The sequence below is a fragment of the Piliocolobus tephrosceles genome, chromosome 9 (assembly GCF_002776525.5).
Source record: "Piliocolobus tephrosceles isolate RC106 chromosome 9, ASM277652v3, whole genome shotgun sequence".
Taxonomy (NCBI): domain Eukaryota; kingdom Metazoa; phylum Chordata; class Mammalia; order Primates; family Cercopithecidae; genus Piliocolobus; species Piliocolobus tephrosceles.
The window spans coordinates 67419106-67552423 of record NC_045442.1 but is presented as its reverse complement, the minus strand read 5'-3'; the positions used below and the strand labels follow the sequence as shown (position 1 = coordinate 67552423).

Genomic DNA, 133318 nt, shown 5'->3' with positions numbered 1-133318 from the left:
GAAGAAGAGGAGGAGGAGGAGGAGGAGGAAGAAGAAGAAGAAGAAGAAGAAGAAGAAGAAGAAGAAGAAGAAGAAGAAGAAGAAGAAGAAGAAGAAGAAGAAGAAGAAGGAGAAGGAGAAGAAGAAGGGAAGAGAAAAGAAGAAAAGAAAAGAAAGGAAAAGAAAAAAGCACCCTGTTTCTCGTTGGTTTGGAAATGCCCTGAAAGGTACTGAGTGCTGGCAGAAGCCATCCCACTATCACAAGAGGACCAGCTCCAGGTCCAGGGAACTGCAAGATGAGATGCCAAGGCTGGCCAGAGCAGCCGATAGGGTGGCCTCTTGGCTTGGTGGTTAGAACTGGGCCCTGGAGCCAGACAGACCTGGGCTAGGATGCTTTTTATGTGGCCCTAGGAAGTCAAGCCTCAGTTTTCTCATCTGTAAAGGGGGTGATAATAACAACCTAACAGCCTTCTAGGAGGCACAGAGTAGGTATACAGATTGCTATTAAAGACGGTGAGCCAGAGGACACAGCTCCCGCTCTGGCTCCAACCCCAACCCCCCCACCGCAGCCCCCTATCCCGTAGAATCCACCACACACCGTGAGGTCGGTTTATCTTATGCGGAAAGTGGGGCACAGAGAGGTTAGTACCTCATTCAGAGTGACACAGCTGGTCAACTGCAGAGCCAAAATTCACATGGATGCCTTTCTGCTTCCAGAACCCACCCAGGAGACTCCATGAAAAGTGGTTGGGAGTGGGGGGTCACACAAGCCCTCATCCTCTAAGACTGGAGTCCTACAAGCTCTCGTCTTCTCTTTCCCAGGGTCTGTTGACCTACAGGCAATACAACAATCAGGAAGAGTCAGAATCTTTTTCACAGGCTCCTTTTGGGGGAGGAGGCGGGGCCGGGGGCAGCGGGGCTGGGGGCGCGGAGAGCGCCAGGCATAAGGCTCATGGGCAGATGCTGCCATCTCGTGGAACTTCTCTATCACTGCAATGCTCACAGATTGGGGTCACTCACTCACTAGGGTCTTTCTTTCCAGGGTTACTGGATTCCCTTGTGAGGCACAAGGATTCTGAGAGGTAAGGTTAGTAGTTATGGTGATAAAGCCATAACTATGGACTCATAAATTCTCTGCTTCCACATCACTAGTTTATTTTTTAAGAGACAGGGTATTGCTCTGTCACCCAGGCTGGAGTGCAGTGGCATGATCATAGCCTACAGCAGCCTCCAACTCCCGGGCTCAAGTGATCCTCCCTCCTCAGCCTCCCTGAGTAGCTGGAGCTACGGGTGCAGGCCACCACTCCTGGCTAATTAAAAATTTTTTTTTTTTTTTTTTTAGAAATAGGGGTCTCACTATGTTGCCCAGCCTGGTCTCAAACTCTTGGCTTCAAGTGATCTTCCGGCTTCAGCCTCCCAAGATGCTGGGATTACAGGTGTGAGCCACCATGGATGGCCCACATCACTGATTTGAATTCCAGTCCCCATTCTGACTCTAGCCACCTCTCCTTACTGTGTGTTGGTCAGTGGCTCCCTCTGGAAATGTTCTGGAGTTCCGGGAGATGCCAGCACTGACTCCTGTCTCCCCCGCATCCATCAAGCATGTCCTTCCTTCCATCCTCAGGCAGCTTAGATCCCAAGGTCCACCATGTCAGTAACATCTTCGCAGTACCCTAAACTCCCATGTCCCTCATCTTGTGGCAGCGTGGGCCCACCCTGGGGGAGCCCAGCTACAGCTGACAAATCATCCTCACTGGAGAGTCCCCAGCAGACCAGCGCATCCACTTGGAAGTCACAGTTATCAACGCCAGATGGGCCTGAGGATTGCCTGCAGGCCTACCACGTGTCTTGGCTCCTGCTTGCTGCAAGAACCGTTGCCATCTTCCTCCTCCACGTGGCCCAGGCCCCTGAACACACCCCTCCCGGAGATGGTCTTTACGGAGAAAACAGAGGCCACCAGTTAGGGATGCTTTCATTTCTCAGCGCCAATCTATCTCCTGCTGCACGGTTACAGCAGGGAAATTGCTCTGCGTCCCCTCCCTGCTTTTCTTTGGTACTCTTGTTTGAGTTCTTTTTATAGAAGTACCACCTCCGTAGAGATTAGTGTGCAGATTATAAGTGTAGAGTTCATGAATGATCACAGAATGGTGACATCTGTTTCACCAGCACCCAGAACGAGAAAGAGAACACTCTTAAAGCCCTGGAAACCCCTCTCCTCTGGTCACTATGTCTACAAAACAAATGACCCCCAAATGTAGTGGTGCCAAAATAACTTTGTTATGACCCAGATTCTGTGGGTTGGGAAATGGACAGGGCGGGATGAGGATGCCTTGTCTCTGCGCTGCATCCTCACTCGACCACCATGGCTGTGGCCTCGGCTGGAAGACCCAAAGGCTGGGAACTGGAATCATCTGAAAGTGTCCTCCCTCTCTTGTGTCTGGCAATTGATGCTGGCTGTGGGCTAGACTTCTGCTGGGATTACTGTCTACAACTCCTTCAAGTGACCTCTTTCTGTGGCTTCTTAGGCTTAAGGAAATACAGGGTGTTTTTAGGATCCAACCTTGAGAGTTAGGCACGGCTACTTCTGCTGTACTGTGTTGGTCAAGGAGTCACTGATGTCCACCCAGGATCCAGAGGGAGGGGACATATACTTTACCTCTTGATGGAAGAGTGCCAAGGTCAAGTTGGAAGAAGAGCATGTCAAGTGGTACATATTATTGCAGTGATAATTGGAAAATATAATCTGCTATGATGGTCATATGATATTTGTCTTTATTCTATTAATGTGGTAAATTTACATTAATTGATTTTCAAATGGTAAATCAGCCTTGCATTTCTGGAATAAACCCAACTTGATTATGATGTATCACTTTTTAAAAATATTACTCTGGCCAGGTGCAGTGACTTATGCCTATAATCCCAGTGCTTTGGGAGGCTGAAGAAAGAGGATTGCTTGAGGCCAGGAGTTGAAGACCAGCCTGGCAGCATTGTAAGATTTTGTTTCTACAAAATGAATAGATAAATAAATAAAACAATGTGTTGCTTAATTTTTTTTGTTAGTATTTTGCTTGGGATTTTTGCATCTTTGTTCATGAGAGATTTTGGTCTATGGCTTTCTTTTCTTGTAGTGTGTGTTTTGTTTTGGTTTTTGCCTTAATGTGTATTTTCTAATTTTAGTGGAATTACACTAGCTTCATTTTGAATAGTGTTTCTATGGTATATCTTTCTTCATTCTTATAATTTTATCAGATATCCTTATATGTAAGACGTGTTTCCGGTAAATGGGGCATATACTTAAAAAAAATCCACTCTAACTATCTTTACCTTTAAGTTGAAGTCTTTTGTCCATTTGTATTTAATGTAATTACTGATAGACAGATATATTTGAGTTAATGCTACTACTTTTTTCCCAATAGCACACCTTGTCTACATTCCTTTTTTCCCCTCCTTTCTTGTCTCTTTTTGGATTGATCAATTTTAAAAATTATTTCTTTCTCACTTCTATAAGTTAAATATTCTCTAGAGCTTATATTTATCCATACATGATTTACGAGGCTCTAATATCAATTAGTAGTACGTTTCCCACTTTCCTAGTGTTGCAGGTACCTTAGAATACCTTAATTACACTCACCCTGACCCAACTTTTGTGTTACCATTTTAACATACTTTACATTATTTTAAAACTCACAAGATGCTTTTTTTTCTTTTTTACAGTTCATATTAATTTCTGTTTACTCACATATTTACCCATTCTCATTGTTCCTCATACCTTCCTACATTTGCTTCTTCCTGGAGTCATTCCTGTGAACCCAAAGGCTTACATTTCTGGAGCCCAAAGACTCCATTTCTTTTTAATGTCAGTCTTTTAGCAATGAAGTTTCTCAATTTTTGTTGGCCTGGAAATGCCCTTTGCCCTATTTTCACCAGGTCTAGAATTCTAGATTGGTGCTTATTTTCTTTTGGCACTTTAAAGATCATTTCACTGCCTTTTGTATTCCATGGCTTCTGTTAAGAAGCTAGCTATGAATCTTACTGTTCCTTTGAAGGTACAGTCGGACCAGAAGAGGATGCCCCAGTGCTGGCCCCGCCACCCTCCCACCTCTTTGGAAAGAGAAACACAGTTTGAGGGGCACTGGGAAGGAGGTCAGCATCTGGGGCTCTCACCAGCCTGGGGAATCCAGATCCTTCCTGGTCCCAGTCACATCAATGTGAAAGCGGTGGTGGCTGCTTTCATATTGTCCCACTGGACCTGTGGCCACACATGGGATCCGATCCTGCCACAGTGCCCAAAGGGCAAGACTTCCAGGGGGCTGGTGGGTGACCTCTCTTTCACCCAAAGGTTGACCAGCTATCTGGACCCTAGACTCTTTCGCCATCCTGTCCCCAGCCCCATATACATATGTATATATATGCAGTCTCAGGTCAGCCAGATTTTGGGTGGAGGTAACGCTCTTGTCTGTTGCTCTGGACTCTGTGTGTCTAGGACTTGGTTCAGGTATGTGTGAGGATTTCATGTCTCAAGTGAGGTGGGTAGGAGGACTCGTTCTCTGTCCTCATGGGGGTCTGGACCTGCCAGTTCTCAGAGTCAATCAGGGGTCTAGGCTTCCAGGGTCAACCAGATGTCCGGTGAGGGTGAGATTCAAGTCTAGGGCTCTAGTCTCTGTGTGGTAAGGATTTATTCTTCATGCGAAAGTGGACTTAGCGTCTGTGAGAACAAGGATCTTCTGTCCAGTGTCAGGCTTGGGATATAGTCCCTGGTGTCAAAGATCTGGAATCTCTCTCTCTCTCTCTCTCTCTCTCTGGGCAGTTGGGCAGAACTGGGTCCTGAGTACACTAGATGTCTGGACTCAGGGGATACAAATATGACCAGAATCAGGGCTCACTCAGATGTATGTATGTGTAGTTTCTATTATCTGTGATTTTTCTTGGTCCTGTCTATTGGGATGTCCAGTAATTTTTTACTGAATGTTAGACATTGTAAATGAAAACTTAGAGGCATACTGATCTTCCCACAATGAGGATTACTTTTAGCTTCTGGTAGGTGATTGGAGTAGGGATTAAGAATGGCTGGGTTTCAGTCTTTTTAAGGCCTGATCTACTTCCTGTTTGCTCTTATCCTGGGCTGTGGCCCTTCAGAGACCCCAGGTCAAGGGCTGGGTTGTTGACCAGGGCTCCCCCTTCACTCCCAGTGTTGTCCCCTGTAGCGGTGGGTCTGTCAAAAGCTCTGCTTGGTTTCTCAGCCTCTTAGCTGCTGCTTTCAGTTTGGCACTCACTGATTAGAAATCAGTAAGTGACTTGGGCAGAGGGGCTGGGGTGAGGGGAGAAGGACAGAATATCAAATTTCCTTGAGCTTCCCTTCTCTCTAAGATACTGGTTTCTCAGATCCCCATATCTGTTTTGGTAGTGCTGAAGTGGTCTTGCCCTGACTTCCCCAGTTATCCTCACTCGTAACCTGGCTTTATTTTCTGTGTATCTTTACATATCACATTTTTAAATTGTCTGTCTTCCTTCCACCAACATGAGAACTGTAAATGTTTGTTTAGTGGAAGCAGGATTGTGTTGAGCTGAGATTGAACCTGGCTAATCATCTATGCTAGCTCAGATGCTCTGGAGTTCTGGTTCCAACCCAGGTGGGCAAGGTACTAATTGTCCTGTGTTTTTCCATCTATGAGGCCAAGAGTAGGGTCCCTGTCCTGACTGTCTCCAGTGGCGTGGCAGTGGGATTAGTCCTGGTAATCAAGGAGAGCATTGGTATGAAGGTGTTTGGGGAATGCCACAAAGGTACATCAATGTCAGGGGCAGTACAGACTGGGGAGGAAGGGCTACAGCTGGCTTGTGTTTCCCACTGTGTGGGGCTGTAGTGGGAGCACTGGACTGGCAGTCAGTGCTCTAGCCATGTGGCTCGCTGGGCTTCTCCTAGCTACATGAAAAGAGAAAATGTAGGGCACATGGTGCTTTGTAATCTCAGGTGTCTGCAAATGCAAGGAGCATATTCTTCCTTCTTATCTTCATCTAATGGGCGAGAGGTCATAGTGATCATCCAGAGAAACACCTGCAACTGCTATTGATCCCGATGATGGCAAAATGGAAAGAGATTCATACTGATTACTCTCTTAATATTTATACATATTACCTCATTTAGTCCTTACAGGAAGCCTATAAGGAAAGGCTTGTCATCCTTATTGCTGGAAAATCTGAGGTTCCAGGAGTTTAGGCAATTGGCTCAAGGTCACATGGAGAGCAGATGGTAGAGTGTGGCCATAAACCAAGGTCAGGCTGACCCCAAAGCTTGTTCCCTTAAACCTGCAGCCGAGCTGGAACTATGGATAATGTGAGCTTCATAATTATCCTGTGGGAATTGAGGAAATGGAAGCAAGCCACCAGAACCCCCAGGGAGCACCAGTGGGCACATGGACGCTGAGCCCAGCCATGCGAGAGACTGGGAGCACTTCAGAGGAGGAGAAGAGGCAGGGTGGGCCAAGAAAGCTGTTTTCAAATATTTGCAAAGGTGGTATGGAGTGGAAAGCTTAGACTTACTCCCATTGATTCCTATGGGTAAAATCAGCCCCTACAGTGAAAATGCCAGCTATTATTACAATTAAGAAGTAGAGAGTTCCTCATCTCTGGAAGTATTCAAGGAGAAACTGGGGAAGCCCTTGTCTGAGCCACCGTGGAGGGAATTCTGGAATCAGATGAGGATGGATTAGATAGCAGCCAAGAACCCCCATCTCTGCCATCCTAGAAGCCTGTGAAATAGATCCCAATGAACCCCTGAAGTCCTTGGCCATAGCCTCTGCCCGGTGCACCCCCTTTGGGTAATTGCAGTATTTACTGAGGTGGGTGCTGGGCCTCTGTCCCTGGGAACCTGGTAGCAGGGGAATCGTTGCAACCTGAGGGCCTGGTAGCCAAGCCCTGCCCTGAGTTTCATCAGGCATAGAAGAGGCTCATGGGGAGAGGACCAGCCTCACCCACCATCCCACAGAGAAATGCAGGAGGGAGGTAGCTGGTGTGGGCATCATGGTCCCCTGATGCAACCCCGAGAAAGCAACACCTGGGCAGGGGCCCCGGCAGTCTCTAGAGAGGGCCAGGGATTCAGGACTGTGTCCCCGCCAGCAAATCCCTGAACCTAAGCCTGACCCTCCCCAGCTTCAAAACCTTCCCATAGCTTCCCGTTGCCCAGCAGATCACAAACTGGATGGATCTTGTTTGGCCTGCAGTTTACAAATAATTTGAGCCAACAGTTACAAATAGAATGATTTCACATATGTTTCCGAATCCTGGTTTCTGGTTTCTAAAAGCAGGAGGATGGAGCAGTCCTGGGCACTCACAGATATGGGTAGTGAGAGCCTACCCCTTCCAGTGGGCTCTGTGATCACCAGTTGGCCGTAGTCCCCACTTCTCCCTATTGCTTCCCTATAGCACTGCAGCCAAATGTGAGAGGCCACTGAATAGGTTATCTGTCCTCTATTTCACTCAAGTAGAGACCCGTGCTGCTAAGAAAAGTGAGAAATGAATGATGTGCTGAGATAGCCTGATGTTTCAAGAAATAGCTGAGCAGGCACATTTCTTTGTGAAGTGAATTGCTGGTTTGGCGGCTTCCCTCATTCACATGACTGAGCAGCCTGGACACATTCATGTTTTTGACCCTTGGTCTGTGGACAAACTCCTGAGGCCCAGCTTCTGTGAGTTGACTCCAGCACCCAGAAGCACATCTATGTGAACCTAGAGCAGGTGACAAATAGGGAGCCACACCCTTCTGTCCTTCCCAGACCCAGGCTGCTCCTGTCCTCTCTCGGATTCCCCCAGCCACTCTCCCCATGCCGGACTTTTCCATGCTGCACCCAGGATACTGCTGTTCCCTGCATCCCAGCCCTGATCTCCACCTGCATACACATCACCATCTCTCGAGGCGGGGCAGCTAGAGGGACCCTTCCCATCTTCCTGCCCCCACACACTCTATTGGTACCATCTCAGGGTGTGTGGTACCAGCTATGTGAATTCACTTTGTATACTGTGAGCTGCCTGGGGGCTGAGTCCAGGCCTGATGTATCCCCTTCCCCCAGTGCTGGGCCCATCTGGGGATTACAGCAGTATTTATTGAATTTCTAGGTATTGAGGACCCTCGTGTTAAGGAAGCCTTTTAAGTTGAGGAACTAGGCTGTGCAGATTCGAGCCATCCCCAGTGGGCCTGGATGCCCAGCCCCTCCTGATTGCAGGAAAGCAGGAACTCACTGGTGCCCCTCCCCAGATTCCCCAGCTCCTGGGTTGGGGTCACTGACAGGACATCAACTAACATTCATATAAACAGGCGCAAGTAGGGCCTGTGACTATCTGAGCACCTCTGGCAGACAGCAGCCTTCACATCTAGCCTGCTAAAGGGACATCAGCATCTTTTCTTAGTAAGAAGGGTTTTTTGTTGCTTTTTTAAGAGAGAGGGTCTCACTCTGTCACCTAGGCTAGAATGCAGTGACCCCATTCAGGAGTCACTGCATGTTGAAGTTGCAGCCTGCAACTCCTGGACTCAAGGGATCTTGTTGCCTCAGCCTCCCAAGTAGCTGGGATTACAGGTGTATGACACCTGGCAATTTTTTTAAACTTTTTGTGTAGAGATGGAGTCTCACTGTGTTGTCCAGGCTGGTTTCCAACTACTGGCCTCAAGCAATCCTCCTGCCTCGCCTTCTCAAAGTGCTGGGATTACAGGTGTAAGCCACCACACCCAGCCAAGAAGTCTCATGAAAGAAAGCTATTGTAAACTTTTGCCTCCAAGTGTCTCCCACAAAATGCATACCTGAGAAGCTGTGTCTCAGGAAAACCAGCCCCAGTGTTGAAAAATATCATCTCTTCCAGAAAGCCTTTCTGGACCCCCAGGCTTGGTCAGGAGTCCCTCTGAGCTTCCAAAGCCCCTCACCCTGTTGACATGTCTCCTCTTTTGATTGTAGGCTCCCAAGGGCATTTTGTGCAACTTGTGTCCTTTACCCTGGAGGTGACCAATGCAATTGGCTGAATGGGTTGTTGAACCAGAGCATGGTTGTCCCCGAGCATGGTTGTCCCCTACACTATTTGTGTTTTGAAAAATCAGGACTTGGGCTGGGCGCAGCAGCTCACACCTGTAATCCCAGCACTTTGAGAGGCCAAGGCAGGTGGATCACGAGGTCAGGAGTTCGAGACCAGCCTGGCCAACATGGTGAAATGCTGTCTCTACTAAAAATACAAAAATCAGCTGGGCAGGCACCTGTAATCCCAGCTACTCAGGAGGCTGAGGCAGGAGAATTGTTTGAATCTGGGAGGTGGAGGTTGCAGTGAGCCAAGATCGCACCATTGCACTCCAGCCTGGATGACAGGGCAAGACTCCATCTCAGGAAAAGAAAAAAAAAAAGAAAGAAAGAGAAAAGAAAAATCAGGACTTGGGAACTCCTCATCTCCAGGTCCGTCTGTCCCTGGAATGTTCTACGCAGGGCAGGTGTTACGGTAGAAATAGTGTCTTGTTGGCCGGGCATGGTGGCTCACACCTGTAATCCCAGCACTTTGGGAAGCCAAGGCTGGTGGATCATCTGAGGTCAGGAGTTCAAGACCAGCCTGACCAACATGGTGAAACCCTGTTTCTACTAAAAATACAAAAATTAGCTGAGTGTGGTGGCGGGGACCTGTAATCCCAGCTACTCAGGAGGCTGAGGCTGGAGAATCACTTGAACCCTTAGAGGCAGAGGTTGCAGTGAGCTGAGATCATGGCACTGTACTCCAGCCTGGGCAACAGAGCAAGACTCCGTATCAACAAAAAAAAAAAAAAAAAAAAAAAAAGAAAAAGAAAAAGAAAAGAGACAGTGTCTTGTTGATAATAAACAGTCACTGGATTCTCTAGGCCCAGTTCTAGGGAGGCTGGGGTCTTGGTGTGAGATGCCCGTGCTGGTGCAGAAGACAGAAGCGTTTTGATGGCAGCTTTTCCTATCAAATGATGAAGGAGGGAGACATCGCTGTTGAGAGAGGGGGAGGCAGGCAGCCCCAGCCTTCAGTGGCCTGCACTGGGGCTCTCGGAGAGCTTTAGTTAAAGGTGATGATGGAGTTCCAGGATAGTCTGGTTGAGCCTTAGCAACAAAATGAGACTGTCTTAGTAACAGCAAGCAAGGGAAAAGCCAGGGACCTCCACGTGCCGTTAAGGGAGGCTTCTAGCTAGTGGGATGGATGGCGTTGACAAAATGAATTTCCGAGCAGTTACTGGAAAAATAAAACTATTTCATGTTTATACCTCAAGGGTTTGAGGCTCCTGGATCAAACCCATTATATTTAAATATTTACACCTACAAATATGTGTTTGTATGTGCACAGATCTTCCTAGGAGGCTACAGAAGAAATGTAGCAATTGCCTCTATGGGAGTGGGGTGGGGACTAGGGACGGGGCGGAGAGGGAAACAAAGTGGAGACAGAGGAAGGAGGGAAATCTAATTTTCACCGATTCTGTTGTACCTCTTGATTTCTTTTTTTAAAACGGTAGGCTGTATCATTTTCAATTAAAATGGACAAAGATTTTGAAACTTTGCTGGGCAGTACTAGATGAGGTTTTCTTGTGTCTGACCTCAAGCTGTCAGCTGGAGTTGGAGTGGATTTCCTCTTCTTAGGGTCCCTAGTGGAGAAGGGGGCACACCTTCACGAGTGACAAGCTTGCAATGTGCTGGCTGTGACAAGCTGGCCGGTTGGGAGGGTTCTTGTGCCACTGGGTCTGGCCCCTCACTGGGCACCCACAAAGCCCCAGGCTGCAACCAGCCCCTTTGCTGCCTTCTCCTGGTTGTCCCTCAACCATCCCCTGGGCTTGGCACAGAAAGGAGGTTTCAAGGGGTTCGGCTGTCACACTCCTGCCTAGAGCCAGGACCGTGACCCCTGCCCCGCCAATTACAGAATTACACCAGCCAGAGAGCTCTCACAGGGTAGCAGGTCTATACCCCACACTTCACGGATGCGGAAACTGAGGCTCAGGGAAGGTCAGTGACTCCACAGCATCAGGGCTGGGACCCAGGTCCCCAACCTTCAGGACCAGAACTCTTTGCACCCCACCTGCTGCCCAACCTGATTTTAGGTCAGCTTCCAAGGGACAGTGGCAGGTAGAGAATGAAGGAATTTAAATGGGTCCCCTTGACTCCTGGGGGACCCGACTGTCTGCCTGCTTGTGGGGGCTACTTGCATGAAATAGCTGCCCCACGCCTGGCTCTGCCCACTCCTTGGCTGGGCTGCTGCCTGCCCCCTGTATCCCTCCCTTCACCCCCCATCCTCATGAAGCTGTCCCTTTCCTCTTCTTCTCCCTTATAAATCCTTACCCCCAAATCATCTCTGCTAGGAAGGTCATGCTGAATGTGACCGTTCCAGGTCCTCTGGGTCCCCAGGGAAAGATGATGATCTGAGCCTGGGGGTCTGCATGCAGGTGGGTGCCACTGTGCCCTGCCTGCCCCACCTCCTCTGCCAGAGGACAGACGTGGGTTTTCTCGTCTTGGTAACTTTCAGTCCCAGACCGAGCCCACGGGTGTTCCCCATTCCCAGGGGGACAGCTAGGTGGTACAGCCACATAGAACCCAGAGCCACAGGTCCCAGAAAGTCAGGGCTGGCAGGGCCTATAGGCACCACATACTCAGGTTATGAAAACAAGTTCCAAGGTCAAATATATCTGGGATCTGCATTAATACGAGGAGACCAGCTTCTTCTTACAGGGCTTTTCAGAGCCTTTAACATGCTGATGGGCAACATGACTGTCCAAGATGGGGCCAGAGGGTGCTCTCACCCCATATTTAAAGAACCTACTCATGGAGCAGGCAATCCATGCTGGAAATGCTCAGGCCAGACTCAACTCACAAAGGGAAAGACTTGAGGTTCACAGGGCGCAGGGGACCAGCTTGAAATGGGGCCGCTGCTAGTCTTCTTACAACACCTCTGTGCACATTAGAACAACCTCTCCTCGATAGCAAGGTACTGCTTGTATTAGCACAAGACCCCTTTACTGCCATCTGCTGGAAACATCTCAGCAAATACACAAATCTACAACATACATGGGGATGGAGCCACCCTCCCCTTTACATATGGTACTCTTGCCCAGTGCGTTACCTGCCCAACCATGCCTGGCAGCCTGGGGTGGAGTCACATGACTCCAACCTGCCCATCACTCCCTTTCAGCCTGCACAATAGTCATATATCCTAGGTGAGGTTTCTGAGCTGACCCCGCAGCCTCAGCACCAGAAGGGGATACTCCCTTCTGAACTCCTCAGAGACGGTCAGGGATGCTGGGGCTTCATCTCTGTGTCATCCCTCTCACCCATTACCTAGCCCCTGGCAGACTCACACGACGAACTCCTGAACAGATCCGGATGCACAGGGACCGGGATGCACCACGGGCTCCTCCTTGCTGTGTGACTCTAGGGAAGTTCTCACCCCTCTCTGAGTCAGTTTTCCCTTCTATAAACTGAAGGGGGTCCGACAGCTCTGAACTGACAATGACACCTCCACCTTCCATGGAATTTTGAGAAGAGCAACACAGTCATTCCCAGTTACCAACAGGAAGACAGCCAAATGCAACCCAGATTTTATTAGACTAGGAAATATAATTTATTTCATAAAAATTAATTTTGTTACAATAGGAATGCTAAAGGTTATTTATAGGTTGTAGTTGACAGAATAAACAGAGGTGGGGTTGGGGGCCATCCCTGGGGCCCTGCACCCGCCCCTCCCGGGCATATAACCATGTCCACGGACCTGGCAGGGGTCCAGCCCTTTGCCCCACCAAGAGCTCCCTGCACCAAAGCTGCTGGTCACCCCCCCTAAGAGACCCGGCTCAGCTGCCTGGGAGCTGGGGAATAGGGACCAGAGTGCCCTGGAGGGTCCAGGAGATGAGGAGGGTCCCCTGCACCTTCAGGAGAACCCCTACCCCTGAGCTCTGGAGCCGGGGGCACTGTGAGAGAAGGCAGAGGGAGAGGCACGTAGAAGATACACTGACTGACCCTGTGGGCTCAGGGTGGGCAGAAGACAGGCACACCAACCTCCAGACGTCCAAACCTGGGACGCAGAGAAGCACACACACACGCTTGCTCAGGTGGGGACACGTGCACGTGTTCTCGGAAGGGCACCCTGATGTGCTCACAGAGAACAGCACAGGCACACACACGCGCATGCACACGCGCACCCCAGAGAGGAGAGAGAGAGAAACACCTGTGTAAGGGCCCTGCAACCCCCAACGGTACCTGAGCTGCTGCCCACCAGGTACATGCCCTCGGGCTACCTCTCAGGTCTGAATTGGAGGAGAAACCACCGATCCCACCCTGGAGGCAGACAGCCTCCACAGACGGATGGAGTCGGCACATTCTTTCTGGGCATTTCTCGTAGAGCTGGACAGTTTGAACCCTCCCAGGAGGCTCCAGTCAATGGGTCTGTGCTCTAGGACATGGTGCACATTTCCAGAAGTCAGACTGGAAATGGCACCTGGGTGGCTGGCTGCACCTCATCCGTCAAGCTCCTGTCCTGGGGGCAGAGCAAGCAGCTTCTGAGGGTGGGGCGGGGAGGACAGAAAAGAACAGGGAGGAGGGGCACGGCAGATCACGGGGTCCCCTACAGAAGCCTAGAACGGTGTGTCTGAACCCAAAGAGCCTCAGACTGCAGCCTTCTAGGTATGAAAAGGACACTGAAGCCCAGAGAAGGCAGTGATATGCCTGAAGTCACACAGCAGTTTAATGGCAGATTTGCAACTCGATTCCTGGTCTTTGGACTGCCAGGCTGCGTGTGGACATGTCAGAGCCTGCAAGGGGAATGGCACCCCCTCTCACGGCACATGTGGTCTAGCCTGGTCAGACTGCCCTCAAAGCCACGTGACCGAGGCCCACACGTGTGCATGGGCTAACAGTAACCAGTGAGGCTGAGCCCATGGGACGGGCACTTTGGCAGGGAAAATGCCCATCATCCGGCACTTTCCTTCATCCGAGGCAGCATCCTGGTGCCTGGAGGCACCAGGGTTGAGAGCCTTAGTCTCAGCCTCTGGACCCGGTCAGGGTCCAGCCCCTGATGCAGACCTGGCCCTCAGCAGCCCTGGTAGAAGGAATCCTCTCTCAAATCTCCAGGCAAGTCCTCCTCTGCCCACAGCCAGGCCACACCCCAGGGGGCTGGTGGGTGGTAAGAAGCCCTGCGAGCTGCCGAGTCCATGGCAGGGAAGCCAAGCTGGGGACGCTGGCTGGAACTGCGGCCCTAAAACCTGCCCTCCTCTCAGGATATCAGACTTTCAAAGGCCAGGATGTGCTGAGACGGGTCCCAGTGGCTGCTCAGAGGCCTGCTGGGGCACGCCCCAGGGTCACTGCCTGGAAGTGTTGGGGAAGCTGGCACTTGCCTTGCCTGGAGTGCCAAGAGGGAGAGGCCTTTGATGAGGCCTCTGTGCTGGCTGCAAGATCCTTGTCCCAGCCACTGCCAGGCAGTTGCACAGGGCAGAGACTCATCCTGCACCATGCAGGGCCCCTGGAACAGGTTGGGTAGGGGTGGTGTGTGCCGTCTCCTCTACCCTGGCAACCCCACCCACCGGGAAAGGTTATTTCAGATCTCCCAGACCGTGGCGGGGTGGGTAAGAGGAGGGTTATAGGAGGTGCCTGTGGAGATCAGAGCTGGGAAACCAGCTTCTCAGCCTCCTCCTCTACTCCTGGGCATGCAAAGCACAGCCACGCCACCCGTCTCCCAGCCTCCCACACTGCAGGGCTGACTGACACTGGGAAGCTCCAGCTTCTGGAGCTAGAAAGGACCTCTCAGCCACCACTCTGCTTTACAGAAGGAGAAACCAAGGCTGGTTTCTGCTGCAGAGCTTCCCAGAGGTCCAGGATCACACCGGTGGGGCTCGCTTTGGTGGCAAAGTAATTCAGGTACCTGGCAGAGAGAAGGGAAGGGCAGATTCTGGATTCCTGGCCATCAAGAGAGCGTCACCCTGCTCTAGAGCCTGCTGGGCTGAGGATGGGATGAGGGTGTCAGGGCTGGCCCTACCTTAGGGTAAAGCTATCCAGCCCCCAGGAGAGAGATATCTGTAGAGGACTCTCCTCCCCCACTTCATCTCTCTGTTTGAGTCCCACTTCTGAGCCACATCCCTTTCTAGGAGCCACCAGACCAAAACCAGACTGGAACATTCTCCCTGGCTCACAGCTGGCCTCCTCTTTCATCCCAACTTTCTTAATCTAGATTCCCAGGAGCCCAGAGGTATCTCCCTGGGGCTGTGGGAGGGAGGGCCCACCCACTCCAGCCCTTAGCACTCCTTGGCTTTATGGATTCAGCATCTGCTTAAGATTTTAGAGGAAAATCTAGCCAGCTAACTCTAGACAGTGAAAACCCTGTCTGATCTACTCCCTGCACAACTGGGGAAACTGAGGGCTTGTCAGAATTTAGTCCAAGATGGATTTGTTAGCAGCAAAGTATTCTCTGTTCAGTCTCTCTCTCCCCAATGTACACATGTACATGTACACACACACACACACACACACACACACACACACACAGGCACATTCACTCCTGGCCAGAAGTGTGAGTGTGCCCATTCTCATCCACACTCAAGAAAAGAGTTTTCTATTTTTTTGTGTTGTTTTTCATTTTCTTTTTTTTTTTTTTCTTAAAAAGGACTTATCCAAATAATCTGGATAATAAATCATTAGCGTTTCCTAAGAAACTGGGGTTTTCTTTTCCCTTGTGGTTTTGGTGTTTTTGTTCTTCTTTAAGCCTTACTAGCAGTCTGAAGCTTTCTTTCTTTCCTTTACCTGTTTGCTTTTGGACAGGAGAAAGCAGTTTGTCTGAATTGTACTTGACTCTTCAAAGAGGAAAAGGGCGTGGAAGCAGAAGGGGGCTTAGGGAGAAAGGATAAATCAATAATGGAGGAAGAAAATGAAGAACGGAATTAAAACCCATGGAACTCAGAAGTTGCCAGGCTGAGGGTAAGAGGGTGGAGGGAGGGCCTCCTGCCTGCCCCAACTGACTCCAGAGGCTTCAGCCCCATCTTGGTTCCCGCACAGAGATCTCAGGCCAAGAGACAGAGAGTGGGGATGGAGAAGGAACTCTGGGCCCCCTAACAACAGAGTACATGGATTTTCTAAGGCTGGTTGTGGTCTGGGGGTTGGGGAAGAGGAGGAGGAGAGGCAACTCTGGCTGTGAACTGGGAGGAAGCAGAGGCCAAACATCCTCATCAGGAGGCTCCCCCAGGCCTCCCTGCACCTGCCTCCTGTCAGTCCCTGCCAGCCCGCCGTCCCAGGAGGCTCAGCAGTCCCCATCAGTGGCCACAGCCACCAGCATCTCACTCTTGCCCATCTCCTCCAAGGCACTGGCCAGGCTGTTGAGGTCCCCATCGTCCTGCTGCAGAGCTTCCCAGAGGTCCAGGATCACACCCGTGGGGCTCGCTTTGGTGGCAAAGTAATTCAGGTACCTGGCAGAGAGAAGGAGGGCACTGAGGTCCCCAAGCACTTAGCTCCTTCCTGGAGCCTGGGGGTGAAGGGGCACAAGGGGAAGTGGGAAGGCTGTGAGCTTTGGTGTCCTACTGTCCTGGGTCTGAATTCCAGCTACTGTGTTGTGGTCTGTGTGGCTCTGGGCAAGTCAGAACCTAGGGCTCAGAATCTTAGTCTACTTGTCTCTAAAATTGGAACAATGCCAGTTACCTCTCAACAAGATCCAAGATCATATAAAGTAAGGATCTAGCGTTGTCTCTAGCATGTAACCATCTTGTTCATCATCATCGTTATTATGATTGAAAGACACTGGCCCCAAGAGAGAATGACCACGTGTAGCATGTGCTCATTCCTCCTACCTGTGTTCCCTCCTGCTCCCATGAACTCCCCTGATAGGAGGAACAGAGCCTTAGCCATCTTTGTAAGTCCTACTCATTTCTAGTAAAATGTCTTATCTAAAGCATCTGCTCAATGCAGTTTTATTACACATCTTTCAATACATATAATACTTATTATCATTGGCTTTATATTAATTTATCCAGCATTTGAAGTTCTCCAAAGGAGTTTTGACACCAAAGTGTATCTCAGCTAGTCAGCAAGCATCTCCGGAGCACCTTCTCTGTCCTAGACACCAGGTGCTGACAATGATGGCACCGAGCTGATGCTCTGGCTTTGAGTCTCCTGCTGTTCTGTGAGATGGGCAGGTGGAGCGTTATCCCCGCACAATGGGAAAAGAGCGGGGCCTGAGAGTCTGCCTGGCTCGAGGACCAGTGCTCTGAGCATGATGCTCCTCAAGGGAGCAGGACCCTTGAACTTTGCATATCCAATCCTGAGTTCCTGATTTGCCACAAATGGTGGCAAAAGGGCGGCTGGTCTGGGAGCTGGTCTTGGCTGTCAGGCTGCCTGCCCTGCCTGCCCTGTGACACCTTGAGGACAAAGGCAGATGGGGGTGGGCTGTGGTTTGGGATACTCACCGGTCCATAGAAAGCTTCTGCGCCAACATTCGCCAGTCATTGCCCCGTGAGTTGGGAGCATCTAGGCTGTTGCATATCTTCTGGCGGATGGACAGCGGGATCTTGAAGGCATAAGGTCCCAGCTGGGTGGTGATGGCGCTGCCAGGGGCAGAGCAGAGAGTGTCCAGGGAGCCAGCAGGTGTCTGCAAGGGTGGGCACCAAGAGTGAGAGGGGCACAGTGCTGGGCACTGCTCTCCAGCCTCCCTCCCCTTGGACTGTGAGCTCACTGAGCCTTGAGTCACTCCCACCTCCTCTGGACAGGCTCCCACTGTTCAGGCAGGGGCTTCTCCCTTGAAGGGTCGGTTCCCAAGGGCAAGGCCTGCATGGACATCCTCCAGGCCTCAGGGGGTGCACCATGCTTATCTAACGCCCCAGGCAAATGCAGATGCAGCCTCATAGTTAGGAAGCCCCAAGGAGCCCCAGCCACAGTCTAATCTACATGCACCCATTTGTACAGGTGGAAAGTGAAGTCTAGAAAAGGGGAGTGGCCTGCTCATGGCCACATACCAAGTCAGTGGCAGACCTGGGTCCAGACCTGTATCCAGTGCTCTTTACGATGCCCCATGAGGAGGATCTAGTGCTGTCACCCGGGGTGGCCTGAGTTTTAATCTCAATCCAGGTTTATAACGGTTGAGAACCATAGACCTGGTCCTTGCATCAACCTGGGTTCAAATCCAGTCTTGCCATTGGTGCATAGTGTGCAAATCCTTGCCCTTCCTAAAACCTACTTTCTCACCTCCCAAGTGGGGATCATATCTGTCATGCATCTCCCGGTACTTGTGAAGATTTAGAGAGATCATGTAAGTTTTCTGGTATATGCCAAGCATGTGAATGGCACTCAATCAATACATGATGCTTGTTAGCAAAACATGACCAAATGTCTGCTTAGACTTGGGAGGTGAGAGGGAACTACAGGGGTCTGCGTGCTGCAGCCCAGCCCCAAACCCTAGAGGTGTCCTCTGGCCCTCACTTCCATCAGCATGGTGTGCAGCTGGAATATCTGGCCCCCCTTCCCTCACCTCCGCCAGTGTGGTGTGCAGCTGGAATATCTGGCCCTCCCCTTCCACTTGCCGAACGCAGATCTTGCAGGTGAGCTCTGTGGAGGCCAAGCTGTGCCTCTCCAGGGTGAAAGTGCAGTGAAGGGCCTTCTGGCTGCCGCTCCAGATGTGATAGAAGGGGATCTCCTGCAGGAGGAGGGGGTCAGGACCAGGCAGGCAAGGCCAGCCTGCCCTGTCCTCATGGAAATGGAGGCCCAGGGAGAGCTCAGGGAGCTTCGGTGGGCACTTCGGTTCTCTCCACCCAGATGGGGGGCGGTCAAGTGCCCTAAGCTAGTCAGCTGAGTTGGTGTCAGACCCTCAGTTCCAGAAGGGAGCTGAGGCAGGGTACGTGAGGGAAGGAAAGGCACAGGTGTGTGTGTGTTGGGGGCTGGGGGGCCTCATGGTCTCAGGTGCTGCTGGGTGGGCAGCAGCAGGCTGTGGCTGTCAGAGATGAGAGGGACGGTCTGCCAGGAGGGCATGCCCTGGAGGGTGGGGAGCCTCTGTGAGGATGAAGGGCACAGGTGTCTGTGCATGTAGGGATGTGACAGGGCAGAAGTGTACCTGTGGCTGCCCACTGCCCTGAATTTGGGGATGTGCTTGGGGATGGCTGGGAGCCTGGAGACTGGGCTGGGAGAAGACAGAGACAGTGAGAGACCCAGGGAGGGGTAAGGCCACAGGGCAGAGCTGGGAGGCAGAGCCCGGGAGGGAGCTGGTCTTCCCGGGCAGCCCTTAAGTGTTGCCCCTCCCCACCCATCAGCCCAGCCCTCACCTGGTATTTGGCCAGCAGCTTGCTCCTCCAATGGGCGTGGGGGAGGTCATGGAGGGAGAGGCGCAGGTTGTGGTAACTGTCTTTGAACATCAGGGGTTTTGGCTCCTCCACCAAGTAGCCACCCAGAGTCCGCTCCAGCTCCAGCACCTCCTGTGGGCCAGGGGCATGGGGAAGGGGAACCCATCACACTTGGCCAATGGGCCTCTTCTGCTGCACTCTGCAGGGCAGGAGTCAGGGGCCCATCTGAGTGCGTGGCTGGGCATTTGCAAGAGCTCACAGAGGGCTTATGGTGTGAGAAGATGAATGGATGACGGATGGATGGACAGACAGTGGGAAAGATGACTAGATGAATGAATCTATAGATGACCGTATGGCTAGAGGGACTAATAAATGGACAGATGGATGGATAAACAGATTGATGGCTGGAAAGATAGACAGATGAATATACAGATGGATATACAAGGATGGGTGTATGAATAGAAAGATGGAAGAAAAGATAAATGAATGGATAGACGAGTAATGAATAGGTAAACAGATGGGCTGCTGACTGAATGGGTATATGGTCAGATGAACAGAAAGACAGATGGATGGATGAACAGATGGACAGATGGATGGATAATGGATGGAGGTTGAATAAACAAAGAATGCCATCAGGCCAAAACCTGGTAACTTCCCTCTTGATTTCTATAGCACTCTGGCCAAAGCTGGCCATTAGCCAATGCCCCAGGACCAAGAGGTCCAGCCGCAGGAGCACTTTCCAGGCACCTCCCACCCATCACAGGACCACTGGCATCTCAAGCCAGTGTCCTCCCAGCAAGGGACACTCCTTCTCCCGTGGGCCTCTTTCACCTATGCTGTCTGCAGTGTGGGGTTTGGGACAAGTCCCATGAGCCTGGGAGATGAAGGAGCTGGATGGGGCCAGGGAGCAGAAATGGGAGGTACATGGAGCCATGGGAAAGGACCACGAGGCGCTGAGGAGAGCAGATGGGAGGAGGGAGGGGAACGGGTTCACACACGGCCAAGTATCTGTACACTTCCAGGGTTACATCAGGATGAGCCTGAGCTCCTGAGAATGGGGGAATGCACAAGGGCTCTGAGGCTGGCAGGGAATAGTGGTGCTAACACAGGGCTCCATACCTGCGATCATCAGGCTCTAGGTGCTAAAAGACCCTCCCCTCCACTTCCCTCCCTCCTGTCTCGACCACCCCTCATCTGCACGACCCTTCCTTCACTTGGGGCATGGCTCTCCATCCTTCTACACATGCTAGGAGCCTGGCTGTCAGCCTTAACTTCCCCTCCCACTGCCCATCCCATCAGTTACTGGGTCTGTCCATTCCACTGAGCACACATAGCATCCAGCCCCGCCTCTCCTGGCTGCTGTCACTCCCTGTGGCCCAGGGTCCAGCCCCTCTCATCTACCCACCCCAAGTATAGCCACAGGGGCTTTCTAAAGAGCACCTGTGAACAGGTGTCTACCAGGTCCATTCCCCTTCGTGCCGGGTGGATTCCAAATTCCTTGGCACAGGCTCCTGGGAGGCTGAGCCCTGCCCATCGCTCCTGCCCTTACATTCACACATTCCCTATGCCTTTCAGCTGAAACGCATACGAAACACAATCATTTCCGTCAGTCTGGAATGCCCTTCACTCCTCTCTGCTGAAACTCCTACATGTCAGCCTTCCTAGAGACCCTCCCCACCAGCCCAAGCCCCTCCTGGTCTGATGCCCCCTGGGGTCTGATGACCCCATCAGAGCCTTCAGGGATCCCTGGTCTGCCTCCCACCTCTAACCTGGATCTTGGTGAGGCAGGCCCTGTGCCCAAGGCTGTTTCAGCGTGTGAGGGCCGCATGCGTAACCTAGTAAGGCTGGTGGTGGGGAAGGGTTCCTGGGAGGGCCCATGAGCCTGGGGAGGGGGATGCTGGCAGGGATCATGCAGCTGGCCGGCCAGGGCTGTGTGGGCACCTGCGGCTGGCCCTACCTTCAGTGCTACAGGCGTGTCCTCCAGGCAGTAGACCCGGAGGCTGTACTCCAGGGAGGTGCAGAGGGCGGGGGCGAAGACGGCCAGCTGGAGCCGCTTGACTGCTGAGCGGGAATAGGACTCGCCCGTGAACACATAGGTGCCCAGCTGGTCCAGCAGGATATGGCAGGCCCTGGGCTCCAGCTGGCAGTAGCAGGGTGTGTTCAGGGTCTCCTCATCCAGGGTCACCACCTCCTGGAGGGGACAGCAAGGGTGGGGTAGTGGTCACAGTTATTGAGGCTGGGCCAGAGGAAAAGGGCTTTCTTTTGCCTCCCTGGGCAGGTTGGGAGAGCTGGGCCAACCTTCACCCTGGCTCCTCACCTCCCAGTGGCCCTGGTGGGCCTGGGTCTTGAGCTGAAAGATCCAGTCACCGGCACTGACTTCGGCACAGTGGGGCATGGTGAGGATGACGGGGCGGCACAGCAGGAGGCCTGTGGGTCCGCAGGTCACAGAGGGGCTCAATACTGTCTGGGTCCCTTCTGAAAGCGGGCTGGGGGAGGACACAGGGCAGGAGGGAGGCAGTGAAGAGCTCGGCAAAGGTGCAGGCTCCTGCTGGGCTCCCAAGTCTGCCCAGGGCCCGGGAGGTGGAGGGCAGCTCTTTGCCACTTAGGACTCTGCATTCCCAGAGGTCATGGGGGCAAAGGAGGCAAAGAAAATGGCACGAACCTTGAGGTTGTTTCCAGATTTTTGCTGTTTCACTGCAACATTATCATAGCTCAAAATTCCTTGCTTACATTTTCCAAGGTTGTGTAATCTTGGAAGGTTTTCAATAGATCATGCTAAAGTGCCCTCCAGAGAGCTGGTTCCAATCTCTACTCCCGCCCACGTGCCACAGAAGGCCATGTCCCCACCCTCTTGCCAGTAAGAGGGTGTTATCATTTGGAAACAGGTCCTTGCAAATTCCTTAATAATAATAATAATAATAATAATAATAAAATCCCAATATACCTCGTGTTTTTTTTTCATTAGTTTTATCTGACCGCAAATTAGACTGAACATTTTCTCATAACCTACTGGCCAGTGTGTTTGTGTGAGAGTGTGTGTGTGAATCACTTGTTCACATCCTTTGCCCATTTTCACAGTGAGATGTTTACATTTTCTTATTGATCTACAAACTCTCTTTACATGGTAAGGATATTCAGCCCTTTGTCATACTTGTAGCCAGCTTGTCAATTGCCTTTGAGTTTTACGATTTATGGTATTGGTTCTGCAAGTTTTAAATATGGACCCAGTAAGATTAATGCTTTCCTTGGAGGACTGTTTGGTCTTAGCATCAGGCTTAGAAGGGGCGCCAAGTGTGGGCACGCAGCAAGGGACGGGAGGAAGAAAAAGGAGCAGCGGCTGGGGCTCTACTCACAGGGTGCTTTCTGCCTTGTTGATGAGTAGATACATCTCGTAGAACTTGCCCTGGGGAATGGCTCCATTGGGCACCAGTAGGCTGACCCCTAGTGGGAGAGGGAGGTCAGCAGGGAGTCCAGGAGCTCAGGAGAACAAGGGTTTGGGAAATTGGCCCCAGCTTGGGGCTGGGAGAGAAAGATATCTCCTGAGCTCCAGGTGGTCACCAGCCAAGGGTGGGAGGGGGTCTGGGAACTGGATGCAAGCAGAGGCCAGGCCACTGATCAGTGCTGGCTTGTCTAGGAAGACAGGGGTCTCTGACATTGCTATGGGGTCTGGAGGTCCAAGTGCCAGCTCTACTCCTAGCTTAGTGTATGATGCTGGGAAGCTGTTAATTGCTGGCTTTGCAAACTAAGATGGGCGCCCCTGCCCCTCTGCTGCTAGTTCTAGGACAGTGCTTTGTAGGTCTGCTGAACTACATAGTACTATTCTCTCTCACACAACAGAGACACTGAAGCTTAGAAGGTGGCTGGCCCAAGGTTCCTCTGCCCTAGTGAGGGCACAGGCAGGCCTGAAGCCTAGCTTTTCTAGTCAGACCTCTCTATTTTATACTCACTTCCTGCCACCAGGCCTCCCTTTCCCTATCTGTGAGATAGGATTAGGGCAGCCCTATCTTCTGCTGGATGGGTGTGGGGGCAGTGCGCAGAGGAGGTGCTGAGGCCAGGCTGACACACAAGCAGAGCAGGGGCTCACCTGTGCCAGGGATGCTGAGCCTCCCACCCAGGCAGCCAAAGGTACCGCTGACACTGCTCCCTGGGTCTCGGGGCAGGCCCAAGAGCTGCTGGGAACCAAGGCTGGCGCTGCGCAGGTGCAGGAGGTGGGTGTCCCGGGCGAAATCACTAGGGTATGTGCCCGGCGGCAGGACCCCCAGCAGGTCAGCCCCGTCTGCCAGGCCTGGCCCAGAGCCCGTGGTGCTGGAGCTGTAGACCTTGACCTTAAGGCTGGGTAAGGGGTCCAGCAGAGGAGAGTTGGTCATGGGGATCTTGTCGGTGGAGTCCTGCAGGGCATACACGGGTCCGCGGTAGATGCCGGCACTGGCTGTCAGGTCAGGAGGCACAGAGGGGTGTAGGAGCTGCGGGTTGTCTGCAGGAGTAGGGGCTATAGTCAGACCCAGCTGTGCCTCATCTCACTGGCCCAGCTCCCACTGCAAAATCCCACCCAAATGTCCAGCTGTGAAAGGCTCAATTGCTGCCAGCTGTGGGAAGCTTTGGGAATCCCGCAGCCTGGGTCACTCCCTTCCTTCTCTGTAGCTCTCTAATCCATACCCATCCACACAGTTATCTCTATGGAAAAACCCCGGGAGGGAGTCAGGAGTCTGGCTCTGGTCTGGGTACCACCAGAGCCCTCTGGGTATCCTGCCTCTGCCAACCACCCCAGACATCCTCAGGTTCTTACTGGGCCTGGCCGTCTTGAAGTTGACAGGGTGGAAACCCCCAGTCAGGGCGGCAGATGAGTCAGTGATGTCTGTGTCGAAGTCACGGCAGTTGCGGCGGTACACCACCACCCCCACCGCCATGAGGATTGCCACGACCACGAAGACAGCCACCACGAGCCCCGCGTACAGCGCCGCATCCCCTGAGGCCTCCAGCACTGCGGGGACAGGAGGACCACATAAGGGGCAGTACAGACACCAGGCCCTGGGGGAGTCAGGGAGGCCCTGGGTCCCTGGAAAGGGCAGGGCCCAGGGCCAACCAGCACGGTGCTGAGTTCCAGTCTGAGCCCCGCCTACACAGGCTGGCAACCTCAGGCTAGCCTTGAACCTCTCTATCAGTAAAACGGGCTCGAAGTCCCTGCCTTACTGCCCTTCTAGTTGTGGCATGAGAAGAAAAGAACAAACATGTTCACGCCATGTGTTAACTCGTTGCTCGCTGCTGAGGAGACAGGGTCTGTGGCTCAGGGCCACGGGGCTACATAATTTGCCCTGTGAGCACTGGGGTTGAAACCTCTGAGTCTGTAGCAATTTCCATAGGACCAAAGGCCCTGGCTCTGTTAGCTTGGTACGTGGATAAGCTCTTCTGGCTCTGTTATCTTTGCAAGTAGCTGTTCTGAACTGTTCTTCCATTCCATGCTCTGAGGGTGGGAGGTGGAGGGACGGGGAGCTGAAGGAGTGAAATGAGATGCACAGCGATGCGTTGGAGAAGAGGTGGGCATGTGGGGAGAAGGATGGGCCCAGGGAGGCAACCCATGGCTACACTTTCCTTCCCCAGGCAAACACGGCCAGGCAGGAAGCCTCAAGGTCAAAGTGGCAGGGTCTGAAGTAGGGCTCTCTGGTGGAGCTTTCTACAGCGGTGGAATATCCTATTGTCTGCAGTGTCCGGTATGCAGCCACTAGCCACGTATGGCTCCTGAACAACTCAAATGTGGCCAGTACCACTGAGGAACTGAATTTCTAAAAATTATTTAATTTTAGTTAAGCTAAATAAAAGTTTAAACGGCCAAACGTGGCTGGTGGCTTCCACACTGGACAGTTCAGGGAGAGCAAAATTGGCGGCCAAGATGGCTGCTCTTCCCCTTGCTTCCTTTGGGAGCTCCAGGAAGCACCTGTCCAGGCGCTCCCTCCCTGGGGGGCCCTCAGAGAAGTAGGCCTGCTTCCTCTGCCTGGAGTCCTCCACACCCTGCACTTGGGGTCAGCCTGAGGCTTTCAGCAAGGCAGGGCATGGCTCCCAGCCCTGGATGTCTGCCCACTTCCAACTTCTGTCCCCCAGTATCTCTCCTCAGCAGCCCTCACTCTTGGGCTCCCCAGAGGATCCCTCAGGGCTGGGCTCCTGGCTCAGCAAAGAAATGGCTCCCCCAGCTTGGCTCTGCCTCCTGTTGCCCTCACTAACACTGGGGCCACTTACCTGGTGATTTACACTCGAATCATCCCCAGCCTGAGCCCCAGTGAGCTCGGCCAAGGGCCTCACTGATTTTATGATTCCAGAACTATCTGGAAATTGTGGTTTAATTACCATGGGCCAATCTGCTCAAGTGACTTTGCTGCTCTGGTATGACTGCAGTGGCGGTGCAGCCTCTGGGGCTGGAGGGCACGCCCCCCGGAGCTGACGCAGGGCAGCGGGCATCACAGACCATTTGGGAGGCTTGGCCCAGCTGCTGGGGTGGAGGTACAGCAAGGGGCATGAGGGGAAACTGCAGTAGTGATGCCCCGGCCCTGGTCCAGAGAGGAGGGCCAAGGGCATATGGTTAAGAACACCAGCTTTGGCTATAAAAATATTTGGGTTCAAATCTTTACTCTGCTACTTCTTGCCTGTGTCTCTGGCCAAGTCCCTTCTTCTTTCTGAGACTCAGTTTCCCCTCCTATGAGAGGAAGCTCAGTAGGGTGTCCTAGGGCCTTTCTTTTCTGTCAGCCAAGGGTTTGCCGGTCTGCCGGTGATGGAGATGCAGACACATGCAGTGTCAGCTGTAGATGATCCCATGGCGGGTGGGTAGGGCGGCACCTTCAGCTCTCTCTGCCCTGCACCCTGATCCCGGGAAAAGCCAGCCAAAGAGAACCAGGGATCCCCCAGAGGAAAGAAGACAGCCATGAAAGGGGACTTACGGTGGCTGTTGGGGTCGCTTAGAGTTTTCTTATCTGTCAAGGGAAATAAAGGGAAAGACAATGACATAGGTGACAGGGAAACAGTGGCAGAGAAGGCAATGGGAAGGATGAGATGAGATGATGGATGCGGTGGGGGGACAGAGGCCCTGAGGACTGCCACGCTGCAGGCTGGGCACTGAGGCATGGGGCTGGGTTTGGGGGACCCTTACATGGCACCAGAGTCCCCACCCCCAGGGCCCCGCCTTCCCTGTGACTCACTTTGCATACACAGCCCATCTGTGCAGTTCTTAGAGTCGAGCAGCGTCCCGCTGCAGTCACGGCCTCCGTTCTGGGGTGGGGGCGCCATGCACTCGCGGCTCCGCCAGTGGGCACACTCAGTGCTGCAGGCTGACCACTTGCTCCACTCCGTCCACGCCCCATCGACTGTAAGAGCACGGCATACAGGACTGTGTGCACGCACAGACATGTGCACGCAGAGACATGTGCACACACAATTACGTGTGCAGAACACAGCAACGTGCCAACACACATGCATGCATACACACTGTGGAAGGAAATGAGGAACCCAGGACACATGTGTGCCACACAGAGAAATCCACATGATATCCACAGAGCCCCATGCGAATGAACAGCCAGATGCACCTGGCAGGTGGACAAAGAGGGTACAGATAGATTGCATAAGGTCGTCAACACGATACAGCCCAGTGCACAGTTTACACACACAGACACAAACCCAGGGTAAAGAAAAACAGTGTAGGCACAAACATACAACCCAAGGGAGAGAACACAGCACGTGTGTGGGGGTAGGGGAGCAGAGGGACTGCACAGACAGAGGAATAGGAGGATGGCTGTCAGTGTGAATAGGGTCTGTGGCCACGGTGTGTCTTAACAGTTAGGGGCAAGAGGCTGTCCCTGAGGCTGTCCCTCTGAACCCTTGGCCTGGGGCTGACACACTGACACTGAGAACCCTCAGCTTGGAGGACAGAAGAGCCCAGGCTAGAGGGTCAGGGAGAAGGGGCCACCACTCAGACCCTCTGCCTCCATCTCACCAGCAGCCCAGGGCAGAACAAGTCAGAGATCAGAGCATCTCGTCAGCCTGGGCAGCCAGCTGTGGGCTTGGGACAAGCACCTTCTGCTCTCCATGCTAGGGAGAGGATGGCTGTCCTGGCTCTGGCACACAATACAGAAGGTGGGGCAGGGTTCAGGGTGGGGCTGGGCATGGACGAGGCACCTTACCTGGGCAGATGGTGGTGCAGGCGGTCTTCTGGAAGGCCTGGCCCTCGCAGAAGGCCCCTCCGTTGAGTGGGGCGGGGTTGGTGCAGGTCCGGGTGCGCTTCTGCCAGCCTCGGCCACAGCGGTTGGAGCAGGGCGACCACTCTGCCCAGCTGGACCAGCCACCATTCACTGCAAGGCGGCAGCGGTCACCTGGTTGGCCTGGCTCTGGAACCCTCTGCCCTCCCCCGAACCCATCCCTCACCCTGACGAGGCCCCTCTGCTGAAGCCTGGCCTCTCTGGTGAGACCCCATCTGCCTGCAGTGTGAGGGACTTCGAAGTGGCAGCAGAGCTGGGCTGCCACCATCAGCACCAGAGGGGACCCGGGAAGTCACTGTCTACGCCCCAGCTTGTTGTAAGATGGCAAGGAAGGTCCAGAAAGGGCTGCCAGTTGCCTAGGCTCATCCCGGGAGTAATGGGGGCCTGGGACTGTGCCTGGAGCTGGAACCTAGTACAGGGCTCTTTCTAGAACTCTGTGAAGTCGCCTCAGCTGTGGCTCCACTCCTACCACCCACAGGGCCCAAGGGGGAAGCAGAGAACAGCTCACGAGCCTGGGCATTGGTCCCTAACTCTACAAGGACAACAGGCCTCTGGGCATGCTGACTGGGCCCTGCCTCAGCCCCCAGACTTGGAGAGAGCTGGTTCTTCTCCTTCAGAGTTAGGCAAGGCATCCTGAGAACTGGGGAGTGCTCCTGGCTGGGAACCCACGAATGCCCAACTTGGCCATGAATTTTGCTGTGCTGTGACCTTGGTCAATTCGCTTCCCCTCTCTGGGCTGCATCCTCCCCACCAAGCCAGGGGTCCCACCTAGCCCCAGGCTCTCTCCTCCCTCCCCTGGCCGTGTCTGCCCCTCCCACTCTGAGAGGCCCGCACCGTAGACGATGACGGTGGCAGTGGTGCTCCGGCGTTTGGCCACGATGTTCTTGGCCACGCAGGTATAGTTGGCAGTGTCTGACAACCGGGCCTGGCGGATGATGAGGTTGTGGTCGATGGTGAGCAGGAAGTTGGTGTCCTGGGTAGGGTCGATGACATCCTCATTCTTGAGCCATTCCACCTGCAAGAGTGGGAGTGAGGGGGCAGTGAGGGCCCAGGGCAGGTCTGACCATAAACAGAAGAAGGGCAGTTCTACCTGGGTCCACACCACGGTCATGGCAGTGAGGCAGGGCCTCAGTGGGACTGGACACTGTACAGCTCCAGGGTTAAGAGCGCCATTTGCCAGCTGGGTGGTCTTGGGAGGGGACTTACCACTCAGGGCCTCAATTTCATCGACTGCAAGATGGAACTGAATAGCACCTACCCCATAGGGATCCATTGTGAGGATTACACGAGTTAGAATGTGTAAGGTGCCGAGAACAGTACTCAGAGTAAGTTGAGTTAAGCTAACTAAATAAGCGCTAGCCAGGAGTATCTGTCTTTATCATTAACTCCTCCCGGCTCTACTAGCCAGGATGAAAAGCCTGGAAGGTGATAGGAAGAAGGTCCCCGGGTCTGGCAGACCTGGGTACAAACCCCAGCTCTGCCACTCACCAGCTACCTCACCCTAGGTGGCCACTGGGCCCCTTCCAGCCCTGCTTCCCTGCTGTAGGATGGAATGGTAACATCCACTTTGCAGGGCTGTTGCAGAGACCAGCATGCCAAGTGTCTAGCACATATGGGCCAGGGGTGTTTGTCAGAGCCTACTGTGCAGAGGAGGGTTTGGGCTGGGAGAGGCTGAGCAATGAGTGCACGGTTTTGGGATCAGACAGGGCTGATCCCAGGTTGGAAGTCAGGGTCCTGACTACCCCAACCGTCCACTCCACTGGGCAAAGCTGAGATGCAGCTCTACTCCCTGGACCACCGGTGCAGGGAGTATGTCTGGAACAGAGGTAAGGATGGCGAGAGAGGACAGGCAATCCAAAGACTGTGTGGTTTCAGGAAGGGGTGACCAGCTCGTGGGGGAGAACACACTCATACACATGCAGGATAGGACCCTTTGGCATCCAGAAAGCTGGGGCCTTGAGTTCCGGGTGGGGCAGGAGATTGAGACTGAGCTGGGGGTCCACCTAAGGAGCTCCTGAGTTCTGGGGATTTCTGCCCTAGCCACCCCATCCTGTGGGGTTATGCCTGTGGCAGACCCAGCTGGGATCTGGCATTGCTGTGTTCCGCAGAGGTAGCAGTTCTCTTCTCTTTCCCAAGCCTCGATCTCATCTGTGAAAGGGGTAGGGCTCTGGGAGACTAGCACCATGGCTGATGGTAAATACCGTGCCTGCCTGGCCTCCGCAGGCATGGCCACAGGGCTGTGCTCAGTGGTCTCTACATCCCAGCTCACCTCGGCCACGGGCACTCCCTCCGGTGGGCGGCACTGCAGGAGAACCTCATGGTCCAGGGGCACCTCCTTGCCCAGAGGCTCCTGATCGAAGTTCTTGCGCAGGTCTGGGAGAAGGGAGAGGGTCCCAAGGCAGTCAGGTGCGGGAACTGGAACCTGATGTGCTACACTGTGGCCACTGGGTGGCAGTGCAGACCCAGGGAACTGTTCATGGGCCCACCTGTCCTTTGCCTGGGAAATTTCCTCTTCTCCAAAGGAGGGGCCTCACTAGGCAGACTTAGGGGAACAGGGTTCCCTCCCTGACTCTGGGATCCTAAGCACATAGTGGCTCAGGATGGGGGAGGAAGCTGCCAGCTTCTTTTATACAGAAGTAGATGAAAAGAGGCCCAGGTTCTGGGTCTGGGAGCCGTCTCTGAGCTGGCATCCATGTGCTGGGATGTCTCTGCCGCAGGCATCCTCAGCCAGGGATGCTGGAGGAGGCCCCACAGATGTGAAGTTCCCTCTCCAGCATCCTCGGGGATGGGGAAGGGTCCTGCAGGGACGGGGCGGGGGTCAGGGTGGCGTACAGGCGATGCGGACATAGGCTCGGCGACTCTTGGTGGTGCCCGCAGAGCTCCAGGCCACACACTGGCACCAGTAATCCTCCAGCCCAAAGAGCTCCTCCACCTGCTGCCTCGACACCTCGATCTGCACCTCGCGCACCCGCAGGCCTGGGAGGAGAAGAGAGTCCCGTCAGAGGGCAGGGGCAAAGCAAGGATGTGAGGCACAGGACACCCCAGGCCTTCCACCTCGGGTCCTGCTGGCTCTCTCACCAAGTGCCCCTTTCCATCCATTCCTCCTGTCTCCTGTCTCCACCCTGGCCCAAGCTTCATGGCCACTCACCTGCACATTGCAGTGGCTAACACAAGCCCTCTGCCCTTCCAATGCATCTCCCACCTGGCAGCTAGTGTCATCTCCAAAACGCACAAGCGGTGTGTCATTCCTCCCTGATAGGAGACCCTTCATGCGGGCTCTCAGTGGCCTGCAGGCCTGTAGGGTCATCCCCAGGAGCGGCTCTGAGCTGCACTGTGCATCCACCGTCCCCACCCCACTGCAGCCTCAGCCGGTGTCTTCCAGGCTCTCATGTTCCCTGGCTCTGTGGCTACAGAGCCACGGGGCTCTTGCACATCAGTCCCCTGCCTGGAACTCTTCTGTCTCCTCTGGGCCCAGTGGCCTTCTCAGTCCCTGCCAGATTTCAGATCAGCCTCATTTCCCAAGGAAAGCCCCCTCCACCCTGCGCCTCCCCCACAGCTCTCCCAGCACTGCTCAGCACTCCCACCACTGCACCCGAAGTTTGTCTGTGCAGCAATCACTCTCCTACCCAGCCTCGTCTCCTCCCAGCACCCACCATTAGCTGGACTCAGATTATTTATGGACGCATTCATGTGTTAAATGTCTGTCTCCTGCAGGAGAACAAGATGGGGCTTTGTCCTGCTCACTGCTGTGGACCAGGGCTTGGCACAGAAAGGGGGCTCAGCACGTGCAGAGGTGGGACACCTGCTCTCCCTGATCACTGCTCAGGCCATGTGGGCCTGGAGCTGAGGAGGTCCCTCTTCCAGGGAGCCCCTGATCTCTCAATGGCTCCCTGGTCAGGGCCTGGGAAACTTCCTGCATAACGGGACCTACCAGCCTACACAAGGGGGTCACTAGGATTTCAGTCAACCATCCCTCAATGAAGCCCTCCATGCTCAAGAAAGGGGGGAACCTGCCAGGAATGGGGACATTCATCTGAAGTTCCTCCCCAAAGGTTATAGAGAGAGGCCTCTTCCTCCTCCAGGAAGCCTCCCTGACTGCCTTGTGTCTCAGAAGTGCTAAAGCTGCTCCTCCCTGCCACAATGTGTCCTATCTCATCCTCTCATTGCACCATGGATTGTTAAGGTACGCACAGCCAGTGGCATGGTGGGTAAGGACAGGGTTGGATGGCTGGACAGGTTTGCGTCCTGGCCCCACCCTTAAACCCCAGCTGGGTGACCTTTGCGAAGTTACTCAGTCTCTCTGGGCCTCAGATCCCTCATCATAGTAAAGTCTCAAGGTAACTCTAAACAAGTTATGGTGACTACTCCACCACAACGCCCAGCCCGGGCCAGACACAAATATACTCTGGCAAGTCATCTGAATCTCAACCAGCTTCTTCTGTTACCTTTGAAGAAACTGAGGCCCAGAGAGGGTCAGTGGCAGGCACCAAGTCCCCCAGCAAGCTGCTGCACAGCGGTCAGCTCCCTGGCGTCTTTCCCAGGTTAGAGCTTGGTCCCCTCACCCACAACTCCTCTCTGGACCTCTCCTGGTAAAGTCACTGCTGTAACTCTCCTATTGTTGAGGAGGGTGGGGTCCTTGTGCAGGGAGTCCAGACAGGGGGGACAGCCCCGTCCTGATGGCCAAGGATCTAAATGGGAGGCGGCTAGGGGGTTGCCATCCAGGGAAGAGGCTGCTTCAGGGGTGGGTGGCAGTGCCTGCCTGCCATGGCTGCCCGGGGGCTGGCTCCACAGTCAATGCTGCATGGCCCAGGGAGCAGAGCCCTGCCCCTTGCTTACCAGACTGTGAACCTGGAAGAGTGGGCCCTTTTAAGGGGGTCATCCATGCAAGAAGGTTTCAGCAGCACCAACAGCTGGACAGAAGGAAACCACCACCAGGGAGGAGGCGCGACACCTCGTCCATGATCACCAGCAAGCAGAGATACAGGGAGCATAGGACGGGGACCTCCGGTGTCCCAGGCTTGAGGCCCAGCACCAGACTGCCCTCCCAAGCATAGCAATGTCTGGACCAGGACACCCAGGGTTGGGCTGCCTGCCCCGATCTGGCACAAGTTGGTGGGGGGCTGTTCTGCCTCTCCTGGCCTCCAGTCATCCTCTTCTGTTTTCAGGCTTCAGAGAGTGCTAGGGAAAGCCAGGGCTAGAGAGTGGGAGGCTGAAGTGGAATCAGGCCCCACCACTGCCAAGGAAGCTCTGCCCATTATTTGCAGCTAATGGGGACAACAGTGCCCCAATTTCTAGGGCTGGCAGGGCCTGTGTGCCTGGTGGCAGGGAAGTAAGAGCCATGCTGTTATTATTAGTAATAATCACAGGGTTATTATTACTATACTAATGGCCTGTGAGGGGCCCCAGCAGGCATGCTGTTCCCTCGCCTTGTCCAGACCCCGATGGCTGACCTCTGATACAGGCCAGAGGAGCTCAGTGGGCAGAGAGGTAAGGACCACTTGAGAGAAAGAGGCCAAGGAAAGCCCAGAAAGGGGACAGAGGAAGCAGGTGTTTATTGACTGCCTGCTGGGCCCTGGCATGCTGCTCTGTGCTATGTGTGCCACCTGGCTCTACCCTCACCAGGACCTTCAGTCAACTTCCCAGTTTACAAAGAGAAGAACTGGGGCTCAGAGAGGTCGAGTGACTTCCCCAGGGTCACTCAGTCAAAGAGTGGGGGCAGCTGGCAAATATGTGTTGTTTAGTTTCCCCTTAAAAATTCCTTTTTCCGGCTGCGTGCAGTGGCTCACACCTGTAATCCCAGCACTTTGGGAGGCCGAGGCAGGAGGATCATGAGGTCAGGAGATCGAGACCATCCTGGCTAACGTGGTGAAATTCCGTGTCTACTAAAAATACAAAAAATTAACCAGGTGTGGTGGTGGGCGCCTGTAGTCCCAGTTACTCGGGAGGCTGAGGCAGGAGAATTGCTTGAACCCAGGAGGCGGAGGTTGCAGTGAGCCAAGATCGTGCCACTGTACTCTAGCCTGGGTGACAGAGCGAGACTCTGTCTCAAAAAAAAAAAAAAAATTTCCTTTTCCATTTTTATATTTTGGGTGAGCATGGGACTCCAAATCTATTGTTTAAAATTATGTTTAAATTGTGGTAAAATACACATTCTATAAAACTTAGCATTTTAACCATTGGTAAAATACGGTTCAGTGACCTTGAGTACATTCTGGAGTATGGTTTTAAGCCTGACTGGTTCTTCTGAAATCTGTGAGCTTTATATGACAAAACAGAAACTAAAGAAGGGGGAAAGAAGGACAGTGACACAGCACATCAGGGAGACAGAGAGTGAGACAGAGAGAGGGGAAGGGAGAGAAAAAGAAAGAAGGAAAGCAGGCACATAGGGAAAAGAGAGGGAGAAATGAGCAGGGAGAGGCAGGGAAATCAAGAGAGCCGAAGAAAGAGAAAGCAAAGGATCCAGAAAGAGACGGGAAAAACAAAAAGCCACGAAGGCTACCCGGGAGCCCCCTGAGGCTGCGGTGGGCCGGCTCTGTCAGGTGACTGAAGCGGGGGTCCCACCTGCCTGTCTTACGCCCCAGGAAGGGCTTTTCGCCCTGAGGGCTCTGCACTATCAACAGGGACCTGGTGGCAAGTGAGCAAGAGCCCCTCACTTAGACTCGAGGGCACCCTGGGGGCAGGCTCAGTTCTGGGAGATATGGGGAACCCCAGGGCTCTGCCTCCTCCTCTGGGAGTACCGAGGGTCCCCCACACATCCGAGAAGGAAGGGACCCCACACTTCCTCGCATTTCCCAGTTTCGGCTCCTCTCCTCTCTCCCTCCAGATTTGGGCTACATCCCAGCACCACTTGAATGGTTATTTACTTAATACTATCAACTTTTTCTTTTTAACCTAAAACAATTTATTTCGACGCAGGAAATGCCGTATCATTATTGTGAATGGAAACCAGTATCACTTTCCACAAACAGAAGGAACTGTAAAAATAACGATTGCATTGAATTCTGGGTCGGTGCCGTGGGGTGCCAGGGCCGTGAGGCAGAAACCTGCCCTCTTTGTTAAACAGGGAGATTGGCAGGTGTTTGGGAGGGCTCAAGAGCCCCCACCTGACGGGAACTTGCTCCCTGACAGAAGCAGAAGGATGGAGGGAAAATGGAAAGGGAGTGAGGGCTCACAGGGCACTCGGTGCTATCTAATGCAGTGGGGATGGTCCCAAAGTCAGGCTGGGACACGTGGCCAGCATTTGGGGAAATGCTAATCCAAGGTGAAGCCCGGGGTGGGTGGTGGGGAACTGAGGAACAGGGGGCACATGGCTGTGTGAAGTCTCACATGGAGCCAGGCCTGTGCCTCTGGGCCTGGGGTGTCCTGGGGGGTCCAGGCATGTGGGGTGGGCTCACCGGTGGCCTCATCCAGGCCTTCCTGTGTGACATGGTCGTTCTGGCTGACCCACTCGCCGTTGCACTTGAAGTAGATCTGCGTGGCAGGGAAGGCGCGGCAGCGGAGCTCCACAGGCTTGTTCTTCACAATGTAGGCGTCCTGTGGCTCCTGCAGGAAGTAGGGCAGCGGCTCTGCCGGCGCGGAAGGGAAGGAGTCAGGGAGCACCTCGCTGCCGGAATCAGTGCCTGCAGAGTGAGTGGAGACCTCCATGAGACTGTGTGCTGGGAGGGCCCTGTGGCACCCCTCGCCCCCGCTGGGGGCCCACCGCAGATGAAGAAGGCAGGGGAGGCAGAGGTGGGGCAGCCAGAGCCCTGCTGGAGACGCAGTCTGCAACCAGTGTCAAGTCTGGCACTCCTGCGGCCTCAGTTTCCCATCTTGCCCTGCTTTTAAGAGGCTAGGCTTTATAAAGAGCCAGTTCCCGCTCTGAGATGCTGTGTGATCGTACTTCATTACAGACGGAGAGGCCAGGGAGGTCCTGGGAGGGGAGGCAATCTGTCTGGGTGAGGACACCCCTTGGGCACCCCCCAGCGTCTGCTCCATTGTCCCTGCCCGGCCTCTATCCAGTTCCTCATGGTGACGCCGCCAGACGCAATGGGCTGGAAAAGGGCTCAGGCTGGAGCTCAAACCAGGCCAGCTCTGCCCTGGAGTCACAGCTGCCCTTTGCAGCCCCTGCCAGGCTGGCAAGCAGGACAGGAATCAGGGCTGCGGGGCAGGGTTGGGGTGAGCCGGCTGAACCAGGCCTGGACTCCATGGTGCTCGGCCCCTTGCAGGTCTCCTACCCCAGGGGAAGCCCTCCTTCCCAGAAGCCTCCCCACAGAGCTCACCTCCCATGGTCTGTGGCTCTCACCCATCCCTTGGCCTCTTCTTCCCAACCCCCACCCCAGCCCTCAGCACAATGGATGAAGAGACTTCAGAGCAGAAGAGGCTGTGCCTGTGGCAATCTCCTCCCACGAAGGGGGCCAAATGGAAATCCTGGCCCACCCGGTCTCCCTGGAAAGAACGGCACCTCAGGAGGTGCAGACAAACAGGAAGCGGGGTGTGGCCACGGCCAGTGCCCAAAAGTGGGGAAACCAGGCCGCCGAGCTGCTCGTTTACAATCCACCTCGGAAAACGAATTTTCCAGCGCCAAATGCCAAATGATCAGGTGGCTGGGCACAAGCTGTCGGGGGCCTGTCCTCCTCTGCTGATTGCCCAGAGGACACAGTGAATGAAGCTGTGGGGTGGTGCATGGCTGCCCAGCCCCTCCAGCTAGAGGCCCCACCAACAGCCGAGGGAGTGGGAGGGTGGTGTTCCGGGAGGCCTGTGTGGCCACTGGGAGCATGCACTTGTTCTGGTCTAGAAGGCCATATTTGGCCCTAGGGAGTCCCCCTATAGGCAGAGGGGCCAAGGGGACACCTGGTTTCCCAAGAACAGAAAGTCTGACTATGCTTTCTCTTTGTGGACCAGGAGAGCCTGCTGAGACTGGGGAGCTTGGGAGAAAATGCATAAACTATCACCGGCTTGGGGCCTAGGCCCTGGTCAGTGTGTACGGGGGGTGGGGCGGGGGAGCTAATAAGATGACTCATGACTCCAGCTCCATCCAGCATGTTCTGTGGGGCCCAGGGAGAGAACCTTAACTCTTACCTCGTTATGCCTGATGAGCCCTGTCTCTGGGCTGCTCTGAGGATTGCATGAGATAAACATGCATGAATGCCTAGGTGGGGCCTGGCGCACAGTAGGTACATGTTGCTGCATTGAAAGAACAACTAATGCTTACCCAGTATCAGGTGCTATGTTTGCAGGAATTTAAATTGTTAACTTATTGAATTCTGGCACCAACCCTGTAAGTTATGTTCTATTAGTCCCCAGTTTAGAGATGGGTAAATGGAGGCTCAGGGAGGTTAAGCAACTTGTCCAAGGTCACACAGCTAACAAGAGGCAGATCAAAAGTTTGAACCTGAGAAAAGACTTCACCGTTTGGGCTGTTGTCCCAGACTCCACACCACCCATCATTGATGTAGCTCTGTAACGGTGTGGGCGTCTCCACACCCGGGAATCCTAATAACACCCTGACAGTGGCCAGAACTCCATAGTCCACAGGGCTCTCTCATCAAGGGGCCAGCAAGGCTGGAACTGTCCTCATTTCAAAGCAAAGGAAACTGAAGACCATTCAAATGGTTCCCATGACTTGCCCGAGGCCACCCAGTGAGCGGGCAGCTAATGTGGGAACAGCAAGGCAGATTCCTGAGGCCAGGCCAGGGCTCTCTGACACCTGCTTCCCACTGCCAGGTACAGGGCACACGTTCACTGTAGGCAAACTGGCAGCCCCCTGGGGCTGCTTGGGGATTTGATGAGAAGACACAGTGACTTGATCACAGCCCAGGGAGCTGAACACTGGCTTCCAGTGGCCTGAGAGCTGGTTGCTGTGCACACCCTGAGACAGCCACTGAGGCTTCCCTGCCAGGCCAGGCAGCTCTGGGAGAGCAGGATGGAGCCAGGAGGGCATCTGGGCAGCAGAGAACCTGCCAGCCTCCATGCCCACCACTGACCACCAGCATCTTGTCTCCATCTCGGCCCTGAGGGCTGTGGGACAGAGCTCTGCCTTCAGACTCAGAGGCCCCTGGGTCTGAACCAACCCCTTGCTGGCCTCAGGCAGCTCATCTGTGAAATGGCAGGATTGAGCCTCCCTCTAGGGGTGGGTCATGGCCACAGGAGAAGGGGCATGGGGGCCCATGGGTGCATGTCACGTGCCTGCACCCATCTTCTAACCGTACCGCCCCCAGTCCCGGGGTGACAGCTGCCTCTGTGCTTCGCAACACTGCAGGCTGTATTATGACTTTGTTTTATAACTCTAATGCAGACCATTTATAAAGTGGGTGCAGACATGACTGAGGAAAGCAAACATTAGACATCCATTAGTGCGGCAGGCCCTGCGTCTGGCAGCCCTACCGCCCCACTCTTCCCACCCTGCCCCTCCTCTCAGCCCTGGTGCAAAGATTCAGCTCTGGCCTTGGCAGGGACGCAGGCCAAGTGTCGCCTCTGTGCCTCTCTGTAGCAGCAGCACTGGATGACTCTCGATGTAGCTGTTGCCCTCTTGCTGTGTCCCTATACCCTACGTGTCCTGGAGGCAGAGACTGCCAGGAGATAAGGAAGAATGAAAGGCCCACCTGAGGTTCCTGCCTGGAGGGACCACGAGTGGACTCTGCTGGCCAGCACACAGCAGGTGCACAGCGAATGCAACTTGAGTAAGGGAGTAGGCCGGGCGCGGTGGTTCATGCCTGTAATCCCAGCATTTTGGGAGGCTGAGGTGGGTGGACGGCCTGAGCTCAGGAGCTCGAGACCGGCCAGGCCAATGTGGTGGAACCCCATCTCTACTAAAAATACAAAAACTAGCCGGGCATGGTGGTGTGCACCTGTCATCCTAGCTACTCGGGAGGCTGAGGTGGGAGAACTGCTTGAACCCGGGAGGCAGAGGTTGCAGTGAGTGGATATCGCACCACTGCACTCCAGCCTGGGTAACAGAGTGAGACTCTGTTTCCAAAACTACAACGACAAAAAACAGTAAGGGAGTAAGTGTGGGGCACGCCAGGGCCTGTGCAGAGCCCTCACTTCTCCTTGGCCCTGGCTTGGGCCCCAGTGACTGAGGAAGGCTTGAAAGGTGGGCTGGATGAGAGCGACCCATGGCCAGGCTGCATAGGTGCCAGCTGGGTGGGAGAATGATGGGGTCTTGGGGTTCCTGGATGCTTACCCTGCCAGGCGCTGCTCAGAGGGTGGTTCATATAAACTCAATGAGCTCCACAATAACCCTAGGCAGAGATGCAGAAACGTTTTGATTTTTAGCATATCAGTAATTTTTTTAAGCTATCCCAAGGCCAAAAAGAAGTCCCTAACAGGAATGTATTAGATCGCAACAGCTTTGTAAATATTTACATCCTAAAATCTTAGGATAAATTGAAAGAAAAAAAATATTTTTATCCCATTCCTAAATAGCCACAAAGAATTATGAACGGGGATGTGTGCCCCTGTCGGGCGCTGTACAACTTCTCAAACTTTGGAATCCGAGTGGACACCACTACTCTTTTTTTTTTTTTTTTTGAGACGGAGTCTCGCTCTGTCACCCAGGCTGGAGTGCAGTGGCCGGATCTCAGCTCACTGCAAGCCCCGCCTCCTGGGTTTACGCCATTCTCCTGCCTCAGCCTCCCGAGTAGCTGGGACTACAGGCGCCCGCCACCTCGCCCGGCTCGTTTTTTTTTTTTTGTATTTTTTTTAGTAGAGACGGGGTTTCACCGTGTTAGCCAGGATGGTCTCGATCTCCTGACCTCGTGATCCGCCCGTCTCGGCCTCCCAAAGTGCTGGGATTACAGGCTTGAGCCACCGCGCCCGGCCTGACACCACTACTCTTATTGTTTGTCGTGGGCAACTCCCAAATGCCACAATCCCAGCTGTGCAAAGATATGGTGCCAAATAAAGGGAAGTAGAGTGATAGGACATTGAAACTGTGAGCTCCTCGCTGGTGCAGTGTCTGACAGCTATCTACTATTACTGTGTTTCCCACATTGAAAATATGCCACGGCTCCCCTGTGGGTGTGCCGATGAACCCTGGGATAATTTGGCACACAGTTTGGGAACCACAGGCCTATAAGTTGGATATGATTATTATCCCCACAGTGCAGATGAGGAAACTGAGACCCAAAGTGTTTAAGTGACTGGTATAGAGCTATAAAGCTAGTAGGTGGCATCGCTAGGGGTCAAATTCAGGTAATCTGATACTAGAATCTGTCTTCCGAGCTCTGCTGAACTGGAAATGGGCATTTGGGTCTACTCTGTGCTACTCCTCACAACTCTTCCCATTTCACAAACGAACACGTGGGGCAACAAGGGACATGAAGGGTCACCTGGTCGATGGCAGGAAGCAAGGCTTGAGCCGCATCTCTCAGCCCTGCCTCCCTGGCCTCTCTGCAGGACTTCCTGCTGCTCCGTCTCTACAGAGGAACCGCATCGAAGATAGGCTCCCCTAGAAGTCCTTGCCTCAGCCAGGCCGGATCTGGGTTTCCTGCTGGCAGGAAACGTCCCACAGAAAGTGTTTTTTCCTAATAGGAGAACTCGTTTGGGCCTAAGTTGCAAAAGTGCAGCCTGCCTTTAAAGCTGCATCCAAGAATGGTCCAGATATTCCGCCAAGAAGCTGTGAAAGAGGACACATCCCTGCACAGATGTCATGACAAGACAGTCAAATGAAGGACAGGAAAAATCGCTGGAGGCAGAGGCCCTGGGTTTGCATCCCAGCTGCGGACTGGCACTGCCGTGTGGCTGTTCTCTCCCAGGCCCTGAAGTTTCCGTCTGTCAAATGAGGAGGTTGGCCAAGTCAGTCTCTCAAGCCCTCCTCTGCTTCTAACACTTGGAGGTTTAAAGATCCCTTATGGGGAATCTGTTCATGTGTGAAAATGTCCTGTTGAGTAAATGTTTTTCTTCAGAAAGCACATTTGCTTAAGTTAGGGTCCCTTTCCTTGCCTTTGCTATACGGTGGTCCTAAAGCAGAGCATGGGTAGAACCCGGGGAAGGAGGAGGAAAAAACATTTACCCTTGGGCTCTCCTAACCGGGCTCCAGCCTACCCATCCCAGGCTTTAGATCAAAATGACCACCAGCACCTGTGGATGGGACCTCCGAGGGGCGCCATTCAAACTCTCACCTCGAATTTGCCTTTACCTGCACATATGAGGTCTCTATGGAAGTTACTTAAAGGGCCATCTCATCCAACGTCTCCCATCAACTCCTCAGCCAACCTTGACTCACATACCTGTGGGGATGGGGAACTCATCACTGCTTTTCTCAGCAAGGTTCTTCTTTGGACAGACCTAATAGTTAGAAAAGCCTTCCTTACTCTCAGCTGCAATTTGAGATTCCAGCCATTGCTAGAATTCTGACTTCTTTTTTTTTTTTTTTTTTTTTTTTGAGACCGAGTCTTGCTCTGTAGCCAAGGCTGGAGTGCAGTGGCACAATCTTGGCTCACTACAACCTCTGCCTCCCGGGTTCAAGCAATTCTCTGCCTCAGCCTCCCGAGTAGCTGGGATTACAGGCACCTGCCACCACACCCGGCTAATTTTTGTATTTTTAGTAGAGACGGGGTTTCACTATCTTGGCCAGGCTGGTCTTAAACTCCTGATCTCGTGATCCTACTGCCTTGGCCTTCCAAAGTGCTGGGATTACAAGCATGAGCCACTGCACCCGGCCTAGAATTCTAACTTCTAAACTAACTAAACAGCACACTTCCAACTAAACAGTGCACTTCCCAGTCTGGAGCTTACAGCCTGGTCTTCCAGGCCATCTTATCCAAATATTCTCTAGAAGACACATTTTTGCACCCCTCACCTCCATGCTGGCTTCCTTATGGACAAGTTCCTCATGTCACCACCCATTTAAAATGCAGGAGGTGAGGTGACCAGGCTAGGGTCTAGTGGGCACCTTCCTGCTTCTGGAGGGCAGGGAACACGCTGTGCTTCTCCTGGTGTCCCCCATGGGCAACAGGGCGCCATCTGGGAGTAGAGTGGAGGCTGGTTGGACAGCAGGCCCTATGCCCATCTATAGGCTTCTTCCCAGGAGTTGGGCCTGTGCAGCGCCTGCTGTGGAGACACAGGCTTGTGGAAGAGGTGTCAGACTCTGACCCACCTGGATGAGCAGGAGTGAGGGCCCAGGAGGCGAAGGGGTGAGTTCAGGACAAACGTAAAGACACTGTATTTCTCAGAGGGTCTTCTGAGAGGAGGGGGCGGCTCCAACATTCCTAAGCGAGAGATTGTCACTATTCCCAGGGGAAGCCAGGGAGTGCTATGGCCCCTACCACGCCTCTGAGCCTGGGCCCAGGCTGACCCAAGAGCCAGCAGTCCTGGTTCCAAGCCTCACCCTGCACTGAGACCTTGGGAGGTTGTTTGACCTCTCAGGGCCTCAGTTTCCCCATCTATAAAGAAGTGATTAGCAGTTCCTGCTCTGTCAACTTTGGGGTATTGCTGTGAAAGGTCAACTGAGAAAACAGATGCAAATATCTTTCTTAACAAGCACTGTGGGCCGGGCACGGTGGCTCACGCCTATAATCCCAGCACTGTGGAAGGCCAAGGCGGGCGGATCACCTGAGGTCAGGAGTTCAAGACAAGCCTGGACAACATGGCGAAACCCTGTTTCTACTAAAAATACAAAAATTAGCTGGGCGTGGTGGCAGGTGCCTGTAATCCCAGCTACACGGGGGGCTGAGGCACAAGAATTGCTTAAACCTGGGAGGCAGAAATTGCGAGATCTCACCACTGCACTCCAGCCTGGGCAATGGAGCAAGACTCCATCTCCAAACAAACAAACAAACAGGCAGTGCAAGTGCCCGGGAGCGGCAGCAGGCAGGAGCTGTTCTCTAGCTGAACTGTGTGTGGGAGGTCAGACACCCCACAGGCCGTTTCCTTGGCCTAGCACCACCTGAGCCCGAGTAGATGAGACACATAGAAAGTCAACATTCAGACAGCCTGGAGCCCCTGGAGTCCTGCGTTCTACCCGCTCAGAGAGGGGAAGTGACTAATGCAACACCACACAGCAAATTAACAACCAAGCTGGACCAGAGCCCAATTGCTGATTCAGGGCTGAGGCAGGAGAGGGGGCCCAGAAAGACAGCACAGCCATGGCAGGGTTGTGGGTGAAGGCTTGGGCTCTGTGATTCCCATGCCTGGGATGGAAATTCCTGCCATCCATCTTAGCCGGGTCCACTTCCGGTCAGACCTGTTGCCCAGGGTGGAGACCTCAGAGGGAGGCTGCTGTGGTCTGGTAGGGAAGGCCTTGAAACCCCCACCGCTGGCTTTTGTCTGCAGGCCTGGGACCCCCAGGCTTACCACCAGGGGTGGGCATCTGCAGCCATGCAGGGTTGTGTGTCTCCAGGGCTGACTGGCTCAGGACAGGGAGGGGAGAAGGAGTCAGGCGGGAGGTGAGGACAGAGAAATGCCCCACGCTGGGCACATTTATCATCAGTAATCACAGTCTTTCTCTAGCCCCTGGACACTGGCTGATTCTCCCCAGACTTGACCTCCCACTGCATGGAAAATCTCTCCCATTCACTGCATGGCTGATGTGCTCAGTGGGGAGTGAGGAGAGTTGGGGGAGAGAAGGCCATTTATTATTATGTTTTAAAAACACACAACCCCACGTGGAAGGACCCCTCCCTGGACACAAAGCCCTTCCTCCATCTGGCCCTGGCTCCTTGCGGCTGTGGCGTTCAGGCTGCGGCCCCTTCGGAGGCGGTCACAATGGCCGTTACCGATGACAAATGGGGGCTGGCGGGCTCGGGGGATGCCGAGTCATTCCTAACAAAGGCGGCTCCTCACGCAGCCCTTTTCCCACACCCTCTGCACCCGTCTGTGCCCTGACATCACTTCCTCCGCTGCCACAGGAAGCAGCTTCGCCAAGGTGGCCAGCTGGGGCAGGGGCCTGCATCCTGAAGAGTGTGTCCAGCTGCTCCTCTGAAACGTCTCCCTCGAAGGACTCTGGGGCAGGTGAAGGAGTGGATGGGAGGCTGGGGTCGAGGCCCCAGGGCAGGTGCAGTGCTGGGATGAGCCCGGATCCGGCTGTGGGGACCACACTGCTTACAGAGCTGGAAAGGGCACTACGGTCACTGGGTCACTGGCCACCCCGACTCCCACCCCCAGGCCCTCCCTCCAGACCCTTCCTCTGGCTTTGGGTTCCTTTGGCTCAGACCTGGGGCTAATTTTTGGTTCCTTTTCCAAGTTTCAGGTCTGACGGGGTCACTGTGATAGAGGCCTGGGCCCTGAGAAGGGGATATTTTGTTTCCCCTTCTTTTCCCAGACAAGGAGCTCAAAGCCCTCTCACCCATGCTCCTGCGGATAATAAGCATATTCCTGCACCTGACACTTAAAATCCTGTATGTTCCAACGAGACAGTGCACATCATCATCAGCACAATGACCCTGCGAAGCTGTTCCATTTTACAGATGCGAAACTGAGGCAGAGGAGTGAAAGGACGTGTTCAAGGTCACAGCCACCAAAACCCACAATGGCCCTGAGGGCCCAGCAGGGGCAGCTATTGTTCTGTCCTCTCAGGAGCTCACTAGTTTGCTGGAGGGGACGGGGTCTCAGTTTCCTGACTCTAGTGCTTGGCTTCCCTTGCTCTGTGGACCTGCCCCTCCCAAATCGAGATCCAGGGGTGAGCCTGGGGCCAGCCTGGCCCCCTACTCAGTGACAGGTGGCAAGCCCCCTCAGACACACACGCTCACACCAACAGGCCCACACATGCCCAGCCAGGTTATATCCACAGCTATCTCCAGGGACACCCTGAGAGCCCCACCCAGGCTGGGACCGCGGCGCCTTTCTCGGGGTGGGCCTATGTCAATGCTTCTGTCCCCCTAAGGCAATGGCAGGCTCCCCACCTATGACTCAGACCTGCTATTTTAAAGGTCACCTCTCCCTGACCCAGGGTTGGCATGGGGTGAGTTTGAGCTGCAATCTTAGACTCTGCCAAGCGCCCAGTGGTTCAGGTCCTATCTGGGGAGGGTGCCTGGTGGCTCCCTTTCCTTCACCCCACTTCCAGTTCGTGCTGCTGGAGGGACCTGGTGCTGCCAGATGAACCTGGAAGATATGCCTCACACTGCACGACCGCCCCCACCACCTGCTGAGGTCTCCAAGCCCAGGTCTTCCCACCTGGACCCTTCCTCTCCCTGGGCTCCCTATCTTTCCTTTTGCTCCTAAAATCCATTTTCCTCTTAACGCCAGAGTGATCTCATAAGAGAGAAACCCCGCCCTCTAGTGGTGTACAGCCTCCTGCGGCTTCTCTGTGCCCCTGGAGAAAGTCCTAAGCTACCCAGAACCCTCCAACTTCATGGACTCACCAATCAATCTTCCTTCCTTCCTTCCTCCCTTCCTTCCTGCCTGCCTTTCTGCCTTCCTTCCTGCCTTCCATCTCACTCTGTCACCCAGGCTGGAGTGCAGTGGCATGATCTCAGCTCACTGCAACCTCTACCTCCCGGGTTCTCCTGCCTCAGCCTCCCAAGTATCTGAGATTACAGGCACATGCCACCACGCCCACCTAATTTTTGTGTTTTTAGTAGAGGGGGGGGGTTTCACCATGTTGCCCAGGCTGGTCTTGAACTCCTGACCTCAGGTGATCCACCTGCCTTGGCCTCCCAAAGTGCTGGGATTACAGGCGTGAGCCACTGCGCCCGGCCAACTCACCTATCTTTCACTGTGCTCCAAGCCCCACCAGGCGTGTTTCCCTGGGACATGCCTTGCTTGTTCCAGCCTCAGCACCTCTGCTGGTCTCTTCTTTTGGAGCGCCTCCCCCAACCCTGCCCACACACACATATTCTCTTGGCTGGCTCTTCGTCATTGAGATCCCAACTCAAATGCCTCCTCTCCAGCAAGGCCTTCCCTGACCACCCAGTGAAAATGCACCATCCTCCACCCTCCCCGTGCTATCTCCCCAATGCCTTTTTTCCCCTTGGCAGGCTCACCTCCCTCTGGAATGACCTTCTTTGTGAATGTATTTGTTAGCTTGCTGTCTGTTTCTGGACAAGTCTGCTTTCTGGAAGGCAAGTTCCTTGAGGGTCTGGGAATCTTGTTTGTGGTGTAGATGGGTCCATGGGGACACAGGACAAGCACTGGGGTGGCAGGTGGAGTGGGGAGGGAGCAGTCAGAGGGGGTTTGGGCAGTGGCGGGCGGGTAAGAGGGCTGACCTGGGCTAAAAGCCCATCCCTTGGGAAATTCCATGCTGCAGGACTCCACTGATGGAACTTCAGAGACGATCTAATCGCTGCCCTCGAGGATGGAGACCAGAGAGGGTGTGGTCTGGCTTCAGATCACACAGCACCTAAGCAGCAGAGCCAGAAAGAGAAACTGTGCAGCAGACTCCCAGGAAAGGGGTGGGGGGGCTTCATTTTTCTAAACTCCTTTTTTTTTTTTTAAGTGAAAACAGATTTTTGGGTTTATTCTGATTACAAAGGTTAGTAGCCTCATTGTAAACAATCTAGAAAAAAAAAAAGATGAAAATAAAAGCCACCCCGTTCCCACCCCAGCTGAGTTACACTGGATGTTGATCCTCTCTGACATTTTTAGATGCACGAATATTTAGTTACCTAAATCTGGTCTCACCATGTAAGTTGCATATCCTGTGTTTTCCCTTAAAGGCTGTTGACTGAGGACTTTTGAATGATAAGCAGAACATGCTGGGCATCTCTCTCCGTCTCCCCACCTCCACCCCCGCACGGTCACACGTGTCAGACGGGCGAGGGCCAGCTGGGCTGCCTGCTCCTGCCACGCGTTTCAGGTTGCTGGAGGAGCTGAAGGACGCAGAGCTGGCATGGGGAGTGAGCCTGGCAATGCCGTCAAGTTGGCTGTGTGTTTGGGTTCTGGGCAGGAAGATGCCCAGTGTCCTGTCACTTTCTCCCAGAAAAGCCCAAAATGCCTTGGTACAGTCTTGGGTCTGGGGGCTGCCCGGACTAGTGCCTACATCCCCATGCTGCCCTGAAAGTCCACGGTTAAGGCTGTTCTTAGAGCACCCAGGGCACACAAATTTCCCCTGCCTCCCTCAGCGCCACACTCTAGAACCGAACAACCCTTCCTTGCAAAGGGGAGGCAACTGCCAAACACATTTCCAAGTGGAAAAACTGCTGCAATCCTTGCCTGCTGCCTGCTGTCAGCACCACCACCAGGAGGCAGTTCAGACCCTGGGCTATGGGGCCCTCAAAACTGCATCCAAGTCCTTCACCTCCAGTCGGGGACCCTGAGGCCAGAGAGGGGCAATGACTTGTGCAAGGGCAAACAACCAGTCTGTGGCTGCAGCGTCACTCCTATCTCGGCATCACACTGGCATAAAGGAAGTCACAGAAGGGACAGAGAAAAAGGGGTGGCCAGGCTCTGGCCTTTGCCGATCTGTGAAATGGGCATAAGAAGGGGAGGGCAAATGCGAGAGATAAACAGAGGTAGAGATGGTGCCATGGGGAGAGGGAGAAATAGCCCCTGAGAGTGCCTGGCGCTATGAGTGGGGAGTGAGTAGAAGGGGTCCTTGGAACTGGGTAGGGGCTTCCCCTTGGAGTTTTCTGAATCTGGAAGCCGCTTGGATTCCTGCTCAGTCCCCAGGAGTGAGGGAGGAAGGCAGCCATCTCTGGCCTCTATTCCCAAGGCAGGACTGGGGCTCAGGTTCCATGGGCCCTGGGGAGGGCAGGCCTTATAGACTCAGAGTCCTGGGAACATCCTGGGGACCTCAGAGGGGTAGCAACTTGCCTCAGGTCACACAGCAGCTAAGAGGCCAAGCCAGGACTGGAATGTGGGCATCCTGGCATGTAGGCCACGGTTCCAGTGTTCACCTCTCTGGTCCCAGTTCTGGGAAAGACCCCGGCCCTGGGTTTGGGTGAGCAGCTGAGTTGTCAGCTGGTGAGATGTGGGGAGACAGGTGGCACTGGCCAAGGGGAAGGCCTGTGTGGCCGTGCAGGTGCACTTCGAGGGAGGCAGATGGTGAGAAAGCACTCACTCCCATTCATTCATTCATTCACTCATTCATCAAATACTTCCTGGGGGCCTCCTCTTGACCATTCCTGTGGTGAGGCTCAGAGAACAATGATCAAGCTTCAGTTCCACCAGTGGAAAGCTCACAGCAAAGTCTCAAGGTTAAGAATCCAGACATCGAGACTCTTAGACCAGCGCCCAGTCTGCCTCCAGCCTACCCCCATAGCCATGTAATGGTCCCTTTGCCTGCCCACCCAGCTTCAGTGCAAAAATCAATCCATAGCTCTTTCAAGTAGCTCTCTCCTCCTCGGCCAAGGAACCAGCTCACTCCCTCTAGGAAGCAGGCTGTAACTACTTCCACCTTGACGACTATAGGGATTTTTCAATCTCCAGGCTCTTATAATCCCATGCGTTTCTTGAGGTGAAATGAGTTGGTGCTGTCAGTGACTCACGAGACAGCCCCAGGGCAGCCGCTTCACTCTGGGCCTCAATTTTCCTTTGTGAGAAATGGGACCACTTTTACTTGCTTTGACTGACAGGGCTGTTGGAAACACCAAAGTCAGAAGTACAAAACTAATTTTGCCAGCTGGGAAGCCCTAGGCACTAGCTAACTTCTATTACAGGAGTCCCCGTATCTGTGGGGGATACATTCCAAGACCCCCCATGGATGCCTGAAAACTTGAATAGTACCAGGCTGTAGATAGACTATTTTTTTTTCGATCTGATAACGGAGACAGCCGCTGAGTGACTAAGGGGCGAGTGGTGTATACAGTGTGGACACGCTGGACAAAGGGATGGTTCCCATCCTGGCGGTGGGAGATTCCATCATGCTACTCAGAATCGCACACAATTTAAAATGTGTGAACTGCTGATTTCTGGAATGTTCTGTTTAATATATTGGTGTTGTAGTTGGCCATGGGTAACCGAACTGTGGACAGGGAGACCTTGAGTAAGTGGGGACTATTGTACTCCATTCTCGGGAATAAATAGTGAGTGGACCTTCCAGGCTGCCGGGGCCCTGGCGAGCCCCACATCTCGCCTCCACCCCTGCCCCAGCCTCCCAGCCGCTGCCTTGGCCCACTCTGTGATGACACAGAGCTGCAAAAGGCTGATGCAAGCTAGAAGGAGGGAATGAAACAGACTCGCGTGGGGCGGATGGAGCACCATCTCCAGCCCTGAGGGACGCCCGTCCCTGCTCCCGTCTGCTTGTTTGCACCTGCTGATGTAATCGCCGGGCCGCCTTGGCTCAGGGCTCGGCCTGCTCCCCATGTCCTCTCAGTGAGCAGCAGAGGAAGGGTGCAAGGGCCAGAGGGCAGGCATCCAGCCAAGGACACCATGAGAGGGCTCCTCTGGGAGGGGCACCAGGATGCGGGGAGGATGAAGCGGAGCAAAAAGCCCAAAACCTGCAGGAGGTTAGCCAAGGAGAAGGCACTCTGGAGTGTGTGGGACCTGCTTCAGTCCCATCCTGCCGCCATTTGCTGGGGGAGCCACCCCCTGTCTCTGAGCCTGGTTCCCCTCCCAGCTGCAGGATCTCATGAAATGAGCCTGGTACATGACAGGCACTCAGTCTGTCAGTTCCTTTCTAGGGATTTCTTGAGGAGAATAAGAAAGTATGAGGTAGGGGTAAAAAAGAAAGGATAGAAGCATGACCCAGTGACAGGAAATACCAGAACACTTTCGGGCCACCCGTTCAGTGGGTGGCTCTGGGCCCTAGCCTTAGCTCCTGGGGCCTTGGTTTGTTTCTCTGTAGAATGGGTGCACCATCACCGTTCCCACCTCACAGAGACAGTTAGAGGCCAGAGGTGTGAAAGAAGGTGTGGCATCACACTAAGGCGTGTGGTCAGCATAGGGGACCTGGGGACAGCCAGCAGTCGAGGTGGGGTGCCTCACCAAGAGCCTGGGGCTCCCAGAGGCTGGGCAGGCCCTCACCAAGCAGTGGAAGCACAGGGAAGGTGGGGCCCGTCCGCCGTGCTCGCTGCCCAGCTGGCCCAGGAGCCTCTCCTTAGGGAGGAAGGTATGGAAGAGGAGCGCACGGCTCCCCGAGGCCTCCAAGCAGCCGTTGAAAACACACGGGTGGAGGGGAAGAGAGCAAAGACATACTCCCAGAAGTCGCCAGGTCACAGCATGCAGCCGAGGCCCCCACGAGCCCAGGGTCTGGGGATCGCCGCATCACCACACTGTCATTCTCAGAGCTGGTTTCCCTGAGAAAGTGGGGGAGAAAAGTTCTTAGTTCATGCGTCTCTTCGGTTGGCACCATAAGCTCAGGGAAGACAGGGAGAGCCCCTGCTAGACAGGGCAAGCCAGGTGGGGAGGAAATGTCCATCCCAGCCACCCCTGATGTCCTCAGCCTGCAAGGGTTACCTCTGTTACCTGGGCCTCCACTCCTGCCAGGTTGCCTTAGAGGGGACGCTTCACTCCAGCTGGGATTAAATGGCTTCCCTGGCCACAAAGATCCACCTTTCCCTTTAGTACCTCTTCAGCGCTAGCAGGTAATTCAGGTAATGAGTTAACAGCTACCATTTACAGTGCTAACTAGCTCTCAGGTACTGCGCCAAGTACTTGGCAGAATTATCTAACTGAATCCTCCCAACAACTCTTTCTGGTAGGTATTCTTATCATTAGCCCCAGTTTGCAGGCACAGGGAGGTTAAGTTACTTGCTAATGTCACAGAGCAGGGTTGTCAGCATTTGAATCTGGGTCTCCTTGACTCTAAGTCCCATACTCTTTATTTATTTATTTTATAGAGACAGGGGTCTCACTATGTTGCCCAGGCTAGTCTCAAACTCCCGGGTTCCAGCAATCCTCCCATTTCGGTTTCCCAAAGTGCTGGGATTACAGGTATGAGCCACGGCAGCCGGCCAAGCCCATCCTCTTTAACCTTGGCGCCAGTGGTACTCAAACCATGGCCTGCACGAGGACCACCTGGAGTGCTTGGTAGAACCCAGGATCCTGCCCCGAGGTTCTGGTTCAGTCGGTGTGGGGTGCGCCTTGATAATGTGCATTTCTAAGAAATGTCTAGGTGCTGCTGCCAGTCCACACACGGTTCTATGCTCTCTTGCCTCCCGACAGAAACATCAAACGCTTAGTGCACATAATGGTGCTTAACATATGTCAGCTTCCTTTTCCTTAACACTTCTATGATTCAGCTGGAGACTTTTCAAAAGGAGCTGAAGGAATTACACAGCAGCATGGTGCCAGGCTTTAGCTATCTGAGCCTGAATCAGGACCTGCTGTGTGGCAAGAACAATAAATGATGGCCATCACCTGTGTTCCTGCAAAATTGCCTCTCCGGGCCTCCATTTCCTTCTCTGCAGAATGGGGTCATAGTATTTCTAGCATGGATTAGACACGTTAATACACACAATGAGCTTAGAGGAGTACTGGGCATGTTAAAAAGACTTAATGAATAAAAGCGGCATTCTTGTTTTATAATTACCATTGCTAATACCTATATCTTCTACATTATCTCATTTAATTGTTGCAGCAATCCTATGAGGTTGGTATCAATAGCCATCTCTATTGTTTATCTAAAGTTGTGCAACATCAGACAGTTACTAAGTGGCAGAGGAAAGATTCTAAGGCATGTTTGCCACCCCAATGGCAGGAACTGTCCACCATTAGCAAATAGGGATGCCCACTCTGACTGCTTCCTCTGGAAAGGATAAAGAATTATTTTCTTATATTTCCAGCAATTCCTTCTAGTTCCACATTCCCCATTCCCTGCCACCCATTTAGCTCAGAGTACATCAGTATCACTGGTGAAGGAAGAATGTCTCAAATGGGGCGACCAGAAGCTGTGTCAGCCACCAACGCTTGGTGACCGTGGGCAGCTAGACTCCCTCCCTGTCTGTCCGTTTGTCCCCTGGTACCCTACTGGGCTCCCCTGTGGCTCAAGGGTTGGCTTGGTGTTGGCTGGCCCAGCCCCTGGGAGAGGGGATGGTCATTTGCTTCTCCTGAGAAGCCCTGCCCCCAAGTCCTCTGGGATTCCAAGTTCAAAACAATAGAGGCTTCAGGTTGCCCTTGATGTAAAGGTTCAGTAGGTGGCTAATTTTAGCTGAGAAATACTCGGCATTTTCCCAGCGCCGTCACGGCCGCACTTCGTGTTGGACAAATGGCCTTGGTTTTCCTCTCTGATTGTTCTCGGCTGGGGGCTGGGGGCTGACTCTAGCTCAGGACAATTCCCTTTGTGTCTGCTTCCGGGTGGCTCTTAATAACTCAGAGAAGGGGATGGGATGTCTGGAGCTCTCAGTTCGAGCTCTCTGGCCCCCTCCCCACTGCCCTGGCTGCCTTTCAGTCATCAGGGGCATCCGGAAAAGTGGTATTTGAACAGGACTTGCTGGACTCCTCAAATCCTTAGGCTTGGAGAGGGAGGGTCAGTGGCCTGAAGGGGCCTCCCTTTGGACAGATGGGAAAACTGAGGCCCACAAAGGGTGTGACTAGCCTGAGGCCACACAGTTCTCTGGCAGAGCTGGGCCTGAGCACCAAGTCTACAGACTTAGTCCCGTGCTCTTTGTATGACATGCAGGAGAAACCCCACTGCCTCCACCCTGGCGTGGGGACACCTCAGAACGTAGGATGCCCAGGCTGCAAGCCTCCGTGGAGACACCTGGAATACTGCCTTCCCACTCCTACCTGGCTAAACCCTGTTCCTTCTCCAGGTCTCACCTTAAAGGTCACTTCCCCAGAGAGCCCTGACTGCACCCCTCCCACCTAAACCAGGGCCCTGGCTCATCTTCTGGCATCTCTTTTCCTTATTGCCTTCATTACCTTTTCAAGTTATATACTTATTTGTGTATTTCCTTTAAGGTTTGTGCCCCCATTGACTCTGTGGTCCCAGGGAAGAGGCTCAGTGATAGCCACACAACATTTAACCTGCGTGGGCAGCCAACAATCTGACAGGGTTCTGGGGGAGGGTCCTGGAGCTCTGCTGTGCCAAGTGAGGCCCAGGGGGTTCAGGGGAGTGACTGGGGTGACTAGAGGGTAATCAAGGCTCTCAGCGGTGGCCATTTGCCATCAATGTGGACTTCTTCAGACATTTCCAGCAGCAAGACAGCTTTACTGTGCTTTCTTCCTGAACACCATTTCTGGCTGGATAGCACGTGTTTACCCACTGCTGTAACCTAGTGCCAGCCTGGCACACAGTAGATGCTTAATAAATCCTTCGTGCATGAATGAATGAATCTCCTTGGCGGGCTCCTCTAGGTCCTGTTCTCCCCAAGGAAATGGCCTGGATTGGATCTATGCCCCATCCCTCCCAACGATGACTGTGAAAGCAAGAGAAATGAGGAGCTCGGGACAGCCCCCCACCCAACCCCGGCGTTCCCCATCCCCCCAGCCAGCTCAGAGTCCCTCTCTGCCTACACAGGCCTCCACTGTGGTCTCCCTCCCCCAGCCCACTCCAGCCGGGACCCAGTATGCTATAATTAGAGTCCTCCTTCCAGGCTCCGGTAATGAGGGGGTGTCGGGTGCCAGCTGTAATTACAGCCTGGTTAAAACGAACAGGAGCCACCTCCAAGCCAAATTACAAAGTCTACAGCCGGACTCCCTCCTGCCCCACTCCCTTTTTATGGGGCTGGTTAAAGGAAGGGACCGGGAGTTTATGGAGAAGCCAGCTCAGGCTGGGGCTGCGGTCTCGGGAGAGTTGAGAGCGAACAGTCTGGGCCTGTGTTGCTTTGAAACTATCTTCCCACCTCCCCCCTACCCCGCCCCGCCCCACCCCTGTCCAAATTCCCATCCAAAGCCAAGGTCAGAATAGGCAAAGAAGTCAACTGAGGCCTCTCTTCTAACCCTTCCCATCGGAGCCCCCATCTAAGGGCTGGGTGTTCTGTGCCAGGCCTGGGGTCACAGGCTTTACGTAGTTGTATGTGTAATGGGCACATCAACCTGTGGACAGGTACCATTACCCCTATTTTACTAACCAAGGTTCAGTGCTTAAAGTAACTTGTCCCTAGTCACACAGCCAGTAAGAGGCAGATGCAGGGCTCCAGCCAGGCCTGCACAGGGCAAGACTCTAGAGTGTAGCTACACTCCATCTTGCACCCCTCACTGCACTGTGCACAAGGAGGGGCACAAGGAAGAACTCGGTTAATACTAAGAATGATGTGGTTTGCAGGTTGAAGCAGGTCGGAGGTCCAGCTGAGTCCTTCTCTGCCTTTGAAAGATGAAGAAATTGAGGCTCAGATTTCCACTGACGTCTCAGGGAAGGATGTCCTTTGGGGAAGTCAGGGCTAGCATTTGGGAGGTCTTTTCCATGCCAGCCCGGGCCTTGTCAGCCTCAGAATCTCAGGATATTAAAGTGTGCAGGGGCTATGGAGTAAATCTAGTCTAGGGGCAAATGCACGGCCACCTGGCCAATCCTGAGGCTTTGGCAGGCATCACTAATCAAGTGTGGCACATCCGGACAAAGCTTCCTTCTCAGCACAGGACTACACTCAGCCACAACCAATCAAGTGATAAAGATATTCCACCCCCTCCCCATCTAATTAATCCCTATTCTATTCACCCTCACTTAACCCAAGGGAAAAACAGGGTCCAGAGAGTTGGGGTGACTTGCCTAAAGAACTGAGGGGCCCTTATTCTATAATGACAGCCTCTAGGTACTGCCAGCGTGCCACCCTTGGTGCAGCCCTGTCAATTATGGGCTTCCCGAATGGAAAGATTTGGACTCAAGGTCCCATCCTCTCCCCATTCCCACGCTGGCCCCTAATAGCGAACCAGCCGGCTGCTCTGCTGCCCTCACCAGAAGGTGGCTTTCGTAAGGGCTGCGGGGGTGCAGGCTTGCTCAGCAGCGGAGGTGTCCCAGCGCAACAGCAGCAACCTCTCCGCACGGCTCCCAGCTGCCTGCTCACCCCTTCCTGGGCCTCTTGGCTGGGCTTCCCCCCCAGCCCGAAAACCTGGCTCCAGCCACCCACTGCCCACTCACCACAATTGGCCTGCAGTGACTCAGTCTCCTTGCTACCTCCTCCTCCCGTCTTCTGGCCCTGGCGTCCCCCAGCTCTTAGGAGCCTCTTCAATAGTGCCTTTGATCCTGGCTGCCGAGGCGCTTTAATGAGGACGGCCTGCTGCCCTCAGCAATGGGATGGCAGAGAGCAGCTTCTGGGAGCACAGTGATGATAACAGGGTGAACACAACCCTGACGCCCCCCAGCCTCCCCCAGATGACCAAAGGTCCTGAGCCCAGAGGCCCTGCAGGGAAGGCAGGAAAGCTGCTGAGATTTTTTGGGAGGTGCCCGCCTCACCCAGCAGTGCTGGGCCTGGACTGGAGGGCATTTTCAGAAGGGCACTTTAATTAGGAAACCAGGCAGCCAGCCAGCGGGACTATGGGCCACACCCGGTGCCATTAGAGGCCTCTGTGCTCCCGGGCCCAGCCTGCCTCTCTCGCCTCCACCCACTCCACCTCCTCCCTGGGGTTGTGGGGAAAGGCGGTCCCCGAGCACTCCTGCTTGCCTCCCCTATCCTGAGGCCCCTGGCAAGGAATGGAATGCCGGATTTCTCAGGTGTGGTTTCTCCAGCTGAGTTTTGGATGTCAGGCATGGAAACAGGGGCGCTGGAGGCAGCTGGCAAAAGCAGAGAAGCCAGCCCCTGGGCAGCGGCCGGAGCAGTGGCCACCCCTATGCTGGGCCACAGGAAGGAGAGGGCATCAGTGCCTCTGCTCCTGATGCTTCATGCCCCCCACCTCTCTCCACCAGGAGCTACCGTGATGAAGCTCCTGCCTGCCAGCTGGCTTGTTTGTCCCTTAAAGGCTCCAGCTCAAACCCAAACTGTGCTGTTCCTGGCACTGTGCTGTTCCTGGCACTCGGAGCTGCCCCTATCCAGCCCCCCGCCGGCTATCTACCCCAAACTCAGGAGGTGGGCAGAATGCACCCTTGAGACCCTCAGCAAGCTGGGCAGGGACCCACGCCCACTGACCGGGCTGAGCCTAGCTATGGCTGAGCTACCGAGCTCCACCCTCCGTCCCTGTGGGGCCTGGGCAAGTCATGGGTCTATATTTCCTCCTCTATAAAATGGGACAATCCACAGGAATCTCCCAGGCCTGTCGTTATGGCAAACAGAGTCACGTATGTGAATGTACCAAGCACAGGGCCTGACTGCAGCGTTCAGTAAACTCACACTCACCTTGTGTAGGATGAAGTCCTGCCCACAGTCTGCCTGGCTGTGTGACTGGGCTAGCCACCCTGCCTCTCTGAGCCTTGGTTTCTTAGTCTTTGAATGAACAGAACACATTCTCTTACGGATGCAGAAGTGCTTCATAAACTATGAAGGGCTGCCCAAGTCCAAGATGAGTCATTATTATTATTCTCTTTCCTTTTTTTTTTTTTTGAGATGGAGTCTCACTGTATCACCCAGGCTGGAGTGCAGTGGCACCATCTCGGCTCACTACAACCTCTGCCTCCTGGGTTCAAACGATTCTCCTGCCTCAGCACCCCGAGTAGCTGGGATTACAAGCACGCATCACCATGCCCAGCTAGTTTTTGTATTTTTAGTAGAGACGGGGTTTTGCCATGTTGGCCAGGCTGGTCTTGAACTCCTGACCTCAGGTGATCCTACTGCCTTGGCCTCCCAAAGTGCTGGGATTATAGGTGTGAGCCACCATGCCCGGCCCAGTCATTATTTTTCTAATGAATGGCCATACTTCACCTCTCTCCACCCTGCCCATGAGGAAAGGCTGGGCCATTCTATCCCAGTTCACCCCATGGGACTCTGGTGACATTGGGCTCACGTGGCCCCACATGGGCTGCCTGCCCTGAGGCTCGGCTCTTCCCTTGTTGCCTGTCAGCTGCCTCCTGGACAGGGCAGTACCTGGCCGGCCACTGGGTGGGGAGGGTGAGAGAGGCTTGGGATGCTCAGTTCTTCAGCGGGAGGGTCTTTACTCATCTGCCGGCTCCTCTGCTGGGCTGGGAATCAACTCCTCAGGAAAAGGCAACGTTGGGGTAGGGTGGGGACCTTGGTGACTCTGGGGGCAAGCAGGTGCCAGCTTGGCCAAGCTCACCCTTGGTTCCTCCTGTCCTTTCTCTGAAGAGCTTCAGCAGGGTTGCTTGGGATGTCACTAGTTGTGTGACCTTGGGCAAGTCCCTTCCCCTCTCTGGACCTTCCTCCTCTGAAAGGATGCTGCCCAAGGCCACAGCTTGTCCTGCTGCTCTCAGGTGCTCTGGAGTGGGGGTTCCAGGAGAAGCACAGAGAGCTGGCCACACAGCTCAGGAAGGGGCCAGGCTTCCTGGAGGAGCTACAGGGCTGGGCTTGGAGGAGGAATGGGTGGTTTTGGGACCCACAAGAAACAAAAATAGCTGAGACCACCGGGTCTTCAGCCCAGAGTCTCCCAATTTGTGAGCCCTCTCTTCCTGTCCTGGGCTTGGCCAGCAGGTAGGCAGAGACAAGCATGAAGCAATACAGATTCCTCTATCCTAGGAGGGAAGTGGGGGTCTCCGCATCTGCCCTGCCCTGGCCCAGGCTGAGGGCACCCCATGTGTCACTAGAGAGTGAGGGAACCTTACTCGGTGGAAAGAGCCCAACATCCGCAGGATAGAGTCTCAGCATCAATAACTGTGGGGGCTTCAGGCAGGCGATTCTGTCTCCCTGGCCTGGGTTTCTCCACCTGTAAAATGGGCTAACAGTCCCTAGCCTAGAGGATAAGAGGATAAGTACTGCCATAGCTCCTGTGCACCTGGCATCAGGTAAACTCTCAAAAACAGTTCCCAGTGAAAGCACGTGTTTCTTAGACACAGCACTTGAAGCCACTGGCCTCTGTTTTCCCATCTATAAAGAGGGTATCAGAACATTGCCTACCTCCAAGAGCTCACATACATCAAAGGACTTTAGCACAGGCAGGTGCCTATGCATAGCATGGATTCTAGGTGTTTGTGGAAGCTGCTGAGCTAGATGACCTGGAAGAGTTCCCTGCACACCTGGCCACAGCCTGCACTGGTTCCAGGGAGGGGACAGAGGCTCCTCTTTGCCCTGCAACAGGCGCGGTTGTTTCCTCACTCCTTGTTGTCAGGCCCCAGATGGCTGCTGGGCCCCCAGCCATGGACAACATCTCCAAGCCCACACAGCACCTCCAAGGAGCACCTGGCATGTACGTCTCTCCATGGTGAGAATTCATTCCCGGCTGGGGCAGCTCACCACTGAGGCGCTCCTCGGAGATGCTGTGTGGGCTTGGCATGCAGGAGGGAGCTCACCACCCAGCCAGGGATATGCCTTCTTGCCAGGGGCTGTGAGGGGAGCCCATTTCACAGATGGGATACACTGAGGCACTAGCAACCTATGTGACTAGTCTGTGTGGGCCTGGAGGGGGAAGGGGGCAAGAGAGGTGCCAGGGGTGCTGAGACATCTGAATGGAGGTGGGCGTCTCTTCTTCACTTTGGCTTTCTCTCAACCTGAACTTCCCTATTCACTGTCTTTTTGGTGCCTCCCACTTACCCTTTGAAGTAGGCATAATAGTCCCATTTAAGAGGACACAGAGAGAGGCTCAGGAGAGCTGAGTGGTGGGCCATGCTGGCTGGAGAACATCAGTGGAAAGGAGCAAGGTGGGATCCAGGGATGCTCACCCCTCAGTGCCCGGCAGAGCCCCAGGAAGCACCTGCTGGCTCACAGAGGGAACCCAATGGGGCTGTGGGTTTCCAGGTCCCCCTTAACTCTCCCTTGCCAGGAGGGTCGATGCCAGCTGCTGCACCCCTTCCTCTGGGCTCTGCTGTTGGGGCTGTCCCAAGCCTCCTCCTTAATCCCTGACCCTGACTGTCGTCCCCCTGCACCTTCCCTGCTCTGTGCTCACCCTCCCGTCCGCCCTGTCCAAGGTCTTCCTCTTCACTCCACACCGGCTGCTGTGTTCTTGTGACATCCCAGGGCTCTTCTCTCAGCTCAGTAACCAACATGCTGTGTGACCCTGGACAAGTCCCTGACCCTCTCTGGGCTCACAGAGGGAACCACCTACTTCCCCATCTGTCATTGAGGGGTTAGGTGAGAAGCTTGGATGTTCTAAGAATATCAAAACTCACACACCAAATGCACAGGCGGGAGTGCTGCTGGGCACCTGGGGCCTCGGGCTCCTGGCTCACCTCTTGGCTCCTTTCTTGGGGGCCTGGAGAAGCTGGTCTGGGGACTGGGCTGCCAGAAAGTGCCACCCTCTGCATGCCCGAGTCCCCACCTGGGCTCCATCTGCTCTCAAGAGCCTTCAGCACCTCTGTCTCTGGCCGCTGCCCAAGTCCTCTCTGTTTCTGAACCTATCCTTGCCCTGAGGCAATGGTGGTTGCCCCTGTCACTGGAACCAGCTCCTGGCAGAAATATCTCCCTCCATTCGAGCTTCCATTAGTCGGTAAGTACACTGGGCCCAGGCGGGGCACTGGGGAGACGCGGCAGCCATAAATCACCATGGCTCTCCTAAGCCCAGTTGCCAATGGCCTGAGAGCTCTGCTGGCTCAGCGGAGGGAGGCTCCCTTCCTGGAGGAGCTGGGGCCAGGGCTGGGAGTGGCTGTGTGAGTGGCAGCAGCGTAGGGGTGTGGTGGGTACTTGGCCACTCACCTGGTCACCTCTGGGGTACGACATTGTGACAGCAGTGCCCCAGCTCCATGTACAGTGTCACCTGGAGGGCTCCTAAAGAAGGGGCTGTGGTAGGGACCTTGACAAGTCATTGCGACTCAGAGCTTACAGATAAGTTTCCTTATCTGTAAAATGGGTGATCATACCAATCTCGCAGGGTTCACGGAAGGATCACTGAGACCATGCCCCCGCCCAACCAAAAAATGTCCAGCACGAAGCCTGCCAGGGAGTATGACTCAATATATAGTCGATTTCCTCCCCACCGTGGGGGTCAGAGCAGGCAGTGGGAGCTGCTTGCCTATGTTTAAAGCCACAGCTTTTACACTATGCTCTTGCCTTTTGTTTTTGGACAGAGACAGCCCTTTGGCTTTGGATGCAAGCTGCTGGAGGCCAGACAAATCTCAGCAGAGCTTGCAGAAGTCCAGAGCCACTGTTTGGAAAGAGTGAGAATTCAGTCCAGGCTGGTGGAGTGCTTTTGGCTTCCTCCGTGAATGAAGTTTGGTTGAGAAAATTAAATGAGATCACAGGGGTGATATTAAAAGAGCAAATTACTTTAAAGGGCTTCCGCTCGTTCCAGATCTGACTGGGGATGGATGGTGCTAATTACGAACGAGGAGTGGCCTCTCAGTAAATCGTGTCCCTAAAGCCCCGGGGTGTTTCTAAGTTAGGGACCCTGGAAGTGAGAGCCCCAAGCTCCTTTTGTGTCAATTCACATTCCCTTCCCCCATAGTCAGTGGGCCTGGTGACATTTGGAAGTCTGGGCTGTCTAGGAAATACTTCTTATCACCCTGTGGGTCCATGAACAACTGCTAGGACTTCTGAGAATGACAACTTGGTGATGACCCTTGCATCAAACCCACAAAGCAATCTAGCAGCGTGTACGAATGAGGGCGTGTCTTTTTACCCAGAATTCTACTTTTGGGAATCTCTCCCAAGGAACCCAACCAAGCTATGAGCATGGAGATGTTCAATGCAGTGTTATTTACCACAGTAAGATACCCAACAAAGGGATAACTGGTTGAATAAATTAAAGCATATCCCCATTGTGGGTTCTTTTCAGGTATTAATGGCTAATTATGAAGTCTATGTAATTATACAAGAAAGGTTCATGGAATAATGTTAAGGGTAGAGGCCTGAGCATGAAATGAAACATGTAAGTATATGATGACATCGTAAAACAAACCTGGGCATGAGCCTGAAAGGAAACTCGCTAATATGCAAGTAGTGGTTGCATCTGGGTGGGATTAAGGGTGATTATTTTTCAGACCTTAATTCCCACCATTCGGGGAAATATGGCAACATTATCTGGACTGTATAAACAAACAAGCCACTTCCTGGACCCAGAAATAGTGGGGAAAGGGTCAGTGCCTGGTGTTGTTTCTAAGGGCACCAGGCTGCTGTTCTGGAAGGAGGGCCAATGGTGGAGGCTCGCCACGTGCACAGCTGGAGCCTATGGGGGCCTGGGTGGTGGTCATCCACCCTGCTCAGTGCACCTGTTGCCACCGGAAGGCCTCTCTGGGGATGTCTCATTGTTCTCCGGCCAGGAGGAAGATGGGAGGCAGGGAGAATGGCTGGTTCCTAAGCCAGGAAATAAATCTCCTTCCCCCAACCCAGCCTCTCCATTCAGGCCAGCTTATTGATGGGGACCCAGGGGGCCCGCAGACAGTGAGCCGACTTCCCAGGACTCGTGAGAAAACCTCCCCGCGTCAGGCCCACACTGTCTTGTGGACTCTAGGGGCCTATCCGGAGGCTTCCTCTGGCCATTTCCTGGCATTGTCAGCCCTATGCCCCCCACGCCAGCAGGATGCCAGGTACCCATGGTCCCAGAGCCATTTGTGCTCCTCCTGATCTCCACAGAAGGCTGGGGCCCAGGCCCTGAGTCAGACAGTGGGTAAAACAATGACCACGAGCCCTTTCAGAACTGACAGTCTGTGGTGGGAGAAGACTCCCGCCAGCCCCAGTGGGACACACAACCCCCTCTGCTAGGTGTCGGTAGGAAGCCACAGACATTTGCATATAATTTACATGACTTTACATAACCACCGGCTATAGGGGAAAGAGCACTGAACCAAAAGTCAGACCTCGGAGTCCAGTCCCAACAATACTGCTGACTGGATGTGACCTCGAGCTCGTTTTTATCCTCTCTACTAGGCATCAGTTTCCCCCTGTGCTGAGTTGGGAAACTGGACTGCTGGTTGCTGACCGCTGGTTGGCGAGTGCGGACCTGGCTAAAGGTTGATGGAGTTGACATGATATAGTGAGCAGGAAGGACACACCTAGAATCAGAAGGGGGACCCTGGGATCCTCTGCCTTGCAGCGATCCCCACCTTAGCAAATGCTCCCTGAACACCTCCTGGGAGACATGCGTGAACTAGCTTTCCTGGTGTCCTGGGCACACCTGCTCCCCTACTGACCACGGGTACAGTGTCCACCTCTCACTCCCAGGCTATGGGGATCACTGGGGAGGGGGACCCTCACACCCCCACCCAGCTCTCCTGCCCCTTCTCCCCTTGGCAGCCCTGGGGAAGCCAACAGCTTCTGACACCCTGGAAATGCTTTCAGCCAGGAACCAGGGAGCTTGGCAGCGGACAGGGAGACAAAGCCCCAGGTTGCCCTGGGACCGAGTGGACTCAACACACAGACATACACCCCACCCCCACTGTGGCCAGAACCAAAACAATGCTGGGGAGCAGTGACATCAGATGCCCTTGGCCTTCCCTGCCAGCCTGCCCACCTGCTACAGGTATTTCCAGGGCAATGGACAAGAAGGTGGAAAGAAAGCCTCATTCCCAGGAAGCTGCACTGCTGCTGCTCCTCCTTGGGCATGGTGTCGGGTAAAGGGAAGGACATCCAAACGCAGATACTGTCTACTCCTGCGCCTGGGCCTTGCAGTAGGGTGGCCAGCATCATTAAGACCAGGCTGTGGGGAAAGGAGGTGGTGGGGAAAGGAGGTGGTGGGCCCCGTTAATGGCAGGGCTGTTGGCACTTCTGATACTCAGTGCTGGGGAGGGCTGGGCCTTTGGGGTTCCCCCTGAGGCTGGAGTCTGCAGCAAGGAAGTATGAGAAGCAGAGGGTGCGGACCCAGAGTCTACAGGTGAGGGAGTGAAGTGTGGAAATGAGGGAAGGATTTTAGAGGTCTGAGTTGCAAGGAAGCGAAGAGCTAAGAGGGACGGGGGGAAATGCCTGGGGTCCTGGGAAATGCCCAGTGTCCTGGACATGGGTCCTGGGGCTTGTGCTTATCTTCTCTCCTCCTGTCCCTTGAGTTCTCTAGGAAAACCCCCTCATCTCTGCCCTAACCCCCAAGCCTCACCTCCCCATCCACCGTCTACTCTCCTGGGGAGACCTGAACAGACTGGCAGGCTGAGTCAGGTCCTGGGGGTCTCTGGGGATCCTGCTGTCACTTCCTGCCTGCTCTCTGGAATGGACTTCACTGCTACCAATGCCTTCCCTCTTCTTGCAGATGCCCTCTTGCAAGGCAGATCCCCATGAAGGGGTCTGGCCTTGGGCAAATCACTTCACCTCTCTGAGTCTGTTTCCTTCACAATAAGATGGGAGAAATGATGCCTACCTCATAGGGTTAGGGTCGTTCTGAAGAATAAATGAGGCAATGCATACGACAAGCTCGCGCAGTGCCTGGCACATAATAAAACCTGAAAAACTGCTAGTGGCTGTCATTATTAGCAACCTCTCCAAGCTCAGGTTTCTTTCCTCTTTTGTACAATGCAATACCAGTCCCGCCTTCAGAGGGTAATTGTGAGATGAGAGGAATGAGAGATTTGAAAGCGCTCTCACAGAAGCGGGCAGTGAGGTGGAGGGCGTGGCTGCTATTATCTGCAGGGCTCTGGGACTCATGGCAGGACACTTGGTAGGCAGCAGGTCAAACTCTATCCCGCCCAATACAAAGACACAAAAGGGAGCCACCCTCACAGCCTGGTGCTCTATCACACTTCCTGCTGCTCAGGCCCAAAGTCAGCCCATTTGATATACGGCAAAACAGGCCCAGAGAGGGCAAGAGATCAGCCTAGAGTCACCATGAATGATCAGCTATGTAGGGAATAGACTTGGAAAGATAAAACTTAAGATTCAGATACCACTGAAGAGCGTGTTAACTGTCCCTTCACCCCCCTTTAAAGCATGGGCATTTGGGAAAATATTGTAATATATATGTGACACTTATTTTTAACCCAGATTTCAAATCACTTTTTTGTTGGAGGAGGTGAAGTGGAACATTACATAGTACTTCATTTACTTACAAAGCTGTCACATCTGGTGCACTTAAAGAGGCAAAGTCCTAGAAAAGCAAGGTCAATTTGAGAGGAAAGAAAATGAACGGCTTGAGGTATACATCCCCAGCCTGTGGGTTTTTTCCCTGAGGGAAAACAACTTAAAGAAAAATAAATATCCTCAATTCTTCCCTGCGTGTGCTTCAGCCTGTGGCACCGAGACTCTCACAGGAGAGGAATTATCTCGGTTCATTCATTCCCCTATGTGGCAAGGGTTTCAGACATGGACGGCGCTCAGGGTCTTTGCAGGAACCATGTACACTCTGCAACTTTAATCACTTTGTCTGCAGGCATGAGTGAAACAACCTCCAGAGACAGCCAGCATTTAAAAGCAAATTTATTAAAGTAGACACCACCTTCCTGACACAATGGCACATGATGGATTCTTATTTCCCATTGCGGAGCAAATGGAAAATCGCTCTAGCAGATGGGGAGATAAACCATGCTCTGGGGCCTGCAAGTCTGAAGTCCAGGGTGGCTGCCAGAAGAAAATCCAATTTGCCTTTAAATGTCATGTACAGTGTTTCCATTGTACCTACCACCTACTATATCAAAAGGTGAAAGTTTAAAAGTTTAAAAACTGCATGAAGACATATGAAGACTACAGCTGTAGGAACCAGTCTCAGAAAGACACATCATCGGTTTGTCTACCCAGGCTTTGAAGATTCTACCTTCCTTACCTTGACCTCTGACAGGGAAACTCCTTTGGCAGGACTGAGGATTCTCTAATCCAAGCAAGCAGTGGGGTAACCTCTGACAGATTACCCACTCTGAGTCCTAGTTTCCATAACAATATATTTGGAAGACTGAAATAAAATAGGGATAGCAATACCTTGGCACAACTACTGCCATGGCTGAGCCCATGACAGACATCACTAATCGACCCAACTGAGCCTGATCTGTCTCTGAATCAGCACAGCTCCTGAAAGTCATTATTGTTTGTTCAGGGTTGGTAGCAAGAGGAAACCTATTTGCCATCCCTGAACTCAGTGATCTCTAGAAATCCTTCCACCTCTAGCATGCTGTAAGTATTCCCCTCTTCAGTGTCTACTATGTATCTAGATCTATATTAGAATCTACACGAGACAGAAGTATACTCCCATAGATTACAAATTAGAAAAGTTATAATCTATTTTGGGGTGCTGGGAGCTAGGAGGGGGATAACCCTTCAGGAAACCACTGCAGCGCAGCAACAGCACTTCAGAATTTAGCCCTGGATCTGTTTTGGCATGTGCCCAGCCTGAGAGCCACCACCTCCCCATCCCATACCACAGCAGACATCACTAATTAATGCTGACTTCTGCAAATGAGTCCAGATGTGGCCCTAGATTTCTCAACATGACACCCTGGGCAGTCACCCTCAAACTTTCAAAATAGCCACCTGAGATAAACTGTTTGCACTGCTGCCCTAGATTTTGAGGTACAGGCTATACAGGTCTGGGGAGTTTGGGACTATCAGGAAAGGATTCCTGGGAAAGTCAGGAATCAATCTGGGACTTGAGGAAGCATCCACACACCCAAGCCAGGCCAGACAGATGAAGAAGAGGAGAGGCCAAGCTCATGCAACCCAGTAGGGAGTATCCCATTTGGACCCAGCAGAATGGCCAGGGGGTCGGGGTCATCCCTAGGCCGGGGGAAAGGGGTTCTGATGTCTCCCCGACCGGCACTGCCCCTTCATTCAAGGCATCCTGGGGAGCAGGGCCTGGGGCACCACATGGTAAAAGGCCGAGAGCAAGCAGGTGGCTCAGGCCCAGCGGGGTTTGCCATGGGCTCCCAGCACCCCTGCCTGGCTCAAGAGTGATGACATGGCTGGTGTCATGGCAGTCTCCTGAAGAGGCACAGAGATGGGCACCTGTGGCCATGCACTTTCCACTCAGCTCCTCTGGGCTACTCTCCTGAGCCTAAACATATGCTTGGGGAGAGGAACCACGTCCCCACCCCATCCCAGTCAGAACCACAGCCTTAGCACCGGAGTGGGAAGAGGGAAATCTGGGCTCCAAAAGCCCTCATGGCACTGGGATACATGGCCAGTGCCCCTAAGAGGGACCTTTCCAGAAGATTCTATAAGTAACCTATCTGTTCCATGCCCTAACCTCCTGCAGCCTTGGATTTTCCTTCTGTATAATGGACTACCCCACCAATCAGATATCTGCACTGCCCACTGTGTTACCTGCCTTCTACTTGCTCTGTGCTTTGTGGCTGTGGGAGAGAGATGAGCGTGGTAGGAGGAGCCAGAGACCATGCCAGGGTACTCTCCTGGAGTTAGAAATGACAGCTGGAAAGCCACATGCTCAGAGATGGCTCTGGATCCCAAGGGCCTTGCCTGTATAGCATGGTCTCAGCACAGAGGTGCAAGGTGCATTCCACAGGGCCAGGGGCCCATCCCAGCTTAACAAGCTTGGAAAATACACTCACACATAGGGATATCACTCTCTGTCACTTTTGTCCCCACCCCCTGGGGAGCCGTCAGCCCTTGCAAGCTGGTGCTGGGGCAGCTGGGCCAAGTTTCAAGGGGCAGCCAGGACCTGGCAATCCCAAATGGGGTCCCTTTGGCAGCCTAGCTATGTCAGGGCAAGAGCTTAGGCCATGCCAGGTTACTAGTGCCCAGGCTGCAGGCTCTGAGAAGCCCAGAAGGACTTTGTAGCTGGTGCCAGCGCGTGGCATGTGAGCACGATGGAGCTGTGGCCATGGTCACGTTCTCATGAGTGCGTTCAACCCTGGGGTCAGGTGCCTGTGTGGGGCTGTGCAAAAAGGGACTGAAAGCTTGGACACAGAATGTGACATATGAATGCCATGCTGGGGCCCAGTAGCCTCTTTGCCAGAGAGAGCTATGTTTGGGATCACCTGGCCAACAGATGCAAATACAAGCATATGCGTACATACAGCCCACAGGAAGGAGTGGGGTCAGGTGGCAGTGGAGATGGCGGGTCTGACAGGGTGTGTGTTTTACATCTAAGTGTGTGTGTGTGTGTGTGTGTGTGTGAGAGAGAGAGAGAGAGAGACAGAGAGAGGAGCCTGTACCCACTGTTTCAGTGTGCCTGCCTGTAAGTGGGTGCATGTCAATGTTCTCTATGAGTTCAGGCATCCTCTGCTGTGTACCCCTGAGCATGTACACAGGTCTGTGTAAAAGTGCATGCCTAGGAGCCACTTTGAAAACAAAGACCTTGGGCTGTAAAGAAAAATGATGAGATTCTTAAGAACAGTGAGTGCAGCAGATATTAGCCAGTCTACTGGGGGTTGTTACACTAACCGTGTGTCCATTCTGCCTAATACATAAATTACTAATGTAAATTAAAGGATAATTGAAGCCCTTTAGGCCCAAATATTTAAATTATTTAACAGGCAGTCAGGAATAGGAGAAAAAGGAAGAGCTGAGTTTAACACCCAAAGAGAAAAGTGCCAACTCAAGGGAAGAAGGGGAAAGTGGGCCCCCCTTCTCCCTGCCTCCCACTAGCTCATCCCCTTCTGGAGGTGCAGGGGGCTTTTCTCCGGGGCGCTGTGTGTATTGCCTCCCTCCTGGCCATATAGGCTCCCAGGGCGTCCCTGCTTGGGAAAGTGCTGCCAAGGCCAGAGGCAAGGCTGCCTACCTGAGAGGTGGGGACAAGTCGGGGGAGCTCAACTCCTCTTCTGCTCCTCAGAGCCAGGACCCAGGGAGTCCCCAAGACTGCTATCAAGAGCTGAGTGCTGCTACCAGGGATCTGGGTGCAGCATCTCCTTCCCTGAGATACCACAAGCTGGAAAGGCAGTGCTAGAAGAAAGGCTTTAGCAGAGGGGAGAGAGAAGGCAGCAATTGAGTCCACCCCTCCCCATTATACAGAGTAGGAAAGTAAAGGCCACATAGGAGGAGGTGAATCAGCAGCTTGCCAAAGGCAGATGGGGTGTTCCCATCCTTTCTTCTTTTCCCTGTGGCCTCGAGAGGGGTTTTCCAGGTCTCGAGGACACAAGTAAGACCCCCAAATCACTAGGGAGCCTTACTTCACCTGGGTTCTACATCCCAGGGCAAAGCAAATAAGGAAGCATGTCTTTCTTTAGCCCCCGGTCTGATTTCTATAGAACTTGCTGCCTGGTTTCTCTTTGTTCTATGGCACAGAACTCCCAACCATGCAGAGGTCCCAGTGTGGGTGCTGTGGCTCGCTCACATCCTTGCTGGGGCCTGGTGACTGGGGGTGTACAGCTGAGGAAGGCCCAGACTCAGGTTCCCGAAACAGCCCAACTCAGCTGGGACCAGGATGCCAGGTTAAAGTGCAGAGGGCCAGGTCTGGGAGCTCAGAAGGTGAGGCCTCCAGCTGACTGCAACATCTGGGAGCCTGTCCAACTGCGAGGCCTCAGTGGGCAAGAAAGAAACAAGCCAGGCCTGCTGATTCACCTCTCCTTTCTGCACGTTAGCCAGGTAGGGGCAAGGGTGGAGGGGACTGCTGGAAGGCTGGGTAGATGAAACAGTGCCTTCCCGATAGCCATGACCCTCTCTGTACACTCAGTGCCAATGGCACCTGCTCCAGGGAGCCTTCCCTGATATTCTGGATGCTCACTCTGCAGCCCAAGACACTGTCACCTCTGAGTGACCTCTCTGTTCTGACTCTGTAGGCATGTTCAGGGCAGGGATAGGCCTTTACTACCTATTGTCTCAAGGAACCTCTGTGAATAAGCTGGTGGTCTATTATTGCTCAGTGGCCGAGCTTCCTGGACAATGCTGCTGGGACTGAACACAGCCCCAGTGAAAAACCCGGGCCATGCACTTCCTCATTTGGCTTGCACTGGAATCTGGGCAAAGGCTGGAGGCAGAGAGCTCCTGGCGCTGACATTCTCCAGGTAGCAGGGGCGTGATCAGACAGGTCCTGGACGGCTGCAGGGTGGGGCTCTGGTCACACAGGGAGTGGGCAAGGGAGTGTGAATGACTCAGTGCCAAGCCCTCCCTGCTTCAGGGAGCACCATGAACCCAGTGTTTAAAGAAGCGATCGCCCCAGAGGGAGCCTGCCGGCTGGTCAGCCGCCCTCTGCTCCCCTCTCTGGCCTGGGTCTTAGTCTTATTGACACTATGGATATAGTCTCAGCTTTATCTCCTTCAAAGGATGGGTGTGGGATCAAAAGAATGTGGCTGGCTCTGAAAGGGTTTTGACAGATGTGGGGCGCTGGGGTGATTATATTCATTGTTCATCCTTCCTCCTTTCCTTCCATCTACTTATCCAGCCACCCATCCAACTGTCAGTTTGTCCCTCCCTCCCTTCCCTCAACCCAGTCACTCACCAATGCTGTCCCCAATGATTATTGGTGAATGGATATTGAATATGTAGGACTCTGACCCATAGCTTGGTCCCTGTGCAGAGACGGAGCTCAGAGAGCCCACAAGGTGCTTCCCTGATTCAGCCCTACCTCCCGCAGGTGGGCTCCCCTACCATCGTGGCCCCCCACCCAACCGTGATCTCACCTGCCCCTGGGCGTGGAGAGCCACAAAGCCATCCTTCTGGAAGGAAGCTCTCAGATCCTCTCCCCCGGGGTCCTCCACCTTGCTGGGACCTCCATGCCCCCTCAGTGTCACACCTCTCCCAGCCTACAGTATACAGCCCCCCAAGCCACGCCAGTCTTGTTGATGAATGATTTCCTACCAGGTCTCCCTTACTGAGGGCAGCCTTCACCAACGGCAGTGCTCCTGAACTGGGGCCTGGTTTCTCCTTAGGCTTCCACAGGCGGGAGTCTTATTTCTCAGCTAAGCTACCAGCTGCCTGAGGACAGCCTGAGCCTCAGTCCTCTGGGGCCGCCCCCACCTCCACCTCCGGTCAGGTGTGCCAGGCCTTCTGCACACCCTCACTGAGACATGGAGAGGAAGGAGCCATGAAGCCCAGACATGAGGAGGGTGCTGGCGGTGTATGGAGCAGTCGCAGCCCCGGGGTCCTTGGGACTGCCCTGAGACCAACAGAGCTGACACGATTTGCTCTATTTTCACAGGAGGCAGGATGACAAGCCGGGTCACATAGGAACGGGAGGACACCAGCTTTGGCACCCCACCTGAGCACCCAGAGTGCCTACAGAATAGACAGGGAGGGCCAAACCCATTTCCAAGGGCAGCTGCGGGTGGAGCGGGGACTCACAGGAGCCCACAGAGCAGATCTAGGACTGGCCCAAACCTAGTGGCCACGTGGCACAGCGAGGCTGGCATGGCACCCAGTCTGTGGCCCTGCTGGCTACCAGGGATGAGGTGGTATGTTCTCTGGATGAATCCACCCCTTTGCCTCCCTACATCAGAGACTAGCTGGGCCGCCTCTCCCTGCCAGCCCACCCAGAAGGGCAGTTCAGACCCCAAGCTCCGAGGGTTCGGGGCCTCTCAGTCTGAACCACCAGGCCCTACCGGGATTCTGCTAAGGAAGACCTGACAGAAGGATTCCCCCTGCCAGACTCAGCCCTTACTACCCCATCAACAAGACAGAGCTGGGCTCATGGTAAATGTGAATGTAGGTGCAAATACCCTGGGATCTTGTCAAAACGCAGACTGATTGTGGTCTGGGACAGTGCCGAGGCCTCCGATTCCTAACAAGCTTCCAGGTGATGCTGGTAGCAGAGCTCTAAGGGGCTCCCGGCTCTAAGCACCAGCTCCCGGAGAGACAGTGTTATGGAGAGAGCACACGTCATGTAGGATAAAAAGAAATCTTTTCAAAAGTGGTCCCCAGGGTTGGGGGAGAGGAGGTCAGAGAAGGGAGCCCGGGCACAATAGTGAATAGAGTTGGGATTATTTCCTGAACTCTGACTCCTCGTGGGAACGAGGTTATGAAAAGCTTTTCTTAAAATGGTTATTATTTAGTGGCCTGTCCAAAATAAACACACACACGCACTGCACGGAGCCAGGCAGGAAGTGAGGAACATCTGGGAGACATCTGGCCGCTGGAGAACTGAGAAGTGGGTTGGGGAGGGCCAGCGGGTGCTGGAGACCGTCTGCGTGCCGTGGTGGCCCACAGTCACACAAGCACGCCAGCACGCCCCCGCCGCCAGCCAGCTCGGGGCACGCAGGCATGCATACATGCACACAAGGTGTCTCCGGGACCCGCAGGACCTCGCTGGTGGTGGCGGCAGATCGCGGGTTCTCGGAAGCGGACATCCTTGCTCTCAGGATCCGCCTTCCCTCCTCCCTCTTCTCCTCTTGGAGGTTGTGATATTTATGACTTGACTCTCTACGTATGGAAGCTGAGTGTTTTCCTTCCACCTGCTCCCCGGCTAGCCTAGCCTCAGAAAGGAGCAGGGGCCTGAGTAGGGGCAAACTTAGGGCAAGTCTCCAGGCTCCTCCAGATCTGTGCCCTCTGTAAGTAGGATATGACTCTTCTGCCTCACTCACTGGAACATGAGAGGCCACTCACCCAACTGATATTTACTGTAAACCTTCTGCAGTGCCAGGCACCATCCCAGGGGCTGGATGTCATCTTAGGAGATTATAACCAAACCTTGACACCCAAGTTTAGGGTGTCGTCATAATGTCTGAGTGGCCCCGGGGTGGGGGGCCACCCTTACCCAACAGGCACTGGCCCAGGATGTAGGGACGAACCTGCCACCACCCTATGAAGGCCAGAGCTCAGAGTCTCATGCTGATTCTGCCTGGGGGCTCCCTGCATCATTTCTGTTGTGGGCATGTTGTGCAGGGAGTTCCTCCAAGGACTCTAAGAGAGCAGGAACCTTGTGTTGCACAATTCTCTGTCCCTGAAGATGCCTGGCCCAGTACTAGATACAGCAGAATAGGTGGTGGCTAAATAAATGGAGAGACCTGGGCTTATACAAAGGGCACAGTCTCTGGAGACAGACACACCCAGGTGCAGATCCTGGCACTACCACACACCAGCTGTGTGACCTTGGGCAAGTTGCTTCACCTCTCTGGGTCTCAGTGCACTCAATTATAAAGTATGGAGAACAATGGTTAGCCCCAAGGGTTAAGCAGCCTGATACGTAAGGTTCTTCACACAGTGTGTGGTATTTGGTTAAAACTCAAGCAATGTTATTATTACAAGGCACAGAAGAGATTTTAAAAGTAGTATTCACCTAATCCCAGCACTTTGGGAGGCCGAGGTAGGCAGATCACCAGGTCAGGAAATTGAGACCATTCTGGCTAACACAGTGAAATCCCATCTCTACTAAAAAATGCAAAAAATTAGCCAGGCGTGGCGGCGGGAGCCTGTAGTCCCAGCTACTCGGGAGGCTGAGGCAGGAGAATGGCGTGAACCCGGGAGGTGGAGCTTGCAGTGAGCCGAGATTGTGCCACTGCACTCCAGCTTGGGTGACAGAGTGAGACTCTGTCTCAAAAAAAAAAAGGTAGTATTCACCAATGACCTTAGGTGATCCTGTAGGTGTGGCTCTGATTTTCCTCCAATGTTCCTTCCAGCCCATCCTGGACTGTCTAGTCCCTCGAACCTTGGCCATTCAGGTGGGGTGGCCTCTGAGGAGGGGATGGCGAAGGCTTCCCAAGCCCTCTGGGGAACAGGGAAGGGAACTCACCCTGGTTGAGAACCTTGGTGTTGGGCCCTTGATGGATGGCATCTTCCCAGAAGTCTTCAGAGCTGTGCCATCCGACACGGTGGCCACTAGCCATATTTGGCTGTTTAAACTTTAATTAAAATGAAAAGTTCAGTTCCTTCATCACCCTGGCCATATTTCCAGTGCTCAATAGCCATGTGTGGCTAGTGGCTACCAGACTGGGCAGTGCAGGCAGCAGACGTCCCCAGCCCTGCAAGAAGTTCCACTGCACAGTGCTGCTCTCAGGGAAGGTGTGACAGCCCCCACTGCACAGAGGAGGAAACTGATCCTGAAGCCCAGGCTCTCTTTCAGCTCGGCCCTAAAGCAGCTCCCAGACTCTTTTTCTTTTTTTTCTTTTTCTGAGACTGAGTCTCCCTCTGTCGCCCAGGCTGGAGTGCAGTGGTGTAATCTGAGCTCACTGCAGCCTCCACCTCCTGGGTTCAAGCAATTCTCCTGCCTCAGCCTCCTGAGTAACTGGGATTATAGGCGCATGCTACCACGCCCGGCTAATTTTTTTTTTTTTTTTTTTTTGAGACGCAGTCTTGCTCTGTTGCCCAGGCTAGAGTGCAGTGGCCAGATCTCAGCTCACTGCAAGCTCCACCTCCCGGGTTTACGCCATTCTCCTGCCTTAGTCTCCTGAGTAGCTGGGACTACAGGTGCTCGCCACCTCGCCCGGCTAAAGTTTTTATGTATTTTTTAGTGGAGACGTGGTTTCACCATGTTAGCCAGGATGGTCTCGATCTCCTGACCTCGTGATCTGCCCGTCTTGGCCTCCCAAAGTGCTGGGATTACAGGCTTGAGCCACCGTGCCCGGCCAATTTTGTATTTTTAATAGAGACAGGGTTTCATCATGTTGGCCAGGCTGGTCTTGAACTCCTGACCTCAGGTGATCCGCCCACTTCAGCCTCCCAAAGTGTTGGGATTACAGGCGTGAGCCACCGTGCCTGGCTCCCCAGACTGTTGAGGTCCTCATTGGATGTTCCATGGTCCCACCTGCTGGAAGGCTGGGACACACGCAGTGCTCTGCTGCTGGCAGGGCCAAGCCCAGGACAGACAGAGTGACACCATGGCCCAGTCTCCCTCACCCAGGCACCATAAAGACACCTCCAACACGTGTGTGTGAGATTCTGTGGGCCACTGACCAGAAGTCCAGACCCAGTGGTCTGCAGGAATGGATGTGGCAGGAGAGGGCACTGGGCACGCCTGGCCTGCCATGCCAGAGCACCAACCCTCTGCAGGGACAGCCAGGGTCTCACAGGGACAATGGCTATACAAGGGCCTGAACTGTAGGGTGACCACATTCCAGCTACAAAGTTGATCCCCCTGGAATCTTGGTGTCCACAGACTGTGTTGATGTCTCTAGAGGGTGGATAGGCCCCGCCCAGGGAGAGGGGGGCAGACCTGACTGTATTGTTGCAGGGCCCAGATGAAGAGGGAGCTGCCCACTCAGCTGCTGGAAAGAAGCCCACGCCAGGCTCTCCTCTCCCTCAGTGGTCTTTCCTCTCTGCTGAACTAGATCGGGGGACCTCAAAGTACCTCACAATGAGCACTACCACTTTCGGGCCATGTCGTTTTGGGCACTGTGGGCCTCAGCTTCCTCATCCCTACAAAGGAGATCATCTCGCCCAGGGGGAGGTGGGGTGAGGTCACATGTCATAGTAACAGGGTTTGGACGCGCCGAAGCACACCACGCAGGAACGGAGTCACAGGGAGGGCCTGAGACAGACTGCGAGGGAATGCCACGCCTCCTCATGTCCCCTCCCCCCTCCACTCCAGGGGGCTGGGGTTGGCCTAGGAAGAAGGGCCTCAGGCCTCCACAAAGCTGACCAGCAAGCTGGGCCTCTGTGCGGCCTTTCTGAGCACCAGGCCATGTGTGAGCATCTCATTAGCAGCCAGGGACTGCTGGGCAAGTCTCACCTCCTCCTGCGGTGACTCTAGGCCAGCCCCACATTCCCTCCAGGCTGAAATCACATAGGAGGTGATATACAAGATAACTAACTGCTATTATCTCTATTGTTAGAAGTTTATTATTACTATTAGCCTGGCCTTTACCCACTCTAATGGCCCAGGCGCACCATGATGATCATTCGTCCTTGGGCGGCACTTAGAAGCACTGGGCCTCCACTTGGGCAATGGTAATGGGATGCTCTTTCCAGTTCCGACAGCCTGTGATTTAAAGATAGAGATCTCCTGGGGAGGTGCCAGGCCAAGTAGAAGACGGGCCTTCTGTCGTGGTGCCAGTTACTACTGTTATTGTTCAAGTCCGGCCCATCCTCCCAGGGACAGAGCTAGATGTGCCCGATAAACACATTTCCCCTCTCTCTGCAGCCTCCCCATGCTCAGATAATATATGTGTTCACCAGGGCCTCTGGCTCACTCCTGGAGCAGACCAGAGCCCTGGAGACAGCACTAACCCAGGACACAAGCTAGTTCTCTGACTGGAGAGGGTTGCGTGGCAGTGGGGATATGGTGCATTTGAGGAGGTCTTTATGTGTCTTTACAAACCAGGTAACTGTAAGATGTTTCTGCAGGGCTCTTGCTGAAGCTGCTCAGTTACAGGCTCTCTGGGTGGGGGGAGCCTTTGGCACTGGCAACCCACCAAGCTTCTCAGGGCTGCTTAGGCAACCTCTCCTCTAGCTAAAGTGAATCACAGCTAACTGAGTCTCAAGACAGAAGCCTTGAGAGGTCTGGAGCCAGGATATGAAACCCAGCTGGTTGCTTGACTTCTCTAAGCCTCAGTTTTCTCCTCTGTAAAATGGGGGCCTAGTTCTTGCCTAAAGAGGCTTTGAAGATGAATGGGATCAATACAAGTAGAGTGATCTGACCAGTTCCTGTCATACATGTAGGTTACCATGATGATGGACTCTCAGACACATCAAGTCCAACAACAACAACAAAATTATAGAATCTTGGATTCCCAGGCTGTTAATTACAAGAAGCTCAGCAGGCCATCCTAAACTCGCCCTTCAGGCAGGAATTCCTATTAAAGTCTTCTTCTTGGCCCTTGGGGACTGGTACCAAGGAGCCTGCCCCATCTTCTTCTAAGGGTCGTCAAAGGAATCTTCTGGCTTCTCAGCCACAGGCATTCTCAGGCTAGACAGATGGACAGCCAGAAATATCAGCTACGCCTCTGCTGTTCCTGCCCCCATCCTCCCCTCAGGTCTTTTAGAAATGAGCCTGAGTAGTAGGGGAGGAGGAGCAGGCGGCAGGCAGCTGCTGGGCTGGGAGGAAATCATTGCTGGTAGCCTCTGCTCAGCCGTGACCCTAACAGGAAATGATCGTGAGGGCCCCTTGGGAGGCTGGAGTCTGAAGACAGGACGAGGGATGGGGTTTGGACCTTCCAGGCCTCACCACCTGTGTCCACCCTGCTGGCCCTGTGCCCAAGGCCTGCGCCTATCAGAGGCAGACCACAGGCATCACCACCATGGCTAGTCCACCCTGAGAGGCTTCCTTCCTTCTTGGGGTTACTGGGGTCTCCCCTACTTGGAGAAGGGCAATCAGGCTCCGGAGGTTACATGAGAAGAGGAACTGAAGTATCCTTGGTGGTGAGTGGCTGGCCTGGGCCAGTGGGCTGAAGCCAGAGGATGCAGATTTGGGCCGGACACCAATAGCTGCCCAAGTCATCCAAAAACATGCAGCAGGCTGCATGGCAGGAGAGCGAGCATGCCCACGGGGGAGGGGCACAGGTTGGCACATGAGAAGCGTGACTCATAACCTCTGGGGCTCCCTCCTGCAGCAGGGCTTCTGAGGTGGAGAACGGAGAGACCGTGAGGGTAGGTGGGATAGGTGGGGAGGGAAGGAAGGCTCAGCAGGAACAGCAGCTAACATGCCACCCTCCCTCACCTGCCTGGATCCCCAGTCTTTCCTGCCTCCAGGCACCCCACATTAGGCGTCTGTTTATTTGTCCATGAGCCCAGGGCCAGTCCCCTTACAGAATGAGCAGCTCCCTGAGGGCAGGCCTGGTGGTTTAGTGTACATACAGGGTCCGCCAAATCCAGATGTCTGTGTGCTCACATGCAGACAACAGGATAACAGGAGGGAACCCTGTGAAGCTGACAGGAGGAATATGGGCTTCAGGGTCACCCAGGGGCCCTCTGGCACCAGCCACCATATGCTCGGCTTGTAATCTCTGGGGCTCCCACCCATCCAGCAGGGGTGTGTGCCCACTGCCCGCCCCGCAGACGCCCTGCTCTTGCACTGCTGAACAGAGGACTGGGCGGGGAGTGGGCTCTCCAGACTGAGCCACTGCAGCTAAGCCCCAGAAGCTAACCTCAGTGCTGGGCAGGGCCTGGCATGGACCTTCTGACTGACATGCACAGCCTCCTATAAGGCTGGGACTATTAGTGATGAGGAAACAGGGCCCAAGCAGTTAAGTGATCTGCCAGTGACACACATGAGGAGCCCCTAACTGCTCAGTCAGGACGGGCGACCCTCATCCCACCCACCCGAACTCAGGCCCATTCCCTCCCTGTGCCCGGGGCCTCCGGCCGCCTCAGGCACCCCCTCTTCATAACGAGGTTCTCCTGGGGGCGGGGTGTCACCTCTGTTGATGTTCCTTTATAGAAAACGTTTTCCTTCCCAGGGCCGCTGCTAAAACCCACCCCACTACCCTCAATGCCATCCCAACGCCAGTAAGCCCCGGGCACTGAAGTAGCTACTAGCTGAGATGTTTTCTGGCACACTGAGGGAGATGATCAGTCAGTCTTTCCTGGGTCACAGGCACCGTGGGGCAGAGGTTGGCTTAGGGTGGCTGGGGGACAGGCCACTCAAACCTGAACCCACCCTTTCTTCCACCATCCCAGGAGAGCTCAAGGGCAGGGGAATGAACATGGTGTTACCAGGCCTCCATTTCTAAGTCTGAGCAGGCAGAAGCCTAAACTCCCTCATCTAAAGCCTCTAGGGCTTAGCCAGGCATGGTGGTGCACTCCTGTAGTCCTAGCTACTAGGGAGGGTGGGGTGGGAAATCATTTGAGCCTAGGAGTTGAGGCTGCAGTGAGCTATGATCACACCACTGCACTCAAGCCTGGATAACAGAACAAGACCCTGTCTTTAAAATAGTAATAATAATTAAGCTTCTGAGGATATGTACAAGAAAGTGAAAATGCTGTCCAGGTGTGGATCCCAGCACTTTGGGAGGCCTGAGGCAGACAGATCACCTGAGGTCAGGAGTTCCAGACCAGCCTGGCCAACATGGTGAAACCCCATCTCTACTAAAAATACAAAAAGTAGTCGGGCGTGGTGGCTCATGCCTGTAATCCCAGCTATTTGGGAAGCTGAACCCAGGAGGTGGAGGTGGCAATGAGCCGAGATCACGACTCTGCACTCCAGCCTGGGTCACAGAGTGAGACTCAAAAATAAATAAATAAATAAATGCAAATGCAAGCATGGAGTGGAGGCCTCAGACTTCCAGCAGGGCCTATCGCCAATCAGAAACCACAAGACATTCTGAGTGAAGGGATCAAGGACAGGAGTGAGTGTAAGCAGCAAAGCTTGGGGTCACTGGAAACTCTGGGAAGAAAAGAGCCACTCTGGAGACGTGGGCCATGGGAGGGCAGGGTGGGCGCTGAGGGGAGTTTGCCCGACTTTCATGACCCTTGGCACCCTCCAGAACAGTCTACCCCTGAGGTCTTTGAGCAACCCCTTCCTCTGGCTCCAAATGGTAAGGAGGCTGGTGTTTCCAACAGGAGACAGGATTTCCACCCAGGGCGGGGGGACCCCCAGCACCTCTAGTTTTTAATGATCACACTCCTATTTATTTAGTTTCAGAACAGCCCCAGATTTCTGCCTGAGGGAGTTACAGGCTGTTGGGCTATTTGTGGTGAAGTTAATGAGGCAACTCAGTGGAAGCTGCCTTGTCCCCCCGTCCCCTTCCGTGGGAAGACACAGGAAGCCCCTTGATCCCCAATTACCTGCCTGACAGGAGCCTCTCCCCACCTTCCTCACTTCCCCAGCTCCAGGTACCACACCTCTTCCCCCAGGCTCACCTGGCTCACCACCAGTGAGGGAAATGGACTGGCCGAGGTTTTACTGTTGTTTCTACTCGCCTTAAGGTGAACTTCAACTATTTCTTAAGACAGAATAAAGGACTTACGAAGTCCTAGTAAAGACCACTCCTGCTCCCAGTAAAGCCACCCCCTTCCCGACCCTATAGGAGCCACAGGCTGAAGATGGAGGCAGGAGGCTTCCAATAGCTTCACCGCACCTCCTTCGCACCAGGTGCTGCAGGAACACCTTGCATAATAATAGTTAGTACACTCAGGATTGCCAGCTTTGTGCTGAGGACTTTCCGTGTATTTACTCATTGAAGTCTCACTGCTCTTACCCCCACTTTACAGATGAGAGAACTGAGGTCTTAAGAGGTGATCCCAAGGACACATGGTCAGTAAGAGGCAGAACCGAGTTTCACACCCAGGCTATCCAACTCCAAAAATGCCCAAGCACTGAGTGAGACTGCTCTAACTCAAAAATCTCATTTAAACCTCATGGAGATGTTATAGGGTAGATTGCTATTAATTCCATTTTGCGGTTGAAGATGAGGCTCAGATGGGCTAAACTGTTCAGGAACACATGGTTTGGAAGTAGGGAGGGTAACGTTTGAACCCATGCTGTTGCCAGAGCTTTTCCACATAAGCACGAGTCTTGGTGACCAGGCAAACAGGGGTCATTAGGGAACGTGCACTTGGTCCCCAGACTGGGCATCTGCTCACAGGCTCCGTGGCCTCTGCTACTCCGCACCCAGCCTGGGATCCTAGCTACCCTCCGCCCAGGCAGGCCTGTTTGCCCACCCACCTGCACTTCCTGCCTCTTCTCCAAACCTCTGAATCCCCTGGAGCCCCATCTACACCCCCACCTCCTCCAGGAAGCCTACCACATCCCCGTTGTGGAGCTCACTGCTCTGAGCTGGAGAAAATGTGATGTTCTCTTCAGGGGAATGCATCTTCTCTCATTCCTAAGTGGAATTTTGTGAGCTCCCTGGGGTAGGTTCTGGGTCCCCTTGAAGCGAGGCACAGAGAAGGGAATGATAAACATGGAGGTTCACTGCTCTCAGGACCAGGGTCCCTCTGGCCTCTTGAGGCCTTCACTGGGCCTCCCCATCCATTCTCCCAGAGGAGAAGCAGAGCAGACTTCCTTTGCACAGAAAGGAAACCAAGGCCCAGCTAATGGCAAGAGCCAAGGAGTCTCCACTGGGGGCTGAGGCAGGGAAGCCCAGCACCCACGAGTGAGGAGGCCACTGCCAGTCAGGGTGGGGTGGGAGGGCCCTGGGTCCCAGCTCTGAGGAGCTCTGAGAAACGCTTTACGACTTTCTAAGTGGACCTCTGCTGACAGCTTAACAGCCAGCTCCTCCCTGCCCCGGCTTCGTATTTACGAGCTGGCTCTGAAGGGGGGCTCAGGAATCCGGCCCACACCACCCGATCCTCAGCCCTCTGGCTCCGGGGCCAGGAAGCCATAAAAAATGATCTTGCATTGCTTCCCTTCCCCCACATGGTGTTTTAGGTGGGGCGGGGCGGGCATGGCAACGGATGCTGGGGGCAGGGAAGGTGTAGGGTCTTTAAGGCTACACAAGCACATTCTCACAGAGGGGAACTCAACTGCCCAGCCTCTGGGCAGCAGGCTTTGCACAGTCCTGGGGGTCCCTAGTCTGAGCTGTCAAGGGCTGGACATACTCATGGGGCACCTACTCCAAACCAAGGTGTCACCTTCAATATCTCATTGAATCTTACAAAAACCCTGAGGAGTTTGACAAGGTTTGGAAAGGTTTTTGGACTCAGATCTCCACTGCTCCCTCTTGCCCCACCAGAAGGCCTCTTCAGTTACAGTTGAGGAGTGAGACCCAGAGAGGGAAAGGAGCTTGCCTAAACTCACACAGCATATCAGTGGCAGAGTGTGGACCTGAACTGGGGCCCCCAGCTCCCAGGGCAGTAGACCCATGATGCAGGCTCCTGACATGCCAGTGGACGAGATGGGGATGATCTCTTTGCCTTCCACATGGGTCCCTCTGTCTATAGACAGCCCAGATGCCACCAGGTGCTCCCTAGGGCTCTCAACAGCTCGGGCACTCTAACGCTGGAATTCCACAATGGTGCCTGGTCTGAGGCCCAGTTGGTGGGGAACTGCCCTTCCTTTTCAGGTTGATGCCAAGAGGCCACACCAGCCCTGGCCATTCTCTAAGCTCAGTCCTCAGAGCTGGAAGCTGGGCTCTGGGAGCCCCCTAGGACCCCCCCTACCCATCCCTAAGTGTCCTCCCACTGTCTGGCCTGGGAAGGGCCAGCGTCTCCCACAGGATGTGGCCGTCTGGCTGGCTGAAGCCTCTACCACATCCCCTCTGGGTGCTCTCCAGGCCCAAGGCTGAGGAACGCTGACCACGGAAGGAACCCCACCCTCTCCCCATCCCAGCCCCCGCTGGCACAGCCTCCAGTCCACATACCCTCTTCTTCCCGTTGAAGTGGGTCGGTCCCACCCAGCGAAACCAGTCCTCAGCTCTCTGCTGAGTTCAGGGTTCTGGCTACCGTAGGGGCTCAGCAAATGACCATCAAGCCCCCAGAGGGGTTCGGAGGGGCTGGTGCTAGAGGGAGCCTGGTGGCTGCAGGCCTCTTAGTCCCACCCCTCCTGTCTTTCTCTGTGGTCTGGACCCCTTCCCTCGGGGCTCCCCTAGCGAGGGGCTGTCTGCAGATAATCAGGGAACAGATTTGGAAAGAAGGAGGAAAAAAAGCACTCCGGCGCCAGACAGGATCCTTATCTTCTGGGGCGGGATGTCTGTCAGAGGCAGCGGCAGCAGGGTAGGGAGTCCTGCAATAGAGGCCCGGCACTTGCAGCCAGGCTGGGAGAGGAGGGGCCACCCCGGGCGCTGGTGGTGGGGAGGGCTGGTCTCTCCTTTTGGGCCAGACCAGTGGGAATCTATCTGGACTGCTGGGGAGGGGATCTGGATGCCAAATCCTGTCCCCTCAATCCAGCTCTTAGGATAGGTCTCCCTGATGTGTTCAGAATGACCCTGGGACCTCCGCAAACAGAACAGAGAAAGAGAGGCCCAGGTTTCCAAGTCTCCCAAGTTCCTAACAAGGCAGCAGGGCCCCCAGACCCAGCATCCTGGAACTGGCTGGGGGAGTGTCTTAGTCACAAGACTCTGGCCAAGTATTCTAGCTGCATCTAGGTGCTCTCACCTGCAGAATGGGGATGAAACCCCACACGCCTCTTGCACTGAGCTATTAGTCTTCTCCCTAGAGATTCCATCTAGAAAGTGTCTTGCAAAGGGAAGGTGTGTTCTGCCTGGGGCTTTGGGCCTCTCACCCCAGGGCCTCCCTGCTGGTTCTCACACAGCTTGAGAGACCAAAGGAAGGTCATCCAAGGGGCTTTGCTTCTTACGCTGGCCCCCAGAACACTTTCAGTGAAACCCCACGACACGGTGAAGGTCCTTTTCATAGAGCGGAGAGCAGGTTTTCTGATGGGGCAGTGTTTCCCCAGGGCAGTCCATAAACCTTGGGACCAAGAAGCTTTGATTCCCTGGCTTGGACTTCACTGGGCCGGGCCTGAATCCCAAGAATGAAGCCTCATCTCCATGAGGGCCCCGGCAAAAGCCCATGGAGGAGGCGGTGTCAAGTGCGGGCCAAAGGCACAGGCCCTAATCAGGCTCCAAACCCAGGCTCTTTTGCTGCTTCCTGGCTGTGTGACCCTGGGCAAGTGGCCTTATCTCCACCCCCTACCCCCGGGGTTAATCTCCTCATCTATAAAATGAGGAAGATGTCTCTTCAGTGCTAACATTTTGTAACTTCACACTTGACCTAACAGGCTCTGCCCCTGAGAAACTTGAACTGTAAAAAGAAGGGAGCCATGTAACACATATAACTGTACTTGCACACCCATCAGGCAGAGAGGCATCAAACCAAGTGTGCCCATGTGGCCTGGAGCACGCTGGGGCCAGGTTCCTTTGTGGACCCTGTTTCTAATCTCCTGGTGGCCTCAGCCAAGAGCAGTTGGAGTGGGCTGGCCTCCTGCAGGAGTTGGACCAGTTCATCTCCCAGGGATGGGCTACAGGATGAAATGCCAGCAAGCGTCCTGACACAGAAGGAAAGACTTCTGTCTGGTGCTGGGGATTAAAGGCATACCCCCCTGTGCCCCACCTCCAGGTCCCTGTGCCCCACCCCAGCCCCACCAGAACCTGGCTGGCCTGTCTCGCAGCTGCCATCTGTAGGGGCTGGTCCTCATTAGCTGCTGTGGCAGCTGAGGGGCTGGGAGAGGGAGATGCAGGCTGCAGAGCTAGCAACTAAAGCCAGGCTGTAATGGTGGCCACCTCTGGAGCTAGAGTAATGGACTATGGAGTGGGAAGGGGGAGGGAAGGGGGAGACAAGGGCGTATAGGGACGGGTGACAGGCTTGGCCAGTGGGAGAGGCAAAGGTGAGAGCTGGCTGGAGCCACCAGCATCTTCCGGACTGTTATTCTGGGCAACGATTTATTTATTCAGAGGCTAGAGAGGCGGCTCAGCATTGGTTGGCTCAATATTTACTACAAATGCATTGACCTTGTACTGTGGACCCCGTGATGGGGCCGCCTCAGGACCCTATTCCTCATCTCCTCAGTGCCAGGACACACCTGAAAACCTGCAAGGAAGAGCCAAGGGGTCCTACCTTCCTGAAAGACCACCCAGTCCAACTCTTGCTTTACCTTTGGGGAAATTGAGGTCTGATGCAGAAACAGCCTTGCTCAAGGTCACAGGGCACACTAGTCCTTGATCCCTGTTCTCTTGGCATTTAGGCCATCAGAATGGACAAATGCTGTGGAAGTAGAAATACCCCAGATCACATTCAGAGGGACAGTGACCTGCCCACCAGTCCCCCATCAGGTGCAGGCAGAGCTGACAGAAATCCTGGAGTAAGGTTGCAGCTTTGTGTACAAGGCACTCAAGCTCCCTTAGCCTCACTTTCTCCCTCTCCACAAGTAAGGTAATCATGCCCATCTCACGGAATGGTTGGGAGGACTGCATGAGGACACCCTGGAAATTGTCAAGTCCCATCCCACTGGAATTGGTTTATTCACTGACACGCTGCATGGCAGCCTGTGCTGGGAAGTGAGGCAGGATGGCCATGGGGGACTGGTATCCATCCATGGCCCCCAAACCCCTTCCTTATCACAGCTTCCAAGCCTAGGCAGGAGGCAACTAATAAACTGGCAGTAAGAGTTCCTTCTTAGCCAACTGAAGACATGTAAATGACCCAAAGCAAGGCCAGGGCTGCCAACTGGCGGAGCTCACAGTGACATCACATGCCCATCCACTCCAAGCCTTCCAGCAGCTGAGGTCAGCTTGCAGAGCAGGGGCCCCTCCCCCTCCAGCCCCATGCTGAGCCAAGAGGAGCATGGCACTGCCAGGGCTGGGGCTGGGGCCGGGGCCGGGCCACCAGCTCGGGTTCCACGAGTTCCTCTCTCCTTGTGCATTCCCTCTGCAATCGGCTCTCCTCCACCCTCCCTGACTGCATTTCCCTCAAGAACACAAGATTGCTGCTTCTCATATAACACATACGCGGTGGTGTGAACTTCTGGTAAATGAAGATCTTATTTAAAACTGTGTGCTATCAGAGGAGGAGATAAGACAGGTTTCGACACAGCTCAGCTGGCTTGCCGGGGAAAGGAGGTGCTAGGGGGCTGTGCACAGAGCCACAGGCCATTCCTGGGAGTTCCTGGGCAGTCGTCAGAGATGGGCCACAAGGCTCCTGGCAATGCTTTAAACTCATCTACGAGGGTCAAAAGGGGTATCCCTTTCTTCATCTTTGCAGGAGGATTCAACAAGGAGGTTCCCCCATTTGAGAATTCAGTTTGCTGTGTGGAACAGAGTGGCTTAACCTTGCAGGGCTTTCCAAGAATGCAGAATTTTGGATCAGAGAGGTCTTGGAGATCCTCAGGTCCCACGGTCCTCTACCTTAGCTGCACAAGAGGACCACCTGGTGGACTTTCAAAGCTCCTGATGCCCAGGCCAGAACCCAAGATCAATTAGGTCAGGATCTCTGTGTGGGACCTAGGTGCCAGGTGATCCCACTGTCCAGCTAAGGTTGAGAATGACCAAGCTAGTCTCTTTTTTAACATAAGTGTGCAGCAGAATCACCAGGGGTGTTTTGTGAAAATTCATATGCCCAAACCTGGCCCACAGTCCCTAAACCAGAACCTTTAGGGTAGAGGCCAGGCATGTGCATTAAAAAAAAAAAAACTCATAAGATTTTTATGTACAATTGTAGTTTTTCATTTGCTGAGAACCTGTTCACAAGGACCCATGTGTGCTGGGCACTGAGAACCGAGGAGGGTACATTGCTGAGTGTACACAGCCCTGTGCTCCTGGGCTGGGGAGTCAACGCATACGTCTGTATTCAAACAACCATTCCAGATGGTAAGAAGTGCTGGAAGAAGAGTAAAAGAGGCAGGGGGCCAGGAAAGGACTCTCTGGGGAGGGGCCATTGGAGCCTAGACCTGGATGACAAGGAGCCAGCCACGCCAAGCTCAGTGCGAGAGCACTCCGTCCAGAGGCACGTTTGCTGATGTGTGAAATGACGACTCTATCAGTGGCCAAGCCCACACTCTCGCCAACCCCCACCTCACCCCCACTGCGTTTTTAGGGTGCCGGGCAGGAAATGCTTGGAAGAGGCCAGCGGGTGTCACAATGGCACCTTCTGCCCCTTAGGAAATTCTTTTTTTTTTTTTGAGATGGAGTCTAGCTCTGTCCCCCAGGCTGGAGTGCAGTGGTGCGATCTCGGCTCACTGCAAGCTCCGCCTCCCGGGTTCACACCATTCTCCTGCCTCAGCCTCCCAAGTAGCTGGGATTACAGGCGCCCGCCACTGTGCCTAGCTAATTTTTTGTGTTTTTCGTAGAGACGGGGTTTCACTGTGGTCTCAATCTCCTGACCTCGTGATCTGCCCGCCTCGGCCTCCCAAAGTGCTGGGATTACAGGCGTGAGTCACCGCGCCCGGCCTTAGGAAATTCTATAGGCTGCTGGGCTAAGGGGACTTTACAATGCACAGCTGAAAGCTATAAGGAATCCTATGGTTCACTAGTCCAAACACCTCATTTAACAGACAGGGAAACTGAGGCTCAGAGAGAGGAAGTGATTTGCCTTGATGTAGCATCTCTGCTCTGACAGGGTTAAATGGGACAATGACTTCACCATGGAGGTCGCTTGCTGCTGTCAAGCCCATTGTCTTCACCCCCAGCCACACCCCAAATCCCTGTTCCCGGCTGCTCTCCATATAAACAACCTGTGTGTCCCAGCCATGGTACAAGTCTGTGACACATCCAGGGAGCTTGAGTGGTGGGAAGGTGGGGAACCCCCACTTCCCTGCTTCCCTGCCCCGTAATCTTTCTTCGTCCCACACAAGGAAGCCCATGAAAGGTCAGACAGAATGGTGCCAGATAAGGCTATGGAATTTGGAATTTGGTGGGATCTGGAATTTCCCTTATGGGGAAGGCTGGTCCCAGCTGTCCACCCATGGTTAGCATCCAAAGGGAGGCTGTGCCAGGCTCCAGGGATGTGGGGGGAGGCCCACATACCCAGGGCCGGAGGCCTGATGAGGTGGGGAGGGCATAAAAGAAGGTGGCTGGTTGTCTTTGGAAAGCCCCTCCCCAGAGAGGCAGGCTAGGTCCCCAGGTCACTTGGTGGACAGGCCATTGAAAGCAGTTTCGACCTTGGCCACCGGCCTGCTCTGCTCAGTCTGATGTCCACCTTTGTTGTGTAGCCAGGAGGGCTAGAGGCTAGGGGCTGCCAGTCTTCAACCTGCTTGGCCTTGGCTTTGCTGTGTGTTCAGGGATCAACAGCTTCCCTCGCTGAGCCATGGAGTGGAGGTAAGATCCTGGCTCCTGAACAGGCCTGCACCCCTCCTCGCTCTGACCAATCAGAGTGAGGGCCCTCAGGTTCCTCCTAATCACAGCTGAGTTCCCCTAGGGAAAGCATGGAGGTAAGACAGGGTGTCCTTGAAGAACAATCTAAAATGATCTACAATGCTTCTCTTCTTCATCTTTCTGAGCCACCAAACCAAGGCAAGAGCAGAGAGGAGGCAGTAGAGTGAAAAGTCAGATGGTAACAGTGTAGGTTAGGAGGTAGCTCTGTCTCAGTTTCCCCAGCCATAAAAGGGCAGTGAAAACACGCCCCCTGATGACTTTGTGGGGCTCTTGAGAAGCTCACAGTCAATAAGAGGGTGTTTTTGCATGAGCGCTCTGTGCCTGGGAGCAACAGGAGTCACCTTGACTGGCAATGGTGGGACAGCCAGAGATGGCATGGGGCTAATTCTCACCACCAGCTCTTACTCAAGTCAAGGGGACACGGGGCCCGCATGCACCCCTTTATAGGGTCTACCAGACTGCCGTTCCTAAGACGCTCTGAGAACTACACACCCTGCCCCAGAAGCACAACAACTCCCTAGAAGGAGCCTTGGAAAGGAAGTCCAGGGAGGTGAGAGGGAGATGCCCCAGGGTCCCAGGGAATTTCTGTTTAGCCTGCTCTTTCAGCAGAGATCAGGGCCTCTGGGGGTTCGGGCAAGCGCTCTGGTCCAGTGGGCTGTGATGGGAAGGAGGGTGGATGGCTTGATCCACACTTCCGGCGGCCCCTTTCCCTGGAGGGGTCGGACCCTCAGTGGGCCCTGCCCCGCCCTCTGCAGGCTCCTCAGGATCCGGGGGCAGGGGCGGAGGAGGACACTGTCAAGGGTGTAATAAACAACTTACTGACTGGTAAGCAGAATTCTCAGGCTTGGAGCAGGACCTTCCGGCAATCATGCCCCCACCATCCTCCCAGGGTCCCCTCCACTGTCTGTAGGAGCTGAGGTCTGGCTCAGTCTCTTTTGCAGCAGACCAGCTGATCTGCCCCTGGGGCTTGTTGCTCCCCATGCACCCACAAACACCCACTCTCCCTGACCAATCCTTAAAATGGCAAAGGGGCTGACTGGGGCTGGCTGACTGGCCTGTGGGAAAAGCCCAGTTCCGTCCATCGATCAACAGCTCTTCAGGGAGACAACAATCACGTTGGTGGAGGAGTCTGCATTTTATAAAGCAGCTCCAAGTTCGATTCCCTCACCACCCAGTCACTCCACAAGTAACTCCAGAGCATCCAGCACTCCCTGGGCACTGAGGGAGGTGCGCAGGGGATAAGGCCCAGTCCCTGCCTTGGGAAGTGGGTGTAGGGTGGGCTCATGGAAGGAGCACTGAATCTGGAGTCCAAAGGCTAGGGCTCAATCCAGATGAGGCCCTGACACTAAAAGCTAGATTAGGGTGGGTCACTTCACTTCCCCGAGCCCCATTTTGCTCTTCTGCTAAGACCTTCCTCCCAGAGTCATCGCAAGGACTGAATGAGACAATGCATACACAATGGCCAAGGTGGGCACAGAGCAGGCCCAGTGGGTGCCCTCGTGGGCTCAAGCCCCCCTCCACAACTGAATGCGAGGCCACAGTGTTTAATGTTTTCCCGTCTGGTAAGTGAGAAATGGTATCTCAGAGTTGTTTTACAATATGTGTTTCTGTAATTCTGAGTGAGTCTGTTTCAGGGTCATTGTTCTATCTTATTTTGTGAATTGTCTGCTCGTGTCTTTTTTCCACCTTTCTGTTAGGGCTTGATCCTTTTGTTCCTTGGTATTTAAAAGCCCTTTATATACTATAAATATCAGCCCTTCATCTGTGGCATATGTTTTGAATATTTCTCTCAGTTTGTCAAGTCTTTTGACTTTGTTTAAGGTGTTCTGTGATTTTTTTTTTTTTGGTCAAAAATTTAAAAATATTCATGTAATAAAACTGATCAGTTTTTTTTATTGCCTTTAGATCTTAAGTCATAGTTAGAAAGCCTTTCCCATCCCCAAGTTTAAAAATGAATTTACCCATGTTTTCATTTAGTAGTTGTATCATTGTTTACATCTAGATCCCAAATTCACTTGGAGCTCATCTCTCTGTATGGTGTGAGACTTGAATCAAATTTCACCTTTCCCCACATACCTACCCAGTAGTCCGAGCACCATCTATGAAAAAGTCTGTCTTAACCCCAGTGACCTGTGATACCACCTTTGTTATATACTGTATTTCCATAGACATTTGGGTCTAATTCTGAACTTACTATTATCTTTGGTCTATCTGCTAATTCACACACCAGTAAGCACGCTGTTTTAATTACAGAGGCTTTACAGTATGTTTTGCTATCCGGTAGGAATAGTTTTACTTCTTCTTTATCCCTTTCTAATGCTTCTAATTGACTTCTCTCATTTAATCACATTCGCCAGTGCCTCTAGCAGTGAATACTAGCAGAGGTGAATACTAGCGGGATATCTATTACTGATCTTACTGAAAGTACCTTTAGTGTTTCCCCATTAATTAAGATACTAGCTTTAGGACTAGGGTATGTGTATATATAAATATATTTTTATTTATTTTTATTTTATTTCAATAGTTTTTGGGGAACAGGTGGTATTTGGTTACATGGATAATAAGTTCTTTAGTGGTGATTTCTGAGATTTTGATGCACCCATCACGTAAGCAGTGCACACTGTACCCAGTATGTAGTCTTTTATCCCTTACCCCTTCCCACACTTCCCCCATCTCCCTAAAGTCCATTATATCATTCTTATGCTTTTGTATCCCCATAGCTTAGCTCCCACTTATAAGTGAGAACATATGATTTTTGGTTTTCCATTCCTGAGTTACTTCACTTAGAATAATGGTCTCTGGCCGGGAATGATGGCTCCACCTGTAATCCCAGCACTTTGAGAGGCTGAGGTGGGCAGATCACCTGAGGTCAGGAGTACGAGACCAGCCTGGCGAACATGGTGAAATCCTGTCTCTACTAAAAATACAAAAATAAGCAGGCATGGTGGCACACACCTGTAATTCCAGCTACTCAGGAGGCTGAGGCAGGAGAATTGCTTGAACCCAGGAGGCGGAGGTTGTAGTGAGCTGATATCGTGCCATTGCACTCCAGCCTGGGCAACAGAGCAAGACTCCGTCTCAAAGAAAAAAAAAAGAGAATAATGCTCTCCAACTCCATCCAGGTTGCTGTGAATGCCATTATTTCATTCCTTTTTATGACTGAGTAGTATTCCATGGTATCTCTCTCTCTCTCTATCTGTCTCATCTAAAAAGTATCCCTTAATTCCTATTTCTTTCAGTGTAGTATTTTATCCAAGCTTTGTTCAGCATCTATGAAGATAATAATATGATTTTGCTTCCTCAGATTCATTAATATGGAACATGATATTAATTTGGCATGTCATCAAATATCATTTGGAACCACTCTTGCATACCTGCAATAAATCAGATCTGGTCACGATGTTAAAAAGAGAGAATGGAAGGCTGGGCGCAGTGGCTCACACCTGTAATCCCAGCACTTTGGGAGGCCGATGCGGGTGGATCACGAGGTCAGGAGATCGAGACCATCCTGGCTAACACGGTGAAACCCCGTCTCTACTAAAAATACAAAAAGTTAGCTGGGTGTGGTGGCGGGCGCCTGTAGTCCCAGCCACTTGGGAGGCTGAAGCAGGAGAATGGTGTGAACCTGGGAGGTGGAGCTTGCAGTGAGCCGAGATTGTGCCACTGCACTCCAGCATGGGTGACAGAGCGAGACTCCGTCTCAAAAAAAATAGAGAGAATGGAATTGGATGCCGCTGATCAGAGCTACCATCACTAAATATTTTCTCTGTCCCCTCCAAGTATTATCTGATTCCATCCTTAAGGCAGCTCTGGGAAGCAGGCTTCATAATTCCCATTTCACTGATGAGGAAACTGACCCAAACAAGAGTAAAGTTGCCTGGCAAACATCATGCAGCCAGCAAATGAAGGAGACAGGACCCAAATCTTGGGTCTCGGGGATTCCAAAGACCCTAATGATACATGGGTGGTGTTATCTGGCTGTTATTCAGTTATTAAAAATGCTTATGGGCTGGGCGAGGTGGCTCATGCCCATAATCCCACCACTTTTAGGAGGCCAAGGCAGGAGGATTACTTGAGGTCAGGAGTTTGAGACCAGCCCGGCCAACTTGGTGCAACTCCATCTCTACTAAAAATATAAAAATTAGCCAGGTGTGGTGGTGGGCACCTATAATCCCAGGTACTTGGGAGGCTGAGGCATGAGAATTGCTTGAACCTGGGAGGCAGAGATTGCAGTGAGCCGATATGGCGCCACTGCACTCCAGCCTGGGTGATAGAGCGAGACTCAGTCTCAAAAATAAAAGATAAAATAAAAAATAAATAAATAAAAATGCTTATGATCTGATAAGATTTTGGAAAGGGAATATCTCTGCAGGAACTAGGCGGTGGAGGGGAGACTCTATTTGTCCTAGAAGCTTGAGTGGTCCTCCTCAACCCACCACAGGCTCAGCAGAGGAACGGTGTGAGAAACTGGCAAGGCGTGGCCAGCCAGGTGTGCTGCCAGCAGGCCTATCTGCAGGGTGTCCTGGAGTCTGTGTGGCATGGCGGCAAGCAGTCCTCACGACCCATGTCCCCTTCCAACGTGAGCCTCTCTCTGCCTTGGCATTTACGTCTCAGGCTCTGAACAGTGTGGGAGCAACTCAGAGAGTGAAGACTGGTCCAGAGATGTGGTGGGCTGGGAGGGAACAAAATGCAGACAAGAAAACTCTAACTCTCTACTCTCTGCTGTCCTGCCTGCCCCGTTTTCTAAGAATGGGCAGCCGGCCGAGGGATTATGTAACTTCTGGTGGGCATGGCAGATGGTGTGCTGGCTCAGACAGCATCAAACCCGGCACTGACACTAACCATCTCTGACGTGGCACCCAGGCCTCCTCTGCTCTGGGATGTGGGGTATGCAATGGGGTCAGGGTATGGGGACACAAAGATGGATGAGAAGTGGCCAAAACTCTTGTCACTTAGCTCAATAGCTGTGGTCAGCCCCGCATGGGAGAAGCCGGCAAAATGTGCATGTGGGCCCTCCCATCCCTGCCACACAGGCAGCAGTTCCCAGGATGCACCACATAGTCCAGGGACTGTTCTGCAGGCCTCCTGCTGCCGCAGATCAGCGACCCCTGGGGGTTTGGAGAATAGTTTCTGAAGCACCTCTCTGGGCGTTTTCTCACTTGGCCCTACCTGGCATTCAGCTTCTTTTGTTCCTTTTGCTGATGGGTAAACTGAGGCTCAAAGAAGGTGGGTGAGATTTGCCTATCACACAGAGACAGATTTGGCCTTAGAGCTGAAGATTCCAGACTCCTAGTCCAGTGCTCTTTCCAAATGTGTACAACAAGGCAGGCTCTCTCCCAAATGTGAATAACAAGGCAGGCTCTCCCGTCACTGATGACCCCCAGACGATTACCAAGTCACCCCACAGGCCTTCCTGAACTGTACCCATAGTCCTTTACAGCGATGGGCTTTGACGGCTGGAAGGCAGCTCAGAAGTCCCTAGGATAACCCCACTCTACCTTATGTCTAATATGACCATGCCAAGAAGGGAATACCAGAAAGAAAGAAGGTGGGTTCTGTGGATTTGGGATCCAGCAATTCAAAATCCTGCTAGAAGGCAGGATCCAGCAATTTGTGGATTTCCCTCTGGGTGGAAAGGAAAGAAAAGCGACCTTTACTGACCATGCCCATTTCCTCTGATGTCCCCACAACCAGTCAGGGGGCACACTTTATAGTGAGGAGATCCTGGCTCATGAAATTGTAGTTCATGATGGGGCCAGGACTCGAACTCAGGTTTTCTGATTCCAGGGCAGAACCTCTTCATTTGGACAGAGGAAGCTCAGACAGGGGAAAGGACTAGTCCAATGTCACAAAGCAAATTAGCTACATGGCTAGGATTAGAATCTAGTATTTTATTTCCAAAGAAAAAAAAAGAATCCAGTTTTCTCAGTTCTCAACTTGGGGCTTTTTCTGCTGTCATTTCGTGTGTGTGTGTGTGTGTGTGTGTGTGTGCGCGCGCGCCTATACAGAAGTCAGAAGTGGGATGGACCGGGAGGAAAATGTGGGGCTGAATCAAATTTGCAGCAGGGGTCACTATGCCCAGCAGCCCTGGCTTTCCTGGGCTGCCAGGGAGGAATTCCAGATCAGCCTCTGGCAGGGGCCCCTGACAAGGACCAGTAAGCCACCAGCTGAGGATGGTCACTGGGCCAGGCTTGCTGCTGCCTGGGGATGTTTACTCCCAAAGATGTCAGAACTGGACATGGTGCCACCAAGAGTCTGGATCAGCCAGACCCCATGGCCAGAAGTGCTCTCCTGCACCAAGCCCAGCTCCTGATAAGAAGCTGGTAGCAGTCGCTATAGAGGCCTGAGGCCTGGAGTCAGATCTGGCCATGGCCTTTAGATACACCTGCTCAGCCCACACTTGCTCTCAGGCCTCAGAGTCTGTTGTCCATGCAGTGGGCATTCTCTTGAGCCACAAGAAGGCAAGGTGGAGAGAAGTGATAATGGGCTTGTGGCTACAAGTAGGAAACAAACATTTAAAGTGGCCTGGACTGGCTGTGCCTTACAAGGGCCACCTTGCACATAAGTACAAAGTTTACCAGCCCAGCAGGTGTTCTGCCAGTCTGCTTTCTCTATGTAAAGGGGCCAAGGGCACTTGACTGAAAAACTTGGTTAACTCTCCATGGCTCCACTGAATTTAGTGAATAAATTCCTTCCTACCTAGGGGCTCTGATCACTGAAGACTTGGCTCTGGCTTCCACCGTGCTGGGTACACAGTAAGTGTTCAAAGAAAGCAAGCAGCAGATAATGAAGGGAGGGAGGCAGGCAGGCAGGAGGGGAAGGCTGGAAGCAAAGGAATGAAAAATCTTCTAATTCTTTGGTTACTCATCCACAGCAGCAGGTCCATGAACAGCTGGGACAAAATCACAGCTACCTCTTGGGTGAGTAAGGTCTGACCATGAGTTCTCATTCATCCGTTCTACAGACATTTACCCAGTACCTTCTGGGTGCCAGGAACACACACGAGTAAGCAAAATCAGACCCAGCCTCTCTAGTCACCTAGTGCCATGACTGCTCTGCCATCACCTAGTCGTTTCAATCCATCTTGCCTGCCCCTGCTTAACCTGTCTCCCCAACCCTGGAGCCCTGGCTTGGTGACAAGGAAAGAATGCAGGCTGCCCCATCCGACAGACTCCCACCCACCAGAGGTCACTGCTCACTCCCAATCTCACTCTGCCCTGCTGTGTCACAAAATGACCAAAGGTGGGACAGGGATGGGGGAGGGGGCCACGGACAACTTTCCTGGAATTCCTGACTCAATTTCTTGTAAGCTCTGCATCCTGCATGGGTGTCCAGGTCCCCAGCCAGGCAGGCGGACGCCTCTGATCGCATTACAGAACTGCTTTCCTTGGGTATTGTCTCCTGAAGGCAGTAATGCCTCCTGACACCGCTTGTGGCCTCTGGGGGTTGCAGGCTCCTGGGTGATCTCAGCAGAAGACCCACTGGGGATGTCTCCTGGGTCAGGGCAGGCCCAGGTGAGCACCAGGGACCAGAAAAAGCAGCCTCTCTCTTCCTGCCCCTCTCCCTGGCTCTCTGGCCAACCTGGAAACTGCCACTTTGGGACCCTCTGTCCCCCCCCCGTTCTGCCTAGAGATGCACAGGGAGAGAATCAGGGCCCAGGCCCAGCCCTAGTCCTATCCAGGGGTCAGCCAGATTGGGCGGGGTGGGGAGGGCGGTGGACGAGGGGCAGGAAGAGAAGGGAAGGCAATGGAAATCTACAGAAAACCCACTCTGCCAAGACTGCATATGTGTTAGTTTGCGTCACATCAGCACCTGATGAAGGTAGAATCATGTCTATCTCATGAATTGGGAAGCTGAGGCACAGAGGGTGAGCCACCTCTGGAAGATTCAAATCTTAAAGCCTGGGCCTTTTTCCACTGTATTAAGAGACCTCTGGCCCTGGAAGTCTTGAGTTGCTAGATGATCAGACACGAGTCAGAACCTGAATGTAGAATTTGTCTCCTGGGTAGATGTGCCAGACAGTCCCACCCATACCTTCGTGTACACATCCCCTACCAGGGTCACACTCTCCATTTACCCAAAGTCTCTCATCTTTCAAGGGCCAGTTAAGTGCAAACCTTCCCTCTTCCAGGAAGCCTTTTCTGACCACCCAGGCCACAAGAGCTTCTTCCTCTCAACATTGAGACATTTCCCTTCATTCCACCCAATACACGGTGCCCATATGATGATGATAATGATGACGATGATGATGATGATGACAGTGAATGTCACTGAGCACTTCAGAATATGCAGAGTACTTTTATGCATGATCTCATCTATCCCCAAATCTAATGAGACTGGTGTTACTACTCCCATTTTACAAATGAAGGAACTAAGCTCAGAACTAAGCTCAGAGAGGATAGGCAACTTGCTCTAAGACACACAGCCAGATGGTGGCACTGCCAGGATTTGAACCCAAGTAATGTGACTGCACAACCTGCCCTCTAAACATCACACAAGACCCCTCCCAAGACACATACATCTTGGCTCATCTTGAATGGTTGCTCTCTTGCATCACCCTAACCCCCCTTGTACCCCAGCATCACAGGCCAATGGCCCATGCTTCAAGAAGCAGCACAAAGCCCATCAATTCTTCAAGAGTCAGGCCCATGGTTTTTAAGCTTCTGACCACAGAACCTAGCACTTACCCAGGCTGAATGAATGGGCATGTGCATCAGGTTTTAGGGTGGGCTGGTGTTCCAATACCCTACGTGGAGACAGGAGTCCTCATTCCCCAACCCTCAAGATTGGCCTCCCCCCGCCTCTGAGAAATGAAGCCATGCATGACACGGGGGCCACGTCTGCAGTCTGTCCCTAACACACCCTCAGCAGGGTGCACTTGAGCTTTGGAGTGGGTGACAAGGGTGGGGGACCACGGGCCCTTACTAGCACATGCCTAGGCTGCCTCTGCCAGTGGGGCCCTTCTCTACCTCCTGGGCCCTCCTTGGCATCTGGGGTTCTCAGTCTCTGAGGCAGGAGACGCTTATGGAGCAGGAAAAAGGGATCAAATTCCCAGAGGGTGATTTACGGCTTCGGTAAGAGAGACACCCAGGGCCACAAAATGCGTGCAAGGACATTCCAGTCAATATATTGACTTTCCGGAGAGGCCTCTGTAAACACAAGTGGTTCTGGGCCTCGGCTACCTCTGTTTCTTTCTGACTGCTAAGGTCTCTTCAGATAGAACCAGACAAAAACCCCACATCCTGTATGGATCATCCTTCCACCTCTGCCCCACTCCAGACTTACAGATAGGAAGGAAAACCAAACAATCAGAACCCAGAGAGGGAAAGGCATTTGCCCAAGGTCTCACAGCAAATGAAGATCAAGAGCCAGCGGCTGAGACTCCTGGCCCTGACCTCCCAGCTTTCACTCCCGTTGAGGAAGATGATGATGCATCACTGGGCTCTCTCTGGGACAGGCTGTGTGCCAACAGGCCCTAAGTACTTGCTGTGTGCTGGGTACTGTGCTAAGGGCTTTTCCATACATCAGCTCATGAGACTCTCAAGGCAATTCTGAGGATGATGTTATTATTACCCCCATTTTACAGATGAGAAAATGGAGGTACAGTCCAGTTAGGTGAGCTGCCCAATGTCACCATGTAGTCAATGACAATGCTGGGAGGCCATGTTAACCCCTCAGAATTCCAATTGGCAATGCCATGCACTCTTCTGCACCTGCAGCCAAGGCCCCGGGGAGAGGGGTGTGTGTGGAAACAGAGCAGCTGGGGGTTCCCAGAGGTGGTGATGACAAAGGATCTCCCCACCCCTACCCCTGGCAAATGGCTCACAGAAGTGCTACGCAGAGGATTCTACCCTTCTCCTTCTTACCCACTTTGTGTTCTCTGGTGGGGGAAGGGCAAAGGTAGGGAAATACCTCCTCATGTCTCCACCCCCAATATGATCCCTGCCAGTGCTTAGAAAGTATTTTCTGGGCTCGTTCCACCTTTGGGAGCCACACAGAGAGATCCAAGAAGAAGGAGGCCTTTTGCCTCCAGGCCCTGCCACAGTCCTAGCCCACAGAGTCAGAAGCAGCTGAGAGGACTTGTGACCCAAGCACACACGTTCAGTTGAACCTGGGATGCTGGGAGGTGGAATGGGCCAGAGGGTCTGTTCCCCAAGACTGGCGTTCACCCCAAGATGGTGAACACCACAGATGCTAACAGGGGCAAATTTCCCAAGAGTAGGGAGAGGTCGGCTGGCACCCCTGCCCACATGCCCAGCTGGCTAGCCCCCCATCCCATCCTCTTTTCAGGACATACTCTCAGAAGGACCGGAAAAGGACAGAGTAAAGGTCTGGCACTCATCACCTGCCCCAGAAAGCCCCATGCCTTACAACTTTGGCTCTGCTATGCTCTTCCTTGCATATTATCTGTCACCCTCACATGGCATCCGCAATGCTCTGAATGCCACTTAACATTTCTAGAGTGGACATCAGCATCCCTTACAGACAGCACCTCCTCAAGGGCTGTGACCCGGGCTGCTTAGGAGTTCTGACCTTGTGATGGTTCATACTGAGTGTCAACTTGACTGGATGGAAGGATACAAAATATTGATCCTGGGTGTGGCTGTGAGGGTGTTGCCAAAGGAGATTAGCATTTGAGTCAGTGGGCTGGGGAAGGCCGACCCACCCTTAATCTAGGTGGGCACCATCTAATCAGCTGCCAACAGGGCTAGAATATAAGCAGGCAGAAAAATGTGAAAAGAGAGACTGGTCTAGCCTCCCAGCCTACATCTTTCTCCTGCGCTGGATGCTTCCTGCCCTTGAACATCAGACTTGAAGTTCTTTGGTTTTGGAACTCAGACTGGCTCTCCTTGCTCCTCAGCCAGCAGACGGCCTATTGTGGGATGTTGTGATCTTGTGAGTTAATACTTAATAAACTCTCCTTTATATATATATTAGTTCTGTCCCTCTAGAGAACCCTGACTCATACAAACCTGGGTCCCAGTCCTGCCTCTTCAGCCTCCTAAGTGAAAGCCTCCACCTCCTCGGTGGGTTCTTACAAGGACAAAGTGAGATTGCACATATAAAAGGGTTTTGTAAACTGTAAAGCAACATGCACACCAGGGTGGGGGGAGGGACTGTGATTTTCCTGTAGGCTTCCCTGCTCCGAAACAGTCCGTCTTATCCTAGAGTTGAAGTGATGGAAGTCCTTCCTGTGGACAGCCGTGGGAAAGCAGGGAAGCGCTTCTGTGACCAAGAAAGTGGTAAGGACAGTGGAGTCCAGCATGTGTGTGGGTGTGTCTGTCCTTTTTCAATTGCCACCACTGAGAGTTCCAGGCCCCAGTCACGTCAGCCTGAGATGGGGTCCTCCGCTGGGGATCCCACCCACTCAACCTCTGCTGGCCCCTTCGCCAGCAAACTCTAGAGGCGAACTCACTCCCCTTGGGGGAGACAGGCTGAAGCATAAGCTGACCCAGGTCAGAGAGCAGATCTCCAAAGCACAGCTGCTCCCATGCTCTGGGGAAGCTGGGAGTCCACTGCACCAGACTCCAGGTCTGGGACCCTGGTCTTCCCGGGGGCAGTAGCCCAAGCTGCTGGGCTGGCTTAGGGTCCATCTCTGCCAACTTTCCTCCCCCTGGAGCACCAGGACCCACCTTCATGCAGGCCTGTCCCATCCACACTCAGCAGGGGAAGCTGTCCTCTGCCCTTCCAACAGCAGAGCCAGGCCAAACCCTGCTCACAGTGCAGGTGCGGGGCAAAATGAGGTCTCTTAAGTGCTGACGGGCAAATGGCCTGTGTCCCATCCTGAAGTGGAATCCCCAGTAGAACACAATGGATGGAGCTTCCCATGCCTGGTGGTGACTCACTGTCTCCACATTACACATACCTATTTATACACAAACACACCACAAGTGTGCCCATGTGACATTGCCCACCCCCCACATACCCAAACACACACACAGCCTATACACCACACATCCTGAATTACAAAAGGCACAACCCTCCTCAAACACGCATCCATCCTCCGGCACACACCCGGTGCATGCCTCGCCCCCACACACACCTGACACCCCAATGCAACACCACACCCACCCTCCCCTCCCACTGCAAACTCCCACCTCCGCCCACCTGCTTAATACACATTCTCACCTCCCCACACACTCCTTAATACATACTCTCACACCCACAAGCCTGCCTTCTTGGAGAAGCCAGCCAAGCCGTGCGGCGCCGCGAAGGGGTAAGTTGCAAGCGCTGGGGGCAGCCTGTTCTGCGAGGTGAGAAGGAGGGCGGCTCCGCACACTCACTCGCTAGGCGGTGGTGTTAGAGCTCCCGGGGCTCCAGCGGACCGATTTAGCTCGGCTGGGGAGGGAGGTGGAGATGGGGACTGGGGGTGGGGGGCGCAGGAGAAGGAAGAATCTAGCCCCCTAAGCGGCGGAGATGCTAATCAGGCCGCTTACTTGGAAAAGGTAAATTCGGGCGCTCCCAGCAGCCCGGCGCTTTTGGAGAGAAGGAAGAGGAAACAAAAGGGGTGGGGGTGGGGGTGGGGGTGGGGAAGCGGGGAGGAGGCTGATTTATGCCAGCACTTCAGCAAATATTTTCACTGCCATTAGCATCCCCGAAGACCAGGAGGAACGCCGCGGGGACCTGTGGCTTAGCGCGCTCCGCCCGGGCTTGTCTGCCCGTGGGGGCGCAGCGGCTGCGGCGGTTCCGGGCCGGAGTTCCAATCCAGCGCCACCCAACTCCCAGTCGGGGGCCGAGGCCAGCGCCGGGATGCATGGAGCCTGGGGAAGAGCCCGCGGCGCCCCCGGCGGATCGCAGACCCTAAGGGGGCGGGAGGTGGCGCCCCAGCCCCAACCTCTGTAGCCAACTCAGTGGGTGGGAAGTGCCCATACCCTAGGCCTTCCGGAAAGTGCTCTCTCCTTGTATTATTCTAATTACGGTATTTTTAATTTCCTTAAAAAATAAGAAACAGAAAAGCACAGAACGCACTTGTTTGGTTTCATTTTGCCTTCACAGCTTTAATGACTCTATTTGTGGAAGCTGTTTAGGAAACTGGTGAGGAGGAGAAGGAGGAGGACGCCAAGAGAAGCGCCAGCTCTGGCCTGAGCGCCGGCTGTCTCTTCCCTACCCTCTGGGGGCCATCTGCCCAGGCAGCAGTTTCCATGGGCCCAGGCTCCCACCCCCAAGTCCCAGCCTATGACCCAGCCCCCTCTGCCCTTTCCTGAGGGCGGCAGTGGCCTCCAAGCTGTCTCCTTTCCACCCAACCCCAACTCTGAGGGTCACAAGACCTGCTGCCTGTGGGGCCTGGGGGAGGGAGGTTCCCAGCACTGTCTATTGAGAATCTCTAACCTTGTCTGAGAGCTCTTGGAATGGAAAGGATCCACCTCCCCCCAGCCCATCCCCAAAGTCTTAGGCAGTCCACAAACCTTCTTAGAAAACCTCCGTGGCTCAGGGAATCAGGAGTAGGAGGCAGGCCTCATCTTAAGCCTGACACCCAGGAAAAGGGTCACAAGACCTTTGGTTCAGGAGAAACTCAACAACAAAGAGAGGTGGGGGAGGACAGGACACTGGCTCTCAAAGCTTTGAATATAACTAAAAGGACATATTCTGTCCCCAACTCTACAAATGGGTGCAGAGCTCTAAAATGCTAATGTTTATGTGGCCATGCAGCCCAAGGGAGCTTGACTTGGGACCTGTCTCCCTTCCCCAGGTCAGGGCAGTTCCTCAGGAGGCCAATGCTGGGGGTCGGGGCAGCCACCTCTGGGCACTTGCCTGGTGGCAGACCTTCGGCTCTGCCCTGTTCCCCTCTCCTGGAACACCTCTCCAGACTCCCAACTCTCAACCTCTTTCCTCCATCCTGCCATGAGTTCCAGTCTAAAGCAGCCATCGAAGCAATATTATCTTTAGCTGCCTGCCTTAAGTGGTGCCTCAATTTCAGAGTCTCAAGCCCACACCCATGATGGTGGGTCTCCAGTCCAGGTGGAATGAAGGAGCTAGAAGCACTAGACTGAGGTCGTGAGGCCTCAGTTCAAGTCCTGGTGATACCGGTGAGTCCCAATGTGACCTTGGGCAAGTTGGCCTGTACCAAAGTGTCAACAGTTAAATAAGTGGATTGGAAAAGAGGGGAACTGTTTTATCCTGCAGAATTCCCTGTTTGTGGGGGAAGGGAGAGAGGTGGAGGAGAGAGATTACAGGAGAAATTGCTCCCCTGCAGTGGTACTTTCATTTTAATGAGAAAACCCATTAAGACACTTGATTTTCCATTTGTTTAAGTGAGATGGGTGTTTGCTACAGTGAGTGCAAAGGGAGACGAAGACAGGCTACCATTGAGTGTGCTCAAGTCCGTGCACACGAGCACACACACGCACACACACACACACCAAGCAGAGACACTACAAAAACTCTGATTTTAATTGCACCTTAAAAAGAAGTATTATCTTGACACCTCGACTCCTTCTCAACCATCCCAGCCAGAGGCCATGGAAAGGCTCATTAAAAGCTCCAGGAAGGACTGAAAGGTGGGGTGGGAGGAGATTTCCAGGGCCAACCAGAGCTTTTGAAGTGGCCGTTTCTGGCTAGTCACTTGCTGAATCACCTTCTAAGGGTCTGGGGTTTTATGGTTCCAGTTTTGATTTCTCCACCATCAGACTTTACAGCTTAAAACAATTCTCAGTGCTGTAAAGGGAGCTCATTCCCATATTAACCAGGGATGGGGTCGGGGTGGGGAAAAGGAGAGAGAGGTGCCTGCCACTTGAGGGGAGCTTGGACACCTCTAGTAAAGATCCATCTCTGCAGGGAGAGCTTCGCCTGCCTCAGTTTGTTATGAGGCTCACAGCAGAGGGGTGGGTGGATAAGAATGGGAGGGAGGGTCTGCTGGGCTTGAATCAGCCTGGCTATTGGATAAGAGCCCTTCACACAAGTCTTCAATCTGTGGCCAAGTGAAGGCAAGATTTGGAGAAAGCCAACACTCTGGCCTTGATTTTCCCCATCAGTGAAATGGGGCTTGTGAAAGATCCACTGGAAAAACCCAAAGAACATTCTGAAAGAATGATGCTCTGTGCCTGTGGCATTAGAGAAAAAAGATTGTGTGGGAGGAAGGGACATGTTCTCCCTCCTGAAGGCAGGTTCCTAAGGGCCACACATTCTGGGCAATGAGAAGGCTGCAGGCAGACCCCACCAGTTGGCCCCTCTCCAGGCTGGTGGGCAGGCAGCTCCTGCCGCGCTAAGTAATGAGCACAATTCCAACACCGCTTCTGCTCGCTGGTGAGAAATCAAAGCCGGGTATTACAGGCCATTTCTGACTGGGCACCATTCGTGCCCAAATCCATCAAAGCCCTGGGCCTGGGGTTTCTTCTGGGGAAGGTGGGGGCTGGATGCTTTGTTAAGCAGGAAATGCAGGCCACCCCCAGCCTTCCTGGCCAAGCCCAGAGAACTATAGGCCAACCAGTCTTGTCTTTCTCCTACCGCAGCCCCTCATTCCTGGTAACCTAAGCATTTATTCCTGATCCCACTGTCCTGCTGGTACAAAAGCAGCTTCCCAAGACACAACCCTGCCCATGTGCCATTTACAGAGACTTCACCCTACCCTTCAATCATCTCCTCAACCCCCCTCCAACCAGAAACCAACACCACAACCAAGCACCTCCCACGTCTAACTGCACCCTTTAAAACAAGGTTGGACATTCAGCAGCCTGCCTTCCCCCATCCCCATCATTACCTTCCAACTTCAAAACACTGCTTTAAATACCAGAGTCTGCCCAAATCATAATTAACTTGGATCAAATGGTTGAGTGTTGTAACTCTACTGCACAGGACTTGCACCAGGAAAAAAAAAAAAAAAGTGGGGAATGTGCTAAAGCCAAGCTCTCACTCCTGGCCGTGGGAATCACTAATTCCAGAATGAGGAATCTTTGGCTATAGAGGGGGGAAGGGCGGATGTCAACATCGCAGCAGGAGGTAGGAGGTGGGGAGGGCTGCGTCATCTCGTCCACTTTCTGCTCCAGTTTTCCTGCTCCATTCTCAGCCTCAACTCAAGAGAGCACTCCGTGCAGGAGTCACCGTCCCCACCTGGCTCCGGAGCCGAGGCGCCCGGCGGCCGTGGCCAGCCCACCTGCTTGGGTTCAGGTACCAGAGAGAGGCTGGCTCCAGTCAGTCCACAGCCTCCCCGGGAAAACGCAGCCCAGCCAGCGACGCCAGGTCCAGTTACAGGACGAGCGAGAAACGTATTCATCCACAGCAAGAGAGGCGGGTTAGGGACTTTATTTCAGGAGCCCACCAGTCCGCTGAAGTCATCTTGGTGGGTCCACAGCGGGCGCTGTACCAAGGAGAGCGCACCTAGTCTGTTCCCTGGACAGCGAGAATGTCAGTGACCCATTTAAAAGGAAACTCCGCAGGATCCCTAGGAACCCCCCCGCATCCAACACACACACACACACCCCAACATTCAGAAAAAAAAAAAAAAATCCAGACCTGCGGGCCCAGCGATCTCGGAGAAAGCTATGTGTGCAGGACTTAGCCCTCCCCACGTCAGGAGCCCTGCAAACCAGCCTCCCCTGGCTGCCGGAGCCCTTCCTGTGTTCAGCAGGTCTTTCACTCTCTCCCTCTAGTCTGCGGATTCCTGTTCCTATAGCGTGTAAGAGCCTAGGCGAGCCGGGACCAGACTAGTAAGTTACCGGCGTAAGGCAGCGAGCGCACACCTTGCTTATGTAGCCACAGTTCTTTTTCGGGGCGGACGCCAGGCGCGCGGAGAGCCGGGGGTCCCCAAGAGGCAGATCCTCCCGGAGATCCTGACTCCGACACCCCTTCGAGGGAGAAGAAGGGATCCCTTTCAGGAGCGAGCAGGGAGCTTTCAGTTTACTGTGAACCCCCTTCCCTACGCCCCCCTCCCGCTATGTGGATGCGCCATTGCCCACTTTGGGAGGCAGTAAAATCTACATTCTAACTTGGGCGCCCTTGACGCTTTCCCTGCGCGCATCGATGCGACGAAAGACCACCTCAACTTCAGGGTAGAGTGAGGCGCAAGGGTCCCCTAGCCCCGCACCCCCAGGCCCGATCGCTTCCTACCTGCTTGGCTCAGCCTCGGGTCCCAGCAGAGCAGCAGTGCCAGCAGCAGCGCGCCCCGAGCTCCGCTCCGGGCCCACATGCTCCCGCGGCCCGGTTCGGGCGCCTCTCCCCCGGGGCTGTCTCCCTGGCCCCAGCCTCGCCGCCGCCGTCTTCGTCGCCGCCGCCTCCTCCTCGCCGTCCTCCCCGGCGCCCGGCCGCGCCAGCCCGTGCCTTCCGTGGGGGCAGCGGCAGCCACGCTGCGCGGAGGGCCGCCTGGCACTCGGAGCGCGGTGGGTGCCTGGGACCCGCTCTCGAACCAGGCTCCGGCGCGCCCCTCTGGCTCCGGGTCTCCGAGCGCTCCCCTAGCTCCGGCGCTCTGGCTCCGGAGTTGCGCGACCGCTCAGTGGCGCTCGCAGCGGCGGCGCCGCGCAGTCCCAGCCCTTGTGCGCGCCTCTCGGAGCCCCGCGGCTGCCTGCGGCTCTGGCGCCCTAGCCCGTCCCAGCCGCCTGCCACAATGCTGAGCGCCGCCGCTCGCTCGCAGGAGTGAGTTCGCCAGCCGAAGGGACCGCGAGCGGCCGAGCGGCTGGGCGGGGCCTGGCCGGCAGAGGGCGGAGCCGGCAGGGGGGCCTTGAGGGGGAACCCGACGGCCATCTGGGCGCGGCCGCGACAGAGCTGGGGTACCCCGGAGGAGGTTCCTCTCGAGACACTGGGCGGGCACAGCGCTTTGAAAAACCCGGCCGCTGGAGAATGACTGGACGTGGAGGCGGCCCAATTTTCGCTTCCCCAAATTAAGGAAATCTGGCTTTGCGCCTTCGTTTGGCTTGGCCATATCAGCTTTCTCCTCTGATTAAATGTAGGACTCTCACTTTTGACTCCCCTGTCTGTAGTATGCGCTCTGCCTTCCACATGTGGAGATCTTTCCAAAAAAAGCTCCCCAAATGAGAACACCCAAGTCCTGGTTACGCTGGGGCTTACAGCAATGTGAAGCTGGGTATAGATTAAGACCGTCCTGGCTGGCTCTGCTTGTCTGTATGATCTTCGGCAGAACTGTTAACCAGACCCCTGGACACCCTCCAGCACTCTGATCCTGGGTTGCTTAAACCAGCCTCCTAGGTGACAGTGGGACAGCCATTTTTGCCTCAGTGTAAACTTGGACTCTGCCCCTTACTTACTGTGTGACCTTGAACAAGTTACTTAACAATTCGGATGCTGCCTTCATCATCATCTGTAAAATGGAGGAAAAAGATAACTATTTCATAAGGGGGTATATAATTAAATTTTTAAAATTGTGTGGAAATTGCAGTGCAAGTATCAATAATCTCTTTCCAAGATTCTCCCCTCCCAGCCAGTCTGATTCCAGGAGGAAAGTCCTAACCAGCCAAGGTGGTCCGAGGAGCACGTGGGGACAGGTGAGGTTTGAAGGATGGATGGGCAGTGTCTTGGGATTGAAACCCAGAGAGGTCAGAATAAGGGGATCAGCTAACATAGGCAAAGACCTTCCCTGTGCCAGGCACAGGGCTAAGCACTCTGTATGCATCATGTCAGTTAATTCTCACAACCCTCTGAAGTAAGCGCCATTTACATCCCATTTTACAGATGAAGGACTTTGCACAGAGGTGTAAAGCCACCTGCTGGAGATCACACTGCTTGGAGTGAATGAGTGACTGAACAAAGGGGACAGGGGAGATGGGATTGGAAAGAAACCCTCTAAACAGGGGAGCCTCCCTCGAACACCTTCCCTGGGGATGGATTGGGCTGTGCAAAGGGGACTGTCCTAGCTGTTTCCCCAGAGGTGAGGTGAAGGCAGGACTACCCAGTACCCTCTCCACACACACTCCCCTCACAAGCCCGGGTCTGGAGTATCTGGGAGAGGTCGTGCATGCCATCAGCACATCTCCCTAACTGGGCACCCAGCATCAGGAGGGTGGCAATGGGTGGACCGGCACTCCCTGGGGGAAAGACTTCCGTCAATTGAGAAAGGTTGCGGTGGGGCAAAGGTATGTTGCTTAGCTTGGCCTCTGACAGCCCAGGCAAAGGCAGTGGATGAGAGTCAACAGCTCAGCACAGCCAAACAACTCCACCTTTCAAATACACATGCACACACACACCTACCCACCCATACACACCTGCAAAGGTACACACACGAAAACATACAACAAAGACACAGGTGCGATGTTTCACCTTCCAGAAACATCACACCTACAAATAGGCACCCCACTCCAAAGACACCCACATGCCAAAGATGTATGCCTAAAAAAAGCACACAGGCGCACACAGCTAAAAACATGAATAGGCAGATGACTGCCAAGACAAATAGATATTTAGATACTTAACTACTGCCAGGAAACACATACAGGCACGCCTGTACCGAGACTCACATCTGTCATCCCCTGGATGCAGGCACATGGTCAAGGTTGTGCCTATGCTGGAGAGCTCAGCAGGAACCTCAGCAGAGAGGGGCAGCATGCAGAGACCACAGCATGTTCTCTCTCTCTCTCTCCTTCAGGCCTGCGGGGTATTGGAGATTTTTCTAAAAAGTTCCAGTCCTTGGAACTTTGCTTTGTAGGTGGTAAAGTGTACCCAGCAGGCCTTTCTAGTCCAAGTATCAGGTGTCATGTCTTTGTTTAATTTCCGGCTGCAGAGAAGGGGGACTGAGGATAGGGGGCAAGCAAAAGGAGGGCATTACCCCCTCTCCTGCTAGTCCCTGTCCCACTTCTCTTCTCAGCCTAACCACTCTCTCAATTCTTGAAATACACTCATGGGAGGTCCTGGGCCCTGCTCTCCCTCCAGGACTCCAGCATCAGGCTAGGGGACTTTGCATGTTGGGAATCTCTCTGTAACTGCTCTGTGCCCCTGCTCCTGTACCAAGTCTCTGACCCTTCTCCAGCCACCTGCAGCTGAGCAGTTGCAGATGTAGTTCCTCTCCAGCCCTGGCATCTCAAGAATGCAGGCTCTCAGCTGAGGCCAGGGAGGGGGCTTCGGAGGGAGTCAGACTCCCCCTGAGCCATAACTTCCCGGGGATGGGTGAAGAATGTGCAGGGTCCCTGCCCATGGGATGACACATTAAGATAGCAGGATTAAGATTTGCTAGGGTGTTCCCAAACCCAGTGCCATGGGCCTCACAGCAAAGGCGTCCTGCTAGGGTTAAGCATGAGGACGAGGTAGTGAGTTGCTTGAAGTCAGGGGCCCTGTGTTCCCTGTTCCCCACCATATATCTAGCACTGAAGATAGTTTCTGGCACAGCAGGGATGCAAGCAACGTTGGTTGAGTGGGTACATTAACAAGGCTGAGGGGAAAGGGGTTGATGGTCAAAGGGCCTACAGAGTTGCTATGTGAGACCCACCTTCCCCTCCCCTCCATTTCCTGGGATCTGGGGGTTCTGAGGCTGGAAGTGGAGCAGGCTTTGTGGCATAGATCTCCTTTGAAATCAGTCCCAGAGCCAGTTCTGACCCTTAGTGGGGACTGCAGATGCTTCCACCGGCTCCCCTCACTTCTCTCAAACCACAGGAGTGTGTAGGAAAGAGTTCTGGATCTGGACGACTGTGGCCCTAGACCTGGGGGCTGTTCTTACCTGCTGGGGGATCTTAAGCCAGTTACTGAAACTTTCCAAGCATCAGTTTCCTCAATTGTAAAACAGAAATAATGACTACCTCACAGGATTAAGAATAATAAGGCCAATAATCTGACTGTATCAAAACTCCCTATTTGATAACAATTACTATTTAAAAGCAGCTGTAGGGGCTCCCGGCGGCAGGAGTAGCTGGCGGCTTGGGGTTGACGCCTCCCGCTCCGCCGGGACCGTGTGCGCGAAGGTGCCACCAGGCGGCGCGCTGCCGCTTACGCCTCCCCGAGGCCGCCAGTCTTCCTCCTCCGGCAGTGCGAGGATTGCCTTGGCCCCGTCCCACCTGGGGCCGCCCCGACAGGGTCCTTGCCCCGGGTCGTCAGGGTAGGGGGCTCTCAGACGACTCGGTTTGCAGGATCTTGAGTGGGAAGCCTTGGGAATGAGTTCACGATGTCTTCCCTGAGTCGTTCGGTCCAGAACGGACCCCAAAAACCTGGACCCTGGAGAAGGGAAGCCCCTAAGCCTGAAGTCCTTAATGCTTTACCATCTCTTTGTAATAATATTGTCAGAGCTACGGTTGAGTGCTTACTATGTGCCAGGTAGGATTCTAAATCTCTTAGGCTGGGCGCGGTGGCTCACGCCTGTAATCCCAGAATTTTGGGAGGCGGAGGCAGGCGGCTCACTTGAGGTCAGGAGTTCAAGACCAGCCTGGCCAACATGGGGAAACCCCATCTCTACTAGCACTACAATAACTAACCGGGCATGGTGTCGCACTCTGTAATCCAAGCTACTCGGGAGGCTGAGGCACGAGAATCACTTGAACCCAGAAGGCGGAGGTTGCAGTGAGCCGAGATTGTGCCACTGTACTCCAGCCTGGGCGACAGAGTGATGCTGTCTCAAAAAAATACATAAAAAGTACCATTTTAAACATTTTAAAGTGCACAATCCAGTGGTTTTTAGTATATTCCCAATGCTTTGCAGCCATCACCCCTACCTAATTGGAGAACATTTTTATCACCTCCAAAAGAAACCCCATACCATTAACCCCATTCTCCCCTCCCCCAGCCCCTGGCACCCACTAATCTACTTTCTGTGTGAATTTGCCTTTTCTGGACATTTCATATAAATGGAATCATACTGTATGTGGCCTGGGTCATTAAACTTGGACTCTTAACCTCTACTAAGTACTGTGACAACCTTCTTCTTCCATCTTCTTCCCCAGTCTTTCCACCAGCCCCTCCTAGGTCTTCTCACCACTCTTCTGGCAGTGTAAGCAGTTAGCCGCAAAAGCCTTGGGCTCAGGCAGATCTGGATTCAAATCTCGATTCTGTCTTGGACATTAATGAATAAATAAGTTATATTTATTGCCTCTGCTGTCACCTTCTCAAAATTCTTTTATTGTGAATTTTTAAAAGGCCATCTTTTCATTTTAGAAGTTTTAATTTTACAGAAAAATTGCAAATATAGTAGAGAAAGTTCCCATATGCCCCTCAACCAGTCTCCTTAATTATTAACATCTTATATTAGCATGGTACCTTTACTACAATTAATGAACCATTGATACATTATTATGTGCTAAAGTTCATTCAGATCTCCTTAGTTTTTACCTAATGTCCTTCTGTTTTCTGTTCCAGGATCCCCCATGCAGGATCCCACATGGCATACAGTCATTGTGACTCCTCAGGCTCCTCTTGGCTGTGACAGTTTCTCCGTCTTTCCTTGTTTTTGATGACCTTGACAGTTTTGAGGATTATTTGTTGGGTATTTTGTAGAATGTCCCTCAATTAGGATTTATGCATTTCATAATTCTTAATTTGGAACAAGGGACCCTGATTTCCACTTTACACTGGGCCCTGGAGATTATGTATCCGGTCCTGCTTATGCTTTATGGGGCGGAGAAAAAGCAGGCTGAGCCAGAGCTGGCACATGCAGCAGGCTGTGGCTAGCATGCCCTGGCATTGCCGGGCGGCGGGGTGGCAGTGGGGGTTGTGGGGGGCTCAGTGCCCTGAATGGGGGATGCTGGAAGCTAGACCTAGGAGTGAGGAGACCTTAAACATGGGAGGGCATAGCCGGGTGTGGTGGCGCATGCCTGTAATCCCAGCTACTTGGGAGGCTGAGACAGGAGGATCACTTGAACCTGGGAGGCAGAGGTTGTAGCAGTGAGCTGAAATCGCGCCACTGCAGTCCAGCCTGGGTAACAGAGTGAAACTGTCTCAAAAAAAAAAAAAAAAAAAAACATGGGAGGGCAAACCACGTGAGCAAAGGCCTAGAGTCAGGTATGTGATGGTATGGTCAGGAGGTGGCCACATCCTCATCCCGCCCCTCAAACAGCACACCACAGGGCCAAGAAGGGAAAAATCTCTCCACAAGGGCAAGACCTGCTGTGCTAGAGATGAGAGTTGATTCTGTAAGAAACAGGAGTCATGGGTGCTGACTGAGCTGGAGAGAGGCCACACTGGAGCTGTGCCATGGGAGCCTCCTTGCAGCTGGGTGTCAGGGCAGACTGAGCAGGTGTCAGCAAGGTGGCCACTGCATGGTCCTGGAACAATGAGGCCTTGGCCCAGGGATTCGGGTGGCAGAAACTGTGGACTCTGCAGAGGGAGAAAGAGTTCCCCAGATTTGGTGTCTGAAGGCGGGTGGGGACTTAGGGATGGAGGAAGGGAGGGGTGCTGGGTAGAGTGGCAGAGGTTGCAAGGGGAGATGTGATGAAAGTAGGAGGATGGCTGGGCTGGGGAGAGGATGGTGGATTTCGGTTTGCACTTGGTGAGTTAAAGTTCCCTGTGGACTTCCCAGCACATAGCAGTGAACATAGGACTGACTGATGCTACAGGAGTGGTCAGTATCTTAAGAAATAAGCATGCTAATGTATGCTGGGTGTATTAGTCAGAGTTCTCCGGATGGACAGAATCCGTAGGATATATGTTTGTATATAGGGAGAATAGGCTCACATGCTCACAAGACGAAGTCCCACGATAGGCTGTCTGCAAGCTGGGGAAGGGAGAAGCTGGTAGTGGCTCAGTCTGAGTCCGAAAGCCTCAAAACCAGGGAAGCAGATGGTGCAGACTTCAGTCTGTGGTCAAAGGCCTGAGAGCCCCCGGCAAGCCTCTGGTGCAAGTCCCACAGTCCAAAGACTGAAGAATCCGGAGTCTGATGTCCAAGGGCACCAGGAGCAGAGGGAAGCATCCAGCACAGGGGAAAAAGAAGGAAGCTAGAAGACCCAGCAAACAAGGTTAACCCACCTCCTTCTTCCTGCTTTGTTTTGGCCGCACTGGCAGCTGATTGGATGGTGCTCACTCACATCGAGAGTGGGTCTTCCTCTCCCAGTCCACTGTATCAAATGTTAGTCTCCTCTGGCAGCACCCTCACAGACACCCCCAGAAACAATGCTATGTCAGTCTTCTAGGCATCCCTCAATCCAATCAAGTTGGCACCTAATATTAACCATCACACTGGGCAACTGTAGCAAGTCAGATACCCGCCAAGAGCTCCGTCTGAATTAGCTCCTTCGTTCTCCGTGATTACCCATGAGGAGATGTTATGATTGTCTCCTTTAAAATAGTTATTATTGCTGGTATCTTTTAGGCAGGACTTGAAACCGTTAGTATGTACAGAAGTTCCCCACCCTTATCTGCGGTTTCGCTTTCCATGGTTTCAGTTATTCATAGTCAACTGAAGTCCAAAAATGTTAAATGAAATATTCCAAAAACAAAACAATTCATAAGTCTTAAATTCTGTGACTTTGAGTGATGAAATCATCCCTTAGTCCATCCCTTTTAAAAATGTGAGAATAGACTTGGTTTCCCTGCTTAGCTAGAAAATGAGGCTAGGCAGTGGCTTCTAAGCCTATATGTTAAACAAACACAAGACGCTGCCTCTCTAAATCCTGTGTGTAGTTCTTTTAATGATGTGATTTCCCACTGATCATCTCAATTGTTCCTAGAGGTTGGTGTTAATCATGGCTCATGACAAAGGAAACCACAGCTCCAAAAGGGAAAATGACTTGTCTAAGGTCAGCTGGTAAGTACTGACCCTGAGATTTTAAACGCACACTCTTATGATTAGTCCACATTACCAACCTTCTCTAGGTTCTGCCTGGACTTATGGGTAGGGAGTTATCTGTCTAGGGGGATAAGGAAGGGGAGAGGCTACATATAGTCTAACAGGGCTTAAAATAACGAGATAGTCCTATTAAACTTTCTCACTATTGTTTTAAACATTCCAATTTAAATGTATTCAGGTAAACATCGAGTTACTTTGTCTAATAAAAACATCAGGCCACTTCACATTTGTCTTAAAACTACAGTGATATACCTTTTGACGTATAAAAATGTCTTTTGCCATTTCAAATATGTTCAATTTCAGCATTGTGCATGTGATACTTCCAGTATTGTTCATGTGTCATGGACCATTAATCAAATTAAACACAATATTTATACTATCCAGAGTACAAGATAAAGTAAATAATTCACTCAATGGGATTAATATGTAAATAAGCTTTATTTACAAAACACCAGCTCAAGAATTATAATACTGTGAAGCTTTCATTTAGGCAGAAGTGTAATCACTGAAGGTAACAGCACTTCCTTAAACTAAAAATGAGAGATAATTAAAAATAAATTTGGAAGACAGACAAAATTCCGACATTTCTTGTTGTGGTTCTGAATTTTCGGTAGCAGGCTCTTTTGAAAGCTGAGTCAGCACTGAAGATAATTCACTAGTATTTTCAGGATAAATGCCAAAGATATCTTCCAGTGACAAGTATGCTGAAGGTGATTCACAGATGCTTTCTGAAAGACCAGGAGGAAGAGGAGGTCCCTGTGCTGTGAACTGCCCTCCTGGATACATTGGCTATAAAGATCTTTACTGAAGGAAGAGGCAGAGGAAAGAAACCCTATAGCAAAGTGGAGTGTGTGCCTGTGTGGGAGGAGAGATAGGTGAAAAACTCTTTTCTGTTGACTTCTGACTCCTTGATGAATGGCCGTATGGGGAGTGCCGCTTGTCAGATATCCCATCCTGCTTGAAATTTCAGCACCCAACCTCTGGTTTGGAATATTTAGATTTCTCTTTGTTCAACTCTTTTGTTATCAAATCGATTTCTTCTGGACTAAAAGTTGGATCTGGTTAGCTTTTTATTAGTTTCCTCTAGATCTTCTGTTCCTGATGACTCTTCATCATTGCTGGCATCGTGTAAGCAGGACTCAAAGCTGTCACTATGTGCAGAAGTCCCCCCCTTATCCAAGATTTCACATACCCACAGTCAGCTGAAGTCCAAAAATATTAAATGGAAAATTCCAGAAACAAACAATTCATGTCTTTTGCTTTTGAGATAGGGTCTCGCTCTGTCACCCAGGCTGGAATGCAGTTGCATGAACAAGGCTTACTGCAGCTTCGACCTCCTGGGCTCAAGTGATCCTCCCATCTCAGTTAAGCCTCCTGAGTAGCTGAGACCAAGGCATATGCCACCACAACTGGCAATTTTCACTTTTTTTGTAGTGACATGGTTTCACCATGTTGCCCAAGCTGGTCTCGAGCTCCTAGACTCAAGCAATGCTCCTGCCTCAACCTCCCACAGTGCTGGGATTACAGGCATGAGCCACTGCACCTGGCTTTCAAAGTCTTAAACTATGACTTTCTGAGTAGAGTGATGAAATTTCACACCATCCCACTCTGTCCCACCTGGGACATGAATCATCCATTTGCCTAGTATATGGACATTGTCTACCTTACCTGCCTGTTAGTAACTTGTAGCCATCTCTGTTATCAGATCCACTGTGATGGTATCTTAATGCTTGTGTTCAGGTAACTGTTATTTGACATAATAATGGCCCCAAAATACAAGAGTAGCAATGCTGGCTAATTGGTATAATTGCTCTATTATTCATTATTATTATTCATCTCTTACTGTGCCTAATTTATAAACTAAACGTCATCATAGGTGTGTATGTATAGGAAACAACAGTATATAATAGGGTTTGGGACTATCCAAGGTTTCAGGCATCCACTAGGGCCTAGGAATGTAGACTCCAGGTTAAGTCGGAGGACTACCATGTGTGTTTGCAGAGATACGAGTTCTCTCTTAATATGGTAAAACTTTTCAAGAAATTTTTGTTTTCTTTAAATTAATTTTGTAAGTTGTATGTTGAGTTATTTTTAAACAAGTGACAACTTCTGCTCCAAATTGAGAAAGCTGTGAAAAATCCTATGATTGTTGCCCAGCACATTGTCACCCAAGGACATGTAGTAAACAGGACCTAGGCTGATGCTGTCTGGAAGTGTTGACTGTTGGAATGAGGGGAACCCAGTGGTACAGAAGGTCAAGGACAGGAAAGTTAAAGAACCAGCATACCCAGGTTCCTGCTCTGTGCTTCCTCTTCTCTTTTTAAAAAGTGGAGTGAGGTGTGATCCATATACAACGAAATACACAGGTCTAAAGTGTAAAATTCTTTTTTTTTTTTTTTTCCTGCTCTGTCACCCACGCTGGAGTGCAGTGGCGCGATCTCGGTTCACTGCAAGCTCTGCCTCCCAGGTTCATGCCATTTTCCTGCCTCAGCCTCCTGAGTAGCTGGGACTACAGGTGCCCGCCACCATGCCCGGCTAATTTTTTTGTATTTTTAGTAGAGACAGGGTTTCACCATGTTAGCCAGGATGGTCTTGATCTCCTGACCTTGTGATCCATCCGCCTCGGCCTCCCAAAGTGCTGGGATTACAGGTGTGAGCCACCATGAGCGGCCTAAAGTGTAAAATTCTATGAAATTTGACAAGTGAAGACATCTAGTAACCACAATCCTAACCAAGATAGGATCCTTTCCATCATCTCAGAAAATTCCCTTGAGCTCCATCCCAGGTAATCATCATCCTGCAGAGGCAGCCACTATTCTGATTTCTAACATCATAGATGAGTTTTGCTAATTCCAAAATGTCATATAAATGGAAACAGATAATATGTACCGTAGTCCTACCTTATCTACTGGAGATGTATTCCATGGCCCCCAGTGGATACATGAAATTAGGTAGTATCAAGCCCTCTATATATAGTTGGCCCCCTGTATCTGTGGGTTCCTAATCCAAGGATTTAACCATCTGCAGATCAAAAGCATTTTCTTTTAAAAAGTAATAGAAAATTACAATAAAAAACTACAAATTTTAAAACTACAGTCTAACTACATAGCATGTACATTGTATTAGATACTATAAATAATATAGAGATGTTTAAAGTGTATGGGAGGATGTGCATAGATTGTATATGTTAACTTTAAAAATCATGAGATCTATAAATGTAGAAAAGACGACTTTTTTTCCTGTAAAAGTTACAGCCTGCAAGGTGGCCATCCTGCAGGCTGGAACGCATAGCCTCAGGCAAAGACCAGAGCCAGGCCCTTCCAAGGAGGAGGGGTTAGGGTAGCAACTTTGTGCAAAAAGGGTTGGCTAAATATACATATTCAACAGGTTACAGGGGAAATTATAAATATTCACGAAGGTAGTCCTGAATGCAGGCATATAGAATAAACATGCATATAACATACAACCCATGTTCACCTTAGGGTGGAGCCTTCATATTTAAATGTATTACAATAAGGCCCTGTAAGTCAAAAGGGAGGCAGGGACACAAAGACACTCAACACAGGGCCTCTGTAACTCAGCCAGAACCAGTCCACGGTGCGTGGTCTCTGTAATCAGGAGAAGGTTATTGGAATCGCCTCTTGTCCAATCAAAGCTATAGCTATGGTGGAACAGGTGCTGGGGTCAGCTACCCAGCATCTGATGGAGCTACAAATTCTGTTAATCTTGCTTATCTCCAGGCCAGTGCTTGTTTAGCTGCTAGAAAGAAAAGCCTTGTGGCAGTTAGAACATAGCTTCTCCTTTAAGTGTAGGGGGTATGCAACTTAACCCTTGCTTGGCATGGCCTGAGGTCCTGTTTATAATTTGTTATCTTATTGCCACAAAGAGTCTGTTCTGTCAGTCTTACAGTCTCTGTTTTAATATCAATGGTGGTCAGTTGTTGTGTCTAAACTCTAAAAGGGAGAAGATATAGTGAGGGGTGTCTGACCTCCTGTCATTTCCAGGAACTGTTTTTAAGGCTTTCCTGGGGTCCCTTTGGGCAAGAGGGAGTCCATTCAGTTGGTAGGGGATTCAGGATTTTATTTTTAGTCTATGTACGCAAATACCATGCCATTTTATATAAGGGACTTGAGCAACCATAGATTTTGGTATCCATGGAGGCTGGGGAGGGGGGTGTCCTGGAACCAATCCTCTGAGAATACCAAGAGACAACTGTACTATGTTTTTTCCTAAAGATACATATCTACGATAGTTTAATTTATAAACTAGGGACAGTAAGATATTAACAACAAATAATAAGATAGAACAATGATAACAACATGCCAGCATCACTGCTCCTGTGTCTTGGGGCCATTATTAAGTCAGAGAAGGGCTGCTTGAACCTATGCACTTCAATGCAGTACAGTGGATCTGATAACCGATATGGCTATGAAGTTAGTAATGGGTTTGTCACATATATAGGATGGGTATGCTGGACAAGTGGACGACTGAGATTTCATTACACTACTTGGAAAGGCATGTGTGCAATTTAAAACTTGCTGGTCGTTTATTTCTGGTTATTTATTTATTTATTTATTGACAGAGTCTTGCTCTGTCGCCCAGGCTGGAGTGCAGTGGCCGGATCTCAGCTCACTGCAAGCTCCGCCTCCCGGGTTTATGCCATTCTCCTGCCTCAGCCTCCCAAGTAGCTGGGACTACAGGCGCCAGCCACCTCGCCCAGCTAGCTTTTTGTATTTTTTAGTAGAGACGGGGTTTCACCGTGTTAGCCAGGATGGTCTCGAACTCCTGAATTCGTGATCCACCCATCTCGGCCTCCCAAAGTGCTGGGATTACAGGCTTGAGCCACCACGCCTGGCCTGAATTTTTTTCTTTTTTGAGACAGAGTCTTGCTCAGTCTCCCAGGCTGGAGTGCAGTGGCGCAATATCAGCTCATTGCAACCTCTGCCTCCTGGGTTCAAGCAATTCTCCTGCCTCAGCCTCCCTAGTAGCTGGGATTACAGGCGTGTGCCACTATGCCCAGTTAATTTTTGTATTTTTAGTAGAGATGAGGTTTTGCAATGTTGGTCAGACTGGTCTGTCTCCTGATCTCCAGTGATCCTCCCCCCTTGGCCTCCCAAAGCTCTGGGATTACAGGCGTGAGCCACTGTGCCCAGCTTGGAATTTTTTTTTTTTTTTTTTTTTGAGACGGAGTCTCGCTCTGTCACCCAGGCTGGAGTGCAGTGGCGTGATCTCAGCTCACTGCAAACTCTGCCTCCCGGGTTCATGCCAGTCTCCTGCCTCAGCCTCCCGAGTGGCTGAGATTACTGGGATTATAGGCACCCACCACCACACCCAGCTAATTTTTTGTATTTTTAGTAGAGACGGGTTTTCACTGTGGTGTCTATCTCCTGACCTCGTGATCCGCCCGCCTTGGCCTCTCAAAGTGCTAGGATTACAGGCGTGAGCCATCGCACCCGGCCTGGAATTTTTCATTTAATATTTTTGGACTCCAGGTAACTGAAACTGTGGACATTAAAACTGTGAAGAAGTGGGGGCTACTGTGTACTTTTCATCTTCATCTTTCCAAGTTCAATTTGGGTCTTTTTAATGTCTTTACTGTCTCTGACTTTTTAACAAACAGAATACATTTATAAGAACTGTTTAACAATATAAGAAATGGTAAATTTTTTATTAACTGATTACTCCATAAATCTTATTTCCCACTTCTCTTCAGCATGATAATTTGATTGTCTAGCAGACATTATGAATTATCCTTTTAGGGTGCTGAAAATTTTTGTATTTCTATAAATATTCTTGAACTTTGTTTTGGGACACAATTAAGTTACTTGGAAAGTTACTCAGGTCTTGCTTTTAAGATGTTTTTAGACAGAACCAGCAGTGTTTAGTTGAGAGCTAGTTATTTCCTGTCACTAGGGTAAGACCCTTCTCAGTGCTTTACCCAATGTCCTATAACTATGAGATTTTCCAGTCTGGCTGGTGGAAGCAGGCACTGTTCCCAGCCCTGTGTGAGTTTTAGACACTGTTCCCTTGAATCATCTTGAGTTGTTCCTTGCTGATCAGTACCCTGCTGGGTAGTCTATGGGTGATCTCTGCAGATCTCTCGAGTCTCTCCTCTGTGCCATCTTCTCCTCTTTAGTGCTCTGTCTTGCAAACTGTAGATGCCTTGGTCTCCCTGGACTCTCATCTCTATCTCCTCAACTCAGGGTGTCTACCAGGGTCTACCTGAAACCCCCCTTACCCCAGTACCCTGGAAACTCAAACAGTATGCTGGGGCAATCATAGGTCTCCCTCATTTGTTCCCATATCTCAGGAATCACTGTTCTTCACTTTTTGATGCCCAGTGTCTTGAAAAGCATATTTCATATATTTTGTCATTTTTTGTTACTGTTTCACGTGGGAGGGTATATGCAGCCCGTTACTGCATCTTGTCTAAAAGCAGAATTTATTTCTCTGATTAGAAATTTACAAATTTACAAGGCCAGGCGCAGTGGCTCACGCCTGTAATCCCAGCATTTTGGGAGGCTGTGGTGGGTGGATCACGAGGTCAGGAGTTCAAGACCTGCCTGGCCAACATAGTGAAACCCCATCTCTACTAAAAATGCAAAAATTAGCTGGGCATGGTGACACGTACCTGTAATTCCAGCTACTCTGGAGGCTGAGGCAGGAGAATTGCTTGAACCGGGACCCAGGAGGCAGAGGTAGCAGTGAGTGAGATCGCCTCACTGCACTCCAGTCTGGGCTATAGTGCAAGACTCTGTCTCAAAAAAAAAAAAAAAAAAAAAAAAATTACAAATTTACAGAATTTACAAATTTCTCTATTTAAAAAGAAGAGTATTTTATAGTTATAGCTGTCTTCATTCCTTTCCATAGATGTAAGTTTCCTTCAGCCATAATTTCCCATTAGTCTGAAGAGCATCCTCTATCATGTCTTTTAATGTGACTATAATGGGAATAAATTCTTTCATATTCTACTTATCAGAAAAATGCTTCATTCTGATGTTATTTTTAAAGCCTACCTTTGCTGCATATAGAATTGTAAGTTGACAGGTTTTTTTTTTTTTTAAACCATGGTAAAAATCTTATTTCATTATCTTCTAGTTTGCATTGTTTCTTTTTGGAAGTAATGTTATTTCTTACTGTTGTTCCTCTGAATATAATGTGTCATTTTCCCCTATTTGCTTTCAGGTTTTCTCTTTGCATTAGGTATCTATTGCTATGTAACAAATTATCCCCCAAACTTAGTGATTTACAAATTAAACAACTATTTTATAGTATCTGTGGGTTAGGAATTTAGGAGCAGCTTAGTTTCATGGTACTTGCTTAGGATCCTTCATGAGACTGTAATCAAGATGTTGGCTGGAACTACCATTATCTAAAGGTTGAATTGAGATTGGAGGATCCACTTCTAGATGGCTCACTCAAAACGCCATTGGCAGGAGGCGGCATTAGTTCTTTGCTAATTGTTGGCAAGAACCCTCATTGTTTTACTATGTGGACCTCTCCATGGGTCTGCTTGAGTCTCATCACTATATGACATCTGACTTTCCCTAGAGTGAGTAATCTAAGGGTCAGCACAGAGGCAGCCACAGCACCTTTTGTGATCTTGTCTTAACTTACACACTGTCTCTTTTGCCACCCACTTTACCAGAAGGAAGTCACTAAGTTAGACCTACACTCATGGGGGACGAATTAGGCATCACCTCTTGAAAGGATAGGTATCAAATAATTTGCAGATATGTTATAAAACCACCATGCTCTTCATTTTTTTTTTTTTATAAAGTTGACTATGATATGCCTAGGATGTTTTGTCTGTTTTTGACTTATCCTGCTTAGGGTTCACTGAACATCTTAGATCTATAAGTTAATATTTCTCTTCGTGCAACATTATGTCTTCAAATATTTTTTTTCTGCAACATTATCCTTGCCTTCTGGGACTCCAAATACTGTACACATTGGATAGTTTAGTATTAATCCACAGGTTACTGATGCTCTATTATTTTTCTTTATCTGCTTTTGTTTGCATAATTGGCATTGATCTAGCTTCAAGTTTCACTCATCCTTTCTTCTGTAGTGTCTAAGATCATAAATGAATTCTCTTATTTCAGATAATAAAATTTTTATTTCTATTATATCCACTTAGTTCACTTTAGAGTTACTGTTTCTCTTCTAAAAAACTCCATCTCTTCACCCTTTGTGCCCATATTTTTCTGTACATTCTCTAAAATATTTATAACAGCTACTTTAAAGTCCCTTTCTGCTTAAATAACTAGGCTATCTATTGATCTGCTTCTAGTGACTGTTTTTTCTCTTGATTATAGGTCATATTTTCATTGGTATGTTATAAATGTTTAACAATCAGCTCTCTGAAGAGGCAGCAGCAGCAAGGCAACAATGCAGCAGCCCTGATTTGCAGCATTTGCCAATTATCATTGTATAAATATTCTCAGTATAGCTGAGTTCAGGCTGCCAGCACAATATAGCATGACAGAACAGGCAATTAAGAAAGATATGCACAATTGGCTTTTGTGAACAGAACTGGCTCCAGCACACCACTACGTATTTTCCTACTTCCTCATGCATACGAATACTTTTAAAAACTTTATTTGAATATAGTCTATAAAAAAATAATTTTTCCTTTATTTGCTTGTGTCTTTCATAGCACGTAAGCATTTTTCTCTGTTAGGTGATATTTTAGTCTGTTTTCATACTGCTATAAAGAACTACCTGAGACTGGGTATTTATAAAGGAAAGAGGTTTAACTGACTCACAGTTCAGCATGGCTGGGGAGGCTTCAGAAAACTTACAATCACGGCAGAAGGCAAAGGGGAAGACAGACACCTTCCTCACAAGGCAGGCAGGAAGGAGAAACGCCAAGTGAAGGGGGAAGGAAGAGCCCCCTTATAAAACCATCAGCTTTTGTGCAAACTCACTATCACGAGAGCAGCATGGGGGAACCGCCCCCATGATTAAGTGATCTCCACCTGGTCTCTCCCTTGACATGTGAGGATTTATGGGGATTATAATTCAAGATGAGATTTGGGTGGAGACACAGAGCCTAACTATATCAGGTGGTTAGGGTGAGGGGCAGATCAACCAGATTCTTCTTGGGTTGAGTTGATTTGTTCTGGGCTTCAGTTTTAATTAGACTGAGTTCACCTATGCTTAACCAACCTCAAGGGCCATGAGCAGCTTTTTGATCTTGTTATGTCAACTGGGGAAGGGTTTGGCTGCAGTTTCAGATGATCTTTTGGCTTCCTTTTGAATTCAAGTCCTAGAAGCATGCCTAGCACCCTGTGATTTATTCATTCATTCTCTCTGTCTCTCTCTCAAAGGCAAGGTGGTGAAACTAAGAGGCTGTGGAGTCAGACTGCTTGGACCGGGATCCAAACTCCTCTCTTTGACAGTTGTGTGACTTTCAACGAGACACAGCTTGTCCCAGCCTCAGTTTCCCATGTGGGAAATGAGGGTGATGCCTGCCTGGTGGGGTTGCTGTGAGGAGGAAATGAGCCAAGCACTGTGATGTGACTAGCACAGCACCTGGCTGTAGGGTAAACACCCCTGACAGCAATAACAAGCATACCCTTAGAATGACCCTGTATGGCAGATACACCTGAATGTGTGTTCCAAGCTAGGGGATCCCAACGTGGCCAACCAGGAGATTGGTTCCTTGTCTATGAGGAACATCTGAGCCCCTGGCCTGTCCCGTGGCCACACGGGAGATTGAGGCCCTGAGTTTTGGGTTAAATGAAGGTTACCAGGTGGAGGCTGTTAAGGGGAAGGTGTTAAGTGAAAATGTGATGTAAACTGCATTCTGTGTGCAAGCTGTTGCAGTTTTCCTGTCCAGCTGCCGCTGGGCTGTGCAGCTACGTTGTCCCAGCCTGCTGCCACTGGGCTGTGGGAAGGTGGATCTCTTTACCAGCCTGCTGCTGCTGAACTGTTTATGTAAGGCGGTTCCCCTGTCCAATCCACCACCTCTGGCCTCTCTGTATGTAGGCCGCTAATAAAGCCCCATGCTGGCTCCACATCTCTTCTTCCAACTCTCAAACCTTGTACCTTCCCTGTTGAGGCTAACAGGGGTTCACCACAGCACTGACACGCAGTAGCCTGCCATTAAATGGTGGGTAATCCAGTCCTCTGAGGTCAGAGTACTCCTCTATTATGGAGGGGCTGCCTTAGGCCCATCTCTTGCCAGTGGCAACACCAAAAGGGGGCCCTGTATGGGGCTTTAATTCCCCTATAATTACCTGCCCTTCACCAAAGCCATCACCCAAAATAATACTGCTTGATATGGACAACTGGCATTTTTTCCTCAAGCTTATATAAAAATATGATGAAGAGCACCAGAAGGGGTTGAATTGTCTCCTTGTTGATGGTGTGTCTTTGTCTGGGGGTGGAGGCTTTGTCCTCTCATGGCTGAATCCCCAGCCCAGAGAATAGCACCCACACATAGTAGGTGCTTGGTCAGTCGTTGTTAGAGTTGAATTGGAACAGCATGCTGGCTGGGTTAGGAGGCAGGGATGGGGCAGGGGTGGGAGATGAGTTTCTAGGGGAAGCTTGGCTGCACTGGGTGAATCTTGCCCATGTCAATTGCAGAAAGTTATGAAGTTGGTAAAGTTGGTGTTTGATTCTTAGGCTGTTGACTCTCTAGGGTGGCATCCCAATACCATATCTGTCAGATGGCAGCTCCTGCTCACTAAGGTCTTATCTGTTAACTTTCTCTGCCTCTTACAGATATACATCTGTAGTTTAACAAGATCCAAGGGGAACATAAAGTACTGAGGATCCAAAGGGAAGTGCTAATGGGATTTCAGACATTATGAAATACGACGGGAAACATATTTTGGGGCAATTAGTGTGTAAGCAGGTTCTCAAAGCCCTCCAGGTGTGCAGTGACTCACTCCAGACGGGGACAGCTACCTGACGTTCAGACCCACCCATCCCGACCTTCTCATTTGACCAAAATGGTCCTAAAGCCCAGAGAGGGGAGTGACTTGCCTGAAGTCAATGGCAAGACAATGGCCTATGCTATTTGGCCCAATCCTTCTGGCTCCCAGTCATTTCTGCGCCTCAGTTGTTTTTCAATCTGTGCTGCCCAGAGAGGGCTGGGGGGAGGGGTATTGAGTAGGAGGATTCTAGACACCCCACCTTCCTCCTTCAGAGAGCTGGTTTATACATTGGGATCCGTTTAAAGAAAGGGTTCCATTACTAAATGTTTGGAAACTACAGTGAGCCTGGGTAAGGGGAGTGCATGGGTGGGGACTTTGGAAAGGTGGAGGGTGCAGGAGGCTGGTCTCTTTGTGAGGCTGTAGCATCCCTGAGATGGTTTGGTTCAGAGAGGGAATATTTAGCGGGTGACATCTCAGGGAAGACCTTGGTCTATAGAGGAAGAGTATGCTCAGAATCTGGTGTAGAGAAAAAATGAGAGTGTGCTTTAGAAATTGTAAAACTTTGAAAAATTGCATTTTTCATCATAGATGTTTTTGACTGAATATATTAGCAAGATAGGTCTATTCTTATAGAGAGACAGATAAGGTGCCCCAAGTGTTCAAAGAGAATGGAGTCTTGGAAGAGAAACGGGAAGCAGATTGTTAGCAACGTTCCCTTACCATCTTGATTTGCAAACCCAGCTTGCCACAGGACAGCCATTTTCTTTTCTTTTCTTTTCTATTTCTTTGAGACAGAGTCTTGCTCTGTTGCCCAGGCTGGAGTGCAGTGGCACGATCTTGGCTCACTGCAAGCTCCACCTCCCAGGTTCAAGCAATTCTCCTGCCTCAGCCTCCTGAGTAGCTGGGACTACAGATGTGCACCACTATGCCTGGCTAACTTTTGTATTTTTAGTAGAGATGGGGTTGCATCACGTTGGACAGGCTGGTCTCAAACTGCTGACCTCAGGTGATCTACCCACCTTGACTTCCCAAAGTGCTGGGATTACAGGCATGAGCCACCTTGCCTGGCCAGGACAGCCATTTTCTTACTGGGTCTGGGATCCAGCTGCCAGGCGCTGAGAGCTCCTACCTCTGCATGCTTGCACACTCTGGACTTCCCCCCCCCGCCCCCCCCACCAGCTTGCTTTCCCTCTGTAAAGGTGTGGGACATAAGAGCAGATTCCAGGAGAGTTTTCCTACTTGGCAAAGCAGGCACAGAGAAGCCAAGTGACTCTCCCAAGGCCACCCAGCAATTCCAGTCCAGCTCTCCAGCCCCTAGAAACTACCTTGCTTAGAATTTCACCCTTTAGATTCTCTCCTTGTGACAAGGACCAGGTCAAAGATGATTTCAAGGACTGAGTAAAATCCTGTGCCATGGAAAGGATCCACAGAAACTGGGGACAGAGAGAAATGTAACAGGCCAGGGAAGCTGATCTGGTTCCTCCCTAGACCTGGGGAATGGGGATGTGGCCCTAGCTTCATCTTCCCTTGGGCAAATCTGTGTTGGGCTGGGGAGTTTTGAGCAAAGCTGGGAGCTTGAGGTGGGCTCTATATGCAGGTAGCCAAGTCCAGACATTTTGAGACAGGAACTAGGGTCATATTTTATTGGCCTGTGTCTTCCTTCTGTGGCATCAGAGCTGACAGGTCTGATGGGTGTCACCTTTGAGGAGCTATCCCCAGCTTTGTGCTCCCCTGGGCGCCCCCTGCCAGCACCAGCCACAGGAAGCTTATAGAGGCCTGGGCCTATGATGCCTGCCCTGGGCCTGCCTGAGCTGAGATTAGGCCAGGGGAAGGGAGGTGGGAAGGGTGGGCAATGTCTGCTTTTCATGCCTGGCTGGACCAGGACTTCTCTGGGCACCATAGGGTAGGGGTGGGGGATACCGCAGCCTAGAAACAGAACTCCAGCTCACACAGCTTAGTCACAGACTCTAGGCATCTTGAATAAAATAGACTTAAAGCCTTAGAATCATAGCACCTTTTTTTCTAAAGTTGAGGTGAACCTAGGGTACTCCGGGAACACACAGATGGAGTCCTATTTACTCTTGGGGAGCAGGAAGACCTCCCAGGGCACTTACATCTGAGTCACTTAAGGGCTCGTACAGATTCTAATGCTAAATTCAGGCCAGTGTTTAAGACCTTCCTCACTGTCAGCAGGAACATAATACAAGTCACATATGTGATGTTTTTAATCTGAAGGGATTAATACATACTTTAATGAGGAAATAGTTTCAGTACGTGACAAATCTTCTGAAGCATAAAGAAGACATGAGCGCTCGGCACACATTTTATCAGGCCAGTGGGAGATGGACCACAAAATCTGTCAAGGACAATAGGAGAAAGAAAATTCATGGATGAATCTTAATTATAAGCATACATGTGAAACCTTAGGAAAAGATGAGCAAAGTAAACCTAAGTTAAAAAGAAAGTGTAAAATAATAAAGGGTAGAACCAAACAAAATCAGAACCAGACAAACAAAACAGAAAATTCACAAAATCAAAAGGAAAATATCAATTGAATAAACACATAACTATACTCAGCAAAAAAGAGAACACATACCACCAAAGTTAGAATTTAAAGAGGTATTATCAGACATGTAACATTAAATTTTCTAGTGGCTACATTAAAAAAGCAAAAAGAATTAAGGTGGAAATAATTTTGGTATATTTAACTCAATATGGTCCACATGTTAATATTTCAACATGTAATCGATATAAACATTATTCATCATTATAATTTTTTTTATACTAAGTCTTCGAAATTGCATGTATATTTTTACACTTAGGGCACATCTCAATTTGGAGGCTAAATTTTCTTAACTTTTTTTTTTTTTTAAGATCTCTCTCTGTTGCCAAGGCTGGAGTGCAGTGGTGTGATCATGGCTCACTGCAGCCTCAAACTCCTGTGCTCAAGAGATCCTCCCACCTCAGCCCCCTAGAGTAGCTGGGACCACAGGCACACACCACCATGCCCAGCTAATTTTTAAAAAAATTTTTGTAGAGACAGGTCTCGCTATGCTGCCCAGGCTGGTCTCAAACTCCTGGACTCAAACAAGCCTCCTGCCTTGGCCTCCCAAAGTGCTAGAATCACAGGCATGAGCCACCACGTCTGGCTGGATGCTAACTTTTCATTAGAAATGCTTGATGAGTGTTTAGATTTCATAAAATTTATAGCAAAAAATAGCATGCACATCATTCCAAACATATTCAAAAGTTTTCTAGTAACTGACTCAGTTGTCGGTTTTAAAACTTAAATTAATTAAAATTAAATAAAGGTAAAATTTCAGGCCCTCAGTGACTAGCCACACGGCAAGGGCTCAACAGCCACTATGGCCCCAGCTACTGCACTGGACAGTGCAGACATCACCAGGATCTTAACTTTGCCTCCAGCTGCACGCTCACTGGTCCCCTTTCCTCCTGCCTCTCTGGAGGTCCCTGGTCACCGCCTTCCTGTCTCTTCACAGACCATTCCCCAGGATGCCCTGTCCTCATCCGCACCTCTAGGCCCCGCCCCTTCTCAGACCCCACCTCTTGCAGGAATCCTTCTCTTAAAGGACCACAGAAGGGGCTCCCACCCCCACTCCCATCTCTGAGCCAGCTTTTCATCCATACAGGAGGGGGTTGGAGTAGCTGGGCATCCCCACCCTGACAGTCCCTGCCTCTCACTGTGCCTCTGTCACTTCCTGACCCTATAGCCTGTGAGGACAGTCTCTTGCCGCATGGGAAGTTGGCAGCAGAGCAGGGGCAAGACCCTCCCTTCCCTTTCCCAGATCTCTTCCCATGCCACCCTGCCCCTCACCCTCCTGGTGCTATGCCAAGGCATTCAGGGAGGCAGATACAGTCATGATGCTCTGAGCTCTGACGCCATTGCCCTTCCTGACTCCCTTCTCTGGGACTTTTCAGGCTTTGCCATGGGAGGGGGAGCACACAGCCTTGTTCCCCCTCTTCAGAGAGCTGAACTCAGGAGCAGAAAAGGAGCTGCCAGGGAGTCACAGGAGGATGGGTCAAGTCCACCAGGGCTTGCCCAGAGCAGGAACGGTAACTGCTCCAGGAGAGACCCTGCCTTGACTCAAACCCTGAGCCTCCCAAGCACTCTGAGTCTCAGTTTTCCCATCTGCCCAATGAGATCTCCTAATTCTTTAGAGATGGTGACCTTTGAGAGGACAGCAGGGTGAGCTTGCCATATTTAACACACTCCTGGGCTGCCTCTGTTAACCCCTGGAACACTTGGTCAGCCATGCCCTGGCACATGTTCTAGATGCCGAGTTCCATCCAGCAGGGCTCTGTGGTGTCCTAGCCTCATAAAGACCCCACATCACCACCTGCTCCTCTCCTGCCAATTCCCCACAAAAGAAGGGCTTGTTGGTTGTCTCTGTTCCTCGGTTTCTTTCCCTTGGGAGACTTTTTGCCCCATTCTGTCCTATGAGTTCAATCATTGAATGGAATGATGTTTCCATCTCCTTTCAGAAAACACACTCTCCATCTTCTGTGGCTCCTGCCAGCCAATATCTCCTCAAACCTATCTTTCTGCAGTTTGCATTGCAAAAACAATAGATATGTTACATGTGCATTTCCAAATTGGACAGGTCTATCCCATTCCAGATATAGTCCTATGTCTGTCACATTCCTTCCTCTCAGAAAAGTTACATACCCGTGTCAGGATGAGGAAACGGAGACACCCAGCATAGTGCCTGGCACACACCAGGGGCTTGAGCTGTCGAAGAAGGCACGGACGAGGAGTAGGTCAGAGGGCCCTCTCTTCAGTGTAGGTCCTTTAGGGCACAGAGTGGAAATGTGATAGAAGGATCCAGAAAGGGAGGCGAGCATTTAAAGGTATCTGACATAATTGTTTGTTGTAGTTGTTGTTTCTGAGACAGAGTCTCGCTCTGTTGCCTAGGCTGGGGTGCAGTGGCACGCTCTGAGCTCACTGCAACCTCCGCCTCCCAGGTTGAAGCGATTCTTGTGCCGCGGCCTCCTGAGTAGCTGGGATTACAGGCATGCACCACTATACCCTGCTAATTTGTGTAATTTTAGTAGAGACAGGGTTTCGCCATGTTGGCCAGGCTGTTCTCGAACTTTTGGCCTCAGGTCATCCACCTGCCTTGGCCTCCCAAAGTGCTGGGATTACAGGCGTGAACCAACACACTTGGCCCTGATATAATTGTTGAATGAATGATCAAATCTTCCCAAAGACAGGGATAGTTCTGCAAAGAAGCCCTGGGCCCTGGTCCATGGTGACCACCGACCGGCAGTTGCCAAGGGTATGCCTGATACTGCTTGGAGAAGGACACTGTCCCGGGGCAGGAAGGGCCACAGGAGTGTTCCACGTCTGATGTGCAGTTGCTGGAAGCATGGAGGTGCCCACCATGTTAGTTCTTTTTTTTTCCTTTTTTTTTTTTTTTGAGGCAGAGTCTTGCTCTGTTCCCCAGGCTGAAGTTCAGTGGCACAGTCTCAGCGCCACTGGTGGTAGACCCCAGCCTTCCCCTTGAGACTGCAACCTCTGCCTCCCGGGCTCAAGCAATTCTCCCACCTTGTCGTCCCGAGTAGTTGGTACTACCAATGTATGCCACCACACCCAGCTAATTTTTGTACTTTTGGTAGAGACAGGGTTTTGCCATGTTGCCCAGGCTGGTCTTGAACTCCTGGACTCAAGTGATCCACCCTCCTCAGACCCCCACCGTGCTAACATTCCAGGGGTGAGTCCCTGTGCCTGGCTCATGTTTAGTTTTTTTTGAAGTTTTACTTATTATGGGTAGGAAAATAACCCATAATCTCATCACCACCTTTTGGGCTTATGTAAAACAAGATGAGTTAATGTCCTCCTGGTCAGCTCTTACCCAGTCACTGCAGATAACCAAATTCGTAGCCTCTGTTAACAGTTCGGGGGAACGTTTCTCAATCATGTCCTAAGAGTATAGAGACAGGTCAATTTCTGTCAACATAATGAAAATATTTATTTTTAAAAACAAAAATAAGTATATGGGGCCAGGTGCAGTGGCTCACCCCTGTAATCCCAGCACTTTGGGAGGCTGAGGCAGGCAGATCAGCTGAGGTCAGGAGTTTGACATCAGCTTGGCCAACATGGTGAAACCCCGTCTCTACTAAAAATACAAAAATTAGCCAGGTGTGGTGGCAGGCGCTTGTAGTCCCAGCTACTTGGGAGGCTGAGGCAGGAGAATCAGTTGAACTGGGGAGATGGAGGTTGTAGTGAGCCAAGATCCCACTATTGCACTCCAGCCTGGGTGACAGAGCGAGACTGTTTTTCAATAAATAAATAAATAGGTATATGGATTTTTTTTGCAACCAGCTTTCTCAGGTTGAAGTATTTGTTTTATGCTGGTGTACGACTTGCTTTTGCACTTACTGTAACACTGATGCTATTCTAAGTCAACATGCAATAATCTCCGTCCTCTTTTCAATGCCTACGTGGTAGTTTATAGAATTGGAGGCACCATAATTTGCTCAGCCAGTCATCCACCAATGGGTGTTTGAGTTGTTTTTAGGCGTGGAGTATGGGTATGAACATAAACAATGCCTCAAGACCATCTAGGTCAGGTGGCTTTAGGAGAAATGCCATCTCTTAGCCATACTTGGTGCCCCTGCCACCAGCTTTGTTGTAAATCCCCAGGGGGTTGGAGGCCTGAATAATGAGACTGTGGAGGAGGCAATGCCTTCTTCCCACTGCTGGGGAGGTGGCAGGCAGGGTGCAGAGTGGTGGTAGACCCCAGCCTTCCCCCTTGAGACTCTATCTCCTGTCATCGGTGCTGGCCCCCTCCTGCCCTCACCCTAATCTTTCTAGGAGAGAACCAGGAGTGGGTAGGCATAGGAAATGTCTTACCTGGAGCTTGAGGATGAAATTAAAGTAGCATTCTTGTGTGCCCCCTGTCTGGGAAGATGAATTAATCCAGGGAAACCTGGTACCAAAAGAGGGAGATGGCTCTTCCAGAAGTCAGAGGGAGTGCTGGGAATGGCTTATGATGGTCCCTTCTGTGGTACTAGTCTGGCTCTGGCCCAACTACCAGCCCAGCTGCTGTGGGCAGATAGAGCTGAGCTTGTGGGGTGACTTGGACTGACCCCCAGTCCCTAAGGAACCGAAGGAGAAGCTGCCAGGCCTGGCAGATAAGCTTGGAGGGGAGTCCCACACTCAATGCCCACAGCTACCACTCTGGACTTGGTCTAGGTGGAGAGAGGAGACTGCACCATGGTGACATCCCTCCCACTCCCCCCATTCCATAGGAAGAGAGTAAATATCGGGTCGGTGGCCTTCTTTCTCCTCCTCCCCTCTGCTGGGAGGATGGACCTGGGGTTGCCAAGGAATTGGAGAGGGGATAGGTTAGAAGCATCTAGGGACTTGGGAGGAGGGGAGATGCTATTAAAAATATAATTTGTTATGTGTGTTTTTTCTGATTACAAAAGCAATGCATATTCATTGTAGAAAATTTGGAAAATAGAGATAAGCACAAAAAGCAAATAAAGCCCCCTCGTAATCTCCCCATTCAGGGCCAGCCACTCATATGTCCAATGTGATGGTTAAAAACACAGGCTCAGGGCCTGAATACTGGCTTGAATCCCAGTTCTGCCACTAACTAGCTGTGTGACCTTGGACAAGTGCCTTAACCTCCTGTACTTCCGAGAATAGTAATAGCATCTCTCTCCTGGCATTGCTGTGGGGACTAAGTGAAATGTCTGAAGTTCTTGGCTCCAGTGTGTTAGCCATGATTATGATAATGAACTCCCTCTCCACCTCCACCTGATAGCCGGCAGTTTTCTCAAAATTTTTTTGTTTTGTTTGATACAGAGTCACTCCGTCACCCAAGCTGGAGTGCAGTGGTGCAATCTCGCTTCACTGCAAACTCCATCACCCAGGTTCAAGGATTCCCCTGCCTCAACCTCCAGAGTAGCTGAGATTACAGGCACCTGCCATCCCTGGCTAATTTTTGGTGGAGACGGGGTTTCACCAGGTTAGCCAGACTGGTCTAGAAATCCTGACCTCGTGATCTGCCTGCCTCAGTCTCCCTAAGTACTGGGATTATAGGTGTGAGCCACTGTACCTGGCCAGTGTTCTCAAACAGCCTAGCTGTAACAGGACTTTGACTCCACCCATTATCTGCCCAAAATTATGCCCTTGAGCTTTCTCCTCTCTTGGTAAAAGGTACCCCCAGTGCCTGGATGTCCAGGCACTCAAGGTTGACCTTGACACCTTCTTTGGATGTCAACCCCATCCACCAGAAGTCTTCCAGGTCAGGGAGGAAGTGGAGGAGAAGGACAAAGAAGGAAGATGAGCCAGAGAGGGAGAGGAGAAGAGTGGGGAAGAGATGTTGGCACCCAGGAAAGGGCAAGTCAAGAAAAGAGCGAGCAGCAAGAGAGAAACGCTTTCATATACCCTCTTTCCCAGGGGTGAGCACATGCAGACTCCTTCCTGCACCTCGGGTCCACCTGCCCAAGCCCACCACAGCCACCCTCACAGGCACAGTGTAGGATCTGGCCCCAGCCCCCTCAGCCCAGGCCACAGCCTCGCCACTCTCTCTGTCCTGACGATAATTTATTGCCTGCAGGGTACACTATCAATAATGCACAGACAATAATGCTCTGCAGCTCTCTGCACAATCATGTTACTCCTAATGTATGTGGGGCTGGGTCCTGACTCCAAGCCTGCTCACCGTTCCTTCCCCCGAAGGACCCCCAGTGGCTCAGGAGAAGAGCGGGGCTGGCCCAGGGGGACAGTGTCAGGCGGGGTGGCCAGCTGTGTCCCTCCTCACAGAACTGCCTCCTCCAAGCCCTGGGGAGAGGCCAGGTTGCATGGTTCCCCAGGAAGGGCCATTTTTCTCCTGCCTCTTGGTTCTAATAGTCAAACTAGGAGGCAGGGGGTGCCCCAAAGCCCACCCAGTGAGTAGCTGCCAGTTTATTTAGTTCTAATCCCACCACCTCACTTGCTAACAGTTTCCTCATCTGTAATGGGACAGATAACCCCCTCTCCTGACTTCACGCTGGCTTGGAAAGCAGCACTTTGCAAGCCGGCACTGTCAGGACCGATGGCTGGCGGTGGCGATTATTGCCATCTGGGCAGCACCTGCGCCAGACATTTTGGGGACTGGATAGAAGCAGAGTGGGGACACAGAAACACAGACTTTGCTCTCAAAGGACTTGCTGTAGGGGACAGGCAGGTAACTGTGAGGCTGTAGGGAGTGGTGGGGACTGTGGAGAAGTGGAGATGCAGCTCCTATCTAAAATAGGTGCTGACTATTGGACAACAGCAGACAATACCACGTGGGTTCATGGGTCTAGTATTGCCACATTTACTTCCCTATCAAGGAGAACTGAGAATGTGGATGTTTATGCAAAAATCTCTTGATTTTTAAACATAGGTTGAAAATTTAAAATATTTACTGGCAAAGCAAATCTACCAGCGAGTCATTCAGGCCCCAGGCCCCAGGCTAGCCCTCAAACTGGTTGTTTTCTCCTTTTGCAGGAAAATAACAACCCTAGCAGCAGAGAGTGATGGAAGGAGCTTTGGGTGGGGAGTCAGGGAGCCTCAGCCGTGTGAGTTGTGTGGTTTCCTTCTGTGTCTCGTTTCCTCCTCTGTAAAATAGGAGTGCTAGACTAGATGGCTCATGAGCTCTTCCCAGCTCTAGGGCTAGTGTGGGAATACGTTGATATTATTCCTAGTTCCAGACAACGTGGCTGATGTCTAAGGGCTTGGCTTTCAGCAGGTGTCACAGGTTGGGCAGTTTGGGGTGTTGGGATGGTGGAAGGAAAGGCTTAGGGGTGCCCCTAAAGGGCAGGGCCACAAGCACAGGCTTCACCAGAGTCTGTAGGACACAGCCCACGGGGTCACTCTTTAATAGTGTCTCATTAGTGGACCACCTGGGTGCAGAGCTGCTCTGGTCTTTGGTAGTGAGGCCACCTGGGTAGGGTCTAAGCCAAGCTCTCCACGGCTAGACTTTGTCTGGCAAATTGATGCTGCCAACACTAATGCCAGTGGAGGGACTGCCACCTGTTGAGCTTGTTATTTCACTATCCTGTTGAAGCCTCACAACATTCCTGTGAGGTAGCATTATCCCTGCATAAGAGATTAAAAAAAAAAAAAAAAAAAAGCTCACTAAGGCTCAGAGAGGTTAAGCAACTTGCCCAAAGTCACAGAGACGATGAATGTGGAAGCCATAATTCAAATTTAAGTGTATGAAACTCCAAATCTCAATCCCACACTACACTCCTCTGCTCCAAAGGGGGCATTATTATTTTGAGATGGAGTCTGGCTCTGATGTCCAGGCTGGAGTGCAGTGGCACAATCCCAGCTCACTGCAACCTCAGCCTCCCGGATTCAAGCGATTCTCCTGTCTCAGCTTCCCGAGTAGCTGGGATTACAGGCATGCACCACCACACCCGGCTAATTTTTGTATTTTTAGTAGAGACGGGGTTTCACCATGTTGGCCAGGCTGGTCTCAAACTCCTGACCTCAGATGATCCATCAGCCTTGGCCTCCCAAAATGCTGGGATTGCAGGCATAAGCCACTGTGCCTGGCACCACAGTGGGTTTTAGAAGGTTCCTGGCATGTGACTTTCATGAAATCTGGAGTGGTACTTGCTCCCATAGCTGCAGAGGGGAGGGAGCTATGGAGTGAATGAAGCTTGCCTGCTGCTGTCTGCAGAGCTGAGATACGCCACAAGGAACTTGGTGGGGTTCTCAGGTCACCCCTCGTGACCACCCTGATGAAGGCCGAGCAGCGCAAAGTACACGCATTATCTGGGGGGAACTTGAGGCCAGAAAGGAGGTCAGTCCTGTGGGTGGCAAAGCGGTGGACTGTGGGGAAAAGCACAGCCCAGCGTGGGGATCCTGACTCTGCCCTTCTATAACTCCAGATCGCGGCCCAGAGCCTCAGGTGTGCCTCTTTTGCTGGGCTATGGGGTGAGTGCAGGCAGAGGGCATCATGGAAGCACCTGGCTCCTCTTGAGCACTTGAGTATATGTGTGAAGAAAATAGAAGACAAATGTCTTAATCATCATGCCATTTCCCTGCTATCTTGGTTAGGGGACAGGGGCATTGCAGTTGCTACATTACCATGGCCTGCACTACCTGATGCTACTGTAGATCGTTGTTGTGACCAAATTTAAAAAAGAAAAGAAGCCAAGTTGAGGCTGTGGTTCTGGACCCCCAGCAGAATTGAAGGTGTGGACATAGTGAAGTGGAGCATGGGAGGCTGGAGTGTGGGACCGGGACCTGACAGCCTTACCTGCACTCCTTGACTCCTTAGTCACCAGTGGGCCCATGCTCGGGGACAATAATTTCACCTGGGGAAAGCCAGTCCCTAAAGCTAGGGCTTAAAGGGTGGACTTGTCCCAAACCAGGAGCTAGAGGTGGGCGGGTAGGATGGGACCAGCAGCTGGGCTGCCCTGGAGCTGAGCACCTGGGCGGAGCAGGGCAGGTCAGAGGCTCAGGGCCTGAGGCTGAGATGGGGCTGGGAGCCAGGAATCACTTTGAAGGATGCTTGTTAAATTGTTCCTTCATTTCTCATCACCCATCCTAGGCTCATCTCACCACTTTGCACCACCAATTTTATCAGAGCAATGTGTTCATGACCCTAGCAAGCGTCCATTTCTTACCTAATTAATGAGGCCCAGAGAGGTATCAGCATGTGTCCAGGTCACACAGCAAAAGTGGGACTTGAATTCAGAAGAAGAAACTCCTCATAACCCTCGACTCCATACCCCCCCATTCCAGTTCTCAGGCAATTCCCCTTAAAACGTATGCAATTGCATCTTTCCAGATAGGCCTCATCTGGGAGAGGCCCCGAGGGTCTGGCCGCCCCCTCCACATCTGTGGCTGGGCCCTTCCTGCAATCGTTATCTGGCTCTTTTCAATGTTTCATCTGTTTTCTATTTCACATCACCCTTGCTACCTCCTTCTCACATTTGAGCTTGGGATCATGAAAAATAGATGTGCTGACCCTGCCTGTCCTTACCCTTTGCCCAGGTTTGGGACTCAACAGGAAGTGATCTTGTTCAAATGTTTTTCCAGTCACTTGATTCCTTGGTCCCTTAGCCCTGCCTGTCCAGCTGGGCTTATCAAAGGATGATAAGGAACGAAAACGATTACCTGAGGAATGTGAGCCTTTTCAAATTATTAGGCACAGGACCGGGCACAGTGGCTCACGTGGCGGGTGGATCACTTGACATCAGGTGTTCGAGACCAGCCTGACCAATATGGTGAAACCCTGT

General features: G+C 52.3%; 1 protein-coding gene across 1 annotated transcript; it reads right to left on the bottom strand.

Annotated features, from left to right (window-relative positions):
• Positions 1-12535: 12535 nt before the first annotated feature.
• On the bottom strand, positions 12536-103110 carry UNC5B (unc-5 netrin receptor B). The gene is made up of 17 exons (XM_023205010.2): positions 102581-103110; positions 34872-35096; positions 30310-30453; positions 29747-29850; positions 28312-28492; positions 27403-27570; positions 26425-26589; positions 26167-26199; positions 24027-24221; positions 23325-23714; positions 22594-22681; positions 21558-21726; positions 21198-21431; positions 19223-19372; positions 18436-18600; positions 17378-17559; positions 12536-16384 (listed from the first exon to the last, which is right to left on the bottom strand). Exons 1-17 carry the CDS (start codon positions 102657-102659, stop codon positions 16219-16221), a joined length of 2838 nt encoding a protein of 945 aa, XP_023060778.2. The 5' UTR covers positions 102660-103110; the 3' UTR covers positions 12536-16218.
• Positions 103111-133318: the final 30208 nt, after the last annotated feature.

What these genes read in the sequence shown, in the direction of transcription:
- UNC5B (XM_023205010.2), bottom strand. Translation starts at nt 102,659, where the DNA reads ATGTGGGCCCGGAGCGGAGCTCGGGGCGCGCTGCTGCTGGCACTGCTG. An exon ending in AGGGAGTGCCCGTGGCCGAG is followed by an intron (nt 28,493 to 29,746) that starts GTGAGCTGGGAT and finishes CCACTCTTGCAG; the next exon opens with GTGGAATGGCTCAAGAATGA. An exon ending in AAGCGACCCCAACAGCCACC is followed by an intron (nt 24,222 to 26,166) that starts GTAAGTCCCCTT and finishes CTGTCCCCGCAG; the next exon opens with TGCTGGAGGCCTCAGGGGAT.